Genomic DNA, 144179 nt, shown 5'->3' with positions numbered 1-144179 from the left:
GCACATTATTTTGCTGTATGTACCCACTAACTAAGAAGTCATGTCCCAACAATATCAAAATTATATATTACAGGAATTAGTCTGAGGCAATTGCAGAGGATATTACATGTTTAGTAAGAGGATAACATGAATAATAAAGATTTTGAAGGGACCGATAGCCTCCCAAGAGGCGGAATTGATGTATAGAACCACCTACAGCCCATAAAATAAGCTTCGGCTGTCAATTGTTGTTAACATCTATACTTTTTTGGCAATGACTTGTGGAAATAGTACTTCAATGGAAAAATAATTCCATTAAAGTTAGGAACAAAACAATACTATGTTTAGAGATTTAATATCGAAGCTGGTTTCACCACTGGATGCACATGTCCTATTTGAGGAGTTCCCTGCACCTTCTAAAAACAGGTATAGCATTAAACAGTTTTAAAAGTCACAAAAACATAATATTGCTACACCATGTCATGGGTGACAAGATGTGTAAAGAACAAGTCTTTGGAAAGTAAGAAGAATGAGGTGAAAGTTTTAAAGGAGCAAACAGTCTCATTGGCAGGGACAGTGAAAGAGCCAATCAGTTGTCAGAAAATATTTGTTTTACTATCCATGTAGATTCGGTGCCTGCTATAATCATTCTAAATCAGACATATGTAAGAAAGGGGCACTATAAAATTCTATTTATCTTTTAAATTGATTGCACATTAGTTCGTGAGGCCGTTTGACGGTCTACACCTCTGTTGCCCTGAATTAAGGTATTGCCTTAAAACATTGTGCAGGTCTCTAGTCAGAAATTGCAAAATATCAGCACACATGACATTGCTCTTAACAAAACCAAACCAGTTATACCAGAGCCAAAATACGTGGTGGTGTGGAGGACTTTTAATAGTGTGACATGCACAAATCATTTAACTATTAATGTATATTTTAAAGTGCAAACAAACCAGAAGTGCATTGAATCCCATTAAAAGTGTAAGGCTCAATTCACAAAAGGCAAGAACACATACCTTAAATAAGACTATTAGGAGAGAAAAAAAAATAATTGCATTGAACAAAGTTTGTACAGTAAAGTAAAATGTAAACATTGACGATTTATGGCATTGCTCAGATCTATTTACAAATATTAAGTTCATATAATGAGGGATCTTCATTATTCTACAATGCTATTAATTGCCCCACACCTTCCTCTGTACATTTTGGTGGGTCCGATACAGAATGCACGAAGTCAAAGGTCTTATTCAGAGCTCCAGTACCTAGAAGGTGATGTAACAAGCAATTAGAGATTTCAAAAGTCATGCAGAGCGGAATCAAAGCAGTACTAAATCTTAGGTTATGGGATTTCCATCAAAAGACCAACATATGCAATCAAGGTAACTGACTGCAGCATGCCAAGGAAGGACACTTGAATTGGTGGCTAACCTTGTGGTATAGATGGAGTAAACTGTAAACTTGCCTGAATTCAAGCTCCTCCCCTGCTATACCCACAAATATCTTAGTTTTTTTGTTGTTTTTTTTAACTGTGTCATAAAGAACAAGGAGGCCCTCTGTCCTACGCAAGGGTGACAATCTACATAAATCCATAATGCCCACATCCAGCTGATGGAGATATTCTTTACTTCCCAAAGCTAGGTTTGTCCCAATGCAGGAATAACTATCTTTATGCAGATTTCATTTTGGCACCAACTTGGGCTGGACAATAACTTGGCGTGCAGGACAGCTCAGTCATTGCAAAAGACCAGATATGTACATGCAAGAGCGCAGACACTTCAGATACCTTACATGTTGAACAAAATATATCTACAAAGAAACGAATAACTGCACCAAAAACATTCTGTAGTACCTAGTTGTGAGCAGCACAGTGGCCTAGTGGTTAGCACATCTGCCTCACAGCACTGGGGTTATGGGTTTGATTCCCGACCATGGCCTTATCTGTGTGAAGTTTGTATGTTCTCCCTGCGATTGCGTGGGTTTCCTCCGGGTGCTCCGGTTTCCTCCCACACGCCAAAAACATACTGGTAGGTTAATTGGCTGCTATCAAAATCGACCCTAGTCTCTCCATGTCTGTCTGTGTGCGACTATTAGGGAATTTAGACTAAACTCCAATGGGGCAGGGACTGATGTGAATGAGTTCTCTGTACAGCGCTGCGGAATTAGTGGCGCTATATAAATAAATGGTATAACTTACATTATTTATATTTGTGTTTAAACTAACTTTAATATAAAAAGATAGTTAGGGTGTGAAATGATAACTTCTCATACAACTAGGTGATGCACACCAGCACTTATTCAACAATAAGTCAGGAATGTATAGCCCCATGAAGGAGCAACCTCCTGGTCCAATCTCTTGTAAGTGGTATGCAAAAGAACCGCTTGGGTGGAGGACTAGAAAGGTCCCAAACAACTTTTCTATATAATTCCTCTGACCCACATATCTGCAGATGTTACCCATTGTTGCTGCCACAGATTTTTATGGATGGGGAAAGAACCCTTTCAGGCAGTCTGTTCTACAGTAGCCAAGGGACCTGAACACTTGCCCAACCAAGCCTGCTTACTCCTTGGGGACCAACACATGGGGTAAAGTAACAGTCCTGAATTTTTGTTATGTTCCCTGGAACAAAAAAAAAAAAAAATCCAACCACAAACAAAACTTGAAATCTCTGGCCATTAAGTTTGGAAACATTGACTGGTAGGAAAGAACACTTTTCTCTCGTGGCCCAAGGAACCTCCAAAGAACAGTCATGGCATCCACTAGGTACACTTGGGGATTCCATGACATGGCACAATACTTGGTTGAATTGCAAGGTCGCCTAGAGGCCATCATGTCCACCTCTGGCAGACCCCACCTTTGCACAATCAGTGAGAAAACCGCTGGGTGAAGGGACCACTCGCTCGAGGGAATGGCATGACCAACGCCTTGACTCTGGTAACTTTCTCCTCTGTGGACCAATCAATGTACTAGAGACCCTGCAGTCTGAGATTCAATGTCACCAGTTTATAATAATTATAATCCAGCCGTGAAACTAAGGTCTGTGCAGTCAGATGCAGCTAGGACCTCAGCCGGGACGCTGAATCTGCCTCGATCAGGAGATCGTTCAAATACGGAAGGACTGCTACTCCTTGCTAATGTAAAATTGCAGCCATCACTGCCATGACTTTTGTAAATACCCTTGGTGTCGTTAGCAGACAAAAGGAAGCCTGGAGCCCAATTCCAGAGCCTGGAATTGAAAGGAAGATTGGCCAACCGCAAACCTGAAGAGGATGGGATGTCCCTGCCATATTGGTATATGAAAGGTAAGCATCCATAATGTCCAAGGATGCTGAAAACTTGTTAGTTTCCATTGAATTACCGAACAGATCGTTTCCATGCGGAAACTGGGAACCCTCAAGTGAGCGTTGAGGGACTTTAAGTTTAGAATGTAACAGTATAACAGGTCTGATTTTTGTACAAGGAAGAGATGCGAGCAAAACCCCAACTCCCATTCTTTTGGGACCAGTACAATCACCCCTGACCCAAACAGGGAGAGAATAGCTTTTTGAAGGGCCACCGTCCTGGCTCCTTCTCGCGGAAGGGGATTAACCATGAAACAGCGTGGGGGCTGTCCCAAAAGGTCTACGATATAATCCCTGCAAACTATTCCATTTAATCAGGCACCTGTGGTAGAACTATACCATTGGTCCTAGAACATAAGGAGATGGTCCCCCACCACAGTACTTCTGGAAGGGAGGGGGAGGAAGGAGTCAAGCAGGTTGCTTGTCTGTTGGCTTTGGCCAGTGCCCTGTCCATGCCTGCCTGCCTCACTGAGCAACACCACACCCCCCCCCCCCCCCCCACCTATCTATTAACTTAGCATCAATGGGTAGTGGAATAATGAAGGATTTTGCCAAATGCACAAAGGGAGCATCCATGCTGGGGTGATTTGCCCATGACACCATTTCAGAGTCTGGAAATTAGTAAATATCTGATTCCAAGAAGGTTTTGTCTTATTTATTATCATCAGGTTTCATTCTGGCCTCTTGCCAAATCTTTGACAATTGTGGAGAGGATAGAAAAGAAATGGTTTCTTTTTTCGTTTAAACATGGATACCCAAGAGGTCACCTGTTCTTCCTCAGAAATGTGTAGCACTTTTCTTTTACCGCTAGAATGAGATCCTTCACTCCTTGCCTGGTGGGAAAATCATCCTCCTAGGCAGATGAAGACTCAGACACTGAGGCATTAACAACTTCACCATCCTCCCCTAAGAGGGGTCACTGCCGACTAGCAGCTCTCGGGCCTGGGACTGAACTTGGCGTTTGCGCTGCCTACCTGAGGAAGACCAATATTCTTTCCAGCGATGAAGACACTGACTAGATCTTACCAGGTTTTGCATCCAGGTAGGTGCAATGGCCATGGCTGACACCTTGGTCACACTTTTGCTTGGGAGACTATTTCAAAGTGATCACTCGGTCACTCAGTGTTCAGCCTAAGTTGGAGAGGAAAGTGCAACTTTAAGAGCTGTATTGCCTCTCCCTCCCTGCTGCGCTGTGAACACCGCAGTCAGAAAAAATAAAATCTAAGTGAACAAAATGCGTGCCTACTCCAGTGGCACTAAAATAAAAACAGATCTCTCTGGTGTGAGGGGGCATAGAGGAGATGAGGGCAGGCCAAACAGGTCTTTTTATTGCCCAACTCCACACAGTGCCCTCTATACCGCCATGGTGAGCAGTGTCCCCCAACTTTGTTGAGACATTTTACGGTAAGTACAAAAATGTTTTCTCCCATGGCCCAAGAGACAATCCTGTCCAGTTCTGGGTTGAAGAGGACAAACTCTTTGAATGGTAAAGCTTTCAGAGTTCTAATATACCTGCCGTCCAGGATCCAAGCCAGAGTGTGCGTCTGGTATTGGAGCCCTCTGGGCTTGTTGGATGACTAGGTCTCCAAGAAAACCTCTCCAGCAAGGAAGACCATACCTTGCACTCGCTTTACTAGATTTTGGACCCAAAGAGGCTCTTTAACTACTGCTATTGGGTCTAAGGGAGGTTGACGCAAAAACAAATATAAAAGATCGCACAACAGTGCAAAACAATTTTGAATGCACCTAGGACAAATACAGACCCAATCTTGTCTAAGAAAATCTGTACTTCAATATAAACAGTAAGAGTACACAGGCAAAACACAGTCTGTGCACTATACTATCATGGAAAAAACCTTCCCCTTTTGGCGATTTCAGACATGGTGCTGTCCATAGGACTGATCCCATTGCTAAGTTTGTCTCTAGTGTGGAGCTTGCCTGAATAGCAGCCCCCACCTAACCATAAGCTGGCCACTGGAGCTCCTGCACTGCCTTCTGATGCAGGACTCTAGCCACGGAGGACTGCTGCAAGTCCTCTCTCAACCTTTTAAGTGACTGGGGCTGCCTGTCCTTCTAGTTGCTCTTGCAGCTCGCAGAGTGCAGTCCTCTTAGCAGAATCACGAATGCTCATTGCTACAGGTTCCTGGCCACTAATCTAAACCAGCCAACAAGGATAGAGGTCTATAGCTACAGACATCAACCAAGATTTAAACCAAAACAAAAAACAAACCCACACTTTGTACTCCACGGCAGAGTAGCATAGTAGGGAAAGAGCTTGAATACAGAGTTTACCGTTTAGAATAAGTGCCTACTCCAGCACCCAAAATTAGCAGTCTCTCAAATAGTAAAGAAATAGAAATGATATAAAAATACATATTATAATAAAAGTATAAAAACTCACACTGTGTATGGAACACATCTGCCAACTCCTCTGTGTTCTTGGCATGTAGACCTTCAGTTGGAGAAAAAGAGATCAGTTGTGGGAGGGAGAGCTTTCTCTCTTTTGGTGATTGAGTCATTACATGTGTTAATCCTTTGTCTAAAGGACTAAAGAAATTGCCAGAGTCTGTTAGAAGACTGGACTCTGATTTGTGCTTGGCAACCCTCCTCAAAGGGGACTGCTGATCATCATTCTCATCCTCTGTTAAGGATGTAAAAAATGTCTTTTTAAGAGCTTCATATCGAGTGCGTATAGAATCTATGTCCAACTTACGCTCCATAATTTTCCAGCCACGCTCTGTATTGTCCAAGAGTGGATCATCACTTGATTCTTTCTTGGGGTCTGTTTCAGTGGTCTCTGCACTAGTCGTGCTATTAAGACTTATGTTCCCAACTGCTTCCGGAAGGGTTTCATGTAGTATACCAAATTGAATCACTTCATGGCTGTCTGAACTATTGCTATACTCTACTATGTTTGAGGAATTCCACGACAGAGTAGTGTTCGCAGATGCATTTTCTTGACTAGTTGTAGGTATAAGCATTATGTTGTCGATCAATTTACAAGACTGGATTTCAAAGATCTTCTCTACAAAAGGAGACACTGAAGTCTGTAAATTCCCATGTTCCATTAGTTGGCTAATTTCTTTTTGTGGTGTGTTTGTTTCACATGCCAATAAAGGCATTGTGCTCTGACTAAAGATTATTTGCTGGTGCAAGCCAGGCTTCCCAGTGCTTGCAGACATTCGTGTGTCAGGTGACTCATTCTGCTCAGACACATGAGAGGTAGACAGGAAGCACGCCATGCTCAGGTCTACCTGACTACTGTGAGCAGACTCCAGCTCAGTAGGAAATTCTATACATGGATCTTCCACTGGACTGGACACACTGCAAAATTCTTCAGTCTGGATGGCTTTTCTCCAAGAGGTTCGGATATCTGAAACTAAGTAACAAATCAAATTTTAGCAGGCATATGGACACACAAAGCTGGGCGTATTTAAGACATCAGTGACACACTGCTAAACACTGTGCCAAAACAAGTCATTCAATAGCTGCCACTTGAAAACTCCTGTTTTGTAATATAGAAATTAAAAAGCAAGAAACAAACTTAAGGGAAATACACTCCGATAAGAGATCTGAAGGTCAGTAATGCCACACTAACCACACCAGAACAGGTAGGAGACAAGATATACTAACTGGACTATGGAACCTTTAAGTTATCCTGCTCATCTAATGAGTTGCATTTTCATAATTGCAGGAGTTCTGGGAACTAAAAAGCAACCCCTTACTCCATTCTGAACTATGCCTGGCTAACCTGAACAATAAGAACGGCCATATATTATAACATACATAGAAGGGACATGTAGTATTTAAGAAGATGCTGCATGAAGCAAAAAAAAAAAAAAAAAGTATAAAAATTAAGTTACTTAAGTTCTCTGGAGTTCGAGGAATCTCCTTGCTGGATAAGAAAGGATCAGAAGATAGCATGCCAAGTAAGTCGTCAAGTTCCATTCCTCGTCCTGACATTGATCTTGGAGAATCGTTAACTATGTAATCAGCAACCTAGACATCAAAAGTAGAAAAAAAACTTGCATGGTTTATTATTGAAAAGGAGGGGGGGACAAATAAAACTTGTCAGAAAATTCTATAGAACCAATACTACAAATGAAGATTTGTGACAATCAAGCCGAGAGGTACGGCAATATCAGCATTTTGCAAAGTCTATCTTAAGCATCATGTTTCTTTACAAGCATTACACCAACAGGGAATAATTCTACACATTTGAATATAATACTTAGTTTGTACTCTTCTATATGAAGTCAAGTTTCAGGATTTTCATGTTCATAAAATAAACTGAATGAGTATTTGTTTACAAACTTGATCACTGAAATACAACATGCTCCATTTCCTCAATTTCAAAAAAAAAAAAATACACAGATTTTACCATTAAGTGTTTTGCACAGGAACGGGTTATAGACCTAGCCACTACAAATTTACACACAAAAGGAATAATCTGCAGGTCATACCACTAGCATTCTTACTGAAACACCATCACAAGAACAAAGCAATAAACCCAAATGACATCTTACCGAAGTCATAAACTGGAGATTGAAACCGTATGGCTATAAGCCACAGCAGTCTTAACTGTACCATTGAATTACGACATCAGACTAATTAAGGCAGTATTGAGAGCCCAGGTATAAAATTTGCAACGGCAGCCCATCCTGAACAAAGACAAGTAATAACCCAAGATGTGCCACCGAACCTATGGGTACCTTCTTGAAACAACTTTTGGTCAGACAAAATATAAATAGTAAAAGCAATAGCCTGTGGTACAAGGGAAGATAGAGGCCCCTTCACACAGGAAGCAAAACTGGACCAAGAAACACCATGAATTCACCAACTGTACACCATTTATTGGGATTGCTTGCTCCCAAGCCATTTCACATAGAGATGCCATAACAGATGTATGCTGCTACAAAGACGGAAATTTGACCGTAAAAAGGTGTAAAATTGCCCACACACTGAAGCCATTAAACAAAAATCAAAATCTACATAAGCTTATTTACATGGCGCCACAGGTGTCGCACGCACAATCAACAAAAAATAAACAGAACAAAATACAGATTGGTAAGGGGGCATGGAAAACAAGACAATACAGAAAGAAACTACATAAGACAACGCAACTACGACAGAGGAAAGGGGGGGGGGGCTTAGAAAGGATGAGGAGAGAGGATTAGAGGCAGCAAGAGGCAGGTGGAACAAGAGGAGGGATCGTTTTGTCTTTTTTTATAGGGGGAATACATATTATGTTTTAGAGAGAAAGACTGCTAAACTTTGTTTAACGGAAAACTATTCACATATCAACAAGCAATTGTTTGCTCCGTATCTGTCCGTTCCGATTTCTCTCAGTTCGTTACGGTCATCAAAAAGCAATTTATCTAGGGAGAGCCAGAACAGAAAAGAACAAGACATCTATCTGTGTATCAGTCTCCCATTTTAAGCATGAAGTAGGATAGACATACATAGAGAATTATGAACACTGTTCCCTTTAGTCTTAAGTTTAAATCAAGTCTTCACATTCACCAAGTCTTTATTCACCAAGCACTGGAATAGAAGTCCCTGTTGCAGTCTACAAAAAAACACTCAAATACACAGGTGATAGGACCTATGTGGCTCCCCAGCTCCTTTGCACTCAAAAAAAAAAAAAAAATTGACAACCTTTAATAAATGCCTTTTGATGTGTTATTACAAATAGACAAGTATTGTTTTAGCTTAATACCGAGATCAAGGGTAATAGGTTGCTCATTTGAAGGCTAGAGGGTCTTGAAGGTTACCCATCACACTACACTATGGGTGCTATGAATGTATAACATTCATTATTAAAAGAAAAAAAAAAAAAACAAAAAAAAAAAACACAACTAACATTAAAATGCCCCAAAAAAAATTAAGACACTCTGGATCATCTACACTCACATTATTAATGCTATTCTACCTACTTCAAGCTGTACTCTATTAAAATCAGGTAATATGTGGAACTAACATTCCAATACATGTTAAGCTGAGCAACTCACAAACATAGCAAATAGAAACATGAAATAAATCTGAACATGATCATACTACTCTTTTTAACTGGGTTGAGGCTTCCCTGCACACAGCTTTTAAAAGGGAAATACTCTCCAACCAATAACAGTGATCAGACACTTAAAGAATCACCTCACAATTTGGATAGGGAGTGGAGCTGCAATAGGAGTTTAATCACAAAACCCATTTTTGGGGTTTTGTACCCCAGTTCTCATTTAATTTCTTGATATTCATTAAGTACTTGTGTGATAGAGTACAATCCTTTTTAAACTATTTGTTAAAGTTAAATAACTGACAAACTTACTCCAATTGTCTGTTTATAGTCTATGAGGGTTAAAAACACTTAGGCACTATGAAGGGCTGCTAAGAGAATAGATACGAATCCTCACCACCATTTATTGGGGTGGGGGGGGAGGGAGAGAGACTAGGGTCAATTTTTATAGCAGCTACTGATCAAAACCAGCGACTTGGGGATGTACTGCATAGAAGTTGCTCAGTGCATGCTTACAACATAACAGAGCAGCTCAAATTCAAAAAGGCAAGCTAGGTTGTTCAGTCTCTTCTACAACAAAGTCATTTCTTCCTCACAAGATCATGTTTATAAACAAAAACTTTAGCTGTACCAGAGTCTTAAAATGTCAAAGCTGCTCAGGAAAACTCATTAGCCCAAGGCCTTGTGCACTACACTTTATTTTTAAATGGCAACCAGCTTGTGTTCTGAAATATATTTGTAATACATTTAAAAATAGAGATCCAAACCTGTTGTGCAAGCTGCATGCGTGCAGCACTCATGGCATCCCGTTTACATGGTGTTGGGGTGTGACGCAGTGCACCGCTAGCAGTGTGTCTCCAGCTTCTATCCAACCTTTTCTGCGGTGCAGAGTTTGGAGTTTTTTGTACAAAACTGTCTTTTATGTTTGTAGTGGGTGTCTTAAATTCCTGTAAAAACATGCATAAAGCAAAAATTAAAAAGATTAAAAGTCATGCTTATCAGCTAAAGGAGAATTCCAATCCAAGTGTGTGGCTTGCAGTAAATATATTAGGGCTATGCAGCTTTGAAAGAGTTTACCACACCCTCTCACATCAAACTCCATTGCCTTGTCTGCAGCGCTTAGGTCATATGCAAGATTCTAGCACTAGTTGACAAAATTAAGTCACTTGGTGATGAAGTTACAGACGGGAGACAGATATTGTTTAGTACTACTATTGGATGCATCATCCTATAGATTGTCAATGATTGTGGCAATAAACTAATCCAGAGAGCTGCAATGTAACTGCAGACTTCCCTTACCATTTAATGACAATACCAGACCCCGATGAGTATCTTATATTGACACTAATAGTTTATGTAACTTGGATTGGGTCACTGGGTTGCATATGGGCCGTCCAAATATAAACAGCAAGAGAGTTTCCAGCATTACAGCAGAGTAGGATACTGAATATATTGGCACCAAATGCTGTACAAATTGTTTGTATCAAGTCATTTAATTGCTTCCTCACTAAGTGAATTCCTGCCTTCTAGCAAATATAAAAAATATTTTACCTCACTATCAATATTTTAGCCTTACCATAAGGGTATCAATTGACATTTATCAGGCGATAGAAAGGACATTAAAAAAAACAAAAAAAAAAAAAAAAAAACACAGAATAGACCACAAGCATTGAAAGGGACATTTTCACAGCTAAACAAAGAAGAAATTATCAATTATGCAAAGTTTAACAAATGCCTCACCTTTTCATTCAGGGACATTCTACGTTTATTGGGAGTCATCTTGTTAAGGAATGGTAAAGATTTCCTGGGGAAAAAAAAATAAAAAAAAAAAATAAGTAAAAATAATCTGGTGTGTGGCTGTCGCTTAAGAAAAGAACCCAATGAGGAAGCCACAAGTTGTGGCAAGACACGTGCGATTATATGGTTTATTTCTGGCACACTAATTAGTATTTTAACTTAATAGAATTGTCAATAAAATATAAACATTGTAATATCCTTGACATATTATTGTCCTCTTATTTTGGACTGTTGAACAGCTCAGATTTTCATCTTTATTCAATACTGTACATGGTTATTCACACTTTAATACTTGTACACAAATTGGCTATATACATCTTCATTTCACCATTTTATTTGAAAACATTTGTATGAGTAAGCAATGAGAGAGAATAGTACAATGTTATTTCTACACATCTGAAGATTTCTAGCATCACCACCATGACAATTTCCTTTTAAACTTCATTTTTTTAAATCTTCAAATGCTGTAAGATGTCCAACCACTCAATTACACTACTAGATCTATTATAGGTTTGATATTTGTTAACTACTACATGAATCACCTCTTATTTAACCCCATTTAATGCTATATTCCCCTTGTATGTTTACTTGATTTGCATAGAGTACAAGTTGTACCCTTGATTGTATCTACTTGCTACTATGAACCTCCTACTTTTCTCTTATGATCTCCCCTCTATTCCATTACCTGATTTCAACCTTCCTTGCACCTGACCCCCAATATTTTCCCCTTCAAGTCAACTCACTCCTCCATAACCCTACGTAGCTATTTCCCCACACCCATACTTTCTCTCTCTTCCACTCGGCCATATACAGTTATAAATCAGTCTTTTTTTCATAATCCGGTTATTTGACGCTTCAGAATTTAATCATAAAGCCACAAATCACTTCAGACAGTGTCATGATGGGATCTTATATATTACATTCATATTATGCAGCTCAGAAATCTTCAACTCTTGCTACACTATTTAAAAGGTCAAATTATTTTTAGCTGACCAATAAAAATAAAATCACCAGGAAAACAAGCCCTAATGATACAAGTAACAATACCCAAGCTCAAAAGACAAAGTTCCCCAGCAACAAGCTGGCTCTTAGCTTCAGTTAATGTAGGGTATTTCCTGAGGTTGTGGGCTGCATACTATAAACAGAAGTTCAACATTCAAAATTTCTTAAAAAGGTAAGATTTTTTTTTTAAAAAAAAAACCAAACACACACACACTACAGAAACAGAACCTACGTTTCCATAACAGCTACCTGTGCAACACTACAAGCAGATAACTACACCAAGTAATACTACATGTTACACACAAATGGCCTAAAAGAATGGAAACAAATGAAAAGCTGCTGAACACAAGGGCCTGGAGAGCAATTAGACTCTCAAAACATATTAAAGAACATTTATAGTTGAAGACAAGAAGAAATGTTATTTGTAAAGCGCCTACCTTCTGGCGGGTGTGAATAATGTAGCATCCATAAAACTCATAAAGGAGTCATTGTAATCTTTGTCCTTGACATTCAAATCCTTGTTTGACAAGTCTATTGATTAGAAACATGAATTAAGATCAAACAAACACCCACCCCCCATAATAATTAGCTCTCCAGTTTATAGGGACATCACAAACGCAGAAGCAAGCAGTCCCATCAGTAGAGGGACCATTTACAGAATTACCAGAGCTTCAGTAGTGAATGGGATTGCTACTAGCTGAAGTCATCCAGGATAAGGCTCATTAGCACAAGGGTTTTAGGTTTTTAGTGCACACCCACTTACACTTAGCGGCAAGACTTAAAATAGGCAATTGGGGGGCTGCCTGTTGGGCCTTCATCTCAAGCTAACCAGCCTCCGATAATTATGCAGAGAATAAGGTAGCCAACTTCTGTGTCACATGACATAACCAGAGGAGAGGAGTGCACTGTGCTCCCCCTCCTTCCTCTGCAAGGAACCTGTGAAGGCTGTTGAGGAGAGCCACACAGGTGCAAGCCTCCAGCTATATCAATTCACCCATCACTGCATTAATTAACCTTTTACAAACTTACATATGCTGCTGGAGTTTGCCCAGATTAAAAAAAAAAAAAAAAAAAAAACCACACAACTGGCAGATATATGCATTGCTGGAAAAAACCTTATAACAGCGCATATAAAGAGAGTGTAAATGATGTGCATGTGTCAGTTAATTAATTTGTTAGTGTTAAATGTATAAATACTATTAAACAGATAAGGGATCACATCACTCAAAACACTGGGGGAAGTTTTGGTTGTTTTTTTTTTCTTAAATCAGGGCTCCGGTAACATTGTTGCTGTATGTATGCTCATAACCATAACACTTATTGTTTTGTAAATTCCTAGGCAAGGTTTCTAATTATTTTAGACACTTGCATACAAGTGTCCATTACAAGCAGACGCACACAAAAATTTTACATGTTAGACATACATCTCTGGTTATGGCCCAACACCCTTCCCAGTGACCAACAAACCACATGGGAAGTAACATAGAAGCTGAGGCCTGGAGTGCAGAAAGACATACACCACATACTAAAAATGCAAGATGTAAGGTTCGCTCTCCTCCTATACCCTGCTCTCCCTTACACAAAACAGGAGTGGACAAGTCAATGTTTCTCACATGATCAGCACACATCACCTGCTGCTGCAGCCATTCAATTATCTGACCAACTACAGATTTCAATGTATAACTTCTACCCATCTAATATTCTCAATTTTTGGACAAAATAAGTTTAAATATGATCCATATGCTTTTTAGGGTGGTAGCAAGAATTCTCACCTGGGAGAGATACCGGGTATTGGCTAAATACACTGCTGCGTAATTCTTCTTCCGCTGCAGGGTCAAACGAAAAAGGAGCAAGAGGTGGCTGAAGTTCTAGAACCTGACAAATAAGAAATACTAGATTAGGCCTGGGATGCACTTCAGAATCGTGTCATGTACATTTGCATCTTAGGAGAGCAGGGTAATGATCATGTGTTTGTTTAATGAACAAACCAAGCCTCTATCTGAGGTTACTATAAACCAAAAGCTACATTAAGTGGAGCTTAAAACAAGACTTAATTGAAGCGTGTAAAATTAAGTGTCCATCATTTTTACTTGATTAATGAAGCACCTACAACCTAAAGTGTGACTGAAAGGCTTGTTTTACAGAAAGTATTAATATAGCAGCTTTGAGATAACCAAGTTGTTTGGCCTACATCAGATGTCATTAGGACACAGCACAGTTCTAGAGATGTGGCTTCAGCTGTCAGAGTCAACATGCTATTAAAACTTTACTGTTAAAGAGCTTTAGATAATAGAATGTCAGATTAACACTGAATAAATGTTTTTTCTGCTGCAGACCTTAAATGAGTTTTTTCGCTTAAAGATCCTTAAAAAAAAAAAAAAAAAAAAAAAGTTTTAGGTATAACTCTAGAACTGAACAGTTAAAAAAAATATCCACCACAGCTTACAGGGTTCAATCCTTTGAAGATGAGGAAAGGTGATTTGCCTAGAATCCTCTTCCATTTTTTCTCCCAGTCCCTCTCAGTGTCAGAAATGGATTTGTTTATAGATACCAGGTCTTCCCTCTTTATTTTATGTCTGCAACAATAAAGATCACTGGTTAAACAATCCAAAATACATTAAAATAAAAAAAATCCACAACAAAAGAACATGTTTGCCCCGTATCTGTCCGTTACGATTTCTCTCAGTTCGTCCCGGTCATCAAAAGGCATTACTACTTTAGGGAGATTTTGTGACAAACGGAGCAGGTTTTATCTCCATCTGTGTATCAATCTCCCACCACTGTCGCATCCCATTCAAACACAACCTAAACAGAGCATGCATCCCTAAATGTCGCAGAAAAGCAGTTCTATGAAAAACAAGCAAATTAGCATCTGTGTAAAAAAAAAAAAAAAAAAAAAAAAACACAACTCACCTCATGTGTTTTAATCTTGCAAGAACTTCAGTTTCAAACTTCAGTTTTGCTACAAGATATTGCAGATCCACCTGTAGCTCTTTGCCACCACTTTGGCTGTGCTCAAGTTCCACTATCTTTAAGGCTTCATTCAGCAACTGGATAACGGTCACGAGATTTACTTTTCCAGCCTCATACACATTCTCCATCTGAAGCTGTTTAACAGAGATGTCACAAAATAAAAACAAAAAAAAATAAAAATTATTCCGTGTTTGTGTTTCAGGGTTCTTACAGACATTACCAAAGTTTGCAAAATGCACATTTGCAAACTTCAAAACACTAAAATGGTGCACCATTTTCAAAGCACAGAGCTTACCACTGTAATTTTTAGGCAGCATTCCATTTAGCTGAATGAGACTGTATATCGCAGGAGAATCTATATACTAGATTACACCGATGTGCAGACTACGAGCAAATAAATGGGGTTCTTTTAAATTCAGATTCTTTCCTTTTGCTGCACAACAGACAGCATAAGAACACTTGATGGAGGTCTATCTATTCCTTTCATACAATGCTTGAAGATACCATTAAAAAAAAAACAAAAAAAACACCCAAACCAGCTTTTACCTATTCTATTGGTTAGTTTTACCAGAGAAAGAAAAACACAGGTATACATACCGCATGCATGTCTTGCTCAATTCTGGTCACCAATACATTGGGAATGTTTAGGGCAACAATAGACCCATCTAGACAGTACCGATCCACATCTCCTCCAACAACAGAATCAACAACTTCCACTTCTTTATCAATAGCTTTCACGGTGCACAAGACGGTGTCCCACATTGAGCGGATCTTACCGATCAAAGAGACAAGTGTTCAAAACCGCACATAAGAATGACATGTACTAAACATAGGAAGAGTGTATAGGCACAAAAGTTCAGAAAGGAGGGATAAAACCTAAAGTTACTAACCTCCTCAATATTAGCATCTCTCTTGCAGTTGTCAGCTTTTACATTTTGTATTTCTCTGAAACAGACAAAGTTTTTGCAATGTTTGATTAAATCTTATTGAAAGAAAAGATGTCTGGCTACAGTGCGGTATATAAATGAAACTCGCCCATATTAAAGTCCATGTAAAAAAAAAAAAAAAAAAAAAAAAAAAAAAATCATAGGTGTAAAAATGTATAAAGTGAAAGCTGGATTCGTAAAGAATTTAGTCAGACGACAAGAGACCAACATTTTTACTAAGAACGATATCCAATCTATAGCAAAAAAAAAAATAAAAAAATAATGAAATAAGAACACCTAAACCATGGCATTTGCGCTCCTTAAATGGAAACGTAACAGAAATATTTTCTGGAGAAGCATTTAAGCCAACAATGTTCAATACAATTTAAAGTCTACTGAAATTACAGGACAGTCTTAATAGAAGTTAAACGGCCATATTCTACAACTGTAACTTAGTTTCACAATGACAATTATGGTTACAACAGTTTAGCTAGCCTAACCTCAAGCATGCCATAATCTAAGGCTCAGTATTATAAATGCTCTATATCATTCCTATTATAGCTTCAGATCCTGGTAGGTGGGGACACATCTCAAAAGCATGAATTCACCTCTACAATAGTTTTACACGTCATGGGGCATATTCAATTATGTCAGAGTTCCTCCTGAATGGTCACGAATACGATGCAACCTAATGGATTTCTCTTCGCCCACACAGGTGTGCAAGGAGAAATCCACAATATGTACTGTAGTACCAGAAAAAGTTGCAGCCGCTAATTAAATATGCCCTTATTATTTGAGAGACTTTAGTTCTTTATTCACAAGCTACCACTCAGTTACATCCCAAGTAGAGCACCACAGAGTAAACTGAACAGACGCACTTCTCAATAGCTCCTCCCAGGAATACAGATTGCTCACCACCCCAATACAGATGACCCGAAATGGAATACTTTAAACCATTTGAAGAGAACCCACTATGCCGAGCCTTAAAATCGGTTGTACAGTGGCAAGTTGTTTTTTTTCCCCCACAGGGTTTGTAGCAGAACTGTGGTGGCGGTTTTCAGTTCTATAGTGTCGAATGTTTGTTTCCTGAGCGCATCAAAACCAAAGATTGTGGAACATGTGCAACCCCTTTTATAGTCTGACAGCAGGAAGGCATGTGCATATTTAGTTAACATGTATGTAGCACTATGTCAATAGGAGTTGTCCTTTTTGTCTAGGTTGGCACATCCACGTGTCACAGCTCCCAGCATTCGGAAGCACTCTAACCACACTAACTATAAGAGAACAATGGGCAGTCAGGGGAACATCAGGGTGGTTTTATATTCTACAGATTGATTTCCTAGATGCACTTCAAGGGCAAAGTAGTCCACAAAAGAAGTACTTAGAATTCAAACAGTTCGCTTACCTGTATTGGGTCTGCAACGTTGCACACTCAGAGCGTAAGTCCCTTATTTGTTTTACAAGCAACCTTAAAACAAACACAGTAAAATTAACTCACAATGGTGGAAAAGGTGCAACACTTGATACTTTCCAACACACTAACCATGTGAGAAGGATTCAAACTTCATTTATATAGCTTTTTTTTATTTTTTATTTACTGTTCTATGAGACAAGAGAAAAATGAGTAGGTAGGCAGAAATCTTAGGCCAACATAATTACTTATGAAATATTTTGGTATCCACATATCGGGGTGCAATTGTTGGCCACAATGGTAGCCCCAAAATACAAGGAGGAAGCACTACATTTGAAAATCATGCCCCAAAGGCTTGCAAAAACTACCCGACAGCTACAAACCCTCACCGCAAATCCTTTCCATTGTTTTAAATGTCTGCAAAGAAATTATGCTGGACTAAAAATTCTAATTAAAATTCTATTAATTCATTTTAATTACCTCAACACACAAAATTACATTTGTGTACCTTTATGCTTAGAAACACATTAACATTGCTTTTTGTCTCCTGGTAAAACATTCTATGAATAGTTATATGGCCAATACTAACTGCGATTTTTTCTGATATTCTTTGATCACAAAGTTTTCCCTCTGCAATGTTAGCAGGTATCTGCGACGAGCCACCTTATTTCTAGCCAAAGCCTTCTGCGTGTCCTGAATTCTACATTGCAGAGAATCTGGAATATATGAATCACCACCTTTGGGGGGGAAAAAAAAAAAAAAACAAAAACACCTGTAGTGACTAGACAAGAACAACTATGCAACAAAAAATATCAAGACGCCTGTAAAAATATATTCTTCTAAAAATTGAGACGTGTCACATTAAAATATGCTTAACCACTAAATGCATATCATAAAATAAGCCCTGAATATATGATGAGGGTGCTGCTACTCAGCTCTCAAAGACAATGCTCTATACTAAAAGTACTCAAAAATAGCTTAGCCTATGCAAATGAAATGTGTTCCCCCCTCCTTTACCTTAAATAAGCTCTAGGAGAATACACTTTCTATAGAATAATATACCATTTACCTTAGAGACTATAAATAAGTTATGACATAACCTTTCATGTACCACATTTATCTTTGAGTCCATTGACACCTACCTATTCTAATATGTCTACATCAGAACCTTTACTTAGTATGTAGATATAAATAGTAAATACACTATACTTAGTGTACTTGACCATATGTGTGCCTCCTTTTTCTCTTCACACTATATTTTTGAGATTAGACTTCATACCCTTTTTTGTTTAGATAACTAGCAACAGGAATTTTAAGAAACTCACCATCAACATCTCTCTTAATATGTTGTAACATAACATATCTTGCAAAGTGGTACAGAAGTTGCACAAACTTAGATCCACCAGGTGAAAGAAATATTGACGCGACAACTTGAGGAAAACCATTACCAACGTCTTCCTATGAATGGAGACAATTCGCTCAGCCAACGCATATGAAATGATAAAATACATACACAGACAATTGACAGAGGGTGTGTCAAGAAATGGTCAGGAAGTACTTTGAAAACATGAAACCATTCACGAAAACAGGATACTTACAGAAATCTTTTTCAGCCAGTCACATACTGCTTTCCTAAATTCTGCATCCTTCTTTTTGTCTAGAGGGGGCCAACAATACCTGTCAATGACAAAACCATTAAAAAAAAACCAAAAAAAAAAAAACCACGACTAATGCAGCTAAAGTGGAGTTCAGCAATTGAAGTGGATAGGAGTTATTTACACGACATTCTCTGACAATGCTTATCAAATTAACACCATTAATGCAAGTCTTCAAAGTGGACACATTTCCAACACAGTGAAGCCAGACAATTTAAGTAAGACATTTAAAAGAAAGAAGCCTATAATTGTACTAGAATCAATGAAGTATTGTTTAGTCCACATGATAACTACATTCAGTATGTATGCACGCCACAGATCCACTTTAATAAGCATTTCTGTCAATCAAGGTTTGTTTCCACCGATGTGCAAACAGTTGCATAAGAGCATATACCCATGCTATAACGAATTGGTGAAAACAGATTCGAATGGAGGTGGGTGAGGACAGATTGGCCAACCTTCTAAATAGACATTAATTTACTATAATCACATTAGTTAAAATATGTTGACTGTTCCAGGTTTAGTCCCTCAGGCAGTTTGATAGAACTACAACAATAGTGTTACTCCAAATTGTTAAATATTTTTATGTAATTTGAAACCGTGACAATTCTAGGCAACAGAAGCACGACTACTACCAAAAGACAGATATTGGTCTTTAACTAGATACAGCATGAAAGATAACCCTACGAGACAACTGTAAACCTATTTTACAATCATAGGTTTAAAGCATCAAGTTTGCTTTCCACAAGTAAAAAGAATATTAAGATTACAATCTATAAAGTGTGTATGCATATGTCAGTTTCTACTCAATGTTATTCATGGTTTAAAAAAAAAAAAAAAAAAAAAAAAAAAAAAGGATAACACCACTGAAAACTTTTTGGGGTGGAACATCCCAAGCTAAACAAAATACCATAATTAATTTTTTTTTTAAACTGTGGTACTGTGCTCATGTGATCCAGAATGTCTCCCAACATCAGGCACGTACTTGCTGGCAACAAGAATATTAAGACAGGCTAGTATGGTGGGAGCAAGTAGAGTCCACAACTTCTGCCAGCTCTTACTCCCACTCTCAAACTTAAGGTATTGCATCCAAACTACATTACAAAAACACCATTGTTTATCCATAATGTACAACCATAACCTGGTCCCATCCCCACTGTGTTAACAAAAGAGTGACCGTTGGGGTAAATAGTTGGGATCATGTATTCAAACATGACAATCACCAGTGTAATGATTTACTTTCTGGTTTTCATTATGCATAACTGGCATCTAAAAATTATCCCACACTAACATTCATATAGTAAGCTGCAAAGTTTCAGAAGAGAGTTTTGCATTGGTCAGAACTGCTAAAACAAAGTATAATTTTTAGTTCATGGAGTGAAAAGGAAAGCATCAACAGTTTAAGAAAAACACCCCACACTGAACGAACATAGCAAGATAAGTACAGAAAACAAAAGCCATAACAAGAATAAAACTAGTTAAGACTGGGTGAGAAATTCTCTTTAGCTCATATTTTCACTTACCTGAAAACTTCCTTGCAGCGCACACTGTCCAGTTTTGCAAACAGGAAGTGAAACACAACATAAAAAGCATCCTTATTGGGCTTGTCAAACATGTTTCTAAGGGGAAAAGAAATTATAATCAGCAAAAAAAAAAAAAAAAGTAGGTACTGTATAGAGAACAAAACAGTGACCTGAAATAAGTGTGGCACAGAATGTGGTGAAGCATCTGGTTTCTGACATTACTATATTGATAAGCTTTCTCTAAATGTATTTACAAAGCCAGTTATCAGTAATAGGCTGTGCATGTCTCACACAGTTACTGGCAACGCAGAAAATTACGGTCCTGGGAATAAGCCACAAACACCATAGCAGGAAAATATGAAAAATCTGAGCTCTTGCATAGCACTCACACTCCAAATGTAACATGAGATAAGGTTTTGCCAACTATAACAGCCTCTGCTCCGGCCTCAAAGCCCAGCGCCTGGAGCGCCAACCACAGGTGCTCTTTCTGCCAAGAGTGCGGAGACCTAGGGACGGACTGCATGTTGGCAGTCGGTACGACAATGGGGGGGTGAAGTCGTTCCAGGGACCCTTTAGGCCCACGAGCAGCTACAGCCTGCAATGTACAGAAAACGAAGCGGGAGAAGAGAAGCACAATGAACCCGTCCCCCCGGTGACACGAGTCCAGAGAGCAGATATATGCAGTGAGAGCAGCCGCTAATCCAGGAAATTGAGACCCATCTAATCTCCAGCGTTAAATTTCTGATCCGCGATCAGCATCACCTCCGTTCGAGGAAAATGCAAAAGTTTTTCCTCCGGTGAGGAGTAGGCCGCCATCTTCTACACCAAACCGCCAAAACACAATGTTCACTTTAACCAATCAGCTGGTTTATAAAGCATCGACCGTCTATTGGGACTCGGTAGACTGAGGGGTGTGATCTTCAGCATAAACCAATGGCAAGCGAGGATGGTACCGGTAGGTGCGGGACTCTTGCGAGTAAATGATGATTGGTTCTGCTATGGCTGCGTATTAACTTGTAAACACAAGAGAGAACGTAAGGTAGTTTTTATGCTCCATTTTCCCGGAGCCCAATTTATCTACTAACTACGTCATTATTGGCAAATCCATGTACTAACAAAGAAATTTTTTTTGCATTATTAATAATCTGTAGGTACGGTAATAATCTGCACAAAACAGTTATCTATCTTTAGTCATATACCTTAAATGGAGCAAGTGAGATACCGGTATATGCAAACTAAAGACAGGTAGAATGTACCAATCAAGTGGCACTATCCATGGAATGATACAATTATATTCCATTAGCACAGGGCAGGGGTCACTCCAACAGTAAGGGGAGAAGACAGATTCCGTTGCTTATGTCTCAGAGAATCGTTTTGAATTGATCAACCAAGTACCCTACAATCTGAAGGGTTTAATTAATGTTTACATCTTGATTTTGGTTAATAAGATTATTACATGTGTTGTTTGAGTTATTTGATTAATTCATTCCTTATTTATCAGGTATTTTTATTCTTTCATTTAGTTTGCAGACGTTTCCTCTGTGCTTTTGGGTACCTCCCACAATCCAAAAATGTTAGATTAATAGGTATAGGTAGGTTAACCGGTTTCTGACAATAAACCCTACATTATGGGAGGAATTGAATTGGGTAATGCGGCCCGCGCACTATTACTGTTAGTATGGAAATTTTAGCACTGATTTCTGCTCACGGCTCTCAGAGCTGCGAGCAAAAATCAGCGTTGAAATTACCGTACTAACTGTAATAATGTGCACTTTTACCGCAACAATAGTGCGCGGGCCGCGTTACTTTCGCAAGTAACATAGTCAATTAAATTCCCCCCATGCATGTTCCGTAATGTAGGGAATATAGGTTGTAAGATCCATTGGGTCAGGAACTGATGTGAATGATTCCCTGTAAATATTACCTGTAATGTGCTTCTTAATAAATAAAGGTTAATAAATAAGCCACTACTGGTGCTATCACTAATGGTACTTGTTAATTAAATGGGCACCACTTGAAACATGGACTCTGCCTGCCTAATATTCTAGGGAGCATTCAGTTCTCTTGAGGGTGCTGGCAAGGCTGGCCAACTTTCCTCTCTCCCCCTCCCAGCTGCTTAAATAATAAGTACTGTAGGTCATTTGTACCGTTGAGTTGCTGCAGGTCCTGGGAGCCACACTTCGGGTTCACCACTCAAAGCTCTCCAGCTGGGACAACTCCTGAAGCGACAAAGAGTGTGAAGAGAGTAGGGTTGTTGGTGGTGCCCAGAACCTCTACAGTACCATCAGTACACCACGATAGAATCAAAGTTCTGTTAACGAAAACTCAAAATAACCAAATCTTACTCACTGGATTGTCAGGTGGGTGCAGTCAAGTGGTACCCGAATAATTAGCAAGTACCCCACTATTTCACATTAATATATATCCAAAGTCAGTGTATTTCTGAGCTGTAAAATATATATATATATATTAAATAATGATAACATTTAGTAAGTCATACTTAACTAAATACATCAACTATGCTCTGTTTCACTCCTCTACAGCAGGATGCCATGTTATGAGAACGGTGCTTCTCAAGCTTAACAAGCAAACTTGCTTTGCAGAACTGCATGGTTGTGATTGGTTGATTCAAACACATGGGTACGGCCTTGATGTAACAGCAACCCAATCTTGTTGACTTACATTAGAGCCCATCAAGATACTGATGTGGGAGGAGTTGCAGCTGTTCGTAATAGAGCGTTGCTGTAATACTGAATTTTTTAACATCATCATGTAATACATCACCTCTATTTTGTCAGGAAACCGCTCCTGATTTACTTTACTGATCAGAAACCGCACTCTGTGCTCTCGTGATTTGGAAGTTTACCTCATTCTCACCTATACCTTAGGCTACAGAGCTAACTGGTCCCTTCCCAACACGGGCACATACTTACACACCTGTCCCCAACTGCCACCCAGGGCTATAATGAGGGCAATACAACTGCCCAGGGCGCAAAGACATGGAGGCACCACGGCTGCCCGCAATTTCTACTATTAAACTATATAAAATATGCCTTGCTAGCAAGCTTGCTGGGGGCTCCAGCTGGATCACCCATGTATCCTTTGTACAATTGGCCGCATGCTGCCTGTTCCTACATAGAGGCAGCATGCGACCACTCTCATCACACAGGGGGCATGGCCTATTCATGTGCACACTGCACAGGCTTGCCCCCCTGACCTCTCTGCTCCTCGTCACATGATGCAGGTTCCTGCACTACACAGATTTCCCTGCTGTCTGCAGACTTCTACCCCCCTCACTCCCCACCATGTTCCTGTCTGTCTCTACCTTTCACCCCCTGTCTCGTCTCCTTTGTGTCTTCCCCTCTGTCTGCAATTTTGTATGTGTAGCCCTGCCCTCCCGCTTGTGTGTCTGTGCATTTCTGTCTTCTCTGTGTTTGTCTGTCTCTTCTTATCCCCTCTTTGTGTCTGTCTTTAATTTTGTGCAACTTTGTCTCCCCCAGCCCTGTCTATTCTCCCCCGTTGTTTTTTCCTATCTGTCTGCAGTTTTGTAGCATCTGTGCATCTCTTACCCCCACTTTGTGTCTGTCTTTAATTTTGTGCAACTCTGTCTCCCCCTGTGTTTCTTTGCCAACCCTTTGTTTTATCTATCTCCCAACCTTATTCTATTTGCCCCCAACACACACTTTTCCCCTGTCCCCCTTACAGCTACCACTTCTTCTCTCCTCTTACCTTCTTCCTCTTCTGTTGACGTCGATGCAGTCCTGGGGATAAATTTATCAAGCTGCAGGTTTGAAAAAGTGGAGATGTTGCCTATAGCAACCAATCATATTCTAACTCTTATTTTGTAGAATGTACTAAGTCAGGGGTTGGCAACCTTTTTCTATCGGAGTGCCGGCTAAAATCTAGTCAAACCCAGGTGTGCCGGTTGGGTGTGTGTGTGTATATATATATATATATATATATATATATATATATATATATATACACACACACATATACATATACATACATAGCTGCCTAGAGAGATTAATGGCCCCAGTACAGCAACTCCATGGGTCCCCCCTTATAGCTAAGCATGGTAAAAAAAAATGTTGCATGCAAGTGGTCGTACAATTGGGGGTGTGGCAGTACATAATTGGGGGCATGTCTAGCAGGTGAAAAGCACCAGAAAAAGCACCAGAAAAATGCATTACTCACACATGCCCCCTTGCTCAGCAGCTTTGCTCTAATATGTCCCCTCTGCCCACATGCTTTAATCACATTTCCCCCCCCCCCTCTGCCCAGCACCTTTAGTGACACATGCCCCTCTCCATCACCTTTCGTCACAAATGCCCCCTCTCCAGCACACCTTCTTCTTACCTTATTCTCCACTGCACAGCATGGGAAGATATTCAGCAGCCCGCTGAGTACCATGTGACCACTGCAGTCACATGACCTGGCGTCTGAAGGGGATTTAGCCACTACCGATCCCCCTGCACTCAAAGATAGGTCTCCAGAGGGGACTCGGGCCACCAAGCAGGCCCAGACAATTTGTAGCCGCCCCCTTCCCTCTCGGCGGCTATATATATATAATTATGTCTCATTTTATGAGGCTAATATCATATTAACAGTAATGGACCAGCAAAAAAAAAACGTTATGCCGCACAGTAGTGCCCCAGTTCACATCATACCTCATAATTGTGCCCCCAATTCATCCTATGCCACATAGTTGTGTCCCCAATTCATACTTTGCCACAGTTGCCCACAGAAACACATAGTATGCCACAGTTGCCCCCAGAAATACATAGTATTTCACAGTTGCCCACAGAAATACATAGTATGCCACAGTTGCCCCCAGAAATTCATAGTAAATCACAGTTGCCCCCAGAAATACATAATATGCCGCAGTTGCCCCCAAAATTTTTTAGTATTTCAGTTGCCCCAGAATAGATAGTATGCCACAGTTGCCCCAGAAATACATAGAATGCCGCAGTTGCCCCAGAAATACATAGTATGCCACAGTTGCCCCAGAAATACATAGTATGCCACAGTTGCCCCCAGAAATACATAGTATGCCACAGTTGCCCCCAGAAATTCATATTTTACAGTTGCCCCCAGAAATACATAGTATGCCACAGTTGCCCCCAGAAACACATAGTATTCCACAGTTGCCCCCAATACATTTTATACCACAGTAATGTCCCCAATATCTTTTATGCCACAGTAATGCCCCCTTCTCTTCACACTTCAAAGTGCCTCAAAATATTTTTTAGATACAGAAAAAATGCCCCCAATGACTCTTATGGCCTCAGAATTGCATCAAAATCTTTTTTAGGGCACTAATAAATTAATATAAAATTATATAATTTTATACTTACCTCTGCCAGGAGTCCGCAAAGGTGCTTGGGAGGAACTGTGCAGCCGACAAGCGCAGCAGTTCAGCTCTTCTCCGGCTGTTATTTTTAATAAATGACAGCTGGAGAAGTGCTGAACTGTTGCGCTTGCGCAGCAGTTCAGTGTCGGGGAAGGAATGACAGCCGGAGAAGAGCTGACAGTTCAGCTCTTCCCTGGCTGTCATTTAGAACGGTCGGACGGCCGGCGTGCCAGGACTCATGGGGTTTGCTGACCCCTGTACCAAGTAAATGATAACTATTGAGACGTGGACGAACTTGAGGATGGCAGGTAAGCACAATCTTCTTACTTTAATAATTTTTTCATACATTATGGGGCAGATTCAATTACCAGCGATATTTCTCAGAACATCGTGGCTGCGCATTTTTACTGTTACTACCGTTAATTCTCCGCTGACTTTTCCTTACACCTCAATGGGGCGGGAAGAAAATTAGTGGAGATTTCTTGTGTAAAATGTCTTTTCCTAGGATTAAGCCGTGTATGAGTATGGGTGTGTGTGGATGTGTTCTGGTTCCTGGCCCACTAATTTATCTTTACTCTCGGCACGCAGTGCCTTCGCCTTGGTCTTCCGACAGTTAGCTCTTCAAGGGGTAATGCCCTTGTTCAGTAACACCAGAGGGAGACCAAGGAACCCTCCGTCTCAACCCCAGGCTCGAAAAAAGAAAACACACACCACTCTGTAGCTAGCTTTAGAAAGCATCGCTCATTTATTTCTAGAGTGGTTCCCCAGGCTAGTTTCTTTTTTAGTAAGTTTGCATAGCGAGTGCACATTTAAAACAGTATATCAGCTCATAGGTAAACTAAACAACAGATTAACCTTTAGCTTATCATATAATAACACACAGTTTTTAATATCCTAGGGCCCGATTCATCAAGGTATGCAAACACATCTGTATGCGGATAGTCCGGTAGTCGTCTCTGTGCATAGTGGTCTTTTATTTATATTGAGAGTTTTATTTTAGTTTACTCTTTTATAGACACCTTAAATGTTTGTAAGATATTTTATGTTAGACAGTAATAGTGCATCTGTATTTTCATATGTAATGTGCAATTTAATGTGTGTGTTATTTGTCTTTTTTTTTGGGTGGTGGTGTTGTGAAGCTTTTCAATCTAATATCTATTAATTTAAATCTTTTATGTGGCTTTTGAAAAAGTTTTCATGGTTCATTTTTATCCTACAGATTCCCAGCCCTCCATAAACTTCAGATTCAACATTGATTTGCAAGGTAAAAATGTTTTCAAATGTGGTTTATATCACACTTTTTGAAATATCTTTCATCCCCTTAAAAAATTGTATTGTGATGAAAGTAAAGGCCTGTTTCATTTTTATAAACATATACAAATGCAGGCACCAGATAGTTTGAACTTAAACAAAAGTGTACCTTTGAATTCTGCAAAATTAAAATTGTGCTGTAAGGGCTGCCTCTGCCCTGCTGAGATTATCAGATGTGACTTTTATAGCCATAGCACTTAGAAAAATAATGATGAAGCTTGATTGGTAGATGTCGTGAACATAGAGAGCTTGCAGTTATTTAAAAGGGATAATTCATAACTGCAGTGTATATAGGTTGTATCAAATGAATCCATTGATAAGTTAAAGCATACTTGCCAACTCTCCCGGAATGTCCGGGAGACTCCCGCATTTTGCGAGAGTCTCCCGGACTCCCGGGCGAGTGTGGCAATCTCCCGAATTCTGCCCACTTCACTAGGAAGTGCCCCACTTCCTAGTGAAGTGGGCAGAATTAGATCCCAAACGCCGCGATTCCCGGTGAATCGCGACATTTAGCCCCGCCCCCCGCTGTCAAATGATGCAATTTGCGTCATTACGTCGCGGGGGCGGGGCCACAATGATGCAATTTCGGCGCCCCGCCCCCTGCACGCCCACCTGCTACAGAGAGTCTCCCGGACACCAACTTAAAAAAGTTGGTAAGTATGAGTTAAAGTGTGAAATTTAAAGACAGAGTCTGATGTAATTGTGTTTGATGGCTTTGCACATCCCAGTGTGAGAAAAGCTATGTCACATTGTCATAATTCCATCATGTTTGGTATTTAAATGTGCAGGAGATTATGACCAGTTTATTGAACGGGGAGTTAATTCTCTGGGGAATATCTGTGAAGAATTACCCACAGGTCAAGACTTTGGGAATATTTGTGAGCAAAGTATAGTGACACCCAGGGGACATCCCTGCCCCCTATTAGCATTAAACACTGCCCCTGTGAAGACCATCCCATATCTTGTTGCTTAAAAACTGGTGTTCTGAAAGAACAAATGGTCAGACTTTGTGGGGAAATCAAGTTACATTGAGATTATGCAACTCACGTAAGTGCTATTCTGAATGTAACCCTTTTTGTTTTAAACTGTTTTTGCTTGTTATGTCAATTAATTGTTATTAATTTTCTTTTTATCTGTATGCCCTGTATTTTTGTATATTAAATATATAATTTAATAAGTTGCGTCCTTGATACTGTAACAAATCCATTAGCCTATTAGAAGAGAGCTCGATCAAGTTAACCCTTGGAATGCCAGTGTGTGATTTGTTGATACATTTGATTAACAAGCTGTGTGGGCTTGCATGTACATTTGTGTAACAGTCTGGAGGTGTGAAGTTAACCTTGTGTGTTCTGTGTCTTGCTAGTTTGTGGAACTAGAAGCCTGTGTGCCAGTGTGGGACAGTATATTGGGATCCTATTGCCAGTACTCAATAGGTGGTGGCAGAACCTGAAGTGTCTGGGGGTGTGAGAGCGCTGTGTTTGGGGGGCGATTCCATAGGTCTATAACCTGTGTGATAGGTAGTGAGAGACTGCGGGCTGAAATCGTGTGACCTCATACAGTGACCACCCCAAAGTCACGGAAGCTGGGAGCGTGTTTGTGACAGTAGAGTTTTGTTTAAAATAGAACAAACTAAAGGCTTTCCTTTATCTGCTACCAGGCCCTACCTGGGACATGTCTGGCTCACCGGAAAAATAATCGGTAATCAGGGAGGATTGGCAAGTTTAATTTCATGCAAAAGGATCAAGACATGGAAGATTTGCCTTTTGCAGCTTGTAAGTATCTAGTTACGTTATTTATTTTTGGTTATTGGGGGACCTGTGTTACAGTTAAGGCAACAAATTGTAGATTTTACTGCTTGAAAGTACAGGTGTGTACAAAGTACAGTCAATGAATTTTTTATTTCCAAATGGACTAAGGTTGATTGCTTTTTCTCTTATATGTTAAACAGAGAAAGAAGATGGGCATTATGGGTTCCAGCATGACCTGCCTTGCAACACTTCTAACCAATGGGATTAAACCAACATGCATGAGTTAATAATTTTTAGTTTTACAAAGGAGTTGTTGTTTTCAGTTTGTTCTCATGTTGTTTAATTTGATAACAGTAATTGTGTCTATAAATAAAATGTAACATTTTTTTTGTTGCAATACTTATTCTCCTGTAACTCTCTGCTGCTTTGGACACTGATTAACACCCTCTTCTCCTACACATCCTTCATTCCATTGTCCATCTAGACACAGTTCTCTCCTGGGTCACTTGCTACCTCTCTAACCGCTCCTGTAGTGTACCCACCTCTGGCACATTCTTCCTTTCACGCTCACTCTATTGAGGTGTCACAAGGCTCCTTTTTGGGCAAAATGTTGTACTTTAATATTGTACATCTCTTGTGTTAGGGTACTAGTTTCGCAATTTGACCTAAAGTATCATCTCTACGTGAAGGACTCCTAAATGTACATTGCTTTTTCAGTCCTACTTATTTCAGCACTATCTGAAAAGCACTATCTTTTTGCATTTGTAAATATTACACCCAGGCCCAGAGATGGATTAAGGCTCTGGAGGGCCTGGGTACTTTAGACAGGGTAACCCCCTGTGATGTAGCATGGTTATAATTTTAGACAAATACACAGGCAATACTGTGTTCACTATTGTTAGGTGCAAACAGTTCTGCCTTCACGAGCAGTACACGGTGAAGCGGGACATACCTCCCAACTGTCTTAAGCGAAACAGTCACCCAAATTCGGGATTGTCCCATCAGACTCGGGAGAGTCCTGCTTTCTCCTACCTGTTATTGTTACTTTTACCACTTGTGGCTGTTGGTTACTTTAGCTCATTTGCTGGTTGTCTAGATCCTGGAATATTGGAGGCCCTATTTGGAAAAAAAATGGGTACATAGAATTTAGAAAACTCCAACACATCCCAGTGTTAAATCAATAGCACCCACGTTTTATAATTAGGCCTCCCTCCAGCCACAACATTAAAATAATAATATTCCCATTTGCTAAACAGATCTCTCCCTCCAAACAACCCTGACATTAGATAGCAAACACTTTTAATATATAAACCTATTTCCCTCCCTTCAAACAGCCCCAGAAATTATTTAAATAGCATTTATGTTTTAACAAATAGAACCATTTCCCACAACAATCCCAGGAATTAAATAATTCATAATCACATTTAATAGACATCATTCTCCCCAAACAGCCCCACAATCAATTAATAGCTCACCACCCCATAGGACCCACTATTAAATTAAATAGCCCCACCATCACCCCACAAATAAAATAGCACCCAATAATTAGCCCCCACCTGCACGCCTCGATTAAATTAATAGCTTACCTCCCACATTACCGGTATATTAAGATCCCCCTCCCTCTCACACACACACTACATTAATATACTGACCCCCTTCTCACACACACTACATTCAATTACTTTCCCCCCCTCACACACACAGTGCATCCATATGCTGGCCCCCTCACACACACAGTGCATTCATATGCTGGCCCCCTCACACACACAGTGCATTCATATGCTGGCCCCCTCACACACACAGTGCTTTCATATGCTGGCCCCCTCACACACACACACAGTGCTTCCATATGCTGGCCCCCTCACACACACACACACACACACACACACACACACACAGTGCATTCATATGCTGGTCCCCTCACACACACACACACACACCACACACACACACACACACACACACAGTGCATTCATATGCTGGTCCCCTCACACACACACACACACACACACAGTGCATTCATATGCTGGCCCCCTCACACACACACAGTGCTTTCATATGCTGGCCCCCTCACACACACACACACACACACACACACACACACACACTGCATTCATATGCTGGCCCCCACACACACACACTGCATTCATATGCTGGCCCCCACACACACACACACACACACACACAGTGCATTCATATGCTGGCCCCCTCACACACACACAGTGCATTCATATGTTGCCCCCCCCCCCACACACACAGTGCATTCATATGCTGGCCCCCTCACACACACACACACACACACACACACACACACACAGTGCATTCATATGCTGGCCCCCTCACACACACACACACACAGTGCATTCATATGCTGGCCCCCTCACACACACACACACACACACACACACAGTGCATTTATATGCTGGCCCCCTCTCACACACACACACACACAGTGCATTCATATGCTGGCCCCCTCACACACACACACACAGTGCATTCATATGCTGGCCCCCACACACACACACAGTGCATTCATATGCTGGCCCCCTCACACACACAGTGCATTCATATGCTGGCCCCCTCACACACACAATGCATTCATATGCTGGCCCCCTCACACACACACTGCAATCATATGCTGGCCCTCTTACACTATATTCAAATGCACAAACACACATTACATTCATATGCTGCCCCCTCACACACACACACTGCATTCATATGCTGGCCCCCACACACACACACACACACACACAGTGCATTCATATGCTGGCCCCCTCACACACACACAGTGCATTCATATGTTGCTCCCCCCCCCCCCACACACACAGTGCATTCATATGCTGGCCCCCTCACACACACACACACACACAGTGCATTCATATGCTGGCCCCCTCACACACACACACACAGTGCATTCATATGCTGGCCCCCTCACACACACACAGTGCATGCATATGCTGGCCCCCTCACACACACACAGTGCATGCATATGCTGGTCCCCTCACACACACACAGTGCATTCATATGCTGGCCCCCTCACACACACACAGTGCATGCATATGCTGGCCCCCTCACACACACACACAGTGCATGCATATGCTGGCCCACTCACACACACACAGTGCATGCATATGCTGGCCCCCTCACACACACACAGTGCATTCATATGCTGGCCCCCTCACACACACACACACACACACACACACACAGTGCATTCATATGCTGGCCCCCTCTCACACACACACACACACAGTGCATTCATATGCTGGCCCCCTCACACACACACACACACACACAGTGCATTCATATGCTGGCCCCCACACACACACACAGTGCATTCATATGCTGGCCCCCTCACACACACACAGTGCATTCATATGCTGGCCCCCTCACACACACAATGCATTCATATGCTGGCCCCCTCACACACACACTGCAATCATATGCTGGCCCTCTCACACTATATTCAAATGCACAAACACAAATTACATTCATATGCTGCCCCCTCACACACACACACTGCATTCATATGCTGGCCCCCTCACACACACACACACACACACACACACACACACACACACACAGTGCATTCATATGTTGCCCCCCCCCCCCACACACACAGTGCATTCATATGCTGGCCCCCTCACACACACACACACACACACACACACACACAGTGCATTCATATGCTGGCCCCCTCACACACACACACACAGTGCATTCATATGCTGGCCCCCTCACACACACACACACACACACACACACACACACACACACACACACACAGTGCATTCATATGCTGGCCCCCTCTCACACACACACACACAGTGCATTCATATGCTGGCCCCCTCACACACACACACACACAGTGCATTCATATGCTGGCCCCCACACACACACACACAGTGCATTCATATGCTGGCCCCCTCACACACACAGTGCATTCATATGCTGGCCCCCTCACACACACAATGCATTCATATGCTGGCCCCCTCACACACACACTGCAATCATATGCTGGCCCTCTTACACTATATTCAAATGCACAAACACACATTACATTCATATGCTGCCCCCTCACACACACACACTGCATTCATATGCTGGCCCCCACACACACACACACACACAGTGCATTCATATGCTGGCCCCCTCACACACACACACAGTGCATTCATATGTTGCCCCCCCCCCCCACACACACACAGTGCATTCATATGCTGGCCCCCTCACACACACACACACACACACACACACACACACACACACACACACACACACACACACACACACACACAGTGCATTCATATGCTGGCCCCCTCACACACACACACACAGTGCATTCATATGCTGGCCCCCTCACACACACACAGTGCATGCATATGCTGGCCCCCTCACACACACACAGTGCATGCATATGCTGGTCCCCTCACACACACACAGTGCATTCATATGCTGGCCCCCTCACACACACACACAGTGCATGCATATGCTGGCCCCCTCACACACACACAGTGCATGCATATGCTGGCCCCCTCACACACACACAGTGCATTCATATGCTGGCCCCCTCACACACACACACACACACACACACACACACACACACACACACACAGTGCATTCATATGCTGGCCCCCTCTCACACACACACACACACAGTGCATTCATATGCTGGCCCCCTCACACACACACACACACAGTGCATTCATATGCTGGCCCCCACACACACACACAGTGCATTCATATGCTGGCCCCCTCACACACACAGTGCATTCATATGCTGGCCCCCTCACACACACAATGCATTCATATGCTGGCCCCCTCACACACACACTGCAATCATATGCTGGCCCTCTCACACTATATTCAAATGCACAAACACAAATTACATTCATATGCTGCCCCCTCACACACACACACTGCATTCATATGCTGGCCCCCTCACACACACACACACACACACACACACACACACACACTGCATTCATATGCTGGCCCCCTCACACACACACTGCATTCATATGCTGGCCCCCTCACACACACACTGCATTCATATGCTGGCCCCCTCTCACACACACACTGCATTCATATGCTGGCCCCCTCTCACACACACACACACACACTGCATTCATATGCTGGCCCCTCACACACACACTGCATTCATATGCTGGCCCTCTCACACACTATATTCAAATGCACAAACACACATTACATTCATATGCTGCCCCCTCACACACACACTGCATTCATATGCTGGCCCCCTCACACACACACACACACACACACTGCATTCATATGCTGGCCCCCTCACACACACACACACACACACTGCATTCATATGCTGGCCCCCTCACACACACACTGCATTCATATGCTGGCCCTCTCACACACTATATTCAAATGCACAAACACACATTACATTCATATGCTGCCCCCTCACACACACACTGCATTCATATGTTGGCCCTCTCACACTATATTCAAATGCACAAACACACATTACATTCATATGCTGCCCCCTCACACACACTGCATTCATATGCTGGCCCTCTCACACACTATATTCAAATGCACACACACATTACATTCATATGCTGGCCCCCTCACACACACACTGCATTCATATGCTGGCACTCTCACACACACTATATTCAAATGCACACACACATTACATTCATATGCTGCCCCCTCACACACACACACTGCATTCATATGCTGGCCCTCTCACGCACTATATTCAAATGTAGACACACACACACATTACATTCATATGCTGCCTCCTCACACACACATTACATTCATATGCTGACAAAAGCAAACTATATTCATATGCACACACACACTACTGCACCCCCCTCACCTGGTTCCATCCGCGTCCTCCCTTTCTTCATCTTTTCTTCAAACACGGGATGGCACCAGTCACGTGGTGCGCGTCCCATGTGACTATAGTAGAGAAGCACACAGAGTAGGAGGGAGAGGGGACGGTTTCTAATGATCCGCAGCGAATGGGAGTCTGACGGTAGGGACCGCCCCAAAGTAATCTTTTTTTTCTGGCCCGGGTGGCATATGCCCCCCGGGTCCAGCCCCCTGCTGGTTGGGAGTTATTTTCCCACAGTGTCCAATTGTGCACTGTAGTATGCTATACCGGTCTGCTAGCATCACCATGTTTCTGTGTCAAGGTCCCTGCCGCACAACCATCAGCTTCCATACAATACAACTCAAATGGCTTTTCATAATCAGGTATTCCCAAAGCCGGTGCCTTAGTCAGACTCTCTTTAAGGTTAAAGAATGCCTGCTCTGACTCCTCTGTGTGTGTAACACGCCCAGGCTTTGGGGATGAGACTAATTCCTGCAATGGCAATGCCAGAATAGAATAACCTGTAATCCATGATCTACAATATCCACACATCCCCAAGAAGGTACGGATCTGCTGTTGATTCTGCGGCAGGGTCATGTTTTGTATTGCTTGTATTCTGTCTGTTGTCAAGTGTCTTCGCCCCTGGGTGAGACAGTGTCTCAAGTATTTAATCTTGGTCTGACATGGCTGTAATTTATCCTCTGCAACCTTGTGTCCTGTTTGAGAGAGATGGAGCAACAACAGTTAAGTATCATGCACAGATGACATAAACAAATCAGAACACAGCAATAAATCGTCTACATATTGGATTAAAACAGATCCATTTCTTGCTTGGAAGGATTGCAAACAGTTATGTAAGGCCTGGGAGAAAATACTAGGGCTGTCAATGGACTCCTGAGGCAACCATGTCCATGTATATTGCACCCCCCTGTAGGTGAATGCAAAAAGATATTGACAGTCCGGATGAAGAGGGCCAGAGAAGAAGGCAGAACAAAGATCAATGATGGTGAAATGACTGGCAGATGGTGGAATCTGCATAAGGATGTCAGCTGGATTGATCACTACGGGGAATTGACTCTCAAATTATTTTGTTAATTCCCCTTAGGTCTTGGTCTAATCTGTAGCCCCTCCCCCCATTCTTCACTGGGAAAATTGGACTATTGGCTATGCTGGATGTACGAATCAGGATCCCTTGTTGCAGCAGCTTTTCAATTACGGGATACACCCCTAATTCTACCTCCGGTTTTAATGGGTACTGTGGGATTTTTTGAGCTTGCCTGCTACTTTTCAGATTAACCATTACAGGAGCTACATTTGCCATCAATCCAGTGTCCTGTCCATCTTTGGTCCATAGGGAACCCGGTATTTGTGATAACATTTCTTCTACCTGAGATGGACTTTTTTCTAAAACGGCAGAGTGCAGCATTAACCTTTGTGGGGAGTTCAATATGTCCTGTACCTCATGTGCAACCTTACCTGGTATGTCTAGAAAGACACCATCAGGGGTACAATAAACGACACATCCCATTTTACATAGTAAATCCCTGCCCAGTAGGGTAGTAGGAGCTGCTGCAGCCAAAAGAAATGAGTGTTTGCTGTGCAGAGGCCCAATAGTAACCTCTACAGTTTTAGTCAAAGGGTAATGTAGCACTCTCCCCGTTACTCCCATAGCTGGAACAGTTTTGTTGGTTACCTCTAGACTTAAAGGAGAAGTTATCACTGACCTGGCCGCCCATGTATCTACAAGAAAAGTTTGTGGTACACCAGATACGTCAACTGTCACTGTAGGTTCTTCCCTAAGATTCTCAGCTAATCTAACTGGTTGTAGAATACAGGTATGACCTGACCCCTAGTGTTGGCTTACATTCTCCCACAAAGCATTTGCTGCTATGATGTGTGCGGGCAACTGTTGGGAATTTTCTGAAACTTCTGTGTGCCTTCTTTGTGGGTATCTATGTGATTCCCACCTAGGTGAACTTCTCTCTCTACAGTACTTTATTATCTGTCCCTCTTTATGGCAGTTAAAACACTTCACTGACGTATGTTGCTTTCGCTCCATATAATATGTGCTATGAGTTTGTGGTTGTGTGTATAGTCCTTCTAATGCCTGGATACTTACCATCATTTGTTTATCACTTTGCTCTTCTTTCCTCTTACCTATGTTTTTGTCATGCGCCACGGCAGATACTCTAAGTGCATCTACCGTGATTCCCCTCCAATTAGGTAAAGAGGTTTGTACCCTGGTCTTCAGCTTTTCCTTGAGACCATCCATTAGTACTGTACTAGCTACTTCCCTGTGGTCCATATTATACTTTATGTCTGATATCCCTGTGTACTGGGTCATTGCTGACAGAGCTCTGGCAGATAATCTGATGCATTTTCACTATCCTTCTGTTTGATAGTAAAAATTTTGCTCCAGTTCAATACCACTGGAAAGTATATTGCCAACTGTGAGATTATACATTTAATATTTTCCTGATTATCATCATCTGTTAAGGACTTATCTTCCTCCAATATACAATCCTTAATAAACTTTTGTATATCAATATCGGGAGGAAGACAGGCCCTCAACACCACTCGTCAATCTTTATTAGTTGGCTCATGTGCATTACCTAAATCTTTAACAAATTTCTGACACTTGGCCAAATCTTTTCTAGGATTAGGGAAATCACACATAATTGAATGTAATTCAGATCTAGTCCATTGCTATATGTTTTATGGGAACTACAGCATCTTTGTCCGCTTTCCCATTGGGAACTGCTATTGTGCGGACAGGATGTAAACCCACCAAATCGCTACATTCAGGATTAATTGCTGGAATTACTGTTTCAGTACAATGAATGTTTCCCCGCCTATTGATTTCTCCACTACTCTCACCAATTTCAGCTGCTGCCCCTGTTGATGGAACTGCTCCCTTTCATTGTCTGAGTGGTACTTCTTGCACGTTAATCCTTAGGATGTGAGCTCGTATGAGCAGGGCCCCTCTCCCCTCCTGCCTCCATACCTGTTCTTCTACTCCATCTTCGCTCATATGTCTGCCCGGAGTTCTGAAGTATTGGCACTTTGTGTTTATTGCTCTGTACTATGTCACCCTGTATGGTCTCCTGTCTGTATTATGTACGGCGCTGCGGAAACCTTGTGGCGCCTAACAAATAAATGATAATAATAATAATAATAATAGCATGGGCAATGGCTGAAATAACAGTAGGATCATAACATCTTCTTCAGCAACATTACCTTTAAAATTACTTAATACAGGATATAAATTACTTGTTCTATTTTTATAATTTTTAGTATCGGCTGTACTTTTCCCCCCATATGCATATGGCGGCGGGGGCGCGCTTGCGCTCACTTCTCCTCCAGTACACACCCGCTACCCTGCCACGTGTTCCCTTCCTCTTGCCACAGTTTCAAACAGTCAATGTTTTTAATTCTCTTTTTTAACATATTTTATTTCTAACAATATTTAGTACCTCTGTATCAAAACTACCAATCTTGGGAAAGGGTTTCACACACTCATTGGTCATCTTGACCCACCTATCACAGTACGCCATCGCTTACGCACTATATTTCACATGCATAATTTAGCTATTGGCCCTTCCTTAACCAGTACCTCATCAACCATCTCTAGCGTTTGCTTAGCACCCATGTGGAAAAGGACCTGAGTTCGAATCCTCACCCCGTGCCCTTATCTCTCTGGAGTTTGTATAGCCTTCCCATGTTTTTGTGGATTTCCTATGTGTCCCTTATGCATGAGTACTCTTGATTTGAGTTCGTACAATTTATCCTATCAATTTAACCTCCTGTTATGTCTTTCATGTTTGTACTATTAGTCGTTTTTTACAATATCAAAAAAGGTATTACACATCAATTACTTCACATTGCAATTTATTACAACTGTGCATCCACCATGGTTGTTTTTAAAAGAGTACATTGTTTAACATTTGATATTAATATGAAATAAAAAATGAAGTGTATTAAGATGCATGTTGTGCGTATTTAGTTGTGAGTGTTTTAAACGATCTATGCTTTTTGAACAGTTTAGTGTTGTTATTCAGCGCTGCTGCTCTAGCTGCTTTGGACTTAAACATGACCCTGAGCTTCCTTAAGTTTAAGCAACAAGATAAGACTCAAAGTATTTCTTCTCTTCCAAAATTGAGGCCATCAGACTGAACATCTCCTCCTCACCTTCTCCCGCCACCCTCATCGCTTCACCTCCCCCCATCAACCAACTCTGGTGCTCCTTCAGCCCTACAACGGGTGAAGAAGTTCGCTCCCTTATTCTTTCCTCTCCACCCTCTACCTGCCCTCTCGATCCCATCCCCTCCCACCTCCTTCGCTCTCTCTCTCCAACGGCCTGCTCTTACCTAGAACACTTTTTCAACCTATCACTCTCCTCTGGTGTAGTTCCCTCCTCTTTTAAACAGCTCTTATCTCTCCTATCCTCAAAAAACCCAATCTTGACCCCACCTCTCTTGCTAATTATCGCCCTATCTCTCTGCTCCCCTATGCCTCCAAATTACTTGAGCGGATTGTCTGCAGCCGCCTAACCAGGCACCTCGCGGACAATTCCCTCCTTGACCCTCTCCTATCTGGCTACCGCCCCCTCCATTCTACCGAAACTGCCCTGGCCAAGGTTACTAATGATCTCCTATCAGCCAAATCCAAGGGTCACTTCTCAGTACTCATCATCCTTGACCTCTCTACAGCCTTTGACACCGTGCACCACCCCCTCCTGCTGCAAACTCTTCTTTCTCTCGGCCTCTCTGGTTCTGTCCATGCCTGGTTCGCCTCATACCTCGCTAATCGCTCCTTCTCTGTATCCACGTCTGGTTCTTCCTCCTCCCCCTACCCTCTCCCCGCAGGAGTCCCGCAGGGCTCTGTTCTTGGCCCTCTACTCTTTTCGCTCTACACTTCCTCCCTTGGTGCTCTCATCTCCTCCTTCGGTCTTCAGTATCACCTTTATGCTGACGACATTCAACTCTAAATCTCCTCTCTTGATCTTTCCTCCACCCTCCTCGCTCGGGTATCCGACTGCCTCTCCGCCATCTCCTCCTGGATGTCCGAGCGCTTTCTCAAAATCAATATCTCTAAAACTGAACTCATTGTCTTTCCTTCGCCCAGACTCCTATCCCACGATGACCTCTTTATTGTTGTCAACAACACCACCATCTCCTCTGTCACCCAACTTCGCTGCCTGGGTGTCATCCTCGACTCCTCTCTCTCTTTTGCCCCCCACATTCATTTCCTTGCCCTAGCCTGTCGCTTCCAACTACGCAACATCGCCCGCATCCGTCCTTTTCTCTCTCAGGATGCCACCAAAACTATCATCCACGCACTCATCATCTCCCGCCTTGATTATTGTAACCTCCTCCTCACTGGCCTACCCCACTCCCGTCTCTTCCCCCTCCGCTCTATACTCAATGCGGCCGCAAAACTCATCTTCCTCTCACGCTGCTCCTCCTCTGCCTCCCCTCTCTGCCTTGCCTTACACTGGCTCCCCTTCCCCTACAGAATCCTTTTCAAACTCCTCACCACCACTTACAAGGCTCTCTCCAACTCTACTGCCCCTTATATCTCTAACCTCCTCTCCATTCACACTCCTGCCCGCTCCCTGCACTCGGCCAACGACCGCCGCCTCTCCTCCACCCTAATCACCTCTTCCCACTCCAGAATCCAAGACTTTTCCCGTGCAGCCCCCCTTCTCTGGAACGACCTCCCTCGTTCCATCCGTCTCTTTCCTACTCTGTGCTCCTTCAAATGTGCACTCAAAACTCACCTCTTCCTCAAAGCCTAACAACCATCTACTTAACCCCCATCTCGTCCCTTTGCTCATCCTCCCTTCTCCCCTCTTGCCTCAACTGGCTCCTCTTGTGCCTGGTCTGTTTACCCTCCCTTAGGATGTAAGCTCGTATGAGCAGGGCCCCCTCCCCTCCTGTCTCCATACCTGTTCTTCCGCTCCGTCTTTACTGCATATGACTAGCCGGAGTTTCTGAAGTATTGGTACTTTTTGTTCATTGTTCTGTATGGTTTCACCCTGTATAGTACTACTACTGTTAGTACTGTGTGCGGCGCTGCGGATACCTTGTGGCGCCTAACAAATAAATGATAATAATAATAATAATTTCTTCTTAACTATCCGACGGATACGGAGGTAAACGCCTACTCTTCTTAACTCAGTACGGATCTCCGCCCATTTCCAACCCTTTATTCTTAAGTGTTTGGAGAACTTCTTAAGTGCAGTTAAGAAGGATTTTCATCTTAACTTAAGAAATTCTTAACTTATGCAATGGATTTTCCTTCTTATCTCCCTTTTCTGGGCATGCGCAGAGAAGATTTTTGTAAGATTAGCATAAAACGGCAGATAAGATCAGTAATGAATTAGGCCTAATGAGGGTAATATATTATTCTGTGCTGCTGGTTGAGTTCAAATGTATTTATTTAGATTGATGTCACACAACAATATGTCATGTACACCTCAGGCTTCTACATCTCCAACATTGCTCCATCTTGTTTCGTGAAATGTCGGAGGATTGAACAGCCCATTGAAAAAACGTTGAGACTCCTCTCACCTTAAATCTCTTAAGCCAGATAGTTTTTCTTCAAGAGACACATTGGTCAATTAACCAGGGAATTTCTCTGTTAGCCTCCTAGATTGACGAATGTGTCTCGGCCTCTTATTTACAGAAAAAACATGGAGAGGCCATTATTTTTTGAAGTTTAGTATAGTATCTTGGATTGTTTTGACGATCCTGATGGTAGGTTTCTCCTCTTGGACATTGAATTTACTACAGAACAGTTTACTCTTTTGAATACAGCTACATCCCCACAATGAAAGGGTGTGCATACTTACACAACCAGATTATTGTAGTTTAGTTTCACTATTGTTTCCCAAAAAATATCTATTTGTTTTTGCTTTAATTTTGTTGGTGGCAAGGTCAAATTTAAGGTGGAAATAGGTTTGGCATGATTTATCTTGACAAATATCTGCAATTTCAATACGGGTGTGTAGACTTTTTATATTCACCGTACACTAAGCAGATAAACCTTATTTTTCACACGAAAGGACATAACACTGAAGCAAATGGCAAATTACAGTTTTGCTATTCCTAGCTCCAAAGTGCATCTATGCCCCCAAAACGTCTAACCCAGTTATAAGGCTGTGGTGCCATGAGGCAAGGTGAAAATTTTGTCTCACACTGCACATTAGGGACAGTAGTGGAAAGGTTTAAACATCAATCAACACTTTCAAAAGTAATTATGTGGAGATGCTGCCCGCCGAGACGCCTCCAGTGCCTGTGCCCAGCAAGAGGGTGAAGAAAGAAGAGAAATCTTACTTACCGGTCCGGCGATCCAGCGGTGAGTATATCTCCTTCTTCTTTGCGGGTTCTGGCAGCGGAGGAAGGATGAGCCAATCAGGGCTCATCTTCCCCCGCTGGCCAATCAGCGGCCGGATACGCGAGCCAATCGCGGCTCGCACCCGGCCATTCAAAAGATTGGCGCCGACGCGAGCCAATCAGCGCTCGCGCCGGCTGATGACATCACGCCGGCGACTATATAAGTCGCCGGGTGGCGCCATTTTGCCAGAAGAGAGTCAGCGGCCGAGGGAGAAGGACGTCCGGAGCGGCGAGTCAAGCAAAGAAGCCGCCGGAGAAGAGATCGCCGGCGGGGAGCCGTTGTAATGGCTGAGAGCGCCCCCGCCACCGGACCAGGAAGAAGACCCGCGCCAAACGGGAGAAGAGGCGCCGCCGGCTGGAGGGTCTGGAAGACCCGGAGAAGGAAGAAGACGGCGTGCAAGTTGAGTATCCTGCGCAGAGCAGGTAAGTATACTCAACGTTAAATTCGGGCACTAGGCCCGGGGCCACGGTCGGGCACAAGGCCCGTGGGGACGGAAAATTAGGGGCACTAGGCCCCATGAGCTAGTGGGCCAGTAGGCCGCAATACTTTTCACAAAGGGGACAAGCCCCTGTTAGTCAGGCAGGGGGCGTGAGAGCCCCAGGTGTTAGGGCACAAGGCCCTTAGGTAGTTAGTGGCCTAGAGGCCATAGGAAGGCCACAGGGCCTGTGTAGGGGCTGGTAGCCCGTAGGCTTTAAAGGGCACAAGGCCCTCAGTTAATCAGGGAGGCCACAGGCCTCAGTAGGCAGGGGCTAGTACCCCTAGGTAGCAGGGCACAAGGCCCTAGTTAGTGGGCTCAGAGCCCAGAGTTAGAGAGGGGGCTGAGGCCCATTAATCAGAGCACAAGGCTCTGTGTGCAACTGGGCAAGAGGCCCATGGTGTGAAGGGCAGACGGCCCTGGTGGTGTGTGGTAGAGGCGTGATAGCCTCGTGAGTGTAGGCGCGGTCCTGTGTGAGGTGAGCACACGGAGTTAGGGGGTACAGTAGAGCGGAGGCTCCTGTGGTGCTGTAGCAACTGGCTGGTTGGCTAACAGCGGTATGCTCTGGTGAGTAGCATGCAAAGTACTGTATACTGCATTTATTTTGTCTGTGCGGCGAGTATTGTTTGTATTACTGTATTTTGGGGTGTGCTACATAACTGTGTTCAGGGGCAAGACGTCAGGCCCCCATTAAAGGTAGGCTCTTGTTCCTGTGTTTTTTTGTGCTAACCCGTGCTGTGGGGGACAAGTGTAGTTACCAGCGTACACATAGTCAGGGGAGAACACACGTAGTTTTCCCGTCCCTTAGGTCCCCGGGGTCACACTGGTTCCCAGAGGGGGTGGCTAAGTGAGTTGGTGGCAGTGCAGCACACCTTAAGGCAGTTCCAGGGGCGGCCCATGGTTCTGGTTGAGGGTCCCCAAGGCCGGTTCCGTGCAGGTGGACCTGTGGCTCCGGACGTGAGGACACGTGTGAGATACCCGAGTACAGGCAGTCGGGCGGTTCAGTTTCGATCGGCTGTTCCGTGCGGCAGTCGGCCCGCGGGTTAGTGGGCTGTTCCACTGAGCCTTAGCCGGGCTTGAAGCAACCGGTCTTCAGGGTCTGTGGGTGACCCCATAGTGAGGAGACAGTCTCCTTGGTTAGACCTAGGTGAGGGGGTTAGGAACCGCCCTCCGGTATAGTCCGTGAACACCGGCTGCTGTTCCCCGTAGTGTGTAAGTGAGCAGTTCCGTTAGTGCACCACACCTAGTTAGTCATAGTTGTTTGACTTAGTTGCGTTGCCGACCATCAGAACGTTGTTAGGGTCGGGTCGCTGTTGCAGTCAGTTTAGTTTTGCGGGTGCACACCTTTTGTCTCATCGTTAGTGCAGAGGGAGGCTGTGTGTTCTTGTCATCCGCAGGTGTCGGGAAGCTGCAGGAGAACAGGATCGTAAGTGAGAGTGTCCCGGTGAGTATCACACTCGATTCCCCCTTTCAGTTAGGCCCTCACCGGCAGGTGTGTGAGGTACTTGAGGTGGGATTAGTCCTCGGACTAGTCTTGGTCTTAAGTGCCTGTAGTCCCCCGCGTCTTGGCAAGAGCAAAGCGAGGAGGCGGCAAGTGGGCTTGGACTGAGAGTGTCCTTGTTCGTTGCCGTATTCTCGGACAGCCCTTACCTGGTAGGCACGGCCGTAATCTTTGTCTCTTTCTTAGAGGGACGTGGTTGGAGGTGACAAGGGTTGCGGCTGCGGATCTGCTGGGATCAAATCGCAGCTGGGATATCGGAGGCAGACTGGAGGTGACCATCATTTATAAGGTAAGTTTGTTTGTGTTGCGTTAGTCCCTGTTTCCCCACAGGGGGCGCTACAATTACATAAACACCTTTTTTCCCCTCCAATATCTGCCAGCGAGAGTAGAGGCAGTATGTTATCTGCGAGGGATTAACAGACTCTCCTTTGGTCCTCATAAAATGTCATGAAAAACAATTCTGACATGTATCAACATGTGTTCTTTTAGCTAGTCATTGTTTTAGTAGCAACGATTGTTGGGCAGGAGGGGTGGCTCAGCAGCATAGGTGGGTGTAAGGCTTTTTGGAGAGCCAGCATCATTATTACATATCAGTCTAACTAATCTGCAAGCACAGATAAATGATTGCTAAAATAGAAACCACTTAGAGGAAAATAGGCTGATAAATGACAGCAGAGGTAGTTAGTAGGACGCAATTGCTTACATATAATTTAAGTGCAACATTTGAATTGAATCTCAGCACTAATTAAGATCTTGAGGGTATAAATCAGGTGCCAGCTTCCATAACAGCCTCTTTAAATGATTTTTTGTTTTAGAAAATACATATCCGATTCCTATTAAGACTGAAAATGAACCAATGGATTTGGTTTTTTGCATCTGGATCACTACAATACTCTGTAGTAAGGTCTACCAGACTCAAACATTCAGGCTATTTAACAAGCTGGAATGTTAGTATAAAATTTATTTTATATGAATCCAAAGCATCTTGAGGCCCCTGCTTAAACCCAATAGAAGAAAAAAAGCATTACTGAAATGTGGTGAACACAATTCTTTTTATGCAACATGGAAATAAATGCAGCTTTGTTATACTAAGAGAATACAGCAAGATTTGCCCTCAGCTAAACTAAGTGTGAATATTATAGGCACTGGCACAAGTACTAAATGTATATTTAGGACTACTTGGCAGCATCAATGTTGTATAAGCTATGTGACTGTTTCAGTATCACACTTTTCTAGTAGCCACAGTGTCTCCACTGTTAACAGAGCTATGTGAGTGCTAGATACAAAAGTCTCCAACAAGACTATATTGACAGCGAAATCTTATTGTAGAAAGTAGTTATTATTTAACCAAATGTCAGAAAAGTGTGTAGAACACTATTCCACACCAAATATCCTGGTTTATTACAGGCCCATTCATCTGGGAAAAGTCTTCCATTTCCACGTCCAACATATCTGTTGTCATCCATCTCTGCTGAGAGTGCAGTGATGGTGAAATCAGGCAGCTGGTATGAGAGAAGTGTTTACTAGCTAAGCTGTAAGTTCAAGCCAACAATAGATGATCCATCTTAGGAAAGTGCAGTGCATTAAAAAAAAAAAAAAAAAAAAAAAAAGTGTTGCCTAGGTTAAATATTCAGTTGGCATATGATATAGTACTAATTTGTTTATTCACTAGAAGAGTTACAGAATCTGACAACACCTTTAAACAATTACCATTGCACCAGTTTCCAAATTCATCTAATAAAATATGTCAAGTCTATAGAAGGTTTAGTCAGTATCATTGGCACTCCACATCTAAAATGGAGACCTTAGATTACTGCCACACTAAAATCCATGGCACAGTGCTTTCAGTGGTATAGTGAAAGTAGAAAAATTGACACTTTGCTTTATGCAGAGACTTATGGAGGGGTGATTTCTCCCTCAGCTTTGGCAAGTTGAACAACCAAACATTAAGCCTAAAATACCAATACCAAGCAGCAGTATACTTTCAAATCACTGACACAGGTCATTTAAAAACCTGCCACAAGTGGAAATTCATTGGCTCATGTAAAGACTGGGGCCTTTATTACCCCACAAAAACCACAAGTTTATAGGTGTGTGCACGCATGTGTAAAACAGGGGCCAGTCAGTTAACTAAATCTAGTGCTTTCACTTACGTTAAAATTATGTGTTTCCCTGGCCACCACAAAGTCAAGACTGAGCCCATGTACAACATATAAGTGGGACCAACCACCTAATAAAGCGTTACCTTATAATTACCTTGCATATTCTACTACTATAACTGAAGACAAGTGATGTCGCTTCAGAATCAGTATGCAGTTCAAGCTCTCAGGACCGACTTTCAGCAGTTGTGTGAAGTCACTGAAGTACATATTGCTTTTCATTTGTAGCATTTTGGAGGACAGTTAAAGAATACATTTTAAATGGAGGGGGGGGGGGGGGGGGGAACTTAGGTCATAAGCATTTATATAGCACCAGCAGATTCCATAGCACTTTACAATTGGGGTCAACCATTCCTCTGTAAAAAAACAACACATGAAGTTGGCCTAAATTTAGGAGTTAAATCCTCTTACCAAGCTACTCTACCTACCTTGTGTTGCTTTCATTGTGCATTAATGGCTACAGACTTGAGGCCTTGTGTATACAGCCCATGGACATAATTGGCAATAAAAACCAGTCATTTTTATTTCTAGTGCCAAGTTAAACCCATAATAGTAATAACCACTAGCTGGTGTTCATGTCCCCAAATATGAGGCAAAGTATAAACCTTAACCTATACAGAGGTCAGCTTGCCTTCCTAGGCTCCTCCAGCACCTCATTTTTGCAGATTAAGAGACATTCCTGAAACATATAATGCTACTCCACAATAGGACAGCAAGTTACAGGTGACCAAGAACTAGAGATATCAATTGGTATTTTGAAGAGCAGTTGCGTGTACACATTATCAACACAGGCAATTATTGCAAATATATTTATTAGTGATACAAAAGTGCACAACATAGTTTGCGTGCTGGACTATGCATAATGATTTAATTGGGCAAAATATGTGAGTAGGCCACCCAACATGCAAAAGGTTCTAGGTTACACAGCTGAAATGTGGTACCTCAAACTGTACTACTGTCCCTCTGATTAGAAGTACATGAAGATATGCAAGTTTTAGGGTATTTCTACATCAAACACCTGCCAGTTCAAGATGGGGATTGCCCACTAGTGAATTTAAGTGCAAAGTGACTTCTCAAATTGAAGAATTCAATCCTTGTTGGCAGAGTCTGCCACATCAACTTCTTGCTCTGCATGCGGGCAGCCATCCATCTGTGGGTAAAAGGGACCTACCAGCCAGTTTAGTGGTGTGTTGTTAACCAAGTAGTCCATCACATCATCCATAGAATTCTTCATTTTTGTGAACTGCTCCTTGCTAGTGACTAAGACACCATCAGACATTTCTCTGAAGGAGGAAGCAGAGCGGAAGTTCTGATAGACATCTGCAGCCATGGCACTGACGCTTTGAGCTTTGTCCTGAATGTTTTGTGGGAGGCCTTGAACACCGGTAACCAGGGAAAGACATGTGGTTTGCAAACGTTGCGTCAGATTCCGGGCAATAGTCAATGTGTGCGATTCAATTTGCTGTGAAACAGAAGTTAAATGTTACAGCTGCAGAAGTGTTTATCCCCTATATCTGCTATGCATTGGATAGTAAAGGGAGGGGGGGGGGGGGTGGAACGATTCCCAGCAATAAGCCACTGGACTCTGGAAATGAGCAGATGGACACCACGTACTATGACAGACCGCCACTGATTTTCATGTGCACCTGTATGGGGTGCAGAGGAAAATCAGCGATGTTACATAGTCACAGAATACCTTTACGACCGGTTGAGGCACATTACAGGGAATGTTTCCCCTAGGTCTTACAAAATACTCCAATTATAGGAGATTACCTCAACACTGTCACTCTCCCCATCAGTGTGCTGTCCTGTGGTTTTGGTCCATTCCAGCCATGTATTGTATAACCTGTCCTGTGCATCATTCATGTTCTTCCTTGCAAATTCAATCTAAGAAAAGAAAAAACATTACGAGTTCCTTCTCTCAATTTTAAATCTGTACTATAGTCATTGACGGTTTAAAAAAACAAAATAAGCAAGACTGTCCAAGTGGCATGAACAGTAACATTACATGCAAGGACTTTATGGGACAGGCTCATTTTGTATATGTAGGGCAGCAAGACGGAATACATGGCTGAAGCAACTAACCACATCAACAGTTTTCTGTAGCTGAGAAATGGCTTCTTGGCCTCTGCATTTGGCATCCTTCATTCGTGTCAAGGCTTGTTGATAAGCACGTTTACGGGCCTTTGTGGAGAGAGATCCCAAGCGAACATAGTAGTTTGGCTTTCCTGTTGCCAATTCAAACCCCTCCGTTTTCATGGCTTCCTTGGCTGAAACAGACAAATTAATCCTAAACAATCTTATATTGGAGTATTTGGTCACATTTAAACTTCTACTTGAAACCGTAGACTCAAAACTGGGTCATCAATGGTACTGCAAACACAGTATAATTGAACTGCATTTTGTTGTCCAATAGGACACTTGTTTACTTATTGTCAGACAATGTATGCAAGTCAGACAATACAAGAGGGGCCAATTATTTAACAGATCAGCTTACCTAACTCTTCATCAGTTGGTGGCAGGTATTGTTCCAAGAGGGTCTCAGACTTCGTCAGTGCAGTGTCAACACTACTGCTCACCATCTGTACTACACCGCTCCCAAGGACAGTGTTAATGCTGCCATTCACAACAGCCTTTGTCATTTCTACGCTGTCCTGCACAGCTCCCTTAGTTTTACCAACTACTCCCGAGATACCATGCATCACAACATCCTTGGCACCAAGAACTGCCTCGGAGGCATTAGAGACAACCTATAGAAAAGAACAGAGCTTTACTAAGGAATTTATTCACAGGTTCATGCAATACATACAGGTACTTTACTGCAAAAAAGTTAATTTAAGGTCTTTATAATATTCTCTAGTATCATTGGCCTGCGCACCTGATATACAACTGGTATAATATTAAATATTGAGAACATAGGTTAAGCCAAGATGCCAAAAATATAGTTTTTAAATAAAGTTACCTTGTCAGTAGGCTGATAAAGAATGGGCAGCTTGACCTCAATCTTATCCAGTCCAATACATGCAATGTTGTTAGCCAGAGCAACTTAATAGGGGGAAAAAAAAAAAAAAAAAAAGTCAGTCTTCTAACAGTGTACTATTCCACAAGTGTGCCATGTTTCAGAAGAAGGCATCCAAGCTAGACGACAACGTTTAACCTACTCCCTATGCTAGTTGCTAGAGTGACACGAGCTGGCTGGTCTCTGCACAAAGCAAAGAACATTGAAATAAGCCAGCTTACATTAAACATAATTCAGGATATCACTACTATACTACTTTGTTACACCAACTACTTGCATGCAGTGTTCTCCATAAAAGAACTTAAAGCTTTAACATTTAATAAATATCAGCAGTACTGGAGATAAAATTAGTTAGAATACTTTGTAGAATTAAGCAGAATACCAAATTATAAATTGTGAAATTCCAAGAACAGAGCAATATAGTTCAAAGTGAAACAAAGACATACTCTGAGGCTCCAGTCTCTGTATGATCGGCATGGCACTAGTCACAGCCACTGAGGTGATGGCCTTCACACTCTTCTCCGCCACATCACACACAGATTTCAAGTAGGGATGGTTATCTTTGGTGTTGATATAGGCAGAAGACACCATATCATATGTTGAGCTCACCAATGGGAGGTTAATCAACCTTACCACCACATTCTAGGAGAGAAACAACCAGTTAAAATCTCTGCAGATTTGAGACCTATCCAAACAGGGCTCTTAGCTTTACACAGCAGAATATTACATCTTGAAGACCCATAGTCCAGTTATATATGCATTTTCTAGGACTTTTTGCCACACTACATGACTTTATTTAAATCCTCCTCTTGGCCCAACTAAAGTGGTCATTTAATACTGAAAGCAAAAGTTCAAGTTCTAAATGCCAATTTTAGACAAACTCACTTTTGATTGTCATAGGTGGAGTGAGTTTTAGCTGCACATGTATCTCCCATATAACAAACAAGTTAGTAGCAACAATACCAATAGACTAGTTAGGGAGTCCAGAAAACGTTACATATGCAAGCTCTAGTCTTTGGGGCATATTTAATAAAGCACGATAGTGCTTTTAATGGATAATTATAGTACCACAGTGTCCTCCGCAAATTTATTAAGGGGGCATCGCAGCTTTGCATTCCGCTTCGTTTTTGGGAGCAGTCACCATTCAACAGAATGGTGACTGCTCCTGGCCGCAATCTAACAAGTCCCGAAAAAACATTTTTTTCGGGAACTTGTCATGTTAATGTACGCCAGCTGAAGCTGGCGTACATGAGGAAATCTAATGCTGTCAGCTCTGCTCCAGAGAGCAGAGCTGGACAGCACATGTGTGGAGGGATCACATGATCCCTCCCTGTCACTCAGCGCTCTCTCTCTGCAACTATCATTGCAGAGACAGAGAGGGGATCTGTGTGCGCATGTCCAGTTCTTGGAACTGGACATGCGCAACTGAAGAGTGAAGAGAAGACCCGAAGACAGCGCTTCCAAAGAGGGGGGTAAGTATGTTTTTTTTTTTATCACTGAAACAGCAGTTTTTCAGAACTGCTGTTTCTCTGCACGGCTGTACATAAATGTGAGAAGTAGTTCAATCCTTATCATTGCGATAAGGAATGAACACTACTTTTCACTTTATGTGAATAATGATAAATGTGCCCCTTTGAGACTAGACCTCCACGTTGATTTCAGGTCAAGTTAACAGCAGAAGGAGAGCAAAAAATCCTATATACATTCACATACCCCCAAGACTATACAAACAGAATATGGATTACGTGTAACACTACAAGTCACATAATAGGGATTACATTAACCCACCGTACAGTAACTAGATTTACTTCTCCCGAAATGCACACATGTAAGACACTGGAAGAAATGTGTGTGACAAGCACAGGAAGTGAACACACATTAGAGGCAGAAATTCCAGTACACTACACTGTCTGTAACTTACTACAGACAAACATTATCACGGTCCTCTGGCTTTATGAACGGTATCATATCATAGTTACCTGATGCTGCTGCTCTACGGTCTCAGCCATATTGACAATGAAAATCCTGGAAGACGTAAGGTGCACAAATTTAAAACAAAGCCGCTAACCCACACACACAAAGACTACACGATAACTCCATAAGAACCACAATCATGCCCTCACCTTACCGCAACTCTACCCGATCACTGACACAGAATTATACCACCTACCAGAGAACTCGCGTATTTATAGGCGGCGTGGCCCCGCCCACCTCTCGCGAGCCTGTCAGCTAGAGCTTCCCAGATGTCAGCTGACTGATGAGAGAGCCGTGGTGACGTCACCCAGTCTGAGTGAATGTTGGACGGGCGCTCAGTCACAGCAGACAAGGGTCAAGGCTACAGTCAGACTACATATCTGGAAACACGAGTTATGCACATTTCACGTGTAGTGGGACTACATTTTTGCAGGGAGAACAACAATTTGTCCTTCCACTTTCACCAAATTCTGTGCTAAACTATTGTTGGAAAAAATACATGCTGTGCCGAGCTGCACCACATCTCAATTCACAGAGATGATTTGGTGAAATGTTATTTATTGTGAAAACCAATCAAGTCTTCACAATTTTATTTTCATTCTTGTAGTGAAATTTTTTTTATTGATTGGATTCAAGGCCAGATTAAGACTTTGTAGTGGTCAAAGTGAAAATTTAGAATAGTGTGCCCCCCCCCCCCCCGCCTCTGTCAGCCAATTCATCATCTTCCCCACTACCATGCAGCTAATTCACCCCCCTGTTAATACTATATAATACTTTGGGTTTTACAGACCCAAGTGTATGATTTTTGCATTTTTTTGGTATTAAACTGTAGTTGCCACACTCTTGACCTTTCCTCTAGTTTACCTAGATCATCAATCATTTGTTTTACCCCTCCTGGTGTATCTACTCTGTTGTATATCTGTGTCATCTGCAAAAAAGCATAATTTCCCTTCAATACCATTTTCAATATCACCAATAATTATATTAAAAAGCACTGGTCCATGTACAGATCCCTGAGGTACTCCACTGGTAACCTTCACCCTTGTGAATATGCTTCATTAACTATAACTCTATTTTCTATCCTGCAACCAAGACCTAATTCATTCAACAATCTCAGAATCCCAATCTTTCAAGTTTATCTAACAATCTGTGATGTGAGACAGTGCCAAAAACCTTACTAAACTCTAGATAAGCAACATCTACAGCCTCCCCTTGATCTATTACTTTAGTCACCCAGTCAAAAAAGGCAGTAAGATTTGTTTGACATGATCTCCCCCCAGTAAATCCATGCTGTTTGGAATTATGTAAATTGATAGATTTGAGATATTCTACAACTCTTTCTTTTAAGTGTTTCCATCAATTTCCCTACTATACTGATGTAGTAGTAGATCCTTCCACTTTTGTGCAGTTGGACTACATTCGCACTTTTCCAGTACTATGGAATTACTCCTGTATATAGTAGCTGGCTGAATACATTTATTAATGGTGTTACCAGCATCCCTTTAAGCTCTTTTAGTATCCTTGGATGTATGCCAGCTGGCCCTATTGATTTATCCACTTTCAGTTTTGAGAGGACCTTCTCCTCTGTACTAGTATCTACCTCATTTTAATGAATATACTTGTAACTTAACGGTGGTCCCTTCCCAGCTCTTTCTGTAGTGAACATTGAGCAAAAATAACGATTAAGATGATCTGCTGTAACATTGTTCCCCTCAACAAGACTCTCTATCTTTAGTCTTACTATTCCTCCTTTAGTTTTTCTTCTTTCATTTATATAGCTAAAAAATGTTTTGCCCCTTTACCTACTGTCTGGGCCATTTTCTCTTCAGCTTGTGCCTTTGCAAATCTGATTACCTTATTAAACTCCTTCCAACACACAGTGGTCGCATTAGACTGATATACAGTACAAGTTAACCCGTGTATGATACTCATGTATTATAGTCAAATCAAGCTACTTAAGGTGTTAAAAAGGTTCTTGTCATGTATTTGGGCCATAGCCCAGGCCTCAACCACCAACCACTCCCCACTGTCACCCCCGGCAACCACCAACCACTCCCAACTGTCACTTCTCCTTCAAGAAATATATATATATATATTTTTTTTTAAATCTTTATAAACACTTTTAACAATTAACAAATTAAATTAACAAATTAAAAACATCTTAGTATACCAAATGTCAGCCCTTTCTGAGTTTTTTCCCCACACACACTAAGAATTTAGTAGGTCAGTGTATAACTCCGCCCAGCAGGTGGCGCTGCAGCTTGTTTGTTTTTTTTCACACACACACAGACTAACACACGCCACTAGGCTTTTATATTATAGATATGTCATACCGGCACTTCTCCTACTGGTTTGATTGTAAAACTATAAAATTCCATTCAGTTATATTTTCCATACCTGCTACTTCTAAACTTCCGTCTCAACATTTTATATATATATATATATATATATATATATATATATATATATATATATGTTCACTCAATATGCATTGACTCCATTTTGTTAAATGGAGTGATTTTGCACTCATCGTAGAGATTATCTCACGATTTTTTTCACTATATTAATCAATTTGTCCCAAGTGTTCATGAATAATAAAGTTGTGATTATCTTCTGCGCATGCGCAATGAGTGGCGACCACTGCCCATATGCCAATATGGCGCGGTTTATGTATAAATAGCCATAATGATTGTAATCTAGATATCTCTGCTCCTGATGAAGTCCTGGTGTTGCAGGACGAAACGCATTGAGCTGTATTCTGGGCGTTCTGCGCTATTCTTATTACCTCATGTGAGTGTTTTTTATTACATTTTGTATTAAACCTTGTATATATACCAATATACCTCTTTTTTCAATCTGATTCAATTTCGCCGACTGAGTGAGATTGGGATTGAGAAGTCAATTATTGGGCATGTGTGAGAACCTACATTAAAAATTTCTCTGAGATGTGACATTTTTTATTAGATTTAGTACGCAGATTTATTATTATTCACACGTATATGGTGATCCAATATTTGATACTGGGATCTTGGTTCCATACATCTTATAGAGCCCTGGTGGTTTATGGTGTATTATCCTCATAAAATTTTAGTACGGTGTCACACTATGTTTGCTTTTTCTATTTGCTGATTGATGGAGACTTGGAGGATTATGAACACAGCAGAAGCTACTCCACTTTCTCTGTGAAAACTACGGCTGCTTACCTTACGGTACGCGGATAAAGGCCGCTGTTTTCAGATTGTCCTAATGCGGGTACTTTACCGCGATATATCACAAATGCTGGAATTTATTTTCCTTGAGGTACGCTCCTAGAAGCAGACTTTTATCTGTGGATTTTATTGATGTATGTACAATAAATGGTATTACACTATGATTTTATTTTTGTACACATGTTTCATGTTGGAGTCTAAAGAGGAGGCAGAATTCGTATTCCCCATTAGGAGTCTGTCTGATGTGCTTGATTTAAAGACATCTGCTTGTAAGCATACACCCTACGGGGGTTCCCTCACGTGGTTATCCAATATTTGGCCCTCTTGGACACATTTGGAAGTGGGATCATGTTTGATGACATCTAGAGACCCCTATTCAACTGTTGGGACTTTACTGCTCTATGTATTGTTTGTTTGTGTTACAGTTATCTATGTATGAAGCTGGCATTCCTATATGTGTGAACCATCCAGCGCTGTAAGTTACCAATATCTGTTTCAAAATCTCTTACGGTACGCATGTTATTACTTATTCCCATCTTTCTAATTGATACTACACTATGAGGCGCTCTACCTGTCTTTTGTTTCAATATATATATATATATATATATATGCCCGCGCTCGGTATATCCCACATTATATATGGTACCAGCTGCTTGTGGATCGCGTCCCGTTGCTAAGCAACGGGACACGCGGCTGCCGGGACCCGGAAGTGACGATCGGTTGCCTAGCAACCGGCTGTCTGATATCGGAAGGGAGCGCCCGTCCCTGAGCGGAGGATGAGACACAGGGATGGCGCGTGACAGTACCTCCTCTCTCTATTTGTCGGATAGATCTCCCTTTGAGAAATTGTTTCAATAGACGTGGGGCGTGGAGATCTTCTTTATTCACCCAGGATCTCTCCTCTGGCCCGAAACCTTTCCAGTGAACCAAGAATTGATGCCGTCCGTGGAGGATACGAAAATCCACGATGCGGCTGACTTCAAATTCTTCACCCACAGCAGTCCGAATAGGAGCAGGATGACTGGGCAAGCGATAAAACTTATTAAGGATTAATGGTTTGAGGAGGGAAACATGAAACACATTGTGAATCCTTAGAGAGGCCGGAGTCTATAAGTTACCGGGTTGATAACATGTGTAATAGGGAAAGGGCCAATATAACGTGGAGCCAATTTCTGAGAGGGTACTCGGAGTTTGAGGTTGCGAGTAGACAACCAAACCTTGTCATGGATCTGAAGCAAGGGAATATTCCTTCTATGACGATCAGCAGCTTGCTTATAACGTTGGGAAGTCTCCTGGAGCTTGTCTTTGGTATTTGCCCAAATGCGAGAGAAGTCCCGAGTCGGAGTATCAGCAGCAGGAACTGGAGATGGAATACAACTGGAGAAAATAGGGAGGGTTGGCTGGGTTCCATAAACGACATAGAAGGGAGAGGAACCTGAGGAATCGTGATGGTGAAAGTTATGCGCGAATTCTGCCCAGGGTAGGAGACTAGACCATTTAGATTGGTTCTCTGATGAAAAACATCATAGAAAGACCTCCAGGTCTTGGTTAACGCGCTCTGTCTGGCCATTGGTTTGAGGATGATAGCCAGAAGAATATTTGAGTTCAGAACCGAGGACCTGATTCATCATGGTACGCAAACGCATACGCATCTGATAATTGGGTCTGCGCATGCTCGAAACGACACTTGAGATGCGTAAAACGGCAATTGAGATGCGCAAAACTCCACATACGCTACGCAATCACGACATTTACTATTCTCAAAGTAAAGGCAATCTCAAAGTCCAACGCAAATATATTTGAGATGACGGCTGACTATTTGAGATGAAAGGGGTGGGAATGGGCGGAGAGTAGGCGCAGACTGGGCGGAGATGAGATATCATTTTAGTAAGGTAAGCGTTATGCTTTTTAACTTGAGAACAGTAGGCGTTCCCTCTGTCCATTTGAGTGAACCTGACGTCACTCCTGTCTCAAATCTTTCACAAAAGTTAAGGAAGGCCAGGGTCATGTTTAAATCCAAAACACCCAGCACAAACAACAGGTAAAAGCCTTTAGAAGCATACTCTGCGTATGAAAAATTTAAGAAAAATATGCTAAAGAAACACACTTATTAATATTTGGTTTTTTATTAATAAAAAAAATAAAATTGTAATATAGCGCACTATGCTGCTTGCTGCCTCTTCAGTAAAGAGGCCTGGCTTTTATGGGCCTCTACACTGCAGTTTGGTATGCTAGGCAGATATATTTTCTATTATCACTCCCTATCCATTGTGGCTTCCAAAATGGAGTGCACACTCCATTCCCCATTCATGATAGTTTCCAAAATGGAGTGCACACTCCATTCCCCATTCATGACAGTTTCCAAAATGGAGTGCACACTCCATTCCCCATTCATGACAGTTTCCGGAATGGAGTGCACACTCCATTCCCCATTCATGACAGTTTCCGGAATGTAGTGCACACTCCATTCCCCATTCATGACAGTCTCTGGAATGGAGTGCACACTCCATTCCCCATTCATGACAGTTTCCAAAATGGAGTGCACACTCCATTCCCCATTCATGACAGTTTCCAAAATGGAGTGTACACTCCATTCCCCATTCATGACAGTTTCCAAAATGGAGTGCACACTCCATTCCCCATTCATGACAGTTTCCAAAATGGAGTGCACACTCCATTCCCCATTCATGACGGCTGCTGGAATCGAGTGCACAGTGCATGGCTAATTTTATAAATTGTGTTAAAGTGTTGGCCAAACATTCGGCTTAATCATAAATAATGATTACAAATCTCTTTTGATTCTCATCAACTAACAATAATCATTAGTCTCAATATGCAACATGCATGATTTGACACTTGTTGATGGTGGCTTTTCAATTTAATAAAAGAAAAATACACATATAATAACTGTACACTTTTTTAAGGAATTTACACGCATTTTAGTAGCTATTGTAAATGAAGCGTTTGATTACCACAGGGTAAGTTTGGACAGCAACACAAATATTGTAAGGCTATTAAGGATCCCTAAGACACAAGTGAATTAGTGAGGTCTTGAACACATGTTTGCAAGCTTCAAAGGTGCCTTGCCTATCTGCTACGCCACTGTACAAGTGGTGACATGAACAGAATAGAATAACAATGAAAGATGAGCACCAACGTATATAATAAGTTGGTGTCCTTAAAAGATGTAGAAAACTCCAAATATTTTCACATATTATACACTGTAAGAATTGGTATATGGTGAGTAAAAATGTATGCATATTGAAATATATCCATGTTCATTAATACAAATAAAAAGTATATTAATATTGCTACCATTTTTGTGTTCTCTTTTTCTACTTCTGAGAGTATAGATTGACTATGTCTTTGCAATAAAGTCTTTTGCTACAACTCCTTTGATGTGTTGTAAGTGATCACAATGTTCAACATGACATATAGGCAGATTAAACACCAAACCATATACAAAAGCACTCTTACATAAGTCAGAGTGCAATAAATGCACTCAAACATTTACATAAACAAAGGTAAGCAACATACACGCATGAATCGGGGGTCAAACTCATTACCTTATCATTGCAAGGTTAGTTCTTTATCCACTAAGGTATACTTCAGATAGAAAAATACCCACCAAACTGGCCAATAATTTTTTCGGTCAGCTGAATCGCTGGCTTAGGTCTGACAAATCTGGCAGGTAGCATTTATTGTTAACGGAATGACGGATAAGGTGCTATTAAAAACATAACCCTACATACACACCCAAAAAAAAAAAAATGCTTGTCCAACGCATCAGGACCTTGAAAGACTTGACCCTTTTAATAATTATAAAAATAATAATTTATTTTTAAAAAAAAACATGTTGCATATCTTGCAAGCATTTGCATTTTTTTATTTCTATTATACTTTACTGAGTATGCTTAATGGAGGCTTGTAAATCGCTTTGTGCTTATGGTTGACCTGTGGGCTCAAACTCCTGCACTTAGTATTGGTGGGTGGAATACATAACCACTACACTATAGTGTCACACATTAAGTTTTCACATGTTAATTTGATACATGTAAATGATTTTTAGGAAATATAATTATAGTCCAAACTATTTTATCCTTAATATTAGCACAGCAATAAAAGCTAAGCGCATTATTTACATCTGTAATAATAGTTTAAATATCGACTTACCGTACATTGAATAACCTTAGGTAACATGCCAGGATGACTTTTAGTCAAAAACAAACTTGTTTAATTGGTACACACCTGTGTGCTCTTAATGGCTTCTGTTCGGCATGCTCTCCGGCATTCGCACCGGCATTTAATTACCTAATTAGAGTGATAGTTAAAAATACCTTGCTTGCACTTCTGTGTTGTTGTGAGTTTCACAATTCTGGGTAAGTAGACTGTAGATGGGCAAATGTTTTTTTAATCTGATGTTTACTGCTGTACCTTGCTCAGTACTCAGTATGTTTAAAGATGTAACTATATGTTGGTGAGCAAGTAATCTCTATTGCTGCAGAAAGGGCTTAATGTACTGTGCTAGTGGTTTTTATGTTGACGGTTAGTGCAAAAGTGTTTGGTTAGCTGTGGAGTTTTAATATTTAGTCCACTGTGTATACATACAGTCCTCTAGAATGTAGTGAAATGATTAAATATTATCCCTTTTCTTTTTTTTTCATTTTCTTGTTTACCCTCCCCCACAGATATCGGTTCTGCTGGCGATTTGAGTGGGTTGTGTGCCATTTTAAGACAATCTTGTCTGTGTGTGTGGTAAGTATAAACCAGATATAGTTTCTTACATACCCCTTGTTAAAACACCTTGCAGTAAGAATGGCCATGGTTTTAGGATTTATTTTATTGTGCTATAATCACTTTTATTAGAGTGGTGTTTTTTGCCCCTACCTTAAAAACACATTAGCACTCTGTATTTAGTGTTTCATTCCCTTCACATTTGTACGGCACATAAAGTTCAATCTAACTAATCTGATTTGTGAAAGGGTCTATGGCGATGGTAAGTATCACGTTTGCAAGCACTTTGGTGGTGGTTCTATATGACTATATGGTGTTTGGACAATGAATAGGGTTTGGTTATGTAATTATGTTTTTAATTTTGTTTTGTTTTTTTTGTTTTTTATACAAACTCACCTACCACATTACTTTCATCTACTTATGGACTGTCCTTTTACACCATTAAGCGAAAGCATGAATAACGACATCATTGTAAGTATTGGTTGTGTAATTTGTGCCAAAGTCAGACAATGCAAAGTCTAAACGTTTCACCTAAGTGCTGGTTTGTGACCTCTTCCTTTTGAAACACATACAGGCACTCCTGGAGTTTGAGTACATTATGCGTCATGAGGGGCGTGCTCCTGTGCCCCGTCCTAACCAGCAACTACGCCGACGTCGCCGTCCGAGGGAGCGCATTTCAGGCCACGTGTCAGCCTCTTTGGGATGTCAGATGCGGAGGTTGTCCGTCGCTATCGGCTTCCTCCATATCTGATCTTGGACACCCTGCGCATTGTGGAGCGTGACCTTGAGCCAACGCGCTTCATCCCGACAGCAAACTTTTTAACCAAACTTGTGGCGGTACTGCACTTCTGTGCAACTGGATCCTTCCAGTACACAGTCGGGGTTGCGGCAGGAATGTCCCAGGCGACCTTCAGCCATGTGCTGGAGGTTGTCCTGAGGGCATTTCAGTCACGACTCCGGCAGTTTATACATCTGCCACCCGAAGAGGAGTCTCTTGTGCGGATCAAGCAGCAGTTTGCCACCATAGCTGGCTTTTCAAACGTCATAGGGGCTGTAGATGGGACTCATGTGGCACTGGTGCCCTTGAGTGGAGATGCTTCTGTTTACATTAACCGTAAGCATTTCCACTCAATAAACATCCAGGCCATATGTGACCCATCTCTCCTGTTTCGAAACCTGGTTGCGAAATGGCCTGGGAGTACCCATGACTCCTATGCCTTTCGTAACTCATAGTTGTGGCCTAGATTGCAACAGAGGCAAGGGGGTGTGACACCACACGGAGATGCGTGGCTTCTTGGTAATTATGTGCAAATAATGGTTCCCTCAACTATAAATGTTTAGTCATATTGTATGGCAGACATAGATTGTTAAAGTTTAATATAGTAATTGATATTTTACTGTTACACATGTGGCTTGTGTTAATTGCGTATTGTCGCTAACCAATAACGATTGTCGAACCTCGATTTGTGTTTCTAACGCACAAAGATTTATTCGCAAAAAGTAGTATAATATATTCAAGCGAAGTGATAATAAGTACAGCCGTTACTTATCGCAGGCGCTCTGGATCCAGTGTGCAGTCATTCAATCCCGAAGTCTGGGGACAAGATGTCTGAACACTAGATGAGAAGCTGCTGCTTATATGCACACAGAAATACAGTATTACAATGGAGATAGTATAGCTTGCTTCTATTGGTCCAGGTTTCAGGAAGGTCCAAGGAGTTGTCATCATTGGCTAGTTCATACTAAAGAATCCAAAGGAGGGGGTCATCTCTCCAGGGGGTATGCTCTGCTCTTCCCGCCAAGATTCCTTAGTCTTAAGTAGTCCATAATTCCCTATCATTCATAACTTGCGTATGCACTCTGCGATTCCTTCGCAGAGTGAACCAAACAGTAGCAAATGTTAAGAGGTTTATTATGATACCACACATGATATGATTCCTTCAACCTGTTCCATATATTTCACTAATATGCATATAACTTTAATATAAAACATAAATACTACTATATTTCGACATAAATGGCTATGTGTTGCAACTACCATTAATGTGTACTATTTTACAAGTATGCGTGTTTGTGCGAATGTATGGTAAAAGACCAAATACTGTTGCTGCCACGTGTAGTAGCTGCGTACGCCCTTCCACGCCGTAGCGTGCCCTTGTACGCCGTAGCGTACCGTACGCATCTTTTCAGACAAAGACAACCAAGTTTGCTCGAGTTTAATTGAAATGACTTTATCCAATTTGCTGACTTCGACTCATGTATTTATAGATTTCGCTACTATAGAGTGATTGTATCAATCTTTTGACTAGTAAGAGATATAATGCTCATGTAGCCGTATAACTGAAAGTCACCTATTAGTAATAGGTATGTGTCTTGAGAATAGTGGACTCTGGCAGGTGTAAAAATATTAGTTAGGTGCACTTTGCCAATCTGTAATGTTGATTTACCTTTGTTGTTGAGGCATTAATGGATATGGCTAGTTTTGTTTGGAGGCTAATTATACAGTATTAAGAAGTTGTAACCTTACTATTTGCCCTAGATTGTAGTTTTCCCTCATATATTAGAATGTTAGCATTAAATTTATATCACGTATAGTTGTAGTCTTAAAAGGTTTAAATATTTTTTTTTTTTATTTCCTCTCTTCCTACATAGGAGGCAATGCGTATCCCTCCTGCCCATGGCTCCTCACTCCTATATTGAACCCACACACAAAGCAGGAGGAGGCCTATAACTCGGCTCATAGGGCCACCAGATTGGTCATAGAAAGGGCTTTTGGAGTTCTCAAGGCTCGATTTAGATGCCTGGACCGGTCTGGTGGCGCCCTGATGTATGAGCCGAGGAAGGTTTGTAGGATCATCGCTCTGTGTGTGGTGTTCCATAATATTGCCATCAGGAGTGGGGCACCAGTGGTCATGGACGAGGTTGCTGGGGTGGACGAGGCGGAGGAGGAGGAGGAAGATCAAATTCCCCCCCCCTCGTGAAGCAGTGCGTGGCTCAAACTTCAGGAGCTATTTTGTCGATCGTTATTTTTGAGGTAATAATTTTTAATGCACTTGTTCAACCTTAACATTTCAAAGCTGTATGTTAAAATCATCAGCAAGGTTAGATGATATAAGGTATGTTAAGTTCAAATGTCAATATGAATCTACATGGACTGGTGTGATAGTGAAATGTCTAATATGTGTAATTTGTATTTCAAATATTTGCTACCTGTTTTTAACCTTTACAATGTGTGTAGAAAGTATATATTCATGTCTGTAGGTTTTTCCTCAATGTCTTTTGCTAAATGCACCTTAGTGTGTTAGATTTCATCTACAGGCTAATGTCGCTTAATCTTTTTTTTTTTTTTTTTTAATGTTTGCTACACTTTGGCCAGTCCAGACTTTGCACACTTGATGCTTGTATTTGCTAAGTCACAAAAGGCATTAATGGTGTAGTATGTAGATGTCCCCTAGTGTCATAATGTGGTAGCTAAATTGTGACCATGTAAATGTGGCCTAACTCTGGTTATTTATCCATGCGAGGTTTATAGGTAATTGGCACATATAGTGTGTTGTAGTGGTAATTTTTCTAACTGTGTTTTTATTTTCTTATATCTACAGCCTGTATATAACACCTGGCCTGGAGTGGTGGTCTTTGTGGCATTAAACTTTTTATTTTGTTTGCTTTTTGGAGTGGTGCAATTTGTGTCTCACTACATGTTGAAGTATTTCTCCAGAGCTCCAAGGCTGCTTATGTCTCTCTTCAGTCTGGCCACATTGGCATCTCTTCATCCAAGGATCTTTGCCACACACAGACCGTTAACTTCTTTGCTATATCTCAGGCCAAGTGCAGAAACAGGTCAAGTTGCTTTGCTTTTTGGAGTGGTGCAATTCGTGTCTCACTACATGTTGAAGTATTTCTCCAGAGCTCCAAGGCTGCTTATGTCTCTCTTCAGTCTGGCCACATTGGCATCTCTTCATCCAAGGATCTTTGCCACACACAGACCATTACCTTCTTTGCTATGTTTTTGGTAGGCAGTTTGGATTCATATATGTAATAAATATATCTTATCCTGCAAATGACTCTGCAATCTGTTGTCATGCCATTTTGTACCATTACTATAGTGCAGTGATTTATCTTGGAATACACATAAATCCTTGTGAATTGCTTTCCTAACTATTGTATAACAAGTATACTTTGAAAATATAATATTATTATGTGTGGTTCTTTTGTCCTTTGCTACATACACACCATAGCCTACAAACACACTCTATGGTGTTTATGTTCAGTTATAGGAAATGAGTTTAGTTTGGAGGTTTGTATGTGTGTTTAGTTGCTTTGTAGTTAATTTCTTGTACACTTTACAGCTTTTAGAGTGAACATGGTAGGTGCATAGCAATATAGGCATTATAAAATGTGTAACGCATACAAATCATACAAAAATGTTACCGGTGTTACGTCCAACACTATAAACTTTTGGCCCTTGGCCAAACAGGATAACTATCTTTCAGCTGTGCTAGTGGCCCAACACCCACATGGCACACACAAAACCAACACTAACAATGATGGTAAATGCGTTAGTGTCCTAAGCTAGTGTCGTGTTGCTACAAGGGCAGATTAACATTATGTGTAACCCACCTTTGGAACAGCAAATAATCCAGTATACACCCTTTTCATGGTGTCTTTACAAAGTTTCATTGTTGTGATAAGTAATACTTCACCTAGTTTGGTAATAGCTCCAGTCTGCAAAATGTCAGATTACGGCCAACACACTTATTCAAAATTAGCACTAGTTTCATTTGTCTAATTACACACATTGTTTGCCAGCTGTCACATGACATGTTTGGTGCCCCTGTCAATGTTTTTTGTATTTTTATTGTGGTGTATAAATGTGTAATTATTAGACTATCCAAATATCTGTTACATTTCCCTCTGTAAATATAACATATCGACAAAAGCCACATTCCAGCTTGGTTTGACTACAAATCCTATGTCAGTGTGTGTGTCACTAGTAAATTATGTTAGTTTGGGCAAGATTAGAAGCTATGACTGTTTAAACATGCTAGTACATGTGAAGACTCTTTTGCGCCTCTTGCATTGTAACATGGTTTTGTCCAGGACACTGAAAGAAGGATACAAATCTTTGAACATCCTTATTCATTCTGGGCCAGTGATCATGTGCAATGGGTACCTGTGTCTGTCTATACACTAAATCTCCACCTACCAAACGACTCATCTTAATATTTTGCACGTGATGTCAACTAGCTTGCCCTTGCTTAAATAAAATCCACCACTGGAAGGGAGCAAAAATGTATTGTCATGGCCAGTATAGCAATGAATGAATGAGTGTTCATAAGTAAATAAACTATAAGGTCTGTTTAGGAAAAAAAAAAGGTATTAAGGCTTCCAAATTGTTTTTAACTTTAATGCAATTGTGGAATCAGACCATAGAGTTTAGTTGAAGAATGACTGTATGCAGCAATTTGGTGGACAAACTACCTCTTGGATATCCATCACTAAGTGATGTAGATAATGTGGTGTAAACTTAATTGGATTAGAGGGTGTGTTTATTTGCCAGAGTAACCCATAATCAAACTCATGTTTTTATTGTCCTTACATGAATAGCCAGGCACACAGCAAACAGCTCACACAAGACTACATACACCCTTATGTACTGTAAAAATGTCTGGGTAATCTGTATTTCTCGATCCCATTATGGACCCTTGGGACTAGCTGGAGCAGGACTGAATAAGAACCTAGCACACTGGATCATCGTCCTGCTCATGTTTTTGATGATTGTCGAATATAGCAGGAGAATGACCAGTCTGCAAATCTGGTCAAAAATTCTGGTTTTGTAATGCAGGCCAGAACACTGGAGCCAAGACCTATCCTCTGGAGAGAAGTGTGTTGTTCGGTCAATGAACAGATCACAGCAGCAGATTTATATAGGCTGTCCAAAACAACTATTGGCTGATCAGTTAATGTTATCTGAGCTGGTGATTCTGGTTGGTCTGGAATGATCACCTGACTGCATCCAAGCTGGCCGCACCCATGCAGCAGAACAAACAGTGTGTGTTTTCAAATGGAGGTGTGGAGGACGGGAATGTTGCAGACTAACAGAAGGGGCCAGGGTAGCCGTGATATGACAGCGGTGGATGAGGTAAGTGCACCTAATATCCCAATTTGAGTCACTAACTATATGTGCTTAGTGCAACAAGGACATTAAGTAACATTTAAACAAGCGTTATACTAAAGGGTGATTGGTGTACCATACACTGTGCATTAGTACTATTCTTAAACGCAAATGCCTTATTAGATCTGTTTAAAAATTCTACAGTCAGAACGGTTCAGAATAGTAGTTAACAATACTTGACCTGTGGCATTATGGGACAAATTCTTAGGAGTTTTTTGGTGCCATTTACACCTGGTTTTTGCGGCTACTTTGTGTCAGCTTACAAAAACAATACTTCCTTTACAGGATGTTTTTTGCATCCTATAAAGGGCCACTGTAGTAGTGGCACGCTTGTTTTAAAAACATTTACTCACACAAAGAAAGAAACACTGTGGCAAAATCATTCTGAAGCTTAGCTTCATAAACTTCTTGTTTAAGTCTTATTGACCAAACCATGGGCCTGAATCATTCTAGAAAGTTAAGGCAAAGTAAGTCAGGGCAGACCATGTGGCATTGGAGGGGTATGTTTTAAAAATGGAGCTTGCTGTTTCTTATGTGGGGGTAGGAGAGGTCCTAGATGAACTTAAAATTACAGTGTTCAAATAACCTAACAAGTATTTGTGCGCAATATTAAGATACAGACAGTATGTAACTTTAGAAAAAAAACGGTTGATATTTTACTACCCTTGCATTATTTCATGGTTTCTAGCAGATTATTGTAATAAGGATCCTTTGCATTTATGAGCCTGAATCAATCTGGCACTTCCTTTTGGACACCACACTGAAATTAGATACCTATTCCTTAAAGAACCTTAATGATTCCGAGTTAATATTTTGCTTAGACTTCATAACAAGTATTGCGTAAAAGAAACCATAATAGTGTCACCTGTGATGTAGAGGAGTCAGAGGAACCAGCCAAACCTGCATGGGAAACGGATTGTGTCCGACGAGGTGAAGGTGCAGCCTCATGGACAGGGGATTGGGAAGGGACCACGACAGGGGATTGGGAAGGGACCACGACAGGGGATTGGCCGAAGCCACAGGCAAAAGCAAAATGTCAGGATTTCCCAGGTATGACCACGGAGAGGAGATAAGTGGTTATAATGAGTTTATTAATAAACAGAGATGACAAGGTAACTCATGAGACAGTTCAAAGTGCAGATGAGAAACAGGTAACTGCAATAGTAGATTTCAACAGGCAGCGTAGAACTACAAGTACCAGGTATAATGGTTGAAGATGCAGGAGTCCAGGACACAGGTAACAGCAAATAGTAGATTTCAACAAAGAAATATGCAGGAGTCCAGGACACAGGTAACAGCAAATAGTAGATTTCAACGAAGAAATATGCAGGAGTCCAGGACACAGGTAACAGCAAATAGTGGATTTCAACAGGCAGCGTAGAACTACAAGTACCAGGTATAATGGTTGAAGATGCAGGAGTCCAGGACACAGGTAACAGCAAATAGTGGATTTCAATGAAGAAATATGCAGGAGTCCAGATAGCAGATAGAAGCTGAGCACAGGGAATGCTCCTCAGAATGACCTGATGATCTGGCCCAGACTGTTTGAAGCAGGCAGGTATAAATAGGCCTCATGCAGCTGAAACCACTCTCAGTGATCAAGGAGAATAATCAAGTAGCACAGTGGCCCCTTTGGTGGGCAGTGGTACTACAAGTGGAAAGCATACCAAATCCAATAGAGTCACTGCAGACAGCAGCTGCAGAGTGCAAATCGTGACAGTACCCCCTCCTTAAAGGGCGGATTCCAGACGCCCAAATACTAGAAATGGTCAGAAAAGTCAGAGTCATAGTCCAGAATTGGGCATGTATTTGAGAAGTCTTCATGCAAGGACGGGAAGGGTATAGAAACCACACCACAGGGGAGTTGAGATCTAGGAGAATCTTCTTCTTCTTCACTTTCTTTTTATGGTTTTTAGAGGGTTGCTGGAAATGGAGTGAAGAAAACTTTAATCTCAAAGTGGGAGTAGCTGGAGATAGAACATGTGGCATAGATGAAGCACTGGGAGTGAGAATAGCAGGTGCTGGTGTAAATTCTTTGATCACGGCCTCAGTAAAAAGCTGTAAATCAGACAGAATGGGATCTTGGGTTTCAATTAAGGGCTCTGCCCATTCCAGAGCTTCCCCTGTAAAGTTGGCCAACATGTAAAACACTTGCTTTCGTTGAGTATCAAGGAGGTTGGATACAGAGGGAAAATAGGATATACAGAATTTAATAAGAGCACGAAATTGCTGAATATCCCCATTGAAAGTAGGTGGTTGGAAGACTTGAACAGAAGGTGAATTCGAATTAGCATGAGACTCGGCCAGCTCGGGTTGAACATACATCCCTTGGGACTTGGGTAGGACCCCCTTGGCAGAAGACAATCCATACTGGGCAGATGACTTGGCAGGGCGCCCGGACTGGGCCGCAGACTTGGGAGCAGGCCCGGACTGGGCCGCAGACTTGGGAGCAGGCCCGGACTGGGCCGCAGACTTGGGAGCAGGCCCGGACTGGGCCGCAGACTTGGGAGCAGGCCCGGACTGGGCCGCAGACTTGGGAGCAGGCCCGGACTGGGCCGCAGACTTGGGAGCAGGCCCGGACTGGGCCGCAGACTTGGGAGCAGGCCCGGACTGGGCCGCAGACTTGGGAGCAGGCCCGGACTGGGCCGCAGACTTGGGAGCAGGCCCGGACTGGGCGGCAGGCCTGGCAGGGACAGCATTTTGAGAAGCCTGAGGGCAGACAGCACTTTGAGAAGCCTGAGGGCAGACAGCACTTTGAGAAGCCTGAGGGCAGACAGCACTTTGAGAAGCCTGAGGGCAGACAGCACTTTGAGAAGCCTGAGGGCAGACAGCACTTTGAGAAGCCTGAGGGCAGACAGCACTTTGAGAAGCCTGAGGGCAGACAGCACTTTGAGAAGCCTGAGGGCAGACAGCACCAAGTGGCAACTCGGGCTGGACCGCATGGACTGGCAACTCGGGCTGGACCGCATGGACTGGCAACTCTTCTGGAGCAGACTGGAAGGGCAGCGCCCCCTGTGGAGCGGACTGGAAGGGCAGCGCCCCCTGTGGAGCGGACTTTAAGGGCAGCGCCCCTGTGGAGAAGTCTTTAAGGGCAGCGCCCCCTGTGGAGAGGACTTTAAGGGCAGCGCCCCCTCTGGAGCGGACTTTAAGGGCAGCGCCCCCTCTGGAGCGGACTTTAAGGGCAGCGCCCCCTCTGGAGAGGTCGGGAAGGGCAGCGCCCCCTCTGGAGAGGTCGGGAAGGGCAGCGCCCCCTCTGGAGCGGACGGGAAGGGCAGCGCCCCCCTCTGGAGCGGACGGGAAGGGCAGCGCCCCCTCTGGAGCGGACGGGAAGGGCAGCGCCCCCTCTGGAGCGGACTGGAAGGGCAGCGCCCCCTCTGGAGCGGACTGGAAGGGAAGCGCCCCCTCTGGAGCAGACTGGAAGGGCAGCGCCCCCTCTGGAGCAGACTGGAAGGGCAGCGCCCCCTCTGGAGCAGACTGGAAGGGCAGCGCCCCCTCTGGAGCAGACTGGAAGGGCAGCGCCCCCTCTGGAGCAGACTGGAAGGGCAGCGCCCCCTCTGGAGCAGACTGGAAGGGCAGCGCCCCCTCTGGAGCAGACTGGAAGGGCAGCGCCCCCTCTGGAGCTGACTGGAAGGGCAGCGCCCCCTCTGGAGCGGACTTTAAGGGCAGCGCCCCCTCTGGAGCGGACTTTAAGGGCAGCGCCCCCTCTGGAGCGGACTTTAAGGGCAGCGCCCCCTCTGGAGCGGACTTTAAGGGCAGCGCCCCCTCTGGAGCGGACTTTAAGGGCAGCGCCCCCTCTGGAGCGGACTTTAAGGGCAGCGCCCCCTCTGGAGCGGACTTTAAGGGCAGCGCCCCCTCTGGAGCGGACTTTAAGGGCAGCGCCCCCTCTGGAGCGGACTTTAAGGGCAGCGCCCCCTCTGGAGCGGACTTTAAGGGCAGCGCCCCCTCTGGAGCGGACTTTAAGGGCAGCGCCCCCTCTGGAGAGGACTTTAAGGGCAGCGCCCCCTCTGGAGAGGACTTTAAGGGCAGCGCCCCCTCTGGAGAGGACTTTAAGGGCAGCGCCCCCTCTGGAGAGGACTTTAAGGGCAGCGCCCCCTCTGGAGAGGACTTTAAGGGCAGCGCCCCCTCTGGAGCGGACTTTAAGGGCAGCGCCCCCTCTGGAGCGGACTTTAAGGGCAGCGCCCCCTCTGGAGAGGACTTTAAGGGCAGCGCCCCCTCTGGAGAGGACTTTAAGGGCAGCGCCCCCTCTGGAGAAGTCTTTAAGGGCAGCGCCCCCTCTGGAGCGGACTGGAAGGGCAGCGCCCCCTCTGGAGCGGACTGGAAGGGCAGCGCCCCCTCTGGAGCTGACTGGAAGGGCAGCGCCCCCTCTGGAGCTGACTGGAAGGGCAGCGCCCCCTCTGGAGCTGACTGGAAGGGCAGCGCCCCCTCTGGAGCTGACTGGAAGGGCAGCGCCCCCTCTGGAGCTGACTGGAAGGGCAGCGCCCCCTCTGGAGCTGACTGGAAGGGCAGCGCCCCCTCCGGAGCTGACTGGAAGGGCAGCGCCCCCTCCGGAGCTGACTGGAAGGGCAGCGCCCCCTCCGGAGCTGACTGGAAGGGCAGCGCCCCCTCCGGAGCTGACTGGAAGGGCAGCGCCCCCTCCGGAGCTGACTGGAAGGGCAGCGCCCCCTCTGGAGCGGACTTTAAGGGCAGCGCCCCCTCCGGAGCGGACTTTAAGGGCAGCGCCCCCTCCGGAGCGGACTTTAAGGGCAGCGCCCCCTCCGGAGCGGACTTTAAGGGCAGCGCCCCCTCTGGAGAGGACTTTAAGGGCAGCGCCCCCTCTGGAGAAGTCTTTAAGGGCAGCGCCCCCTCTGGAGAAGTCTTTAAGGGCAGCGCCCCCTCTGGAGAAGTCTTTAAGGGCAGCGCCCCCTCTGGAGAAGTCTTTAAGGGCAGCGCCCCCTCTGGGTTGAACTGGGGAACCTGGGTTCTCATGGGAGCAGATAACATGTCTGGAATGAAGACAGAAGCTTGTAATTTAGAGCTGGAGATAAAGGTTGAAGATGGTCGGAGTCTACGGAGCGGGCAATCCTGTAAAAAATGTACATCACTGGCACAGTAAAGACACAGTTTGTAGGTCATCCTGCGCCATCGCTCCTCTTCGGTCAGGTGAGGGCGTGGAGCACCTGAAAACCTGGAATTTGTTACAGGAATATTGGGAGGTACTGCTTGCAGAGAGTCAAAGGCAGACAAATTTGGTAATGAAATGTTAGCAGCATAGTTAGACTCCTTACAGCAGGATGTATTAGGGGTGGAAACTGGAAGTTGCTTAAGCACTTGGTTCAGCAAGGAAGATACTTGCGCTATTTGAGTGCGAAGTTGAAGAATGTCCACTTGGAGCAACTGGAACAGGGAATTTTCTGAGGAAATAGCAGCCATGGTCTTAATGTTGAAAACGGAGTAGGTCACTTCCCTGGAAATCCTTTCCAAAAGAGATGAAAGCCGTGCAGCAGCAGGCTTGGTTTTATGGCCAGATCATACTGTCAGGATTTCCCAGGTATGACCACGGAGAGGAGATAAGTGGTTATAATGAGTTTATTAATAAACAGAGATGACAAGGTAACTCATGAGACAGTTCAAAGTGCAGATGAGAAACAGGTAACTGCAATAGTAGATTTCAACAGGCAGCGTAGAACTACAAGTACCAGGTATAATGGTTGAAGATGCAGGAGTCCAGGACACAGGTAACAGCAAATAGTGGATTTCAACAGGCAGCGTAGAACTACAAGTATCAGGTATAATGGTTGAAGATGCAGGAGTCCAGGACACAGGTAACAGCAAATAGTAGATTTCAACGAAGAAATATGCAGGAGTCCAGGACACAGGTAACAGCAAATAGTGGATTTCAACAGGCAGCGTAGAACTACAAGTACCAGGTATAATGGTTGAAGATGCAGGAGTCCAGGACACAGGTAACAGCAAATAGTGGATTTCAACAGGCAGCATAGAACTACAAGTACCAGGTATAATGGTTGAAGATGCAGGAGTCCAGGACACAGGTAACAGCAAATAGTGGATTTCAACAGGCAGCGTAGAACTACAAGTACCAGGTATAATGGTTGAAGATGCAGGAGTCCAGGACACAGGTAACAGCAAATAGTGGATTTCAACGAAGAAATATGCAGGAGTCCAGATAGCAGATAGAAGCTGAGCACAGGGAATGCTCCTCAGAATGACCTGATGATCTGGCCCAGACTGTTTGAAGCAGGCAGGTATAAATAGGCCTCATGCAGCTGAAACCACTCCCAGTGATCAAGGAGAATAATCAAGTAGCACAGTGGCCCCTTTGGTGGGCAGTGGTACTACAAGTGGAAAGCATACCAAATCCAATAGAGTCACTGCAGACAGCAGCTGCAGAGTGCAAATCGTGACACAAAACACATAAGATGACAGAGGGTTGGGTCAAGGAGGGAGGAGTCAGAACCAACAGGGAGGGAGGACGCAACAGAACCAACAGGGAGGGGGGACGCAACAGAACCAACAGGGAGGGGGGACGCAACAGAACCGACAGGGAGGAAGGAGTCAGACACAACAGGGAGGTTGGAGCCACCAGCCAACTGGGTATGGGGGCTGGTGAAAAAAAAATCTGACCTGGGTGAAGGGAATGTGGCGGAGGTGCGTTGGGAGTGGGCATGCAAGAGATCACCCAGGAGTGTTTCGATATGTGACATTGTTTGATTTAAATTTTCCATTTGGGTGTTGTGTGTGGACATTAAAGAGTTGTGTGTGGTCATTAAAGAGGTGTGTGTGGTCATGAAAGTGGAGAGTGTGCTTATGAGACTGGTAAGTTGCTGATCCGTGTGTTGGACAGTGCTCGCTATAAGTGCCAGGTGAACATTCTGTGCTTCTGTGGCGCTAGTAAGTCTTTGTGATGCGTCCGAGAGTGCCTGCTCCCATGCATCTTCAGCTGGATCCACCTGATCCCCCTCCACATCACGGGCAACTTCGGGAACGGCTGCAGTGGCCTGCAGCTCGGAATCTGTAGGGAGAATAAAAACAAACACTAAGATATTAGATAAAAACATTTGGGAACAATAATGGTTTTTTTGAACATATTGAGGTACGCCTGATGTAGCATTGGTCAAGTGTGAAATTACATTTTATGTCCTTGCAGCCCTTTACAGTCACCAAAATCAGACTTTACCACTTTTTGCGTATTTTAATTATGCACAAAACTGTATATATAGAGGATTTTTTTCTTCACTGTCTACATTACATTTCCTCCAATCTGATAGGCTAAGATATTGTGCAATCAAAGTTATCCTTCAGACACATCCAGAGAGTTTACACATTTGCTCAGACATATAGAAACATTTACAGACATTAACTAAGCACACTCATCATTGTCCCTAGTGGAGCGGAATCTCGTGTTCGGGGTGGGCTATAGCCAGTGTCTATGTCGCCCACCCCAACAATCTCCACAAGAGAAATTGCTGCCCTTGCCCGCTACTCAAGGGGGTTCAATGAAATGTCCATTGGTGGGCCACCCCCAGTTCCTTGCGCATGCCGGTGTTGCCGTGCCAGTTTGTTTTTCAGTCTAGCTTTATAGTCTGCCCAGCTGCAGAATAGACAAACATTATGGTGTCAAATATCTGCCTTTTGTAAAGGTTAAAAACATTATACAAATTACACCACATTTATTAATGGCACATTGTACACTAATGTCTTGGGATTTACAATCGTGGTTAATGTGCACAACTGATTATGTAAATGTGGCCAAGGCCCATGCTGCTTTGAACCATCACCTAAGGCCCTGATAGAAAAAAAGATTATACACACAAGGCTGGTTTTAGATCACAGTTGCCTAAGTAATACTAACACACAATCTACATACATATCTATAAATATATCTATATAGAGAGAGAAACAAAAGCAAATAAATACTACTCAACACAGTCAGTCACATTCTATAGCCCTTTTTAACAAACATTGGCTTTGTACCGTTTGTGGACCTCATGCACTTTTCGCCCATGGGTCGATATATCATTAATAGCTTGCGTTATTAGCTCCCAATGGCGGTGACGCTCCGGCCCAGTAATCTGCCGCTCCTCTGAATGGAATCGCTGTAAAACCTCAGAGACTAAAACCTATAATTCTTCATTTGAAATTTTTTTCTTGCGCATACTTGGGCGCCCGGGTGCCTGCTCGCCACTGGGGCCTGGCTCAGACATATTCCTATTGGAAAGATAATTAAATTAGGTTTTGGCAATGCAAACAATCAGGTGCCAATACAGATTGTAGGGCCATCCACCCCCTTAAAAGATTTAATTTGGGAAACTACTACCTAGGTATAAAACACATGGCCCTTATTCTAATCAACATTGTTGCTTCTATATTGAACCAACATTTACTTTGTCCACTATATTTTTACATTAATGGTCGACAAATACTACTTAAACATTCAGCTACTACCAGTTGTCACTTTTAAAAGCCTAATCTTGGTTAACAGGTTAGCCACATACCTAAATCAATGATATCACATTAAGTTTGTCGGAGTAGCAAGCCCTATATGGTGCTTGCAATATTACTTTTGTAAATCAAATCAGCCAGCAACCCACTTAAATGTGTACTACAAACAGTGTCGGACTGGCCCAGCGGACTACCGGTCAAACCACCGGTAGGCCCGACTACAGTACGGCCACACCCCCTTTTACCTGTGGGAGGAGCTTACCTGGAGGCCCCTCACAAGGACCCGGCGTCCCCGCTGATCAATTTGCGATCGCAATTGAAACGGAGGGGGGGGGGGAAGTACCTGCTGACGCTGCCTGTTCTATATGAGCGCGAGCGGTGGGACCTCTTATTATTTTGCCGCCATCCTAGAGGGTCGCTCCCTCCTCCTGTCTCCCGACACTGAGCGGCGGCAGCGGATTCCTCTCTCTGTCACCCCGGTAAGAGCATTGCCCAAGCAGGCGGGGTCTGCTGTCAGCAGAGACCCGTATTATATGTTTGGCGGGGCACTGTATGCGGCACACTTCTTTGCAGCTCCTGGGCCGGTGTCAAACTGACATGACAGGCTTCGGCTGATGGAAGGCTAGTGGGCATGTTCCCTGGCAGTGTGGATGCTGGCGGGGGCTACAGTCACTTGGAGGGGGCTTTGGGAACGCCCCGGGTGTAGCTGGTGCCCGGACAACAGGGTGGCCGTACGGGAAGCAGGCTAGACTCCATCAGCGGCCTGTTCTGTATGAGTGGCGTAAATACACGCATCGCTTCAATGTCAGGCGGCCGCAGATCGCTGCACGTGTTGCTGTATTGATCACATCTGCTAGGGGATGTAGTGTGGCCCCTCCTGTGCAGTTCTGCGGCGGCATGCTGCTCTCTTCCTGCCTGAACAAACCGCGACCCTATGGAGGCTCCACCACATCTTTCCGGATGGACTGATGCTGAGACCGCTGTGTGATGTCTGCAGGCAGGATTTCCCCAGTCTCACAGCTAGCTCCACTAACATGGCAGTTAGCACATAATAGCCTCTTTCATTTGGAGCTATCTTTAAAATATTCAATTCCAGCAAGATTGAAATCTGTAATTGTTTCCATTTCCTGTTCTGAGTACATTTGTCTTAAACCGATATTTATCTTATTGAGTAAAAAATGCCATTTGCTATACTGTGTCTGAAATTGTTTAGTACTATTTCACACTGGACCACACTGTTTCATAAGCTTTGTCTCTCACCCCAGTGCTTTCAGACAAGAGCAAAACAGTCTCAGCAATGACTGATCAGTGGAAAAACTAAGTAACTTTCTTGGTAATTAGAGGTTTCTTATTTTTTGGGGGCATGGCAGGCCCATAGCAGTTGGTGTGCCTTTCCATTTTTAAGCATGTGAACCTGTGAGGTTGAACCATATACCCACTTGTACCTATGGACAGGAACATTTGGTCCCTTTGTACACTGCATAATACTTGTGTTTACTTATGTCCACTGCAAGTTAATGCAGGGGGGGCCAGTTGAGCCCCCCAAACAAACTGTATTATGATTCCAAAAATCATGCTGAATATTACATGAATAATTTCAATAGAAAACTGAGGCTTGTAGACAAGTGTTAGTGAACATTGCACACAGATGGATGGGCCCGTGAGGGGTTTTAACTTGTAGAATTATTTATGGGGGTTTTGGTAGCATTCACTGATGCTACCTGTAGTCAATTTTGCAAGTGCAAATTTGTTGCTACTGTTTTTTCATGTCGAATGTCAGTGGGGTGTACTATTATCTGTATATTGTATATAAATGTGTATACAATTTGTTTATAATTATATATGTGTATACAATTTTTTTAATGTCCAATATAAATTGACCGAAAATAATGTGAAAACAAACTTGTCCCCATTAGTTTAATGTGAATAGTAACTTATTCAACTCCCAATCGCGCATATGTCTGCTGATTTTGCAGCTGAGCATTTGATTTGGTGGTGTTCATGAAGTGGCATTATGAAGACACTGCACCAATATTGTGCATTGACTAAGACTTGTCAGTGGCATAGAATGAATGGTGGCAGGCCAGACTACTCGGATGTGGCCTTCCCTGCTGGTGGGCCTGATTTTTAGCAGAGGTAGTCCATGTACCCACTGTTCAGTTGGTAGTAGGGTGGTAGGTTCGGTTACAAATCTCTGCAGTAAAAGGTAGTTTTAAGCTTAAGCATTTTTATTCATATTTTAAATCTAAACACAATGTCTAAAGATACGGATCGCAGCTGCGATCGCAATTGAATAATGACTTGGGCACTACTGTGTGGCATAACATTGGGGGCATATGTGGCATAACATTGGGGCACTACTGTGTGGCATAACAATGGGAGCACTATGTGGCATCACATTTGGGGCACTGCTGTGTGGCATAACTCTGGGGCCCTACTGTGTGGCATAACATTGTTTTGGGGGCACTACTATGTGGTATAGGGGGGCTGCCTATCTATACTTAACTATAGGGGGGCTGACTATACTAAACTCTAGTGAGGAGGGGCTGCACAGAGAACACTATAGGGAGGGGGTGATGGGACCTTTAATGCTGAGGTGGTTTGGGTCTATAATTGAATGTGGGTGCTGTTGATTTAATGGCAGGGATGGTTGGCATTTCTAAATGTACCCATTATTTTTTCCAAATAGGGCCCTCAACATTCCTGGATCCAGACAAGCCGCAACTAAAGAGACCAGCAGCCACAGGTGGTAAAAGTGACAACAACAGGTAGGACAGTCTGTCAAATGTTCTGAGTCTAGTGCAGGCTTGGCTAACTTGTGGTACTCCAGGTGTTGTGAAACTACAAGTCCCAGCATACCCTTACAGCAATAAGCTGCTATATATTGGCAAAGCATGCTGGGGCTTATAGTTTCACAACACCTGGAGTACCACAGGTTAGCCAAACCTGGTCTAGTGGGACAATCCTGCTTTTTGGTGACTGTTCTGCCCAATCTAAAGGGCAGGTCAAGACTGTTTTCTTTATACACACACTGTATGCTTTATATACTACACTAAGGTGCTAGCTGTCTTTCGTGGACTGACCACTCCCCCTCTAGTGTCTGGTTCCGCCTCTATGATGGCTGGCCACACCCCCTTTGGTGGGCCCCTAGTATTGCATTCCCCGGTGGGCCCTTCATGCCCCAGTCTGACACTGACTACAAATGCTATTTGTTATGTAAGCGTCCCAATACATTTAAACATTTGGATGCATGTGTCCCTCAATGCAATAAGTCAGTTATTAGTGTGTGGAATATGGATAATCTAACAGTACTTAGCATAGTATAAGCTACTAATGCATTATTTTACAGTTAAATGTGAGGCCAAGGCCACTTCTGGTCACACTCTCATTACAGCTATGACACACATATTTGTGCATACACAGATGGCTATATGAGCAGATACAAACTATTGGTATATAATACAATATATCTGACCTATTTATACTTACTTTTATATATTTGCACACAAAGAAAAAAAGCAAAAAAATTTGAGTGTGTAATGTTTGGGGTGGCCTGCAAAACAAAAAATTAAGTTGATTAAAATGCAAGGTAAGGTTATGTTATGTTATCAACAATGCTAACATCCAAATATTATTGAGTGCAAGATTGATAAGGTCAAATAACTTAGCTTATTGTAGGCGAATATACCATTATTGCCATGTTAAAATGTTATGGCAAGGCCCCTTTTTATAGCAGTTTTATGACAGCTAGGACACACATATTTAATACAAAACAGAAGGCTACATTAGAAGAGACAAACACATTGCATATATTACAATCTCTGACTTACTTTTGTTCTTACTGTTTGCTGTTTGCTTACTAGGCAAAGCATGTAAATGTTTTCACTGTTCAATGTGTCCTGTCCAGTAAAATCAGCTAATGAACAGGCAGTAAGGCTAAGCACAGGTGGGTTTAAATGGAGGTTTGGATTAATAAACCAGGTGTACACTCTTCTTCCTAATTGCAACGCACAGAGTACTCGACTCATCGTAGGGGGGCCGCCATGTTCTTGGTGGGAGAGGCACCCATTACACACGCAGGTGTGTGAAAGATCCGCGTGTGACGTGAATTACGCCCATACGTGCTCTGAGAACCAATCGGAGCGCAGAATACCGCAGGCTTGGTTTCTGTGAGCAAAAATGAGGGCCAACATCTTCGCGAGGCATGAGCTCCATGTCCTCACAGAGGCCATGGACAATGTGCCCTCAGGGCGCTACATATCAAATGAGGTGAAGCTGGGGGCCTATAAAAGGGTCCGCAGACACCTCCGCCTGCGGTATGGGATACGGAGGAGCGTTGTCCAGCTCCAGAGGCGCTGGAGCTATCTCCGGCGCCGTCAACCAAGGCTCCTTGCTGAACTCCGGCAGGAGATTATAAGAAGTGAGTTCTGTATTAATCGCGAAAACCATGCATACACATATATATTTGCTATATGTTTTTAAATATGTTCACCCTAATCACCTGACATGGCGTACATAACAATGTGCAAGCACACTCTAAAGGACATGCCCCTTCCAGTGCACCCAAAATGCTTTGCCTCCTGTCGTCTGCTGACAATTTACTGACCAAAATGTTTTATTGTTAAAAATCTAACCATTAAGGGTGGGTTTGGAAATCAGCCATTCTAACTTTTGACCCGTGTGCTGTAACTTGCTGCTGTACCCTTATAAACATTTTGGAGTGGCAGATGTGTTGTCATTATTCGTCAAAGATTTAAAAGGCAGGTTTGAAATTGCAAACACCTTAGTGTATAGACTAATTTTTTTACACTCGCATAAGATACAAACAGATTACAGAGCGTACTAGATATAGCTAATCCATCTTTATTTACCTGCCTATTTAGTCAATTTTAGACTGTGAGGTAGTCCCAACAAAGGGTGATTTCCAAAGTATACTCCACGTTCTAATATTTTGACATCCATACACTAATTCAGTGGGCTGGAAAATAGAGAACTAATTGACATCATGACCAGCCCCATGGGAGTTTGCTGACATAAATTGACCAACAATAACTAAAATAATACTGGTAATTTGTTAAAAAAAATAATTACCCGCCCAGTAGTATGTTTGGGTAGTGTGGTAGACAAGACATGCAAATATGGAGCAAGGCGGCAAACTCCACACATATGAAACAATAATGAGGGACTTTGCTGTCACAGCACTGGGGTCAGGAGTTGAAGTGCTGACCACTAGGCCACTGAAAAATTCCACATCCCTATGGGGGAAAAAAAAAAATGGGACAAGTCATGTGAAATTCTTTGTGTTCATCATGTTTAGCTCCTTGCATTGTTAGTAGCTAATATTTCTGCCTGCTGACAATGTAAAGTTTATTAAATATGTATGATCACCTGATTGTCATAATACTATCAGTTTTTTCAAATGGTGATTGTGTTAACATTTCCTTTTGTTTATATTTCCTTTTTTCAAACAGACCAGGCACGCTGGGAACGGCGGCAACGCCGCCGGGCAGTCGTGGAGGCGCAGGCAGCGGAGGAGGAGGAGGAGCAGCAGCCAGTGGCGGTGGCAGTGGCACTGTCATCGGAGGAGGAGGTGGCCCAGCCGGTGCCAGTGGCAGTGGCAGTGGAGGAGCAGGAGGCGGTGCCAGTGCCAGTGGCAGCAGTGGTGGAGGAGGAGGAGGAGCAGGCTGACCCGGAGCCACAGGAATTTGAGGACTCCACATCGGGCAGCCAAGAGGCAGTGGAGTTGGAAGATAGTAAATATTTGCGATAAGTGATGGACATAATTATATAAGATTGACATGTGCATTAAACTTGTACATAATCCCTGCTGTGACACATGTTGATTACATGGTGCCTTATATGCCAGAGGTTTAACACTTAATATCTGGCTTCCAAATTTAGGACCATTAAACACTCAAACCACAGCTATAGCCATCTTAAAACATGGCCACGCAGGGCATTGGCCAAAAAAATGTGGCCGCTAGCCTTGTCAACTTGTCAGTATATTAATGACTTGTTTAGAAATTCAAATATCCACCAAATTCTTTGGAATTCCTGAGTGATTGTGTAGGTAGTGGCCCATGGTAGTGCTTCGACCTGGGGCCAATAATGCTGGATAAGACAACCCTGTCCATGGCTCTCTCCCCGTGGCTCACCAGAATTTAGTACATTGATTCAAATGCCTTCTCAACGTCTAATGTGCATGCAAATGGTTTTGTTGCCAGAGGCCTAACATTTGAAAGTAATGTAACAGTAAACATCTCTAGTAAATCCTGTCTGTTTGATGAAATAGGTATACATGTATGTAATGTTTATTTTCTGATTTCTTTTAGCACCCACGGAGGAAGCTGGCAATTGGCCTCCACCATCACCCACCGCAGCAGAACTTATGGCCCACATGGGTCAAATTGTGGAGGACCTGGAAGGCCTCCACCAACATATTGGCAATATTCTCACCAATATTAGGTTCAAATTGGCCTACTGGGCCTCATTTCAACGTTATTTTTTTATTTTATTTTTTTTAGTGTACATATTTTTATGTAAATAGTTTCCAAACATTGTTCCATTTTAAAACTATAATATACGTTTATTAAAAAACAAACCTTGGTGTGTGTGTCTTTATTCATCTCATTACACAACATGTGGGTATATATAATAATCCGAAAAGAGTAAGGAAGAAAGATGATTTGCTTATAACATCATTTCTATAGCACACAAGGATTTCTTTAGCTGTTTGCATGTAATCGAAAAGTAACATGTGCCCTCCACGAACAAGCCACCCTTATAAGAGGTATTTCATCTGTAGGCCCTGTGTGCAAGATAAATTCCCCAAAGTCAAATGCCCTAGCTAGTTACCAATTTCCCCAAATACATATGTCATTGTAGTGATAGTCCAAGGTTACGATCAAGTATCAGAGCAAAGCCAGTGACACATTGAAGAGAGCCTCGAAAGTGTACCCAGAAGTGGCGTCAGTGGTGTAAGGCAGAAGTGCAAGCGAAGCAAAGGACCATGGTACTGGAGTGTGGAGAGCAGTATGTTTGGATAAAGCTGAGTACATGACATAACGTGTACGCCGTGGATCCAGATGAAAGTCTGTTTGCTGCCAATGTTGCATTTAACTCCAAGGAAGCTGTCCCCTACAACCCCCCCCCCCCCTCTTAGTCCATTCAGAATAATCAATGTCCGCATGCACCTAATATTTTGCATGTGAAGTGTAGGGCGTGTATAAATCAGAGGGCATATTTTACAATATGGTTGCGCTTGTATAACAAATCCAAAATAAAAAAATAAAGCATTGTATCACATTTCTTGTTAGGATAACGATTCCAGTCCACACATTACTTATGGGTATGCTTGGTATTTGAACTCATGTCTGCTGTGTTGTGAGTCCAAAGTGCTAACCAGTGAGCTACCTGTGAACTTGGTATTTTGGAAGTAATTTGTGTGAATAATGAAGAGTAGTATTAAGTGTGAGGTGTCTGTGAAGCACGCATGCTGTATTGTTGGTGTTGTCTGTGTTTTCTGTGTTTTATTATATCTGAGGTTGGGGTAGTGGGTAGCTGTCCCACTTTGCATACAGTCATTCCTGAGTTCTGATCCAGACAGAAACCTTTCCTCTGTGTGGAGGTTGTATACACTCTTGTGTGTATCCTTTATGGAAGAGTATGTTGTGCATTTTGCTGAAAAAGCAAGATGTATTTACAGCACATACATTTTGATACATTCGTTATTCATGTGTTTTTAATGTAGCCATTGTCCATGCATTTTGCGCACTATACAGCGACTTGAAATCCTAAACAGTGAAAGATCGTGAAGAATGTGTTTGTTGTTAACAGTGTGTATTACGCTAATTAGTAGCAAAGGAAAAACAAGGTTGAGAGTGTTCCAGATCATTGTTAATTGACAGTGATTAATGAGTAAAGAGCTATCTCGTAAAAATAAGCCCCAGGCATGTTTGTTGTGTTGTATATAAATAAACTGTTGGCCCCTCCCACAGTGGGCGTGAAGTATGCATTGTTTAGCTTGCCGTCAATCAGTTGAGAGCCGTCGCTTATGCGTGTAGCATGTTTAAAGATCCGCAGGTGGGTGTTTTTTCTAACGTTTGCACTGCTTATTTGCGTCACTTAGTTGTAATGGACCACAAGGGGGTGTGTTTTTGCTGTTTGAGGTGCTTATTTCACTCGCAAATCGGTTTGTGTCACTCAAAGTATGCAACGCAGATGCGTGTGCATTTGCGTACCTTGATGAATCAGGCCCCGAGTGTCTTGCAAAAGGCCTTCCAGAACTGTGACACAAATTGGACTCCACGATCCGAGAGGATTTCACGAGGACAGCCATGGATTCTAAAAATCTCTTTGATGAAGATAGTAGCCAATTGAGATGCAGATTGAAGAGCAACCAAGGGCACGAAGTGGGCCATCTTCGAGAGTCTGTCCACCACAACCCAAATAGTAGTAAACCTGTCGCTAATAGGGAGATCGGTGATGAAATTCATCGATATGCTTTGCCATGGAAGATCAGGAATAGGAAGTAGTTTCAAAAGACCAGAAGGTGCTGACCTCGGATTCTTACTACGGGCACAAGTTGTACAGGAAGCCATGAAATCTCGAACATCGGAATGTAAGGTTGGCCACCAGAATCGTTGCCGTAGGAATTCATATGTCTTCCTGACACCAGCATGTCCAGATAGTTTGGAGGAGTGTGCCCATCGTGGAGCTTTGGGTCATAAATTTGTTTCCAAGTAGGAACAACCTCTGGGGGTGTTCTAGCGGAGGCTCCGGTAAAGGCAATGATGCTGGTTGGAGAGATGATGGGAAGAGGCTCCGAGGGAGAACATAAGTCAGAATTGTCAAATGAACAAGAGAGAGCATCTGCCCGCACATTTTTGGACCCAGGATAGTATGTCAGGACTAGATTAAAACGAGAAAAGAAGGATGCCCATCGTGCCTGACGTGGGTTAAGACACCGTGCTTCACTAATGTAGAGCAGTTTCTTGTGGTCCGTTAAGACTGTCACAGGATGGCGGGAGCCTTCCAGGAGATGGCGCCACTCCTCCAGGGCAGATTTGATTGCAAGGAGCTCCTTGTCGCCGATGCCGTAATTCTTTTCATGACTAAGAAACTTTTTAGAGAAGAACCCACAGGGGAGATGTGGGCTAAGTCCGGATTTCTGGAACAGGACTGCCCCTATACCCACGGCGGATGCATCAACTTCAAGAAAAAAGGGTTTTAGTTGGTCCGGTTGTGAGAGAACGGGGGCAGACGTAAAGGCTTGTTTCAGCCAGTCGAAGGCCTCTAATGCGGCAGGAGGCCAATTTTTAGGATCGGCTGATTTTCGAGTCAGGGCAGTTATTGGAGCGATTACAGAGGAAAAGTTCTTGATGAACTGCCTGTAGTAGTTGGTAAACCCAATAAACCTCTGGATGGCTTTGGTACCCTGGGGATAAGGCCAACTAGTAACGGCTGATACCTTCTGTGGATCCATGCGCAATCCAGAGCCTGAAACGATGTATCCAAGAAAAGAAATCTGTTTGACCTCGAAGATACATTTTTCTGGTTTGCAGTACAGTTGGTGGGTGCATAAACGTGATAAGACCTCCTTCACATGACCCCGATGGGAATTTATATCTTGAGAAAATATTAGGATATCGTCCAAATAGACAACAACAAAATGATATAAGACGTCTTGGAAGACCTCGTTGACAAAGGACTGGAAGACTGCGGGGGCATTGCAAAGCCCAAAGGGCATCACAAGGTATTCGAAGTGTCCGTCTCGCGTATTGAACGCAGTCTTCCATTCGTCTCCTTGACGAATACGTACTAGATTGTAGGCGCCTCATAAGTCCAGTTTGGAAAAGACTTGTGCTCCGCTGATTTTATCAAACAGATCGGTAATGAGGGGCAATGGATAGCGATTCTTGATGGTGATTTTAGTTCAGTTGTCGGTAATCGATACAGGGGCGAAGGCCCCCATCCTTCTTTTTAACGAAGAAGAATCCTGCACCAGCTGGAGACAAGGATTTTCGGATGAAGCCGCGGGATAAATTCTCGTAAATGTATTGTGACCATAGCTTGACTTTCAGGTAACGATAAGAGATAAGTCCGGCCACGGGGAATCTGTTTGCCCGGAATCAGTTCAATCGGGCAATCCCAAGGGGCGATGAGGCGGCAGGATCTCAGATCTCTTCTTGGAAAAGACATCTTTAAAGGCCTGATAGGCCGACGGAAGGGTAATCTCTTCTGGAACGGTGCGAGTTAAATAGACTCATGGACGAGGGGAGGAGAAGCACTTGTTATGACAATGTGGACCCCAGGAGATAACTTCGGCTCGGACCCAGTTGAATTGAGGAGAATGGGCTCGAAGCCAAGGAAGGCCCAGAATTAAAGGATTCACAGATTGTGGTAACACAAGGAATTGGATCCACTCTTGATGTAAGGCTCCTACCAATAGCTGAACCGCACTCGTGATGCTGGAGATGATCCCGTTGCTGACGCGGTTACCATCCACAGCTGTGAGTGTAAGCGGTTGAGGCAGATCTTGAATGGACAATTAGAGCTGTGAGGCAAGAGAGGCCGAGATGAAATTCCCTGGGGCACTGGAATCCACGAAGGCAAAGGTTCGCTGGGTTCCTTTAGTGGTCATAAGGTGGACGGGCAGTATAAGCATAATTTCTGCTTGAACCGTCTCTCGCGTTCTTCAAGCGTCAATCTTGAACGGCCAAGCTGCATAGGCTCTTCCGTGGAAGATAGGGGATTTTGAAATTGGGGGGCCAGTCAAGCGGTACGTCTCGTAGAGGATCTTTCTGAAGTTCTCTCCCTGAAGCGAAGATCGACCCTGATACATAGAGAAATAAGAGAGTCCAGTTCTGAGGGGAGTTCTCTAGTGACTAGTTCATCTTTGATTCGGTCGGTAAGACTCTGCCAGAAGGTGGCAATGAGGGCCTCATTATTCCACCGAAGCTCAGAAGAGAGAGTGCGGAATTGTACCGCATACTGGCCGACAGACATGGAACCTTGCCGGAGATTCAGGAGACTGGAAGCCGCAGAGGAAACCCGACCTGGTTCTTTGAAAACTCTTCAGAACATGTCAATAAAAGTAGCCGAACTCTCCAACAAAGGGTCATTGCGCTCCCATAGCGGTGAAACCCAGGCCAAAGCTTGCCCACTGAGAAGAGATATTATGAAGGCCACCTTGGTACGCTCAGAGGAGAAGGCTGAAGAGTTGCACAAGTGGATGGCGCACTGCTTGAGGAACCCTCAGCACCTCTTCGGATCTCCGTCGTACTTCTCCGGAGCAGGAATTCTAAGCCCGGTAGACAAAGTCAGGGAAGGAGATGGAGCTACTGCGGCCGCAGCAGAGGGAGCAACGGAGGGTTCAGCCGGGGGGGGGGTTGGACCACCTGTAAGGTGTCTAGCCGTGACATAATTCCTTGGAAACACTGGAGTAAACGAGCTTGGTCCGCCTCCTGCTGTTCCACTCGGCGGCCCAGATGGATAAGGAGATCTCGAGCTGAGGGCTCACCTGCTCCATCTGACGTCATGGCCAGAGTATACTGTCACGATTCAGGAGTATTTCTGACTGGTTTTTGGCACTACTTACCAAAGAGGCGCGGAGTCTAACGTGTTCCAGGTCTTCACCAGGAACCCCCGCAAGGAAGTATGGTCTTAGCTGCGGGAACACGCAGGTTGCGGTCCTCAGAGGGAGCAACCAGTGAAGCAAGGATGGAAGCGGTGTCAGGCAGGCCGGGTCAGAACCGAGATATCAATAGATGCCACGGGAAAAATCCAATGTTCGTAGTCAGGAGCTAGCCGGGTCAGGAGCGCAGGAGAATGGTCAATAACAAGCCGAGGTCAATTCACAGGGAGCACAGAGGAGGAATGGTCAGGACAAGCCGGGTAATACACTGGAGTCACAGATAGCAAACAACAGGAATGCTGGAGCAAGGATGGGACCTAGTACTCTGGCATCCATCATGTGTCAGAGTCAGCCTTTTATAGGGGGAGACAGGGGGCAGGGCTGCCTACGGCGGTGGTGATGCTGAACACCACCGCCGGATACTGTGAATCGCGTCCCGGGACGCACGGCTGCCGGGACCCGAAAGTGACGACCGGTTGCCTAGCAACCGGCCGTCTGATATCGGAAGGGAGCGCCCGTCCCTGTGCGGCGGATGAGAGACAGGGACGGCGCGTGACAGCTGGTTTGTGAGCCACACCCAAATGTGCCTTAAATAGGCTTGATGGACAGCTGCTATGACAAAAAGGCAATATTTTGAAACAAAACCAGAGAAAAATAAGCCCGCGCTCGGTATATCCCACATTATATATGGTACCAGCTGCTTGGCAACAAGCCCGCGCTCGGTATATCCCATATTGTATGTGGTACCAGCTGCGTGGAAATATAAATGCCCATATATGTATACAAAACAGAAAGAAAGTTGTCAGTGCTTATCCTTTAAACTGCATATCTGTGAGTGTCTAGCAAAATGAAGACATGAGGTATTAGTTCATATTTTGATCAAAAGACTTAAGCCTGCATCCCACGTCAAGGGTACCTCATTATATGCAGGTCCTACACTGACCTATATGCTTTAAACACTATTAAAATGCAGTTAAAATCAGATGCACTCACCTCCCAGGTATAGGGGTTTACATCTAGCAAAGGCTGGCTTGTGAGCCACACCCAAATGTGCCTTAAATAGTCTTGATGGACAGCTGCAATGACAAAAAGGCAATATTTTGAAACAAAACCAGAGAAAAATAAGCCCGCGCTCGGTATATCCCACATTATGTATGGTACCAGCTGCTTGGCAACAAGCCCGCGCTCGGTATATCCCATATATAGAAAAATAAGCCCGCGCTCTGTATATCCCACATTATGTATGGTACCAGCTGCTTGGCAACAAGCCCGCGCTCGGTATATCCCATATTGTATGTGGTACCAGCTGCGTGGCAATATAAATGCCCATATATGTATACAAAACAGAAAGAATTAATTATCTTGGTCAGTTTTGATCTTGATTTGCTGCAGTAGATCACACTTAATTAGAACTTTGTGTTGTGAGTCTATAAGATGCGGTTTATATTACCTTTTTTGTTTTTCTTGTTTTGAGATTTATGAGCCAACGACCTTTAATATTGATGTTTTTATATATTGGTAAGTTTAGCCATATATATATATATATCTATTGCTTCTGTACAGTCCTAGTGTCAACAGCGATAGAAAGGATTATCCATATAAGCGTGATTATAGCATTTTTAGGTGAAGTGATAATACACACCAATACAATCTATTATGCTTTAAGATGGATCCATATCAGCGGAACTTTTAGCTGTAATTACGAGACGAACAGCTGTTTCACTGGTGACGTACTAGGCTGTTATTACTTTATGAATGGGAACCTCTGCTTATTGGACTACTCGTATCACATGATCATCAACAGGGGATTGGTTAGCCGCCCCCATGTGATTATAATCATGGACTATTTGTAAAGAGCCGGTCTGTCCAGATAACATTACCTCTGATGAAACGGCCAGTGTGCCGAGAAACGCGTCAGGCATTTATTGGCTTCTAGCCGGTGATTGATACAGCAGAGCGATTACTTTACCCCGGGGTGAATGAGCTTTTTTGTGACCTGGAAGGACAAACACCTTTATCCAACTAATGTTTGGCGATACACCTTTGATTGATCCGTCCATCTGATAACACGATAAGTACTCAAGACTTTTTATTCCTCTTCTCTCACAGAGAGATTACATCTGTATAATATAAAGGAGGTGCGCACAAGCTGTGCTTATACGAACAATCCGTGGTATATTTGTGATACTTCAATAAATTGCTGGATCGCAGTTACTGCAAATTGAGGATTTATCTTTCCTGCCTTTGTGCTTATATACAAACACCTTCCGGGACTAAGCTCAATATATTTTGATCAATACTCTGCATGTGTAGCTTTGCCTTTTTATGGATATATATCTGCATGTGTATTAACCATCTAATCAATCACTTCACCTGCTACGAATCCAATCATGAATACTCCATATGTGTTTTTGACTCATTATGAATGCTGATTGCAATTGATATCAGTCTGTTGTTATATTTGATATAAACCAATGTTTTATTCATTTTATATATTTTTTATATTTGTGTGTATTTAAATACAAAATAAATTACCTATCAATATTACTATTGGTTCACAGTTTTTGCGCTCTCAATTTCTTTTTCTATGTATTTAACCTTGATATCCAGGTCCCAGAGCCTGTATTAGAGAGCTGCAACTGGCCAAAGCTATATATGACTTACTATTAGCTAGTTACATAGGTTTATTAGAGCGCCCACTGTTTACTTATATTATTTGTTATCCTTGTGTGGTTGTTTGGGCAGCTCACCCATTCAGTTAATTGTAATTTATATTTTATTGGTTACTAGGTCGTTTGGCTCATTTTCTCTATAATATGTCTACTTTAAAATGTATATCAGATAGAATTGAGAGAAGACAACGTTATCTTTCTCGAACAGCTCCTATGTCTTCCCAAATAGAATCGAACAGCAATGTAGAAATGTATCGTTTATTTAATAAACTTGAAACATTTTGCTTAGCAGAAACAAGACATTGGTGGGATCAAACCACATTGCAAAAGTATGTGGATGATAACATTATCCCCAGAGGTCTACGGATAATAAAGATGGCCTCTTTCCAGGAAGATGCCAACTTTACTAATGAATGGAATGATATTCTTGACAGTTGTTCTATCAAATTGATGAATTTTCTGATTCAATATAGGAATCAGAAAGTAGACACAACACAGAAGGAAATTGAAAAAATTCAGGATTCTCTCAGAATTTATGAAAACTCTGATGGTTATAAAGAGAGAGATGATAAGATCAACAGGAGAGTGGTGGAGTTTGAGAGAACCTTAATAGCTCGCAAAGATAGTAAACTTTTAAGAGATCGTACAGACTATGAAAATGATAGAGTTAGAAATTTCAATAGGTTTCCCAGGGACGAATCACATAAGAGGAACAGGTCCACTGGTTCTAGATATCATGAACCCTATCATAAAACTTGCCAATCATTCAATAAGAAGTATAGTAGTCAGAATACTCCTTCACCTAGAGCTGGCCGTTGGAAGGGTCCCAATAACAAATTGTTGGGGGATAGACGCACCTCTCGATATGATCTATACCGAGGCACTCACAACCCTGAACCTGACAATGAATATGAGGATTTAACCTATGAAGACAATAGGGCCCAAGCTCCATATAGGAAGAAAAATAAGCCCAATCAGGGTAATTCGACTGAGCAAGAAGCTCCCCGTAAAAATGCCACCACCTCATATGCATCCTCTGCGTCTTCTTCTTTTTTAGGAAGGGGCCAGTATGCTCCAGTATACACTCAAAGAAATCGAGGCTTAGGTACTCATACGCCAAAAAGACTAAGAGAAGAAGAACCAGAGGATCCAGAGGAGGGGTGTTCAAATCGAATAAGTAATCCATACCATCAATAATTGGCAAGGGTGTTTTTAATTTATCTTCTAAAACACTTTCAGAATCCGAATTAAAACTTCTACAGAAGGGTTTGAAATTTGCCCCTGCAGCAAAATCTAATCTATTTGATGTATTTGTCGATCTCAATCGATACATTAGGACTTTGAGTAGGAAAAGATACTTTGCAATGAAAACCATTAAGAAAAGTAAACAAGCCCTTTCCCCAATCTTGTGTGATGGGAATGAACAAAGAGCATTAATGGATTTGGAATCTCTTTATATTGAGAGTAATGATAGTGATTCGCCTTCCATGGTGAGACTTTTTGATATTAACTCCGCTATGTCTACAAGGAGATTTAAGACCAAATCAAATTTTTATCCGCTTCAATTTAAGGGCCCTTATATAGATAGCTTCTATAGAAGCACCATGGAGGATTTTAGGAAACTTTGTGACAAATCAGCAACCTATCAGGGACAATTTAACCCCTCAAGAAAGATCAGCTCTGAATAAACTAATGAAAGATACCACTCTCATGATCAAACCGGCCGACAAAGGCGGACGCGTGGTAGTTCAGAATAAAACAGATTATTACATGGAGGCAGTTAGACAACTGAATAATGATCGTTTCTATACGAAACTAGATAGAGATCCTACATTAAGTTTTCAGTCCCAGTTGAGACATCTATTGGATTTGGCACTACTGGAGGGAACTATATCAAAGGACACATTCTGGTTTTTGTTTTCACAGCACCCTGTAATACCTACATACTATCACTTGCCTAAATTTCACAAGTCTTTAGTTTCACCTCCCGGGAGACCTATTATTTCTGGTGTGAGTTCCCTCACTAGTAATTTATCTTATTTTGTAGATGTTCACTTACAACCTTTGGTTTCATCTTTAAAATCACATATAAAGGATACGAGCAGTTTTCTTAAACTGATTCAGTCGGTAACTTGGAAATCTACCTATATCTTTCTGACTTGTGATGTTGAATCACTTTATTCCAATATACCCCATGAGATGGGTTTAGAGGCAGTAAGATTCTTTTTGTCTAAACAGGAATCTATGGATATTGAGTTATGTGACTTTATATTATCATCAATCCAATTCATTTTGGATCACGATTATTTTTTGTTTGATTTACAATTCTGTTTACAGGTGATGGGCACGGCTATGGGGACCAGGTTCGCCCCGAGTTATGCAAATCTTTTTATGGGACTCTTCGAGGAGAGGTACATATGGGATTCTGACTTTGGGAGCGAACCTGGTCCTCTATGGTAGATACATCGACGATTTGTTTTTCATTTGGGAGGGGGACTCTTCTTCTGTTTCTTTATTTACGGCTCACCTTAATTCGAATAATTTTGGTATTAAGTTCACCAGTACGTGTCATCCATTGACTATTAACTTCCTGGACATCACTTTGAAAATAGTCCAGGGACAAATAAGAACAGAGAATTTCTCCAAGAAAGTGGACACGTTTAATTTTCTCCATTATGGGAGTAGTTATTACAAACCCTGGCGGGTTAATATACCTAAGGGACAGTTTCTCCGGATTAAGAGAAACTGCTCCGAGATTGGAGATTTTAAAATTCATTCTGCTAAACTTTATAGCTCCTTTTTGGAACAGGGTTATCCAAGGTTTATCCTGGATAGAGCTCTTGAGGATATTGAAAATCTTGATAGATCAAGCTTACTTGCTCCCTCTAAAAAAACATGTAACCACAGATAACTCCATGGTTTTTGTAACATGTTTTAACAGCTTGGCGAGTGATATTAAGTCTATAGTGAGAAAGAATGCTGGATTATTGGAATTGGACGAATATATTGGTCCATCTATTAATAAGAATAAAATTACTATTTTTAGGAGATGTCGAAATTTGAAGGAACAACTAGCCCCTAGCCTTTTTAGGAATATCGTCCCCACTTTGAGTCTGCCCTCCGCACCACATCTAAAGTCAGATAGATGGTTGAATAGAAAAGAAGGCTTCTATAAGTGCGGGAGATTAAAATGTGGTGCTTGCACTTATGTTGACCATCAATGTACAGAATTTTCCTCTTTTGTTTCAAATGAGAAGTTTCCAATTAAGAAATCTTTGGACTGCCAGTCTGCTTTTGTGATCTATATGATCAATTGTGGGTGTGGTATCCAGTACATGGGACGCACCATAAGATCTGTTGGTACATGGTTCCAAGAACATAGACGCAACATACTGAAAAATATACAAACACATCGTCTCTCTAAGCATGTTGCACAATGTCAAGATGGCCGGTTATCAGGTCTGAAATTTAGGGCAATTGAGCAAGTACCTAAAACTTTGAGAGGAGGAGATAGGTTTCATTTACTGTGTAAGAGGGAAGCTTATTGGATTTTTAAGCTTAAAACATTGACACCGCAAGGTTTGAATGATACAATAGAATTAAATAATATTTGTTAATTATTCATCCTTGTGTAATGATTTATGTATTAATTATCTTGGTCAGTTTTGATCTTGATTTGCTGCAGTAGATCACACTTAATTAGAACTCTGTGTTGTGAGTCTATAAGATGCGGTTTATATTACCTTTTTTGTTTTTCTTGTTTTGAGATTTATGAGCCAACGACCTTTAATATTGATGTTTTTATATATTGGTAAGTTTAGCCATATATATATATATCTATTGCTTCTGTACAGTCCTAGTGTCAACAGCGATAGAAAGGATTATCCATATAAGCGTGATTATAGCATTTTTAGGTGAAGTGATAATACACACCAATACAATCTATTATGCTTTAAGATGGATCCATATCAGCGGAACTTTTAGCTGTAATTACGAGACGAACAGCTGTTTCACTGGTGACGTACTAGGCTGTTATTACTTTATGAATGGGAACCTCTGCTTATTGGACTACTCGTATCACATGATCATCAACAGGGGATTGGTTAGCCGCCCCCATGTGATTATAATCATGGACTATTTGTAAAGAGCCGGTCTGTCCAGATAACATTACCTCTGATGAAACGGCCAGTGTGCCGAGAAACGCGTCAGGCATTTATTGGCTTCTAGCCGGTGATTGATAGAGCAGAGCGATTACTTTACTCCGGGGTGAATGAGCTTTTTTGTGACCTGGAAGGACAAACACCTTTATCCAACTAATGTTTGGCGATACACCTTTGATTGATCCGTCCATCTGATAACACGATAATTACTCAAGACTTTTTATTCCTCTTCTCTCACAGAGAGATTACATCTGTATAATATAAAGGAGGTGCGCACAAGCTGTGCTTATACGAACAATCCGTGGTGTATTTGTGATACTTCAATAAATTGCTGGATCCCAGTTACTGCAAATTGAGGATTTATCTCTCCTGCCTTTGTGCTTATATACAAACACCTCCTGGGACTAAGCTCAATATATTTTGATCAATACTCTGCATGTGTAGCTTTGCCTTTTTATGGATATATATCTGCATGTGTATTAACCATCTAATCAATCACTTCACCTGCTACGAATCCAATCATGAATACTCCATGGGCTAGATTTACTAAGCTGCGGGTTTGAAAAAGTGGGGATGTTGCCTATAGCAACCAATCAGATTCTAGCTTTCATTTATTTAGTACCTTCTACAAAATGACAGCTAGAATCTGATTGGTTGCAATAGGCAACATCCCCACTTTTTCAAACCCGCAGCTTAGTAAATCTAGCCCCATATGTGTTTTTGACTCATTATGAATGCTGATTGCAATTGATATCAGTCTGTTGTTATATTTGATACGAACCAATGTTTTATTCATTTTATATATTTTTTATATTTGTGTGTATTTAAATACAAAATAAATTACCTATCAATATTACTATTGGTTCACAGTTTTTGCGCTCTCAATTTCTTTTTCTATGTATAAAACAGAAAGAAAGTTGTCAGCGCTTATCCTTTAAACTGCATATCTGTGTGTGTCTAGCAAACTGAAAACATGAGGTATTAGTTCATATTTTGATCAAAAGACTTAAGCCTGCATCCCATGTCAAGGGTACCTCATTATATGCAGGTCCTACACTGACCTATATGCTTTAAACACTATTAAAATGCAGTTAAAATCAGATGCACTCACCTCCCAGGTATAGGGGTTTACATCTAGCAAAGGCTGGCTTGTGAGCCACACCCAAATGTGCCTTAAATAGTCTTGATGGACAGCTGCTATGACAAAAAGGCAACATCGAAGCTGCAGTAAGAAAAGGGTATAAGTTTAAGTTTGCACTACCTGACCCGGCAGACTTGGAGGAGTATGAACCTTCTTATGCAAAACAACATTTCGTTTTGTAGGGCTGGATGATTTAAGTTAGACAAAATGCTGTAGAGAGCTCATTTATAATGTTTTGAAATCTTGTCTTATACTACAACTTACGTCCATGGCGCTGAGAGGGGGGGCAGGTATAAAGTACTGGGGCCTTGGCCTGTCTGAGAGTGCTGGCCTGCTTGTGTCATTGGAGGAGCCCCAAACTGATGTGGGTACACCCCATTTGGCAGCTATGGAAGGGGCTGTACCGATGCCTGACATTCCTCTTGGCGGCCTTGCTTATGTCACATAATTCTAGTACAATGTCTTTTGCCTCCTCTAGTTGTATTTTTTTTTTTTTATTACATTGGTTAAAGTGATTGCACAAAAGTGCAAACACACAAAGTGGCATGTACTAAAGAAGTCCTGCTATTCACTTACACTCATGATCAATTTGAGACATAAATCTAACTAGTTTTTTGAGGAGATAAGTTGCAAACTGTATCTATTTGTATTTTTCAAAACCATTTGATACTACCCACATAACAGGTTCGTATATTAGATGAAAATGCTAGAACTGGGGGGGTTAGTATGTCCATGGGTAGATAAATGGCTTAAGAATAGAAACCATTTATATGTGGAACATATTCAGATTGGGTTAGAGTTATTATTGAGGTACCACAGTTATCTTTTTTTAGAAGCTGTGCTTTTTAATGTTTTTTCTTATTAATACCCTAGAAGATGCCTAGCACATTGACCATATTTGTTGTGGATGACACTAAATTATGTAGACATCTAATCACGGAAGATGACAGAATCTTGCTGCAAAATGATTTAGACAAATTGACAGGGAAAATGGCAGCTGAAATATAAAATACATAAATGTAGAGCTTATGCATCTAGGCTGTGGTAACATCTCTGCTATTGATATTTCAATTTGGGTAGAATCGGAAAATTGTGAGATAGAAAAGAACTTAAGAATATAAGTAGACAGAAAACTGAAAAGCAGCATTTTGTGTCAAGCAGATGGTACTAAGACTTATAAAATCCTGGGAAAGCATGAAGAGAAGTACAGATGTAGGTTATGCAAACACAATTGTACTGTTGTATGTCACTAGTCAGACCACATCTCCGATATGTACAGTTTTGGTGGCCTGTCTGCAAGGAACTAGCAGAAAGGATCCAGCATCAGGTAACCTGATCAATTAAAGGAATGTAAGGGTTACATTACAAAAAGGGAGACTAAACACATTGGACTTGCTTACATGGAAAAACAAAGCAACTTAAATCTGACCTAATTAGTATGTATAAAGTATGCAATGTCGGTACAAAGATCTAACTAATGATCTTTTCATAGATACGACTGTGCAGGTGACAAGAAAACATCCACTTTGACTGGAGAAAGATATTTTCACCTGAAGCATAGATAGGACTTCTTCTCTTTAATGGCTGCTACACAGTCCTAGAATAAAGCATTTTTTTGCAAGGCTTCTGTTCTGAGGATGGTGGGCCTGTTACATTATGGATCTTAACTGCAGAAACTTCTTATTTCAGTCTCCTGGACAAAACCATGTTACAATGCAAAGGGTGCAAATTAGTATTCTGTTTTGCACATAAGTTAAATACTGACTGTTTTTTCATGTAGCACACAAATATCAACTTTAAATTTAAGTGTACAAATAAGCTATCAAGTATTTGTGTGCTACATTAAAAAACAGTCAGTATTTAACTTATGTGCAAAACAAAATACTAATTTGCACCCCCTGCATTGTAACATGGTTTTGTCCAGGAGACTGAAATATGAAGTTTCTCAAGTTAAGATCCTTAATGAATCAGGCCCAGTATTACTAACAGAGTGGCTGCTGCCTCTGTGTTTGATAAATGGCCTCCCCCAACTGCATTTTCTCCTACTGTAACTCCAATAATATATAGGGCAAACTACAAATAAGCCTTTTCACCATTAAAAAAAACAATTTGTCTCCAGCATAATGACTTTTGACCACCCAGCCCCCAAGTTCTATATTTATCACTACCTTTTAGAGAGGGACTATTGCTGTGTACTTGTCCACCAGGCTACAATTTGTCAGATCCCCCTGCATGCTTTGTAGAATCGCCATGGGAAGAAGTGTAACATTTTTTAGTTGGACTGGTCATAGAGATAACAAAAAAATATGTTCCATAGAAAGAGACCTACAATTATGAGAGGAAGAATAAAAACATAAAAAGAACTGAGTCTATACACAAATATAGTGAAATGTAGATGCTGCTTAACATCATTTGGCTCTGCCACCATGGCGCAAAGCCTAAATCACGTCATTGCACTGCGTGGGCAGAGCCGAAGTGACACTCCCGTGTCCAGCCCACCTTTCATTCCATTCTGTATTTTATGGATTATTTCCTGGGTCCCACACTATTGGGGCAATCCAGGAGGCCTGGCGCCTTAGGAACTGCTTTAAGGATGCTATATGGCTTGCCAGGAATCATCTCATTTTGCAAAGGGAGATGACGACCATCCAGGACTGTCGCAGTCTGATCCACAGCCTGCTAAGAGACGATAACACCAGTGACAGTCCTGAGGAAGAGGAAGATGACTGATTTTTGTCTCCCTTTTCTCCCCCCATGTGTCTGTTTTTTCAATAAAGCTTTGGGCTTGTGACTCATTCCCCCATCACTGTGTGATTGTTTGCTGAAATGTCTTGCTTTAATTTATGCACCCTTCCCCATATTTGTGTCTATCTCTCAATAAAGCTTCGGGCCTGTGATTCTCCCCCCTCACCTACTTCCCCCTTACATCCATTGCTTATTTGAAACCTATGTTGTTTGAGTTTTGCATGGTTAGTGCAGTTCTTGATGTAAAGTGTAGGATGTCATATCTTGTACCTTATGTCATGTATTGTACTAAAGTATGAATGGATGTTTCACAGCGTATTGTGCTTCCAGCTGTGCTGCAACTAGAGATGGGCGGGCTCGGTTCACCAAGATCCGAATTCATCCGAATTTAGCCTATCCGAGTACTGAGCCGAGCAGGCTCGGTACTCTCCCGCCCATTCGGAATCGAAATCGAGGCAAAACGTCATTGTGACGTATTCGTATTTCTGAGCTCGGTTCTCGCGAGATATGAAAAGCAGAAATACCAGCCTCCACAGCAATCGCCATTTGACAGAGGGAGAGAGCAGGGTTAGGTCACAGGCTATATCAGCGCAGGGACAGAGCAATAATTGAACACATTATTGTTTCTATTCTAGACAAATCTAATATTAATACCAATTGTTACAGCAGTAAGAGGAGGATAGAGGAGGGTTTTTTTTTCAATTTCTGGCACTCCATGTGCTTTTGGGGTGTCCCTTATTCCCCATTCTTTTACAGTATTTTTTTCTGGCAGTCAAAAGTCATATTTGTCAGCAGTAGGTAAAAAAAAATTTTGCACTCCAAGTGCTGTTGGGGTGTCCCATATTCCCCAGTGTTTTACTGTAATTTTTCTGGCTGTCAAAAGTCATATTTGTCAGCAGTATCTAAAACAATATTTAGCACTACAAGTGCTTTTGGGGTGTCCCATATTCCCCAGTGTTTTACTGTAATTTTTCTGGCTGTCAAAAGTCATATTTGTCAGCAGTATCTAAAACAATATTTAGCACTACAAGTGCTTTTGGGGTGTCCCATATTCCCCAGTGTTTTACTGTAATTTTTCTGGCTGTCAAAAGTCATATTTGTCAGCAGTATCTAAAACAATATTTAGCACTACAAGTGCTTTTGGGGTGTCCCATATTCCCCAGTGTTTTACTGTAATTTTTCATACTGTCAAAAGTCATATTTGTCAGCAGTATCTATCTAATACAATTTTAGCACTACAAGTGCTTTGGTCTCATTAAAATGGATTCAAAGCAGTCCACATATGAGCAGAATCAGCAACCCGGTTTTGTCACCAGTCCTGATGATAGTGTTCCCAGTACGTCATCTGGGAAAGGCGATGTCAAAGTACATAGTCTTTTTAAATCAGGGAAAAAAACACACACCAAAAAAAATTTACCGTGTTGAAGCGAAAAAGAAGTGTAACTGAGGAAAAGTTAAGTGCCGATAAAAAATAAATTGCCAACATGCCATTCTACACACGCAGTGGCAAAGAAAGAATGAGGCCTTTGCCTTCCTCTATTAGTGGCAGTTACCGAGCCTTCTTCTTGTACGGTAATTTGTGACCAAGCAAGACCAAGTAATTCGGAGTCTAAAGTGGTGCACAACTACTGTTACGCGTCAAAGCCGAGCTGTAAGAAAACAGTGAGGCAGTAGAGGATAATGTATGTTCTGAATCAGAAATGATAACAATCCCTGTGGAGAGTCCATCCAACAGTGGTATGTCTAATCATGAGCATTCTGTTAGTGTACCCATAAAGTGTTAGTGTTAGTGTACCCATAAAGTGTTAGTGTACCCATTCTGTTAGTGTACCCTTTCAGCAGTTCTGCTGATGTGTGCCTGAACAGCCCAAGTCTAGCTGGTGATATAAAAATTGAGGATGCCACTTTAGAATTAGAGGAGGATGAGTGGGAGATTTGTGTAGGCGACGAGGGCGCTAATGAGGATGTTGATGAGGATGAGGTTGTTTGTGTAAGTCCTGCAACAGTGGCAGCAGTTCTGGCACGTGACAAGAAAAAGGCCATTGTCATGCCTGGCCATAAAACAAAAAAATCCACTTCTTATGTGTGGAATTATTTCTACCCCAATCCAGACAACAATTGTATAGCCATTTGTAGTGTATGTCAAGCCACAGTCAGTCGAGAGAGGAACCTTAACCATCTTGGAACCTCGTCTATGTTACGCCATTTGACGAGAGTTCATGGCAAAGTGTTGGGAAAAGCTGAAAGTTCTTCCAAAAAATTACAAGCACTCCATCATCAGCTAGGACCCTCCGCTCACCGACATCCCGATGGCTACAAAATACACCCACCACACCATCTTCATCAATATTCTCAGTAGCGCTCAGAGTTTGCCCTGCATCCCACTTATTAAGGCTGGATGACTCCTGCACTATTATTGATTCCTCTGAAGAAAGCGTTAGTCCCACTGCTGCTGCTGTGGGTGAATCGTTAGCCCAGAGGAAGGGCAAGAAAAAGAGCAGTCCTACATTTCAACAATTAACTGTGAAACAATAATTTGCTAGGGGAAGCATATATGACAGCAGTCACCCAGTCGCCAAGCGAATTACAAACGCCATGGCTGCCATGTTAGTGTTAGATCTGCGTCCAATATCCACAATAAACGCAATTGGTTTTTCACAGTTAATTGAGGTTTTATGTCCGCGTTACAGAATTCCATCGCGACACCATTTTTCCCGTAAAGCTATTCCACAACTATACCAAAAAGTGTGTACAAATGTAGAGATTGCGCTGAAAAATGCCATTCTGCCCACTGTCCACTTAACCACAGATATGTGGACAAGTGGAAGTGGACAAACCAAAGACTATATATATATGACTGTGACAGCCCACTGGGTTGGTCATTCACCTTCACCAGCAGCAGCATGTACACCACTAAGTAACATTTGTCACAGGCAGGCCACTCTTTGTATCACCGGCTTCACTAACAGGCATACAGCTGACAATTTCGGCTTCACTAACAGGCATACAGCTGACAATTTGTTGTGCAAACTGAGAGATGTGATTGATACATAGCTTATACCACTTGGACTCTCCCCAGGATATGTCATTTCTGATAATGCCAACAATATAGTGCGAGCATTACAGCTGGGTGAATTCCATCACATTCCCTGTTTTGATCACACCATCAACTTGGTGGTGCAGAGCTCCCTACGAAATAACCGTGAGGTGCAGGAGATGCTTTCGGTGGCCCATAAAATTTCAAGCCATTTCAGGCATTCGGCCACAGCATGTAGGAGATTGCAGCAGTTACAAGAGCAGTTTAACTTGCCCTCCCACCAACTTAAGTTTAAGAGGTGGTAACTAGGTGGAATTCCATGCTGTACATGCTTCAGAGGATGGAGGAACAGCGCAAAGCCATCCAAGCGTATTGCACAAGCCATGACATTGGGAATGGAGGGGGCATGTATTTCACTCTTGCACAGTGGGGAATCCTTTCAGTGCTGAAACCATTTGAAGTTGTGACGTGTGAAGCGAGTGCAGATTCTGCTAGTTTGAGCCAAGTCATTCCTTTAATTAGACTATTGAAAAAGCAGCTTGAGAAACTGAAGGAGATGAAAGCAAGCAATTCCGCAAAGTATGTTGGCCTTGTCGATCAAGTACTTAATTTGCTTCACAATGATCCTCGAGTTATTAAGATCTTGAACTCGGATCAGTACGTTTTGGCCACTGTGCTTGATCCAAGGTTTAAGACCTACAGTGAGTCTTTGCTTCAAAATGAACGAGATGTGAACTTTTGCAAGGAACTATTGCTCAGCAAGTCTTCCGCTGAACTGGGCCTTGGCTTGACGACGTGTCCTCCTTCAGTTTCTCAAGCAGCTGCTGCTCGTAAGAAATTGAATTTTCAAAAAAGAAGCAGGGAAGACACAGGGGGCAGACCAGAACAGTTTAACATCTGGGCTGGTTTGAAGGTTTTTTTCAAAAAAAATGTGTGACCTTGCCCATAACTCCATCCAGTATGAGTAATAACATGCAAAGGATGGTGGAGGATTACTTTCAAGAGGTAATTGATATGGAAATGTCAGACAGTCCCTTTCCTTACTGGGAAGAAAAGCAGGCCATTTGGAAACCCATGTACAAACTTGCTTTGCAATACTTAAGCTGCCCACCCTCCAGTGTGTACTCTGAACGAGTGTTCAGCACAACAGGGAACCTAGTCAGTGATCGCCGTAGAAATTTACTTCCCAAAAATGCGGAGAAAATGATGTTTATAAAAATGAACTACATCTTCCACGAGGAAGGCCTTCACCATCCAAGTACTGACTGTTCTCTAATGGCGGATTCAAGCGGCGATGAATTGATAGTCTGTGATGATGACGTACACACTGATGAGGGTGAGGATGAAGCTGACGATGATAACATCTTTTTAAAACTTTCTATGGAAGTGTAGGGTGCAATCTACCCCCCAAAAGAGGAAAGGGACTTGTGGCATTTCCATATCACGTACCATCTTGCTGTTTGGGCAATTTCTCCTTAAGGGTAGGGTGTCATAGACAGAGTGACCCCAAACTGTCTTTGTCCATTTCTCTTAATATTGTACAGTCTATAACGGCTGAATTTTTGGGTATTTTATACAATTGGAGGGGGGCCTAGAGAGCCAGAAACCAAACCGCCTTTGTCCATTTTTTTACATATTTAACTATAAGTGTAGGGTGTAATATACATCCGAAGACGATGGCTGCATTGCCAATATGCATAGAGGAAGACAATCAGGTTTGTGTGTAGAATTAATGAAGGCATACCAGGAATTAAACTGCTTTTTTTGATCATTTATTAGCTTTACAACTACATTACTTATCCAAGAAACAGGTGGAGCACTAAATTAGGTTCTTTTATGACCAAAAACATTGATTTTTGAACAAAATAGCAAAACAAAACCAAAACAAGCAATGGCGATTTAGCAAAACCAAAACCCGACGGTAATCCAGATCCAAAGATAAAACCAAAACACAGGGGTCAGTGAGCATCTCTAACTGCAATGCAGTACTAATGTATCCTATGTTTTTTGTATCTTTATACAAAAAAACAAAACTAGTAAAACAATTAGCCCCAGTGGGCATATGCCCTTTGGTGTAATAATGTAATGTTTTAAATTCACCAATCCAGGTTTGCTTGTTATGGTTTTAGAGCAGTGATTGTTGGGGTAGGCGGGGTGGCCCAACAGCATAGGCAGCTGGAAGGAGTTTGAGCGCTAGCATCAAAATTAAATATCAATCTAACTAATCTGAAAGCACGGATGGATTAATGATAGCTGGCAAAATTGAAACCACTTAGAGGAAAATAGGCTAATAAATGACAGAAAAGGTAGGTAGGACTTAATTGCCTACATAGAATTTAAGTGCAACATTTGAATTGAAACTCAGCAACAATTAAGATCTTAAGGGTACAAATCAGAATGACACTTGGTTGTGCTGTATAACAATTTGTCACTCCATCAGGTGCCATAACAGCCTCTTTTTTTTTTTTTTTACAAAACATGCATCTGATTCCTACTGAGACTGAAAATTAATGGATTTGGTTTCTTGCATCTGCATCATTGTAAAGCTCTGTACCAAACTCTACCAGACTCACTTTCAGAAACCATTTGGCTATTTAACCAATTTGAATATTTGTCAGTATAAAATTGAATGTACTTTATAAAAATGCAAAGCAGCTTAAAGCCTCTGCTTAAGCCTGATAGAAGAAAATATGCATTACTGAAACCTGCTGTGAACACAATTCTTTTTATTCAACATGGAAATAAGAGCCGCTATGTTATAATAGAAGAGACCAACACAGCAAGATTTGCCATTAGTCCTAAATATATGTACTTGTGCAGTTTCGCTATTTGAAAACTTCAATGTCAAGATAAGCAGATTGTGATTGCAAAGTTTGAGAAAATGAAACCCTTTTCTAGTGACCAGTCCCCACTGCTCACAATGGTGCCGTTTTGAAAACTGAGCGCACTAGATACAAACATCTCCAACAGACTAGTTTTCACACTAAGATTTCACTGTTAATGTAAAGCAGAAGAGCAGTTATTTTTTACTGATTTGCATAAGGAAAACGAGAGTAGGAACACTATTCCACACTTCAGGTATCCTGGTTTATTACACGCCCATTCAGCCGGGAAAAGTCTTCCATTTCCTCTTCTTCCTCATCCAACATATCTGTGTTATCCATCTCTGATGAGAGGTCGGTGATGGTGAAGTCAGGCACCTGGTAAGAGAGAAGAGTTTACTAACTAAGCTGTAAGTTCAGGCCAAGCATAGGAGATCTATTTTAAGAAAGTGAGGGGCATTCTAAAATCTTGCCTAGGTTAAATGTTCAGTTGGCATAGTATGTAATACCAATTTATTCACTAGAAGAGTTACAGAATCTGACAACACCTTTAAACAATTACCTTTGTACCAGTTTCCAAAATCTAATTAACAGATATACAGCCATAGAACTAGGTGTACATAACAGATTATAGTTTACATAAACACCTTGACAGTCCACAATACATTGTAGAAGTTGATCCAATAAAATATATCACTAAGGTTGTCAGTAACATTGGCAGTCTACATCTAAGATACCATATATTACTACACCAACATTCATGGCACAGTGCTTTCAGTTGTAAATTGAAAGTAAAAAAATAACTTTGCTTTATGCAGATACTGAAGTAGACAGGGTGATTTTCCCCTTTCAGCTTTAAAGTGAGTTGAGTAAACATTAAGCCTAGAACACCAATACCATGGAGTAGTGAACTTACAATACAGACACAGGTCATTTAAAAACCTGCCACAAAAGGAAATTTACTGGCTCATGTAGAGGCTGGAGCCTTTATTACCCCACAAACATCACTAGCTTATAGGTTTGCTTGCATGTGTAAAATAGGGGCCAGTCAATTAACTTGATCTAGTGCTTTCACTTACATTAAAGTGTGTTTCCCTGGCCACCACGAAGCCCCAAGACTGAACCCATGTACAGCATATGTAGAGCCCATGACCTACTAAAGCATTACTTTAGAATAAATATATTTTTCTAACTGAAGACATGTTCTCTCACTTGAGGATCAAGTATGCAGTTAGTCCACAAGCTTGCATTCATATCTGGTGCATGGCTGTAGCACCACTTGTTTTGTCTTCATGGCAACAGGCATCAGAAGGATACTGAGGCAGCTACTGCAAGCTCACTGCTCCTGCTAACCAGGTCTTTCAGACATGCGGTATTGGGTACCTGACAGGCAAATTAAAACTTGCCTACTTTTAAATGTACTACACCCAAAGTAAGCCCTCAGGACAGAATTTCAGCAGTTGTTGGAAGTCACTGCAAAATGTGCATATTGATAGCAATCTTTAGCATTGTGGAGGACAGTGAAGGAGTGGGGGATTTAGGTAAACTTTGGTTTGGGTCTCATCTTTCTTCTGTAGAGAAAACCTGGAGATTACCTGTACTCACATAGTATTGCTTTCATTGCTTACTAATGGCTACAGACTTTTTCACCCAAGCTGACAATTATGGCTTTACACAAATAGGCCTAAAGAAGCTATACAGGCGTATTTGCCAATAAAACATTGTCATTTATATTTCTAGTGTCAAGTTTTACCCATAATAGTACAGATTATGTATTAGCTGATGTTCATGCCCCCAAATAGGAGACCAAACATAAACCTATACAGGAGGTCAGCTTGCCTTCCCAGGCTCCTCCTGCACCTCATTTTTGCATATTAAGAGACATTACCGACAGCACTGAGTAGTTCTACTCAGCTATTTGACAGCAAATTACAAGTGGCCAAGAACTAAAAATATCAATTGGTTTTTAAAGAGCAGCTGCATGTACACAAAGCTTCATCACCACACAATTATTGCAAATATATTTATTAGTGACACAAACATTAACATAGTTTGTGTGGTGGACTACACATAATGACTTAATTGGGCAGAATATGTGAGTAGGCCACCCAACATGCAAAAGGTTCTAGATTACACAGATGAAAGTGGTATCTCAAACAGTACTAGAGTCCCTCTAATTAGAAGCACATGAAGGTATGCAAGATTTATGGTATTTCTACATCAAACACCTGCCAGTTCAAGATGGGGATTGCCCACTAGTGAATTTAAGTGCAAAGTGACTTCTCAAATTGAAGAATTCAATCCTTGTTGGCAGAGTCTGCCACATCAGCTTCTTGCTCTGCTTGCGGGCAGCCATCCATCTGTGGGTAAAAGGGACCTACCAGCCAGTTTAGTGGTGTGTTGTTAACCAAGTAGTCCATCACATCATCCATAGAATTCTTCATTTTTGTGAACTGCTCCCTGCTAGTGACTAAGAGACCATCAGACATTTCTCTGAAGGAGGAGGCAGAGCGGAAGTTCTGATAGATATCTGCAGCCATGGCACTGACGCTTTGAGCTTTGTCCTGAATGTTTTGTGGGAGGCCTTGAACACCGGTAACCAGGGAAAGACATGTGGTTTGCAAACGTTGCGTCAGATTCCGGGCAATAGTCAATGTGCGCAATTCAATTTGCTGTGAAACAGAAGTTAAATGTTACAGTTTCAGAAGAGTTAAATATCCAATGCATAGCAGACATAGGGAGGGGGGTTGGAAGGATTCCCAGCAATAAGCCACTGGATTCTGGAAACAAGCAGACGGACACCATGTATGTGACAGGCCGCCACTGATTTTACTGTGCACCTGTATGGGGGTGCAGAGGAAAACCAGTGATGTTACATAGTCACAGAATACCTTTAATTCCCTGTGATGTGCATTGAACAGTTGTAGCGCATTGTGTAAAGACCAAGGGGTAAACTATAGAAGATATTACCTCAACACTGTCACTCTCCCCATCAGTGTGCTGTCCTGTGGTTTTGGTCCATTCCACCCATGTATTGTATAACCTGTCCTGTGCATCATGGATTTTCTGATTGGCATCATTCATGTTCTTCCTTGCAAATTCAATCTAAGAGAAGAAAATACATTATGAGTTCATTCTCTCAACTTGAAATCTTTATTTTAGCCATTGATTCTTTGAAGGTTTAATATATAACTAAGAAAGATTGTTAATGCCCATTTGTAAATATTACTTTAATACTTGTCAAGTGGCATGAACAGCAACATTACATGCAAGGACTTTATGGGACAGGCTCATTTTGTATATGTAGGGCAACACGACTGAACACATGGCTGAAGCAACTAACCACATAAACAGTTTTCTGTAGCTGAGAGATGGCTTCTTGGCCTCTGCATTTGGCATCCTTCATTCGTGTCAAGGCTTGTTGATAAGCACGTTTACGGGCCTTTGTGGAGAGACATCCCAAGCGAACATAGTAGTTTGGCTTTCCTGTTGCCAATTCAAACCCCTCCGTTTTCGTGGCTTCCTTGGCTGAAACAGACAAATTAATCCTAAACATTCTTATATTGGAGTATTTGGTCACATTTAAACTTCTACTTGAAATACACTCAAAACTGGGTCATCAATGGTACTGCAAAAACAGTATAATTGAACTGCATTTTGTTGTCCAATAGGACACTTGTTGACTTGTCAGTCAATGTATGCAAGCCTCAGAGAGTACAAGTGGGGCCAATTATTTAACAGGTCAGCTTACCTAATTCTTCATCAGTTGGTGGCAGGTAATGTTCCAAGAGGGTCTCAGACTTCGTCAGTGCAGTGTCAACACTACTGCTCACCATCTGTACTACAACGCTCCCAAGGACAGTGTTAATGCTGCCATTCACAACAGCCTTTGTCATTTCTACACTGTCCTGCACAGCTCCCTTAGTTTTACCAACTACTCCCGAGATACCATGCATCACAACATCCTTGGCACCAAGAACTGCCTCAGAGGCATTAGAGACAACCTATGGAAGGGAACAGAGTTTATAAGGAATTTATTCCTAGGTTCGTGCAATACATACATGTTCCTGCAAAAAAGTAAATTTGATGTCTTTATAATGTTCTCTAGTATCATTGGCCTGCTCACCCGATATACAACTTTTATATTATTCAATATTGAGATCATAGGTTAGCCAAGATGCCAAAAAGAGTTTTTAAATAGTTACCTTGTCAGTAGGCTGATAAAGAATGGGCAGCTTGACCTCAATCTTATCCAGTCCAATACATGCAATGTTGTTAGCCAGAGCAACTGGATAAAGGGGGTAGAAAAGTCAGTCTTCTTGCAGTGCAATAGTGCCAAGTTTCAAAAGCAAGCGTCTAAGCTAGGCAACATTTAACCTACTCCCTATGCTAGTTGCTAGAATCACGTAAGCTGGCTGGTCTACACAGAGCAAGCACAAGACATTGAAATAAACATGCCAGCTTACAGTAAACATGATTCAGGATACCACTACACCATTTTGTTACACCTACTACATGTAGGCAGTGTTCTGCATATTAGGATTTAAAATGTAATAATTAGCACTGAAGATAAAATTAGAGCTAGAATACTTGGTATTCTGCTTAATGGGACATACAAAGTTATCAAATACTGCAAGGACAAGTTGTAAGTTGTACAAGTGGCGAGAGAAATCTAGTCTCAGATGTAGAACTGACCAACATTTAAAGCCAGTTCCTAGGAATAGAGCAATATAGTTCAAAGTGAAACAAAGACATACTCTGAGGCTCCAGTCTCTGTATGATCGGCATGGCACTAGTCACAGCCACTGAGGTGATGGCCTTCACACTCTTCTCCGCCACATCACACACAGATTTCAAGTAGGGATGGTTATCTTTGGTGTTGATATAGGCAGAAGACACCATATCATATGTTGAGCTCACCAATGGGAGGTTAATCAACCTTACCACCACATTCTATGAGAGAAACAACCACAGTTAAAATCTCTGCAGATTTAAGACCTATCCGAGCAGGGTTCTTAGCTTTACACAACAGAACATTACATCTTGAAGACCCAGTTATATATGCATTTTCTAAGACTACCAATTGCCAACCTAAATGAATTTAATTGGGACCAATAGGAGGATTTAGGATAAATAGGTGGTCATTTAATATTGACAGCAGAAGTTCAAGTTCTAAATGCCAGTTTTAGGCAAACTCACTTTTGATTGTCATATAGGTTGGGTGAGTTTGAGCTGTACATGTATCTCCCATATAGTAAACTAGTAGCAACAATACCAATAGGCTAGCCAGGGAGTGCAAAAAACGTTACATATGCAAGCTCTAGTCTTTCAGAGGATAGACCTCCACGATAATTTCAGATCACGTTAACAGCAGGAGAGCAAAAAATCCTACTATACATTCACATACTCCCGGACTATACAAACATAGAATATGGATTACGTGTAACACTACAAGTCACATAATAGGGATTACATTAACCCACCGTACAGTAACTAGACTTCTCCCCGGAGCATGCAATGCACACATGTAAGACACTGGAAGAAATGTGTGTGACGAAGATTGGAAGTGAACACACATTAGAGGCAGAGCTTCCACTACACTATAACTAACTACAGACAAACATTTATATCTCGGTCCTCTGGCTTTATCAACAGTTAATATAATATCCTAGTTACCTGTTGCTGCTGCTCTACGGTCTCAGCCATATTGAGAATGAAAATCCTGGAAAACGTAAATTACACAAATTTAAAACAAAGTGAAAGCCGCTAACCCACATCGACTACACGATAACTCCATAAGAACCACAATCATCCCCTCACCTTACCGCAACTCTACCCGACCACTGCCACAGAATTATACCACCTACCAGAGAACTCGCGTATTTATAGGCGGCGTGGCCCCGCCCACCTCTCGCGAGCCTGTCAGCTAGAGCTTCCCAGATGTCAGCTGACTGATGAGAGAGCCGTGGTGACGTCACCCAGTCTGAGTGAGTGTTGGACGGGCGCTCAGTCACAGCAGACAAGGGTCAAGGCTACAGTCAGACTACATATCTGGAAACACGAGTTATGCACATTTCTCGTGTAGTGGGAATATATTTTTGCAGGGAGAACAACAGTTTGTCCTTCCACTTTCACTAAATTCTGTGCTAAACTATTGTTGGAAAAAATACATGCTGTGCCTAGCTGCACCACATCTCAATTCACAGAGATGATTTGGTGAAATGTTATTTATTGTGAAAACCAATCAAGTCTTCACAATTTTATTTTCATTCTTGTAGTGGATTTTTTTTTATTCATTGGATTCAAGGCCATATTAAGACTTTGTAGTGGTCAAAGTGAAAATTTAGAATAGCCTGCCCCCATCCCCCCTCTGTCAGCCAATTCATCATCTTCCCCACTACCATCCCCACTACCATGCAGCAAATTCATCCCCCTGTTAATAGTATATATAGCCTCTGGGTTTTTCAGACTCAAGTCTATGATTTTTGCATTTTTTGGTATTAAACTGTAGTTGCCACACTCTTGACCTTTCCTCTAGTTTACCTAGATCATCAATCATTTGTTTTACTCCTCCTGGTGTGTCTACCCTGTTGCAGATCTTTGTATCATCTGCAAAAAAGCATACTTTCCCTTCAATATAGAGATGAGCGCACTCGGATTTATGAAATCCGAGCCCACCCGAACGTTGCCGATCCGAGTCGGATCCGAGACAGATCCGGGTATTGGCGCCAAATTCAAATCTGAAACTGAGGCTCTGACTCATAATCCCGTTGTCGGATCTCGCGATACTCAGATCCTATAAATTTCCCGCTATTCGCCGCCATCTTCACTCGGGCATTGATCAGGGTAGAGGGAGGGTGTGTTAGATGGTCCTCTGTCCTGCTATATCTCGTGCTGTTCAGTTCTGTGCTGTGCTGTGCTGTGCTCAGTCCAGTGGTGCTGTGTCCTGTGCTCTGTCCTTCTGAGGTCAGTAGTGCTGCTGGGTCCTGTGCTGTGTCCTGTTCAGTCCAGTGGTGCTGTGTCCTGTGCTCTGTGCTTCTAAGGGCATAGTTATTTCCCCATTATTCCCAAGTTTTTAAAAAATAAAAAAAAGTTATAAAAACAATTAAAATAATAAATTAAAAAAAATAATAATTATAACCACATTTGCAAAACCAATCCTGCAGTATAAGCCCATTGGTAATGCAATATTACCAAGTTCACACATTCAGCAGTAAAAGCCCAGTGGTACTGCAATATTACAAAGTTCACACATTCTGCAGTATCAGTCCAGTGGTGCTGTGTCCTGTGCTCTGTCCTGCTGAGTTCAGTAGTGCCGCTGGGTCCTGTGCTGTGTCCTGTTCAGTCCAGTGGTGCTGTGTCCTGTGCTCTGTGCTTCTAAGGGCATAGTTATTTCCCCATTATTCCCAAGTTTTTAAAAAATAAAAAAAAAGTTATAAAAAAAAAAATAATTAAAAAAAATAATAATTATAACCAAATTTGCAAAACCAATCCAGCAGTATAAGTCCATTGGTACTGCAATATTACCAAGTTCACACATTCTGCAGTATCTTGTGCTACATATAATGGAGACCAAAAATTTGAAGGATAAAGTAGGGAAAGATCAAGACCCACTTCCTCCTAATGCTGAAGCTGCTGCCACTAGTCATGACATAGACAATGAAATGCCATCAACGTCGTCTTCCAAGCCCGATGCCCAATCTCGTAGTACCGGGCATGTAAAATCCAAAAAGCCCAAGTTAAGAAAAAGTAGCAAAAAGAGAAACTTAAAATCATCTGAGGAGAAACGTAAAGTTGCCAATATGCCATTTACGACACGGAGTGGCAAGGAACGGCTTAGGCCCTGGCCCGTGTTCATGACTAGTGGTTCAGCTTCACCCACGGATCTTATCCCTCCTCCTCCTCCCCCCCCCCACAAAAAATTGAAGTTATGCTGTCAGCATCAAAACAGCAAACAACTCTGCCTTCTAAAGAGAAATTATCACAAATCCCCAAGGCGAGTCCAAGGGTGTTGGTGGTTGTCAAGCCTGACCTTCCCAAAACTGTACGGGAAGAGGTGGCTCGGGAGGAGCCTATTGATGATGTAGCTGGCGCTGTGGAGGAACTTGATGATGAGGATGGTGATGTGGTTATTGTAAATGAGGCACCAGGGGGGGAAACAGCTGATGTCCATGGGATGAAAAAGCCCATCGTCATGCCTGGTCAGAAGACCAAAAAATGCACCTCTTCGGTCTGGAGTTATTTTTATCCAAATCCAGACAACCAATGTATGGCCATATGTAGCTTATGTAAAGCTCAAATAAGCAGGGGTAAGGATCTTGCCCACCTAGGAACATCCTCCCTTATACGTCACCTGAATAACCTTCATAGTTCAGTGGTTAGTTCAGGAACTGGGGCTAGGACCCTCATCGGTACAGGGACACCTAAATCCCGTGGTCCAGTTGGATACACACCAGCAACACCCTCCTCGTCAACTTCCTCGACAATCTCCATCAGATTCAGTCCTGCAGCCCAAGTCAGCAGCCAGACTGAGTCCTCCTTAATACGGGATTCATCCGAGGAATCCTGCAGCGGTACGACTACTACTGCCACTGCTGCTGTTGCTGCTGTTAGTCGGTCATCTTCCCAGAGGGGAAGTCGTAAGACCGCTAAGTCTTTCACAAAACAATTGACCGTCCAACAGTCGTTTGCCATGACCACAAAATACGATAGTAGTCACCCTATTGCAAAGCGTATAACTGCGGCTGTAACTGCAATGTTGGTGTTAGACGTGCGCCCGGTGTCCGCCATCAGTGGAGTGGGATTTAGAGGGTTGATGGAGGTATAGTGTCCCCGGTACCAAATCCCGTTGAGATTCCACTTCACTAGGCAGGCGATACCAAAAATGTACAGAGACGTACGATCAAGTGTCCTCAGTTCTCTAAAAAATGCGGTTGTACCCACTGTCCACTTAACCACGGACATGTGGACAAGTGGTTCTGGGCAAACCAAGGACTATATGACTGTGACAGCCCACTGGGTAGATGCATCCCCTTCCGCAGCAACAGCTGCATCAGTAGCAGCATCTACAAAATGGCTGCTCGTGCAAAGGCAGGCAACATTGTGTATTACAGGCTTTAATAAGAGGCACAACGCTGACAACATATTAGAGAAACTGAGGGAAATTATCTCCCAGTGGCTTACCCCACTTAGACTCTCATGGGGATTTGTGGTGTCAGACAATGCCAGTAACATTGTGCGGGCATTAAATATGGGCAATTTCCAGCACGTCCCATGTTTTGCCCACACCATTAATTTGGTGGTGCAGCATTACCTCAAGAGTGACAGGGGTGTGCAGGAGATGCTTGCGGTGGCGCGCAAAATTGCTGGACACTTTCGGCATTCAGCCAGTGCCTACCGCAGACTAGAGGCACATCAAAAAAGCATGAACCTGCCCTGCCATCACCTCAAACAAGAGGTTGTGACGCGCTGGAACTCCACCCTCTATATGCTGCAGAGGATGGAGGAGCAGCAAAAGGCCATTCAGGCCTACACAGCCACCTACGACATAGGCAAAGGAGTGGGGATGCGCCTCAGTCAAGCGCAGTGGAGACTGATTTCCGTGTTGTGCAAGGTTCTGCAGCCATTTGAACTTGCCACACGAGAAGTCAGTTCCGACACTGCCAGCTTGAGTCAGGTCATTCCCCTGATCAGGCTGTTACAGAAGTAGCTGGAGAAAGTGAGGGAGTAGCTGGTAAGCCATTGCGATTACACCAAGCATGTAGCTCTTGTGGAGCTCTTTTAAAGTCAGAGGAATACATTCTGGCCACCGTGCTCGATCCTCGGTTTAAAGCGCATGTTGTGTCTCTGTTTCCGGCGGACACAAGTCTACAGCGGTGCAAAGACCTGCTGGTCAGGAGATTGTCCTCTGAAGAGGACCGTGACATGCCAACAGCTCCACTCTCATTTTCTACCACATCTATGGCTGCGAGGAAAAAGCTCAGTTTTCCTAAAAGAGGCGCTGGCGGGGATGCTGATAACATCTGGTCCGGACTGAAGGACCTGCCAACCATTGCAGACATGTCTACTCTCGCTGCATTGGATGCTGTCACAATAGAAAAAATTGTGGATGATTACTTTGCTGACACCATCCAAGTAGACATGTCAGACAGTCCATATGGCAGGAAAAAAAGGCAGTTTGGAAGCCCCTGTACAAACTGGCTCTATTTTACCTGAGTTGTCCCCCCTCCAGTGTGTACTCGGAAAGAGTTTTTGGTGCAGCGGGGAACCTGGTCAGTGAGCGGCGAAGGAGGTTGCTTCCTCATAACGTTGAAAAAATGATGTTTATAAAAATGAATAATCAATTCCTCAATGAAGTACAGCACTGCCCTCCAGATACTACAGAGGGACCTGTGGTTGTGGAGTCCAGCGGGGACGAATTGATAATGTGTGATGAGGAGGAAGTACACACTGTAGGGGGAGAGGAATCAGAGGTTGAGGATGAGGACGACATCTTGCCTCAGTAGAGCCTGTTTAGTCTGTACAGGGAGAGATGAATAGCTTTTTTGGTGTGGGGGCCCAAACAAACCAATCATTTCAGCCAAAGTTGTTTGGTAGGCCCTGTCGCTGAAATGATTGGTTTGTTAAAGTGTGCATGTCCTATTTCAACAACATAAGGGTGGGTGTGAGGGCCCAAGGACAATTCCATCTTGGAACTTTTTTTTTTGCATTATATGACCAATCAACAGTCGTTTGCCATGTTCAAAAAGTAAAACCAAATTTAAACAAATTCAAGAAATTAAACCAAAAGTAAAATGCCCTGTCATAATTTAAAACAAGAGGTATTGACGTGCTCTAACTACTGTATTGTTGTTTATATTTTATAAACACTACACTTGAAAGCTTGAGTCTTTCAATGAAAAAGTAACTGTCCATTGCACGAATATTTGCAACAGGGACAATTTTAGGGTTAAGAAAGTCAACTAATAACACTTCGACGCTGTCTGTCTTTATAAACACTACACTTGGAAGTTGGAGGAGGTATTGTGGCCCCGGCACCAAATTTACTACCGGGGCCACTCCACTGTGCAGTCCATATTTAGGTGTATCAGATATTAAACAACGGTGACAGTTGATGCCCAATTTTTTAATTATATTGTTGGCGCTGTAAAAAATCGTGTTCCGGGCACACCACACTACGCAGTCAAGAAAGATAGATGCGTATCATAGATAAAGTACATTCAGTGTTGTGGGGCAAATTGAAAAATATTCAAAATGCACTGACATTATCAAAAACAAGAGGTTTTCACACGCTGAAACTCCAACATGTATATGATGGAGAGGATGGAGGAGCAGCCGTATGTGCAGTGTAATGCAGACCTGTTGAAGGTTTTTTATATATTTTATTGTGGTGGCCCGTGGCCAGTCCTCTACGCAGTCCAGATACTATTTTTGGGTGTAATTCAGACCTGTTGAAGGTTTTCTATATATTTTATTGTGGTGGCCAGTGGCCAGTCCTCTACGCAGTCCAGATACTATTTTTGGGTGTAATGCAGACCTGTTGAAGGTTTTCTATATATTATATTGTGGTGGCCAGTGGCCAGTCCTCTACGCAGTCCAGATACTATTTTTGGGTGTAATGCAGACCTGTTGAAGGTTTTCTATATGTTATATTGTGGTGGCCAGTGGCCAGTCCTCTACGCAGTCCAGATACTATTTTTGGGTGTAATGCAGACCTGTTGAAGGTTTTCTATATATTTTTTATTGTGGTGCCCAGTGCCCACTACTCTACGCAGTCCAGATACTATTTTTGGGTGTAATTCAGACCTGTTGAAGGTTTTCTATATATTATATTGTGGTGGCCAGTGGCCAGTACTCTACGCAGTCCAGATACTATTTTTGGGTGTAATTCAGACCTGTTGAAGGTTTTCTATATATTGTATTGTGGTGGCCAGTGGCCAGTCCTCTATGCAGTCCAAATACTATTTTTGGGTGTAATGCAGACCTGTTGAAGGTTTTCTATATATTATATTGTGGTGGCCAGTGGCCAGTCCTCTATGCAGTCCAGATACTATTTTTGGGTGTAATTCAGACCTGTTGAAGGTTTTCTATATATTATATTGTGGTGGCCAGTGGCCAGTCCTCTACGCAGTCCAGATACTATTTTTGGGTGTAATGCAGACCTGTTGAAGGTTTTCTATATATTTTTTATTGTGGTGCCCAGTGCCCACTACTCTACTCAGTCCAGATACTATTTTTGGGTGTAATTCAGACCTGTTGAAGGTTTTCTATATATTATATTGTGGTGGCCAGTGGCCAGTCCTCTACGCAGTCCAGATACTATTTTTGGGTATAATTCAGACCTGTTGAAGGTTTTCTATATATTATATTGTGGTGGCCAGTGGCAGGTCCTCTACGCAGTCCAGATACTATTTTTGGGTGTAATTCAGACCTGTTGAAGGTTTACTATATATTTTATTGTGGTGCCCAGTGCCCACTACTCTACGCAGTCCAGATACTACTTTTGGGTGTAATTCAGACCTGTTGAAGGTTTTCTATATATTTTTTATTGTGGTGCCCAGTGCCCACTACTCTACGCAGTCCAGATACTATTTTTGGGTGTAATGCAGACCTGTTGAAGGTTTTCTATATATTTTATTGTGGTGCCCAGTGCCCACTACTCTACGCAGTCCAGATACTATTTTTGGGTTTAATTCAGACCTGTTGAAGGTTTACTATATATTTTATTGTGGTGCCCAGTGTCCACTACTCTACGCAGTCCAGATACTACTTTTGGGTGTAATTCAGACCTGTTGAAGGTTTTCTATATATTTTTTATTGTGGTGCCCAGTGCCCACTACTCTACGCAGTCCAGATACTATTTTTGGGTGTAATTCAGACCTGTTGAAGGTTTTCTATATATTTTATTGTGGTGCCCAGTGCCCACTACTCTACGCAGTCCAGATACTACTTTTGGGTGTAATTCAGACCTGTTGAAGGTTTTCTATATATTTTATTGTGGTGCCCAGTGCCCACTACTCTACGCAGTCCAGATACTATTTTTGGGTGTAATTCAGACCTGTTGAAGGTTTTCTATGTTGAAGGTTTTCTATATATTTTATTGTGGTGCCCAGTGCCCACTACTCTACGCAGTCCAGATACTACTTTTGGGTGTAATTCAGACCTGTTGAAGGTTTTCTATATATTTTATTGTGGTGCCCAGTGCCCACTACTCTACGCAGTCCAGATACTATTTTTGGGTGTAATTCAGACCTGTTGAAGGTTTTCTATATATTATATTGTGGTGGCCAGTGGCCAGTCCTCTACGCAGTCCAGATACTATTTTTGGGTGTAATTCAGACCTGTTGAAGGTTTTCTATGTTGAAGGTTTTCTATATATTTTATTGTGGTGCCCAGTGCCCACTACTCTACGCAGTCCAGATACTATTTTTGGGTGTAATTCAGACCTGTTGAAGGTTTTCTATATATTATATTGTGGTGGCCAGTGGCCAGTCCTCTACGCAGTCCAGATACTATTTTTGGGTGTAATTCAGACCTGTTGAAGGTTTTCTATATATTATATTGTGGTGGCCAGTGGCCAGTCCTCTACGCAGTCCAGATACTATTTTTGGGTGTAATTCAGACCTGTTGAAGGTTTTCTATATATTATATTGTGGTGGCCAGTGGCCAGTCCTCTACGCAGTCCAGATACTATTTTTGGGTGTAATTCAGACCTGTTGAAGGTTTACTATATATTTTATTGTGGTGCCCAGTGCCCACTACTCTACGCAGTCCAGATACTACTTTTGGGTGTAATTCAGACCAGTTGATGGGTTTTTAATTATATTGTTGGGAACACTCCTCTACGCAGTCCAGAAAGATACCTCGTTGCAACGTTTTGTACTAAAAAAAAATAAAAATATTGTGAGGTGTTAGGTGTTCAGAATAGTCTTTAAATTAGTGGAAATTATTGTTATTGAATGTTATTGAGGTTAATAATAGCGTAGGAGTGAAAATAAGCCCAAAAACTTGATTTTTACACTTTTTAGTTTTTTTTCAACAAAAATCCGAATCCAAAACCTTAATTCCGAACTAAAACCTTTCGGCAGATGTTTTGCAAAACAAATCCGAACCCAAAACATCGAGAAAATCCGGATCCAAAACAGAAAACACGAGACCTCAAAAGTCGCCGGTGCACATCCCTACTTCAATACCATTTTCAATATCACCAATAATTATATTAAAAAGCACTGGTCTGTGTACGGATCCCTGGGGTACTCCACTGGTAACCTTTTGCCCCTGTGAATATGCCCCCTAACTATAACTCTATTTTCTATCCTGCAACCAAGACCTAATTCATTCAACCATCTTAGAATCCCAATCTTCCTAGTTTATCTAACAGTTTGTGATGTGGGACAGTGCCAAAAGCCTTACTAAGCTCTAGATCATAACCTATAAGCAATAATTAAAGGTAACAAGAGAACAGAAAATGAAGGGTTTAAATGTGATGCACCATTAACATCCACAATGTAGAATCAGTTAAGGATTATGCGAAAGTATCAAAATATTAAAACATAACTTTTATTGGTATTTTATATAAGATGACAGTGAAATATAAATAAAAAATGTGTGAAATAAAAATCAAGTGATTTAAAATAAAATGATTGTCCCTTAAATCGTCTCAGATTCACATTATATCTGCGGGTAAAAAAATCATTCCCTGCATGTATGTATAGAATAGCTTAATCCTTAGTTCAGAATCCGTTTCAGGTCTTGGGGTCTCAGGGTTTCATATTCTACGGGTAAAAGATTATTCCCTGCTTGTTGCATATGAAGTAACTCAACACCTCACTCAAAATCCACTAAACCTATTAAGGCAGTGGCCAGGGAACAGGGGTAAATTACCCCAAATGGGGTAAAAATGAAATTCCTGGGGGTAATGCTGCTGATTCACATGCTGTCAGTAGGATTGTAGACCCCTTTAAATGTGAAATTGCTGTTGTACCAGAAGAGCCTCAAGGGTTGGTAGAGGTACTTCTTGAGCTTCGATGCAATAATAAAGCACGTATTGCATTTGAAAACAAAGCAGATCTGTCATATTTTTGGATGTCAACAGCTGGAAAGGCATTCAAAATTGCACATGAGGAGGCAGTCAAAAAGCTGCTGCCTTCTGCAACAACCTACCTTTGCGAACAAGGATTTTCCACTCTAACGAACATAAAAACAAAGCAGAGAAATCGATTTGACGCTGAAGACTGTATCCAAATTGCTCTGACATCACAGTGCCCCAATATTGATGCTCTCGTAATCCAAAATGAAGCAACATCATTTCTCCAAAATCTGAAGTTTTGTATTTAAAGCTTTCACAGACATTTTTAATAGATTCAATATAAATTTTGAATTCCAATAATTAGTAATATATCATTTCCTTCCTTTCAAATCAAGGGGGTAACGTCGGCTTATCTGAATATATTTGGGGGTAAAAGGTAAAAAAGTTCCCTGACCCCTGTATTAAGGGATCAATGCCATACTAGGTTAAGACTCAGGGTATTATAGATCCCACCTCAAAGGATATTATTATCAAGATAGCCATGTATTGTATTAGTATAACTGAAATCTGTGATATAACAGATAACCATTTGCAGTATTTATAGAACTAGAGGAGGCCTGCTGAATCAGTATCCTATCCTCCGTAATTGGGCCATTCTGATTATCCCTCAGATCAGGTTTATTGTTTAAAGCACTATATTCAAGAAACGGACGAGTACAAAGATGTCCTGATTATGGTCTCGGTATATTGTCCACCCATGAATCAAGTGTTCTTAGTCAGAATCTCATTTTATAGTACCCCCGTGAACCAACTGTCTGGCTTTAATCCCGTATATCATGTTGTACAGCGTATCCCGCTATACAAATATCAACTTTAAATTTCAGTGTACAAATAAGCGATCAAGTATTTGTGTGCTACATGAGAAAACAGACATTATTTAACTTATGTGCAAAACAGAATACTAATTTGTACCCCTTGCATTGTAACATGGTTTTACCAGGAGACTGAAATAAGAAGTTTCTCAAGTTAAGATCCTTAATGAATCAGGCCCGGTATTACTAGCAGAGTGGCTGCTGCCTCGGTGTTTGATAAATGGCCTCCCCCAACTGCATTATCTCCTGCTATAACTCCAATAATATATAGGGCAAACTACAAATAAGTCTTTTCACCATTAAAAATAAACAATTTGTCTCCAGCATAATGGCTTTTGACCACCCAGCCCCCAAGTTCTATATTTATCACTACCTTTTAGAGAGGGACTATTGCTGTGTACTTGTCCACCAGGCTACAATTTGTCAGATCCCCTTGCATGCTTTGTAGAATCGCCATGGGAAGAAGCGTAACATTTTTTAGTTGGACTGGTCATAGAGATAACAAAAAAATATGTTCCATAGAACGAGACCTACAATTATGAGAGGAAGAATAAAAACATAAAAATAATTGAGTCTATGCACAAATATAGTGAAATGTAGATGCTGCTTAACATCATTTGGCTCCGCCGCCATGGCGCAAAGCCGAAATCACGTCATTGCACTGCATGGGCGGAGCCGAAGTGACACTCCCGTGTCCAGCCCACCTTTCATTCCATTCTGTATTTTCTGGATTATTTCCTGGGACCCACACTATTGGGGCAATCCAGGAGGCCTGGCGCCTTAGGAACTGCTTTAAGGATGCCATGTGGCTTGCCAGGAATCATCTCATTTTGCAAAGGGAGATGACAACCATCCAGGACTGTCGCAGTCTGATCTACAGCCTGCTAAGAGACAATAACACCAGTGACAGTCCTGAGAAGGATGACTGATTTTTGTCTCCCTCTTCTCCCCCCATGTGTCTGTTTTTTCAATAAAGCTTTGGGCTTGTGACTCATTCCCCCATCACTGTGTGATTGTTTGCTGAAATGTCTTGCTTTAATTTATGCACCGTTCCCTATATTTGTGTCTATCTCTCAATAAAGCTTCGGGCCTGTGATTCTCCCCCCTCACATCCATTGCTCATTTGAAACCTATGTTGTTTGAGTTTTGCATGGTTAGTGCAGTTCTTGATGTAAAGTGTAGGATGTCATATCTTGTACCTTATGTCATGTATTGTACTAAAAAGTATAAATGATTGTTTCACTGTGTATTGTTCTTCCAGCTGTGCTGCAACACAGTACAAATGTATCCTATGTTTTTTGTATCTTTATACAAAAAAAAACAAAAAACTAGTAAAACAATTAGCCCCAGTGGGCATATGTCCTTAGGTGTAATAATGAAATGTAATGTTTTAAATTTACCAATCAAGGTTTGCTAGTCATTGTTTTAGAAGCAGTGATTGTTGGAGCAGGAGGCGTGGCCCAGCAGCATAGGCGGCTGGAAGGAGTTTGAGAACTAGCATCAATATTAAATATCAGTCTAACTAATCTGAAAGCACGGATGGATGAATGATAGCTGGCAAAATTGAAACCACTTAGAGGAAAATTGGCTAATAAATTACAGAAAAGGTAGTTAGTAGGACTTAATTACTTAAGTGCAACATTTGAATTGAAACTCAGCAACAATTAAGATCTTAAGGGTATAAATCAGAATGACACTTGGTTGTGCTGTATAACGATTTGTCACTCAATTAGGTGCCATCCCATAGATTGTAAGCTTGCAAGCAGGGCCTTCTCACCTCTTTGTCCATTTTACCCAGTTTGTTTATTAGTTTACTATGTTTGTTCCCAATTGTAAAGCTCTACGAAATATGTTGGCGCTATATAAATGATGATGATGACAGCCTCTCTTTATTTTAAAGAACATGCATCTGATTCCTACTGAGACTGCGAAAATTAATGGATTTTGTTTCTTGCATGTGGATCACTGTAATGCTCTATACCAAGCTCTACCAGACTCACTTTCAGAAACCATTTGGCTATTTAACCAGTTTGAATATTTGTCAGTATAAAATTGAATGTACTTTATAAAAATGCAAAGCAGCTTAAAGCCTCTGCTTAAGCCTGATAGAAGAAAATATGCATTACTGAAACCTGCTGTGAACACAATTCTTTTTATTCAACATGAAAATAAGTGCAGCTATGTTATACTAGGAGACCAATCAGGCCCGGCGCTCCCATTAGGCAAGGTTAGGCACTTTCCTAGGGCGCAGGGCTCTGGAGGGCGCCACAGAAGGGTAAATGACTTTAAAACTGTGCGGCGACCGCTGACCATACCTGTCACGGCCGCCGCACAGCATTCAGATGCATGGGGAGGGGGGAAGAGGCTATTGCTCACCACCACCGCCTCTCTGCTCCGTCTCCTCCCCTCCACTCACTAGTGTCAGTGAGTGGAGGGGAGGAGACAGAGCAGAGAGGCGGCGATGGTGAGACAAGGTAAGGAAAGACGGCTGATTTTGTAAAAATGCATAGGGCGCCATGGATCCTAGCACCGGCCCTGAGACCAATACAGCAAGATTTCCCATCAGCTAAACTGCACAAGTACAAAACATATTTAGGACTATGTGCTAACTTAAATGTTAAGATAAGCCATGATTGATTACCAAGTTTGAGAAAAAGAAACTTTTCTAGTGGCCAGTGTCCCCACTGTTCACAATGGTGCCGTTTTGAAAACTGAGCGCACTAGATACAAAAGTCTCCAGACTAGTATTCACAATAAGATTTCACTGTTAATGTAAAGCAGAAAATGAGCAGTTATTTTTTACTGAATGGCATAAGCAAACCAAGAGTAGGAACACTATTCCACACTTCAGGTATCCCGGTTTATTACACGCCCATTCATCCGGGAAAAGTCTTCCATTTCCTCCTCTTCCACGTCCAACATATCTGCATTATCCATCTCTGATGAGAGGTCGGTGATGGTGAAGTCAGACACCTGGTAAGAGGAGAGTTTACTAGCTAAGCTGTAAGTTCAGGCCAAGCATAGGTGATCTATCTTAGGAAAGTGAGGGGCATTCTAAAATCTTGCCTAGGTTAAATGTTCAGTTGGCATAGGATGTAATACTAATTTATTCACTAGAAGAGTTAGAGAATCTGACAACACCTTTAGATGATTTTGGAAACTGGTGCAAAGGTAATTGTTTAATTAACCAATATACAGCCATAGAACTAGGTGTACATAACAGATTATGTACACTATTACCACCATGACAGTCCACATTACATTGTGAAGTTGGTTGAATAAAATATGTCACTAGGTTTAGTCAGTAACATTGGCACTCCATCTAAAACAGATTCCTTATATTACTGCTACACTAAAACCCATGGCACAGTGCTTTCAGTGGTAAAGTGAAAGTTGAACAATTGATACTTTGCTTTATGCAGATACTGAAGTAGACAGGGGTGATTTTCCCTTTCAGCTTTAAAGTGAGTTGAGCAAACATTAAGCCTAGAACACCAATACCATGGAGTAGTGAACTTCCAATACAGACACAGGTCATTTAAAAACCTGCCACAAGTGGAAATTCATTGGCTCATGTATAGAGACTGGAGTTTTTACTATCCCACAAAAACCACTAGCTTATAGGTTTGCTTGCATGTGTGAAATAGTGGCCAGTCAGTTAACTAGATCTAATGCTTTCACTTACATTAAAATTATGCGTCTCCCTGGCCACAAAACCCCAAGACTGAACCCACGTACAGCATATGTAGAGCCCATGAACTACTAAAGCATTACTTTAGAATATATTTTTCTAACTGAAGACATGTTATCTCACTTGAGGACCAAGTATGCAGTTAATCCACAAGCTTGCATTCATATCTGGTGCATGGCTGTAGCACCACTTGTTTTGTTTTAGTGTCAACAGGCTGCAACACAAGGAGACTGAGGCAGTCTAATCAGGTCTTTCAGACATGCAGTATTGGGTACTTGTGACAGGCAAATTAAAACTTGCCAACTTTTAAATGTACTACACCAAAAGTAAGCTCTCAGGACCGACTTTCAGCAGTTGTTGGAAGTCACTGAAAAATGTGCATATTGCTATCAATCTTTAGCATTGTGGAGGAAAGTGAAAGACAGAACATTTTAAATTGGGGGCGGGGGAATTTATGTCAACTTTGGTTTGGGTCTCTGTCTTCTGTAGAGCAAACAAGGAGATTACCTAAATTTAGGAGTTAAACCATAAGCTACTGTACTCATTGTGTTGCTTTCATTGGTAATTAATGGCTACAGACTTTAGGCCTATTTGTGTAAAGTCATAATTGTCACCTTAGGTGTAAAGAACCTATACATATTTGCCAATAAGTCATTTATATTTCTAGTGCCAAGTTAAACCCCTAATAGTACAGATTGTGAATTAGCAGATGTTCATGTCCCCCAAATACAAGACCAAACATAAACCTTAGCCTATACAGAGGTCAGCTTGCCTTCCCAGGCTCCTTCAGCACCTCATTTTTGCAGATTAAGAGACATTAGCAAGAGCAAGAAATAGTTCTCCTCAGCTATTTGATAGCAAATTACAGGTGGCGAAAAACTAAAGATATTAATTGGTTTTTGAAGAGTAGCTGCATGTACACAAAGCTTCATCACCACAAACAGTTATTGCAAATATATTTATTAGTGATACAAAAGTGCACAACATAACAGTGTGGTGGACTACACATAATGATTTAATTGGGCAGAATATGTGAGTAGGCCACCCAACATGCAAAAGGTTCTAGGTTACACAGATTATATGTGGTACCTCAAATAAACTGTACTACTGTCCTTCCGATTAGAAGCACATGAAGGTATGCAAGATTTAGGGCAATTCTACATCAAACACCTGCCAGTTCAAAATGGGGATTGCCCACTAGTGAATTTAAGTGCAAAGTGACTTTTCAAATTGAATTCAATCCTCCTTGTTGGCAGAATCTGCCACATCAACTTCTTGCTCTGCATGCGGGCAGCCATCCATCTGTGGGTAAAAGGGACCTACCAGCCAGTTTAGCGGTGTGTTGTTAACCAAGTAGTCCATCACATCATCCATAGAATTCTTCATTTTTGTGAACTGCTCCTTGCTAGTGAATAAGAGGCCATCAGACATTTCTCTGAAGGAGGCGGCAGAGTGGAAGTTCTGATAGATATCTTCAGCCATGGCACTGACGCTTTGAGCTTTGTCCTGAATGTTTTGTGGGAGGCCTTAAACACCGGTAACCAGGGAAAGACATGTGGTTTGCAAACGTTGTGTCAGATTCCGGGCAATAGTCAATGTGCGCGATTCAATTTGCTGTGAAACAGAAGTTAAATGTTACAGTTTCAGAAGAGTTAAATATCCAATGCATAGCAGACATAGGGAGGGGGGGTTGGAAGGATTCCCAGCAATAAGCCACTGGATTCTGGAAACAAGCAGACGGACACCACGTATGTGACAGGCCGCCACTGATTTTACTGTGCACCTGTATGGGGGTGCAGAGGAAAACCAGTGATGTTACATAGTCACAGAATACCTTTAATTCCCTGTGATGTGCATTGAACAGTTGTAGCGCATTGTGTAAAGACCAAGGGGTAAACTATAGAAGATATTACCTCAACACTGTCACTCTCCCCATCAGTGTGCTGTCCTGTGGTTTTGGTATATTCTACCCATGTGTTGTATAACCTGTCCTGTGCATCATGGATTTTCTGATTGGCATCATTCATGTTCTTTCTTGCAAATTCAATCAAAGAGAAAAGAAAAAAACCTCATGAGTTCCTTCTCAATTTGAAATCAGTACTATAGCCATTAACTCCTTGACGGTTAAAAACAAAAAATATAAGCAAGATTGCCCATTTGCAAAAATTACTTTAATACATGTCAAGGTCAAGTGGCATGAAGAGTAAAATTACATGCAAGGACTTTATGGGACAGGCTCATTTTGTATACGTAGGGCAGCAAGACGGAACACATGGCTGAAGCAACTAACCACATCAACAGTTTTCTGTAGCTGAGAAATGGCTTCTTGGCCTCTGCATTTGGCATCCTTCATTTGTGTCAAAGCTTGTTGATAAACACGTTTACGGGCCTTTGTGGAGAGAGATCCCAAGCGAACATAGTAGTTTGGCTTTCCTGTTGCCAATTCAAACCCCTCCGTTTTCATGGCTTCCTTGGCTGTAAGACAAATTAATCCTAAAGAATCTTATATTAGAATAATTGGTCACCCATTTAAATGTATATTTGAAACAGTACACTCAAAACTGGGTCATCAATGATACTGCAAAAACAGTATAATTGAACTGCATTTTGTTGTCCGATAGGACACTTGTTGACTTATTGTCAGTCAATGTATGCAAGCCTCAGACAGTACAAGAGGGGCCAATTATTTAACAGGTCAGCTTACCTAATTCTTCATCAGTTGGTGGCAGGTAATGTTCCAAGACGGTCTCAGACTTCGTCAGTGCAGTGTCAACACTACTGCTCACCATCTGTATTACACCGCTCCCAAGGACAGTGTTAATGCTGCCATTCACAACAGCCTTTGTCATTTCTACGCTGTCCTGCACAGCTCCCTTAGTTTTACCAACTACTCCCGAGATACCATGCATCACAACATCCTTGGCACCAAGAACTGCCTCAGAGGCATTAGAGACAACCTAGGGAAGGGAACAGAGTTTAAGAAATGTATTTCCAGGTTCATGCAACACATACAGGTACTTTATAGCAAAAAAGTAAATTTGTTGTCTTTATAATATTCTCTAGTATCATTGGCCTGCTCACCTGATATAAACTAGTATAATGTTCAATATTGAGATCATATGTTAGGCCAAGGTGCCAAAAATAGTTAAATAAAGTTACCTTGTCAGTAGGCTGATAAAGAATGGGCAGCTTGACCTCAAGCTTATCCAGTCCAATACATGCAATGTTGTTAGCCAGAGCAACTTGATAAAACGGGTAGGGGGAAAAAAAAAAAAAAAGTCAGTCTTCTTGCAGTGTACTATTCCACAAGTGTGCCAAGTTTCAGAAGCAAGTATCAAGCAAGCATCCAAGCAAGACGATGTTTAACCTACTTCCTATTCTAGTTGCTAGAGTGACGTGAGCTGGCTGGTCTATGCACAGAGCAAAACACATTGAAAAATATGCCAGCTAACATTAAACATAATTCAGGATATCACTACTATACTACTTTGTTACACCAACTACTTGCAGGCAGTGTTCTCCATAATAGAACTTAAAGCTTTAACATTTAATAAATATCAGCAGTACTGGAGATAAAATTAGTTAGAATACTTTGCATGTCCCATTAAGCAGAATACCAAATTATAAATTGTGAAATTCCAAGAACAGAGCAATATAGTTCAAAGTGAAACAAAGACATACTCTGAGGCTCCAGTCTCTGTATGATCGGCATGGCACTAGTCACAGCCACTGAGGTGATGGCCTTCACACTCTTCTCCGCCACATCACACACAGATTTCAAGTAGGGATGGTTATCTTTGGTGTTGATATAGGCAGAAGACACCATATCATATGTTGAGCTCACCAATGGGAGGTTAATCAACCGTACCACCACATTCTATGAGAGAAAAACAACCAGTTAAAATCTCTGCAGATTTAAGACCTATCCAAACAGGGCTCTTAGCTTTACACAGCAGAATATTACATCTTGAAGACCCATAGTCCAGTTATATATGCATTTTCTAGGATTTTTTGCCACACTACATGAATTTAGTTAGGGCCAAGAGGAGGATTTTAAAATAAAGTGGTCAATTAATGCTGAAAGCAAAAGTTCAAGTTCTAAATGCCAGTTTTAGACAAACTCACTTTTGATTGTCATATAGGAGGAAGGGAGTTTGAGCTGTACATGTATCTCCCATATAACAAACAAGTTAGTAGCAACAATACCAATAGGCTAGTTATGAGTGCAGAAAACGTTACATATGCAAGCTCTAGTATTTCAGAGAATAGACCTCCACGATAATTTCAGGCCAAGTTAACAGCAGAAGGAGAGCAAAGAATTCTACCATACATTGACATACTCCCAAGACTATACAAACATAGGATATGGATTACGTGTAACACTACAGGTCACATAACAGGGATTACATTAACTAGACTTACTTCTCCCGAGCATGTAATGCACACATGTAAGACAATGGAAGAAATGTGTGACGAGGATTGGAAGTGAACACACATTAGAGGCAGAGCTTCCACTACACTGTAAACTAACTACAGACAAACATTTATATCACGGTCCTCTGGCTTCATTAACGGTAAGTATCATATCATAGTTACCTGTTGCTGCTGCTCTACGGTCTCAGCCATATTGAGAACAAAAATCCTGGGAAACGTAAAGTGCACAAATTAAAAACAAAGCGAAAGCCGCCAACTCACACAGATTACATTCTAACTCCATAAGTACCACAATCATACTCTCACCTTAGCACAACTCTACCCGAACACTGCCACAGAATTATACCAGTGATGGGTAGTTCACGAATGATTAGTTCAAATGAACTAATCTTCAAAGTGAACTAAATGATTTAGTTCACAGCTCTGGCAAAGATTAGTTCACCAGGAACTAAAACAAGTGGGAGGAGTTGAGATAAAGCCGAGCAGCTCCAGCAGCCTCACTCACTGTCTCATGTACACTGGCTCTTGTTTCTATTCAGCTCTCATCTAATACTCATGAGTCAGTACCTCTAAACTACCAAAGGTGGCACTGCTGTGCTCAGACATTGTGTGAGACTATGGAGCTGATCACTGAGCTATGAGTCATGAGTCATTCTCCTCACTCAGGAGTTCAATAGTTCATCTAGTTCATTCCACTCAGTAGCTCATACAAGTCTTCAAATCATTTCACTCAGTAGCTCATATGAGTCTTCAAATCATTTAGATCATTTAGCTCATGAGTCACAGGATACATTCCCTTCCCTGTCAGCTCAAGACATACTGCACTGCTGAGTGCTGCATGTTATATACTGTAGTTCTGTTTGCTCCACCATATATACAGGGGAGATGTATGAAACCTTCAAGAGAGATAAAGTGGAAGCGTTGCCCATAGCAACTAATCAGTTTATCATTTTATAGACTCTGCTAGATAAATGACAGAAGCTGATTAGTCATAATTACCAACATTATGTTGGTTACGTCTGGGAGTTCCTGGAGCGGGGTATTGGCGTAGGGGGCAGGGCTTCATGAATTGCGCCATTTTGGTCCCGCCCCCAGTGACGTGATGCCTATTTTGGGTCTTTTTACAGCTGTAAAAAACCCCTCCTAAGGTTTGATACATATCCCCTATATCCTGCTTGCACTGATCTCAATTTTAAAAGCAAAAAGTGACACTTTATAATACTCTGAATTTGAGTCTTTCATTTGCATATGGAAATAATAATGAAAATGTAATTAACTTTGCAGAGCTCAACATGTCACTACTGGTTTTTGTATAAGTGATTGCCCTTTTTAAAATATTAAAAATGATCTGACATATTAAACTTATCTGATCATTTTAACAGGACTATAACTCATCTAATGAGATGTAGTATATATGCCTACAGTATGTGTAATAGACTAGATCTATGTCTCCAATCACTTCTCTCAGCAGTGTTCCAGAGCCAGTGATCTAACTGAACTACCTCTTGCGAGCCTGTCAGCTAGAGCTTCCCAGATGAATTTGTAAAAAAACTAGGATGGAAGAACCGCACTAGGTAAAATATTGCGAGCATAAAGTATAATAAATCCTGATTAACCCGAAGAGAAAAATTCAAACCGGGGGGTGCACCCAGACACTGATATATATTGAATATTGCAGAGAAAGAAAAGACAGTGTAAATTGAGGCACTCCGTGGATGCTCATTAAGATTTAACTTTTATTAGATTGATTAAAATGGACAAAAATGGAGCGAAATAATTAAAAAAGTAGATAAAAGTTGTGAATAGTGAATAAAATGCAAAACGATTTTGCAAGGTCTCACCTTAATCCTCTAATATGTGTAAAATAACAGGCTTAAATGGCACTAAATTGCAGCTATGTAACACTTAGTATATGTAAAGTAGATGGATTAAGCTTAATAGTTTTGTTATCCAAGCACCAATGATAATAACGGTAAGTGAAATTATTCTAACTAAAGTGTCAACCGATCTTGGGCTAGGGATAAACTTATAATAGCATCAAAGATAGAGTTATCCTATGGAGCTTTTTTTTAATATTTTCTATGGTATGTTCCTTATGGATATATATTGTAGAAGGACACATTGATGTATATTTATTGATTTTTCCACTTCATAAAAACCCAGAAGGACTAATTATGTTCTTCTTCACACAAAAATAAATTGTTTCACCCTCTATTTTACACTTAATGTAAACACTTCAACATTACAATGCATTTCACCAAGATCCCAAAAATTACAAAATTATAAACAGATTCACATTGTACTAGACAATTTTTCTACTTGTATTTTATCTTATTATCTCCTCATATATATACAAACAAGGTTTGATATATCTTTAAAAATAAACTAATAAGGGTACTTGAATCCCTCATATTAAAGAAAATATCAACTTATGAGTTCTTATCGTTAATTTCTTTTGAACCATTTACTTATTAAAGTTCACCCAGGTGGTTAATATTATCCCCTTTCTCTAATAATATAAATTAGCTATATATAAGATTCATCTAATGATGGATGATCTAACTGATAATTATATTTATGGTAATCTTAAGGGATATTCATATATCAACCACTGATATAGTCTAATTATTGCCTTTCCCAGCTTCAATAATATGTTTCTGTAGGAGTGCTAATTTAGAATAGTAAAGTTACGATATTTTCCCGTGTATAATATAAAAACCATTTACATGGGCACTTCTCAGATATTTTCTACCAACTAATTCTGCGCAGATAAATATATCCAACACTTTATCTATATTGTCATATAATATTACGAACATCAACTCAGGAAACTCAATTTCGAGACAAGCAATTCATTTCTTCTGCTTTCCACCAATAAAGAGAAACCTTCTAAGCATTCCAATGATAACTATAGGGCAATCTGACTGTCAATCAAGCCCACAAGGGTTTCTGAAGGACAGCGTATACACCCACCTTGGTCTCAACCTGACGATTGGTTCCTCTATTTTTAACCACACCTACACGAAAGGGTATATAAGAGCTGTCAAATCCGGGATTCATTCTGCCTTGAAAAAACCAGTGAGCGAAACGCGCGTCAGCGTTTGTGTCTCACCTTTCTTTATGCTATGTACCTTAAGGATCGCCTCCCAGTTTACCTTAGGTAGGGAAATTTCACAAAACCCCGCGAATCCTGTACTTAGCTTTATCATTCTCCTATGTCGTTACCTAAATTTATCAGAATTTAGCGCTACGAGTTATGTATGGGAGGGACTTTTTTGCTATGAGTCTATATCAGACTCTTAAGCTATGAGCCTATATCAGACTCTCAAGTTATAATACTACCTCCCAAAGCTCCATAGGATAACTCTATCTTTGATGCTATTATAAGTTTATCCCTAGCCCAAGATCGGTTGACACTTTAGTTAGAATAATTTCACTTACCGTTATTATCATTGGTGCTTGGATAACAAAACTATTAAGCTTAATCCATCTACTTTACATATACTAAGTGTTACATAGCTGCAATTTAGTGCCATTTAAGCCTGTTATTTTACACATATTAGAGGATTAAGGTGAGACCTTGCAAAATCGTTTTGCATTTTAATCACTATTCACAACTTTTATCTACTTTTTTAATTATTTCGCTCAATTCTTGTCCATTTTAATCAATCTAATAAAAGTTAAATCTTAATGAGCATCCACAGAGTGCCTCAATTTACACTGTCTTTTATTCTCTGCAGAGCTTCCCAGATGTCAGCTGACTGATGAGACAGCCGTGGTGACGTCACCCAGTCTGAGTGAATGTTGGACGGGCGCTCAATCACAGCAGACAAGGGTCAAGGCTACAGTCAGACTACATATCTGGTAATACGAGTTATGCACATTTCACGTGTAGTGGGAATACATTTTTGCAGGGAGAACAACAATTTGTCCTTCCACTTTCCCCAAATTCTGTGCTAAACTATTGGAAAAAATTAGGGATGAGCGCGCTCGGATTTCTGAAATCCGAGCCCACCCGAACGTTGCGGATCCGAGTCGGATCCGAGACAGATCCGGGTATTGGCGCCAAATTCAAAAGTGAAACTGAGGCTCTGACTCATAATCCCGTTGTCGGATCTCGCGATACTCGGATCCTATAAATTCCCCGCTAGTCGCCGCCATCTTCACTCGGGCATTGATCAGGGTAGAGGGAGGGTGTGTTAGGTGGTCCTCTGTGCTGTTTAGTTCTGTGCTGTTTAGTTCTGTGCTGTTTAGTTCTGTGCTGTTTAGTTCTGTGCTGTTTAGTTCTGTGCTGTTTAGTTCTGTGCTGTTTAGTGCTGTGCTGTGCTGTGCTGTGCTGTGCTGTGCTGTGTTCTGCAGTATCAGTCCAGTGGTGCTGTGTGCTGTGCTCTGTCCTTCTGAGGTCAGTGGTGCTGCTGGGTCCTGTGCTGTGTCCTGTTCAGTCCAGTGGTGCTGTGTCCTGTGCTCTGTGCTTCTAAGGGCATAGTTATTTCCCCAATATTCCCCTGTGTTTAAAAAAATAAAAAAAAGTTTTTTTTATAAAATACCAAAAACTACTTTAATATTTTTTAATTACCACAAAATTTTCACAACCAATCCTGCAGTATAAGCCCATTGGTACTGCAATATTACCAAGTTCACACATTCAGCAGTAAAAGTCCAGTGGTACTGCAATATTACAAAGTTTACACATTCTGCAGTATCAGTCCAGTGGTGCTGTGTCCTGTGCTCTGTCCTGCTGAGTTCCGTAGTGCTGCTGGGTCCTGTGCCGTGTCCTGTTCAGTCCAGTGGTGCTGTGTCCTGTGCTCTGTGCTTCTAAGGGCATAGTTATTTCCCCATTATTCCCAAGTTTGTAAAAAATAAAAAAAAAGTAAAAAAAAATAAAAAATTAAAAAAAAATAAATAAATATAATAATTATAACCAAATTTGCAAAACCAATCCAGCATTATAAGTCCATTGGTACTGCAATATTACCAAGTTCACACATTCAGCAGTAAAAGTCCAGTGGTACTGCAATATTACAAAGTTTACACATTCTGCAGTATCAGTCCAGTGGTGCTGTGTCCTGTGCTCTGTCCTGCTGAGTTCCGTAGTGCTGCTGGGTCCTGTGCCGTGTCCTGTTCAGTCCAGTGGTGCTGTGTCCTGTGCTCTGTGCTTCTAAGGGCATAGTTATTTCCCCATTATTCCCAAGTTTGTAAAAAATAAAAAAAAAGTAAAAAAAAATAAAAAATTAAAAAAAAAAAAAAAAATATAATAATTATAACCAAATTTGCAAAACCAATCCAGCATTATAAGTCCATTGGTACTGCAATATTACCAAGTTCACACATTCTGCAGTATCTTGTGCTACATATAATGGAGAGCAAAAATTTGGAGGATAAAGTAGGGAAAGATCAAGACCCACTTCCTCCTAATGCTGAAGCTGCTGCCACTAGTCATGACATAGACGATGAAATGCCATCAACGTCGTCTGGCAAGCACGATGCCCAATCTCCTAGTACAGGGCATGTAAAATCCAAAAAGCCCAAGTTCTCAAAAAACAGCAAAAAAAGAAACTTAAAATCATCTGAGGAGAAACGTAAAGTTGGCAATATGCCAATTACGACAAGTAGTGGCAAGGAACGGCTTAGGCCCTGTCCCGTGTTCATGACTAGTGGTCCAACTTCACCCAAGGATCAAAGCCCTCCTCCCCCCCCCTACAAAAAATTTAAGAGAGTTATGCTGTCAGCAACAACAACAAAACAGCAAAGAACTCTGCCTTCTAAACAGATGACATCACAAATCCCCAAGGCGAGTCCAAGGGTGTTGTTGGTTGTGAACCCTGACCTTCCCATCACTGTACGGGAAGAGGTGACTCCATCCAGCATTTGCAGCACGCCCTCTGCATATGCTGGAAGGATCACCCACAGTCCAGTTACAGATTTGGCTAATGAAGGTGTGAATGTTGTGCACTGGGAGGAGGATATTGATGTAGCTGGCGCTGAGGAGGATGTTGATGATTATGATGCAGACAGATACCAAATTGCATTTCTCAATTTCTATTTATATTCTAGATTATATAACGGCTGAAAAGTTTTCTGTTTTACTCCTAGTGGAGAGGGGATCTGATGCAGACAGATACCAAACTGCCTTTGTCCATTTCTTTGTATATTTGAATTGCTAGTTCTACAGTCTATGCAGGCTGCTTTATTTATATTCAACTACAAGTGTAGGGCGGGGGGGGGGGGGCATAGATAGCCACCAAAGTAACGTGGTCCATTTAATTTCACTTTCTAGCTCCACAGTCTGTGCAGCCTGCTTTTTTTTATCTTCAAAGTATTTATATTTACAAGCCTTGCAATCTAAATTAACTAGAGGTAGTGACGTGGTAGAACTCCAAAAGGCAGTTTGGAAGCCCCTGTACAAACTGGCTCTATTTTTTAACTGAGTTGTCCCCCCTCCAGTGTGTACTCGGAAAGAGTTTTTAGTGCAGCGGGGAACCTGGTCAGTGAGCGGCGAAGGAGGTTGCTTCCTCACAACGTTGAAAAAATGATGTTTATAAAAATGAATAATCAATTCCTCAATGAAGTACAGCACTGCCCTCCAGACAGTACAGAGGGACTGTGGTTGTGGAGTCCAGCGGGGACGAATTGATAATGTGTGAGGAGGAGGAAGTACACACTGTAGGGGGAGAGGAATCAGAGGTTGAGGATAAGGACGACATCTTTCCTCAGTAGAGCCTGTTTAGTTTGTACAGGGAGAGATGAATTGTTTTATTGGTGTGGGGGCCCAAACAAACCAATCATTTCAGCCACAGTTGTTTGGTAGGCCCTGTCACTGAAATGATTGGTTTGTTAAAGTGTGCATGTCCTATTTCAACAACATAAGGGTGGGTGGGAGGGCCCAAGGACAATTCCATCTTGCACCTTTTTTTTTGGCATTATGTGACCATTCAACAGTCGTTTGCCATGTTCAAAAAGTAAAAGAAAATGCCAACAAATTCAATAAATTAAATCAAAAGTTAAATGCCCTGTCATTATTTAAAACAAGAGGTTTTGACGTGCTAGAATTAGTGTAGTGTTAAGATGTTATAAACACTACACTTGGAAATTGGAGGAGGTAATGTGGCCCCGGTATCAAATTGGGTACCGGGGCCACCCCACTATGCAGTCCAGATACTTGTTTGGTGGAATTCCGACACGTGGAGGGTTTTTAAATTATATTGTGGCCTCGGTACCAAATTGTGTACCGGGGCCACCACACTACGCAGTCAAGATACTTGTTTGGTGGAATTCAGACCAGTTGAGGGTTTTATTATTATATTGTGTGGACCACTCTATCTATACCACACTACAACTCTATACCACTCTATTTCCTACTTTAATTCTATTTAATTCTATTTCCTACTTTAATTCTATTACTAATTAATTACCATAAAGAGGAACAAAAAAAACCAATTTTACCAAAAGTATAATATGACTTAGACTTACAAACACTACACTTGAAAGATCGTGCCTTTAAATGAAAAAGTAAGTCTTCATTGCACGACTATGTGCAACAGGGACAGTTTTTTTCTTTACAAAGTCAACTAATAACACTTGGACCCTGTCTGTCTTTAACATACTTAATGGGATCTCAATGACGAATTGTCTGTAGCATGTTTGGAGGAGGTATTGTGGCCCCGGTATCAAGTTGGGTACCGGGGCCACCCCACTACGCAGTCCAGATACTTGTTTGGTGGAATTCTGACACGTGGAGGGTGTATTTATTTTATTGTGGCCCCGGTATCAAGTTGGGTACCGGGGCCACCCCACTACGCAGTCCAGATACTTGTTTGGTGGAATTCTGACACGTGGAGGGTGTATTTATTTTATTGTGGCCCCGGTATCAAGTTGGGTACCGGGGCCACCCCACTACGCAGTCCAGATACTTGTTTGGTGGAATTCTGACACGTGGAGGGTGTATTTATTTTATTGTGGCCCCGGTATCAAGTTGGGTACCGGGGCCACCCCACTACGCAGTCCAGATACTTGTTTGGTGGAATTCTGACACGTGGAGGGTGTATTTATTTTATTGTGGCCCCGGTATCAAGTTGGGTACCGGGGCCACCCCACTACGCAGTCCAGATACTTGTTTGGTGGAATTCTGACACGTGGAGGGTTTTTTAATTATATTGTGGCCTCGGTACCAAATTGTGTACCGGGGCCACCACACTACGCAGTCAAGATAGATAGATGCGTATCATAGATAAAGTACATTCAGTGGTGTGGGGCAAATTGAAAAATATTCAAAATGCACTGACATTATCAAAAACAAGAGGTTGTCACACGCTAAAACTCCAACATGTATATGATGGAGAGGATGGAGGAGCAGCCGTATGTGTAGTGTAATGCAGACCTGTTGAAGGTTTTTTATATATTTTATTGTGGTGCCCAGTGCCCACTCCTCTACGCAGTCCAGGTACATTTATTGGTGCGATTCATAAAAGTTCAGGGTTTTTAATATATTGTGGTGACCCACTCCTCTACGCAGTCCAGGTACATTTATTGGTGCGAATCAAACAAGTTGATGGTTTTCTTATTATATATATTGTGGTGACCCACTCCTCTACGCAGTCCAGGTACATTTATTGGTGCGATTCATAAAAGTTCAGGGTTTTTAAGATATTGTGGTGACCCACTCCTCTACGCAGTCCAGGTACATTTATTGGTGCGATTCATAAAAGTTCAGGGTTTTTAAGATATTGTGGTGACCCACTCCTCTACGCAGTCCAGGTACATTTATTGGTGCGATTCATAAAAGTTCAGGGTTTTTAATATATTGTGGTGACCCACTCCTCTACGCAGTCCAGGTACATTTATTGGTGCGATTCATAAAAGTTCAGGGTTTTTAAGATATTGTGGTGACCCACTCCTCTACGCAGTCCAGGTACATTTATTGGTGCGATTCATAAAAGTTCAGGGTTTTTAATATATTGTGGTGACCCACTCCTCTACGCAGTCCAGGTACATTTATTGGTGCGATTCATAAAAGTTCAGGGTTTTTAATATATTGTGGTGACCCACTCCTCTACGCAGTCCAGGTACATTTATTGGTGCGAATCAAACAAGTTGATGGTTTTCTTATTATATATATTGTGGTGACCCACTCCTCTACGCAGTCCAGGTACATTTATTGGTGCGATTCATAAAAGTTCAGGGTTTTTAATATATTGTGGTGACCCACTCCTCTACGCAGTCCAGGTACATTTATTGGTGCGATTCATAAAAGTTCAGGGTTTTTAATATATTGTGGTGACCCACTCCTCTACGCAGTCCAGGTACAATTATTGGTGCGAATCATAAAAGTTCAGGGTTTTTAATATATATTGTGGTGACCCACTCCTCTACGCAGTCCAGAAAGATACCTTGTTGCAACGTTTTGGACTAATAACTATATTGTGAGGTGTTCAGAATACACTGTAAATTAGTGGAAATGCTTGTTATTGAATGTTATTGAGGTTAATAATAGCCTAGGAGTGAAAATAAGCCCAAAAACTTGATTTTTAAACTTTTTATGTTTTTTTCAAAAAAAATCCGAATCCAATACCTTAAATCCGAACCGAGACCTTTCGTCAAGTGTTTTGCGAGACAAATCCGAACCTCAAAAATAACGAAAATCCGGATCCAAAACACAAAACACGAGACCTCAAAAGTCGCCGGTGCACATCCCTAGAAAAAATACAAGTTTTACATTGCTTCACCACTAGGGGAGGACAAGACTTGAATCAGCAGCCTATTAGGAACATTTTAAAGGAAAAAACAAATGTAGGTCGCCCAATGAACCAGTCCAAGGTGTCCCCGATGGGATCGCCCGGGGTGCAGATGGGGAGCATCCCAATCTGAATTCACAGGGAGGATTTGTTTAAATGTTATTTATTATTAGAAACAAGCCTCCACAATTTTATTTTCATTCTTGTAGTGGAATTATTTTATTGATTTGGTTCTTGGCTGGATGAAGACATTGCAGACCCCTGGATATTAAAAAGCACTGGTCCAATTCCAATTATGGATCCCTGGGGTACTCCACTGGTAACCTCTCCCTCCTGTGAATGCACTCCATTAACTTCAACTCTCTGTTTTCTATCCTGCAATCAAGATCTTATCCATTTAACCATCTATTAGAATCTAATCCCAAACTTTTAAGTTTGTCTAACAGTCTGTGATGTGGGACAGTGCCACAAGCCTTACTAAACTGTAGAAAAATTACATCTACAGACTCCCCTTGATCTATTACTTTAATCAACCAATCAAAAAGTCAGTAAGATTTGTTTAACATGATCTCCCCTCAATATATCCATGATGTTTGGGATTATGTAAATTGCTGGATTTGAGATATTCTACAACTCTTTCTTTTAAGTGTTTCCATCAATTTCCCTACTACTGATGTAAGGCTCACTGGTCGGTAGTTGCTTGCCTCTTCCTTGCCTCCACTTTTGTGCAGTGGGACTATATTCACACTTTTCCAGTCCTTTGGAATTACTCCTGTAGCTAGTAACTGGTTGAATAATTCTGTTAATGGTGTTACCAGCATCCATTTAAACTCTTTTAGGATCCTTGGATGTATCCCAGCTGGCCCCATTGATTTATCCACTCTCAGTTTTGAGAGTTTTGCTAGGATCAACTCCTCTGTAAATATACTTGTATCTACCTCATTTTTATGACTATACTTGTATCTTAACTGTGGCCTTTTCCCATTCTATCTGTAGTGAACACTGAGCAAAAATAATTATTAAGATGATCTGCTATTATCTTGTCGCTGTCACTCACCGGACTGTGAGTGCCGCTTCTCGTGTGTTTAGGAACCGTGGCCGTCCACCATCCTGAGGGTCTGCGCATGTGCAGCCCTTTCAAACCTTCAGTACCTGTTGCTTTTAGTTAATTAGCTGATCAGGCAACACTCCCTATTTAAAGCACCTGTGGTCTATACCTCGTTGCCTAATCTTGGAGTCTCTTTCCCCATGAGCCTCTGAAGGTGTTCCTGTGTTTCCTCGTTTAATTCAGCTCCTGCTGATTCCTGTTGTTCGTTTCCAGACCACTTCAACCTTCCTGTGTTCATCGTGACTTCACCAGCTGATTCCTATCCGCTGCCTCCGTGCTTCTACAGTATCCTGTTCACTTCAACTCTCCTGTGTTCATTGTGACTGCACCAGCTGATTCCTATCCGCTGCCTCCGTGCTTCTACAGTATCCTGTTCACTTCAACTCTCCTGTGTTCATCGTGACTGCTCCAGCTGATTCCTATCCGCTGCCTCCGTGCTTCTACAGTATCCTGTTCACTTCAACTCTCCTGTGTTCATCGTGACTGCACCAGCTGATTCCTATCCGCTGCCTCCGTGCTTCTACAGAGTCCTGCTCACCTCAACTCTCCAGTGTTCATCGTGTCTGCAGCCAGCTGATTCCTATCCACTGTCTCCGTGCTTCTACAGTGTTCCTGCTCATTTCAACTCACCTGTCTTCATCGGGTCAGCGCTCCGCTGCTTTCAGCTACTGGTTATCAGACCGCCTCAACTCTCCCGTGTTCTCCAGGTGTCCAGTTCCATATACTACTGCTTCCTGAGTATTGCCTTGTTCTTGCTGGTCTACCTACCGTGCGCTGCACCAACTTGGTTATCGCTTCCATCTTCCAGTGGTCTCTCCTCCTGCCGGCCTTCAGCCGCTCAGGTATCCCTGCACGTCTCTCTGACAGCCTGCTCTCCTGAACCGCGGTATGCATACTTCTCATTGACTGTGCTTTTGTATTGCATATCTAGCTGGACTGAGTTTGTTCTCCTCCGGAGTTCCTATCCACTGAGACTATTGCTATCATTTGACTGTGTTTCTTATTTGCCTGGATAGTTATTGTGACTCTGTATATTTGTGCAGTGCTGCTCAGTTATTATTATATTGTGCATATCATCGTGGGATCAAGTTCTGTGTGCTCGTGTATACTCTGCATTGCATTCATCTCCTCGTGCTCCTCCTCACATATATATTGCAGTGGTACAACTTGCTAGAGGCAGACCACTGTCTCCTGTTCCCTGTGACACCAGTTTCAAGTATCCTCTCACATAGCAGTGGTACAACTTGCTAACGCAGACCACTGACTCCCCTGATACCTTCACCTGGATTCCATTCCTTCACCTAGACAGCGGTACAACTTGCTATACGCAGACCGCTGACTCTCACCATCTCCTCGTTACTCCTGGACATTCCTCCTCACTATAGCAGTGGTACAACTTGCTATCCGCAGACCACTGACTACCCTCACGTTTCCTTGTCCATCTAGTTCCTCGTGTACAGTTATCTACCTATTACCAGTGCTGCTAGTCATAGACTTTTCTCGAGCATTCTCTTACCATCTGCTGTCTCCTGTTCCGTGGTCATCCCGCTACCAGAGTACCATATTACCAACTATACTGCTCTGGTAAGTCCATCATCTGGTGATACCTGGGTAAAGACTCCTAGTGCCCGTGACAGTAAGATCAGGCCATGACAGACCCAGATTCGGAACCTACAGCTAAAGAGATGCTGCAGCATCTGGTTACCCGTATGGAACAACAGGATGCTCGCCAACAGCTGTTGCTGCAATGTTACCAGGCGTTAGTGTCCCAAGGGACATCTGGGCCAAATATCACAGCTACTGTTGATGCTCCTGTGCTTTCCTCCGTTTCCCAATGTGCCATCCCAGGTGTCTACGGCTTCCACGCTTCACCGTAAAAGTATGATGGAGACCCCAAAACATGTAGTGGTTTTCTCAATCAATGCTCAGTTCATTTTGAGCTCCAACCTCAAAAGTTTTCTACTCATCGTTCCAGAGTGGCCTATCTCATTTCCTTGTTTTCCGGACAAGCTCTCGAATGGGCTTCCCCTCTGTGGGAAAGAAATGATCCATTATTACAGGATAGTGCCAAATTTATTTCCACGTTCCGAAGTGTATTTGATGAACCAGGTCGTGTCATTTCCGCTGCATCCAGCATCCTCCGTCTACGTCAGGGTTCTCGTACAGTAGGCCAGTACGTCTGTCACTCACCAGACTGTGAGTGCTTCTTCCCGTGTGTTTAGGAACCGTGGCCGTCCACCATCCTGAGGGTCTGCGCATGCGCAGCCCTTTCAAAACCTTCAGTACCTGTTCCTTTAACTTAATTGGCTGATCAGGCAACACTCCCTATTTAAAGCACCTGCTGTCCATACCTCGTTGCCTGATCTTGGAGTCTCATTTCCCATGAGCCTCTGAAGGTGTTCCTGTGTTTCCTCGTGTATTCAGCGCTGCTGATTCCTGTGGTTTCCAGACCACTTCTACTCCTGTGGTTTCCAGACCACTTCAACTCTCCTGTGTTTCATCGTGACTGTTAGCTGATTCCTATCCGCTGCCTCCGTGCACTACAGTCTTCAGACCACTTCAACTCTGCTGTGTTTCATCGTGACTGTTAGCTGATTCCTATCCGCTGCCTCCGTGCACTACAGTCTTCAGACTACTTCAACTCTGCTGTGTTTCATCGTGACTGTTAGCTGATTCCTATCCGCTGCCTCCGTGCACTACAGTCTTCAGACCACTTCAACTCTGCTGTGTTTCATCGTGACTGTTAGCTGATTCCTATCCACTGCCTCCGTGCACTACAGTCTTCAGACCACTTCAACTCTGCTGTGTTTCATCGTGACTGTTAGCTGATTCCTATCTGCTGCCTCCGTGCGCTACAGTCTTCAGCTCATCTCAACTCTCCCGTGTTTCCTCGAGACTGTTACAACTGATTCCTATCCGCTGCTCTCCGTGCTCAACAGTTCCAGCTCAGCTCTACTCTCCCGTGTTTCATCGTGGCTGCACCTGCTGGTTGCTATCCGCTACCTCCGTGTACCTGCAGAGTCCTGCTGGCTGCTACTCCTCAGTTCTACTCGTGTCTGCAGCAGCTGATCCGCTCTCCGTGCTTCTCAGTGTTCCTGCTGGTCTCTACTCGCCAGTCTGCATTGGATCTGCGCCTCACTGCTTTCATCTCGTCTAGACCATCGCTACTCTTCAGGGTCCTCCAGGAGTCCAGTTCTACATACTACTGCTTCCTGAGTATTTGTTCCCCTGCTGGTCTACCTACCTGTGCGCTGCACCTACTTGATTACCGCTTCACCCTCCAGGGACTTCGCATCCTGCCGGCCTCCAGCCGTTCAGGTATCTCTGCACTCCTGTTTGACAGCCTGCTCCTGAACCACGGTATGCATACTTCTCATTGACTGTGCTGGTGTATTGCATATCTTGCTGGACTGAGTTGTTCTCCTCTGGAGCTTACTATCCGCTGAGACTTTTGCCATCATTGACTGTGTTATCTTTTGCCCGGATAGTTTCTGTGACTTTATATTATTGCAGTGCTGTTCGTCATTACTATATTGTGCATGTCATTGTGGATCAAGTTCAAGGTGCCCGTGTATCCTCTGTATTGCAGTCTCTCCCCGTGCTCCTCCTCACATATATATTCAGTGGTACAACTTGCTAGAGGCAGACCACTGATTCCTGTTTCCAGTGTCACCTGTTCCAGTGTCCTCTCACATAGCAGTGGTACAACTTGCTAACGCAGACCACTGACTTCCCGGATACCTTCACCTGGATCCCATTCCTTCACCCAGACAGCGGTACAACTTGCTAAACGCAGACCGCTGACTCTCATCACCTCCTCGTTTCTGTTGGACATTCCTCCTCACTATAGCAGTGGTACAACTTGCTACCGCAGACCACTGACTACCCTCACGTGTCCTTTGTCCATTCAGTTCCTCGTGTATTACTACATATATATTACCAGTGCTGCTAGTCATAGACTTTCCCGAGCATCTCTATCATCTGCTGTCTCCTGTTCCGTGATCACCCCGCTGCCAGAGTACCATATTACCACCTATACTGCTCTGGTAAGCTTGTCACCTGGTGATCCCTGGGTAAAGACTCCTAGTGCCCGTGACAGTAAGATCAGGCCATGACAGACCCAGATACGGAACCTACAGCCAAAGAGATGCTGCAGCATCTGGTCACCCGTGTGGAGCAACAGGATGCTCGCCAACAGCTGTTACTTCAATGCTACCAGTCGTTAGCCTCCCAAGGAACATCTGGACAGACCGTTACAGCTAATGTTGAAGCTCCTGTGCTTTCCTCCGTTTCCCCAGTGCCATCCCAGGTGTCTACAGCTCCCACGCTACACCTGCCTACTTCGTCAAAGTACGATGGAGACCCCAAAACTTGTAGGGGTTTTCTCAACCAATGCTCAGTTCATTTTGAGCTCCAACCTCAAAATTTTTCTACCCATCGTTCCAGAGTGGCCTATCTTATCTCATTGTTTTCAGGACAAGCTCTGTGGGAGAGAAACGATCCTGTATTACAAGATAGTGCCAAATTCATTTCTATGTTCCGAAGTGTGTTCGATGAACCAGGTCGTGTGACCTCCGCTGCTTCCAGCATTCTTCGTTTACGTCAGGGTTCTCATACAGTAGGCCAGTACGTCAATTAATTTAGGATATTAGCCTCTGAACTTCAGTGGAACACTGAAGCATTAATTGCCGCCTTCTGGCAGGGGCTCTCCGATAAAATTAAAGATGCACTGACTACCCAAGAGCTTCCTACGTCATTAGAAGATTTGATCTCTCTTTGCCATCATGTAGACATGAGGTTTCGTGAAAGAGAATCTGAGAAAACAACTTCAGTTTAAGCACCTCTTCGCTCAACCCCTCAATTTCGTCCACCTTCATCTTCTGTGATTCCCATGGAGATAGGACGTTCCAAATTAACTTTAGAGGAGAGGAACCGAAGAGTAAAGAATAGACTTTGTATCTATTGTGCTGATTCCACACATATGCTCAGTTCTTGCCCTAAGAAATCGGGAAATGCCAGGCCCTAACTAGTTCTGGAGAGGTGAAGTTAGGGTCCCTGGAGTCCTCTCCATCTTCTACAAAATTAAAAGTCTGCGCTTTTGATGTTACGATTTCCTTTGCTACCAAATCCTTTGAGTCTCAAGCACTGATTGATTCTGGAGCAGCAGGAAATTTCATTTCTAAATCCCTAGTGAATCAATGGTCCCTACCAGTGATTACTTTGAAAACACTGATTACTGTGACTGCTATAGATGGATCACGTCTCATCAATGGTCTCATCACCCAGAGTACGTCTCCAGTAACGCTTCAGATTGGTGTGCTACACCATGAAGAGATTTCGTTTTTAATTCTTCCTGTTACGACAAGTCCGATTGTCTTAGGCCTTCCATGGCTTCAATGTCATTCTCCCCAGATTGACTGGCGCACTCCTCAAGTTACGTCTTGGGGAGCTGAATGTCATCATCGTTGTCTTTCTCAAGTCATTCCTCTTAAAATACAGCAATCTTCCATCTCATCTTCCTCACCGGGACTCCCTCCTCAGTATGCTTCATTTGCCGATGTTTTTGATAAAGCTCAGTCTGAACGTCTTCCTCCTCATCGTTCATGGGATTGTCCGATCGATCTTCTACCTGGCAAGACTCCTCCTAGGGGTCGGGTCTATTCACTTTCGTTACCTGAAACTCAAGCTACATCTGATTACATCCAGGAGAATCTCCAGCGAGGGTTTATTCGACCTTCCACCTCTCCCGCTGGAGCCGGGTTCTTCTTCGTAAAAAAGAAGGATGGATCACTACGCCCCTGCATAGATTTTCGTGGACTCAATGCCATTACGATTAAAAATCGGTATCCCATTCCGTTGATCACTGAGTTATTTGATCGCATCAAGGGAGGTCGGATCTTTACCAAGTTGGATCTTCGTGGTGCCTATAATTTAATTAGAATCCGGCCCGGTGACGAATGGAAGACAGCGTTCAACACCAGAGATGGGCATTATGAATATCTAGTAATGCCTTTCGGGTTGTGTAATGCCCCCGCTGTTTTCCAGGGCTTCGTTAATGAGATCTTTCGGGACTTGTTATATGTATGTGTCGTTGTCTACCTGGACGACATATTGATCTTTTCACAGGACCTGCCTTCTCATCACCAACATGTGGCAGAGGTCCTTTCCAGACTCCGGAAAAATTCATTATTCTGCAAACTAGAAAAATGTTCATTCGAGTTGCCCCAGATTCCATTTTTGGGGTATATTGTTTCCGGAGTTGGCCTGAAAATGGATCCAGAAAAGGTGAATGCTGTATTACATTGGCCCCAGCCAACTACTCTTCGTGCTATCCAGCGTTTTTTAGGTTTTGCCAATTACTATAGACGCTTCATTCAAGACTTCTCGTCCATTGCATCTCCTATTGTGGCCCTGACTCGTAAAGGGGCCAATACTAAGCAATGGTCATCCGAGGCCCTCCAAGCCTTTCAATTTCTTAAAGAGTCCTTCTCCTCTGCTCCCATTCTTCGACAGCCTGATGTGACACTTCCCTTCTTCCTAGAAGTAGATGCCTCTAATGTGGGCTTAGGAGCCATTCTCTCCCAACGCTCGGAGCAACAAAAATTCCATCCTTGTGCCTTTTACTCTCGGGGTCTCCTGCCTGCGGAGAAAAATTACACTATCGGGGACAAGGAGTTGCTGGCTATCAAAGTTGCATTAGAGGAGTGGAGATACTTATTGGAAGGAGCTCGTCACCCTGTGACGATTTTCACGGATCATAAGAACTTGTCATACTTACAGTCTGCCCAATGCTTGAATCCTCGTCAAGCAAGATGGTCTCTTTTCTTTTCCCGTTTCGAATTAATCATAACCTTCAAACCAGCTGCCAAGAACAAGAAAGCTGACGCTCTATCTCGAGCTTTTGTGACGTCCTCTGACGTTGAAGAGGTTTCCAACCATTCTATACTAGACCCCAAATGTATCTCGCCGGCTGCTTCTTCCACTAAAGTGCTACCATTTGGGAAGACCCTCGTGCCTCCTACTCTTAGGAGGAAAATCCTTTCGTGGTTCCATTCTTCTCGTTTTTCTGGACATGCTGGTGAACGCAAGACCTTTGAGATTCTCTCTCGAAGTTACTGGTGGCC

General features: G+C 42.3%; 3 protein-coding genes, 2 long non-coding RNA genes, 2 other non-coding genes and 1 pseudogene across 10 annotated transcripts; 2 read left to right on the top strand and 6 right to left on the bottom strand.

The window, feature by feature from the left end:
- Positions 1 to 851: 851 nt before the first annotated feature.
- Positions 852 to 21500, bottom strand: HAUS6 (HAUS augmin like complex subunit 6). Of its 2 annotated transcripts, XM_075210700.1 has the most exons (17): positions 21011 to 21500; positions 20622 to 20717; positions 19042 to 19120; positions 18769 to 18901; positions 18033 to 18180; positions 17438 to 17500; positions 15997 to 16051; positions 15704 to 15877; positions 15047 to 15240; positions 14580 to 14709; positions 13906 to 14008; positions 12571 to 12664; positions 11075 to 11138; positions 10102 to 10281; positions 7185 to 7320; positions 5723 to 6700; positions 852 to 1244 (listed from the first exon to the last, which is right to left on the bottom strand). In XM_075210700.1, the coding sequence occupies exons 1-17, from the start codon at positions 21142 to 21144 to the stop codon at positions 1147 to 1149; spliced, it is 2859 nt and encodes a 952-aa protein (XP_075066801.1). In that variant the 5' UTR covers positions 21145 to 21500; the 3' UTR covers positions 852 to 1146. The 2 variants fall into 2 exon arrangements, with proteins under 2 accessions (XP_075066801.1, XP_075066809.1); XM_075210708.1 differs by lacking the exon at positions 15704 to 15877.
- On the bottom strand, positions 8631 to 8755 carry LOC142137232 (small Cajal body-specific RNA 8). The gene has a single exon (XR_012687876.1).
- LOC142137231 (small Cajal body-specific RNA 8) lies at positions 14780 to 14910 on the bottom strand. Its single transcript, XR_012687875.1, has one exon.
- Positions 21501 to 27191: 5691 nt separating the features above from the next.
- LOC142107916 (uncharacterized) lies at positions 27192 to 29335 on the top strand. Its single transcript, XR_012680043.1, has 3 exons — positions 27192 to 27238; positions 28943 to 29057; positions 29234 to 29335. It is a non-coding gene; the product is annotated as an uncharacterized LOC142107916 (long non-coding RNA).
- A 17889-nt stretch (positions 29336 to 47224) lies between these two features.
- On the bottom strand, positions 47225 to 51642 carry LOC142153320 (perilipin-2-like). Its single transcript, XM_075210814.1, has 8 exons — positions 51572 to 51642; positions 51428 to 51473; positions 49895 to 50090; positions 49392 to 49474; positions 48927 to 49179; positions 48515 to 48699; positions 48203 to 48316; positions 47225 to 47891 (listed from the first exon to the last, which is right to left on the bottom strand). Exons 2-8 carry the CDS (start codon positions 51455 to 51457, stop codon positions 47517 to 47519), a joined length of 1236 nt encoding a protein of 411 aa, XP_075066915.1. The 5' UTR covers positions 51458 to 51473; positions 51572 to 51642; the 3' UTR covers positions 47225 to 47516.
- Positions 47225 to 123175, bottom strand: LOC142153287 (perilipin-2-like). Of its 3 annotated transcripts, none has more exons than XR_012691466.1 (9): positions 123106 to 123175; positions 107868 to 107913; positions 106949 to 107144; positions 106397 to 106479; positions 105943 to 106195; positions 105535 to 105719; positions 105162 to 105296; positions 104239 to 104863; positions 47225 to 47277 (listed from the first exon to the last, which is right to left on the bottom strand). XR_012691466.1 is itself a non-coding variant. In XM_075210743.1 (9 exons), exons 2-9 carry the CDS (start codon positions 107895 to 107897, stop codon positions 102444 to 102446), a joined length of 1299 nt encoding a protein of 432 aa, XP_075066844.1. In that variant the 5' UTR covers positions 107898 to 107913; positions 108059 to 108081; the 3' UTR covers positions 102081 to 102443. The 3 variants fall into 3 exon arrangements, 2 of the variants coding, with proteins under 2 accessions (XP_075066844.1, XP_075066852.1); XM_075210743.1 differs by lacking the exons at positions 47225 to 47277; positions 123106 to 123175 and adding exons at positions 102081 to 102569; positions 108059 to 108081 and having other exon boundaries at positions 104573 to 104863; XM_075210751.1 differs by lacking the exons at positions 47225 to 47277; positions 123106 to 123175 and adding exons at positions 102081 to 102569; positions 108017 to 108029 and having other exon boundaries at positions 104573 to 104863.
- Positions 50878 to 63346, top strand: LOC142153325 (uncharacterized). Its single transcript, XR_012691471.1, has 4 exons — positions 50878 to 50920; positions 59320 to 59386; positions 59812 to 59836; positions 62968 to 63346. It is a non-coding gene; the product is annotated as an uncharacterized LOC142153325 (long non-coding RNA).
- Positions 120658 to 133554, bottom strand: LOC142153299 (perilipin-2-like; annotated as a pseudogene).
- Between the last annotated feature and the right edge of the window lie 10625 nt (positions 133555 to 144179).

Source organism: Mixophyes fleayi, chromosome 1 (genome assembly GCF_038048845.1).
Source record: "Mixophyes fleayi isolate aMixFle1 chromosome 1, aMixFle1.hap1, whole genome shotgun sequence".
Taxonomy (NCBI): Eukaryota; Metazoa; Chordata; class Amphibia; order Anura; family Limnodynastidae; genus Mixophyes; species Mixophyes fleayi.
This window is presented reverse-complemented; position numbering and strand designations above follow the sequence as displayed.

Bases quoted from the DNA above. Each gene is read 5' to 3' on its own strand.
- HAUS6 (XM_075210700.1), bottom strand. From the start codon at position 21,144: ATGCAGTCCGTCCCTAGGTCTCCGCACTCTTGGCAGAAAGAGCACCTG. The intron at 15,878-15,996 runs GTTAGTAACTTT...TTGATCGGTAAG, and splicing joins GAGATGCTAATATTGAGGAG to ATCCGCTCAATGTGGGACAC. The intron at 10,282-11,074 runs GTGAGGCATTTG...ATGTTTTTACAG, and splicing joins GAATGTCCCTGAATGAAAAG to GAATTTAAGACACCCACTAC.
- LOC142153320 (XM_075210814.1), bottom strand. From the start codon at position 51,457: ATGGCTGAGACCGTAGAGCAGCAGCATCAG. The intron at 50,091-51,427 runs GTAACTATGATA...TTTCTCTCCTAG, and splicing joins CCGTAGAGCAGCAGCATCAG to AATGTGGTGGTAAGGTTGAT. The intron at 49,475-49,894 runs GTATGTCTTTGT...CCCCCTATTAAG, and splicing joins ACAGAGACTGGAGCCTCAGA to TTGCTCTGGCTAACAACATT.
- LOC142153287 (XM_075210743.1), bottom strand. From the start codon at position 107,897: ATGGCTGAGACCGTAGAGCAGCAGCAACAG. The intron at 106,480-106,948 runs GTATGTCTTTGT...CCCTTTATCCAG, and splicing joins ACAGAGACTGGAGCCTCAGA to TTGCTCTGGCTAACAACATT. The intron at 106,196-106,396 runs GTAACTATTTAA...TCCCTTCCATAG, and splicing joins TTTATCAGCCTACTGACAAG to GTTGTCTCTAATGCCTCTGA.